The sequence below is a fragment of the Heloderma suspectum genome, chromosome 3 (genome assembly GCF_057233095.1).
Source record: "Heloderma suspectum isolate Gila_16-S chromosome 3, 16-S_ref, whole genome shotgun sequence".
NCBI lineage: Eukaryota > Metazoa > Chordata > Lepidosauria > Squamata > Helodermatidae > Heloderma > Heloderma suspectum.
In genome coordinates this window covers 182,829,490-182,973,668 of record NC_139460.1, presented here as the reverse complement: position 1 = coordinate 182,973,668, position 144,179 = coordinate 182,829,490, and the positions used below count along the sequence as shown (strand labels likewise).

At 44.8% G+C, this 144,179-nt stretch overlaps 3 protein-coding genes and 2 long non-coding RNA genes across 9 annotated transcripts in view; 2 read left to right on the top strand and 3 right to left on the bottom strand.

Annotated features, from left to right (window-relative positions):
- The window catches only part of HIF1AN (hypoxia inducible factor 1 subunit alpha inhibitor), a 25,052-nt gene extending 2,889 nt beyond the window's left edge, over positions 1-22,163 (bottom strand). The window contains exons 1-7 of one of the 2 annotated variants that reach the window (XM_084845155.1): positions 21,899-22,163; positions 17,019-17,269; positions 14,244-14,392; positions 10,098-10,258; positions 2,340-2,446; positions 1,217-1,280; positions 413-523 (exon numbers count right to left, since the gene is read on the bottom strand). In XM_084845155.1, coding sequence (XP_084701281.1) covers positions 413-523; positions 1,217-1,280; positions 2,340-2,446; positions 10,098-10,258; positions 14,244-14,392; positions 17,019-17,269; positions 21,899-22,105 — 1,050 coding nt within the window. In that variant the 5' untranslated portion in view covers positions 22,106-22,163. The remainder of the gene's footprint in view (positions 1-412; positions 524-1,216; positions 1,281-2,339; positions 2,447-10,097; positions 10,259-14,243; positions 14,393-17,018; positions 17,270-21,898) is intronic. The other variant, XM_084845156.1, reaches the window with a different exon arrangement.
- Positions 22,164-38,782: 16,619 nt separating this feature from the next.
- On the top strand, positions 38,783-46,335 carry NDUFB8 (NADH:ubiquinone oxidoreductase subunit B8). Of its 3 annotated transcripts, none has more exons than XM_084845151.1 (5): positions 38,783-38,914; positions 40,672-40,798; positions 42,692-42,791; positions 44,985-45,140; positions 45,902-46,335. In XM_084845151.1, the coding sequence occupies exons 1-5, from the start codon at positions 38,839-38,841 to the stop codon at positions 45,992-45,994; spliced, it is 552 nt and encodes a 183-aa protein (XP_084701277.1). In that variant the 5' UTR covers positions 38,783-38,838; the 3' UTR covers positions 45,995-46,335. The 3 variants fall into 3 exon arrangements, with proteins under 3 accessions (XP_084701277.1, XP_084701280.1, XP_084701279.1); XM_084845154.1 differs by having other exon boundaries at positions 38,783-38,918; XM_084845153.1 differs by having other exon boundaries at positions 38,783-39,167.
- A 13,800-nt stretch (positions 46,336-60,135) lies between these two features.
- LOC146350512 (uncharacterized) lies at positions 60,136-74,543 on the bottom strand. Of its 2 annotated transcripts, XR_014789306.1 has the most exons (4): positions 74,433-74,543; positions 73,268-73,340; positions 65,656-65,739; positions 60,145-63,538 (listed from the first exon to the last, which is right to left on the bottom strand). It is a non-coding gene; the product is annotated as an uncharacterized LOC146350512 (long non-coding RNA). The 2 variants fall into 2 exon arrangements; XR_014789305.1 differs by lacking the exon at positions 73,268-73,340 and having other exon boundaries at positions 60,136-63,538.
- Positions 74,544-78,103: 3,560 nt separating this feature from the next.
- On the bottom strand, positions 78,104-141,014 carry WNT8B (Wnt family member 8B). Its single transcript, XM_084841856.1, has 5 exons — positions 140,988-141,014; positions 116,693-116,831; positions 114,504-114,629; positions 107,922-108,064; positions 78,104-81,748 (listed from the first exon to the last, which is right to left on the bottom strand). The coding sequence occupies exons 1-5, from the start codon at positions 141,000-141,002 to the stop codon at positions 81,188-81,190; spliced, it is 984 nt and encodes a 327-aa protein (XP_084697982.1). The 5' UTR covers positions 141,003-141,014; the 3' UTR covers positions 78,104-81,187.
- LOC146350510 (uncharacterized) lies at positions 120,489-143,746 on the top strand. The gene is made up of 3 exons (XR_014788860.1): positions 120,489-120,627; positions 121,567-121,718; positions 143,597-143,746. It is a non-coding gene; the product is annotated as an uncharacterized LOC146350510 (long non-coding RNA).
- Positions 143,747-144,179: the final 433 nt, after the last annotated feature.

The following is a 144,179-nucleotide window of genomic DNA, read 5'->3' as shown; positions in this document are numbered from 1 at the left end:
ACTTAAGCCTACGACCTTCTAAACATTTTCATCCCCTGAAACATTGGTGGGTCAGGCTATTATCCAAACCTGAATGTTTGAGAGATCAAATTACAAAGACAATGCTAAATATAAAAGTTAAACCAGGTTTGGGCAAATCACCCAAAATACACCCAATACTTATTCCATACTAAAAGCTACACTTTGTACTTTGTGGCATAATTTGCAGTCTCTTTTCTCCTCTCCATAACCCCCCACCCCCACCCTTCCATGGTAAGCCTCCCTACACTGCTGAGGAACTGCAACGGACCTACAGAATCAGGTCCTCTGTGTTTTGGTAATCTCAGGGACCCATCTGAATGCTGAACTAAAGATTTGCTGTGCAAGCTCAGCCACTTGACTCCTAGGAACAGCTTCCAGGTTTGTACTGTACCTCTTGTGGGTTTCCAAGGGCCTCACCCAGCATTTTCTCTATGTTCCTCATTATAGCCACTTTCTGATGAGCCTTTAGTGGATACTCAATCCTTTTGGGGGTCGGAGCACCCTGGAAAAACAACAACACATTAACATTCTTCTAAAAATGCACGATAATACTCTCAAGCAGGGATTTCTCAAACTGGAAAGCTTCCAAACATGGAGAATAAAGCAGTTCCTGACATTGGCTGGCAGTGTTCACTCAGTTCCCTGGTCCCAGGGCAGCAGGAAGACCACATGGAAAATCAGGGCCACACAAGCTTGCAGCACTTTATGTTGTTCGAAAGACTAACGTATCGCCATCACTGGAAGCAAAAGCTAATCCAAAACTTGGATAAGGGGAAGGCAGGTATACTACTGGCTGGTGAACAGCACATATGGTATGAGAAAGAGTTGCTTTGGCAAGTTGGCAAGACACAATACTGATCTGGGAAACCATCGCCCTGAAGCAACCAAGGTTGACAGTTCACTATTTTAACATAAAGAACCCAATACCACACAGAAATCATTTATGTGATCATGGAATGTATTTAAGAAACTGAGTTAAGAATCCAGGTCAGGTTTGACAGAGCTGATGTGGCTCTAGGGTCTCTTAAACAGCCTTCAGAAGTGAGTGTATGCAGAATAAAGACTTCATAATGCAGCACCAGATACCACATTGCACCATACAATATACAACATTTGAAGCAGCAGGTCTTAGATTCCACTCAGTTCATGCTTAAAGCTTTCTTCTGTTAGCAACATAAGCTAGAGACATGCTTACCTTGTACCAGAAGTTCACAGTGATAGTAGTTCCCCCATTCAGCAAAGACTCAATGTGATGCCACCTATACGGAGCCACAGAAAGGACAGAACTGTTTACATTCCTGATTCTATCTGCACAGTAAATGTCAACATTGTCAACATCAGTGCTACAGCATAAACACATATAGCTCAGCTGAGACTTCTCTACTCCTATTATTCCCCTGGCTTCAGACCTATGTACACCATGCTAGGGAAATACACTAGGACATGGGGGGGGGGGGAGTAATCAGTTTTAAGTTACACAATAGCTCATACTCCAAGAATGAACATACATTTGCATGCATATTATCTGTCAAAGAAAGCCAGCTCCTCTCCCTAAGCACCAGCTTGGTTAAAGTCTGTTCAGTTACGGTTTAAGTCGAAAACTGTTATGGGGAACTGAAAGGAGGCAGCATTTTTCCCAGTTTCATATACTACTTTTAACTTCTGTGGAATTCCTGCCCAGTCCATTTCCCATTTACATTCCATGAAGTCAGGTGTATGGAAGACCAACAGCAGCCTGGGGTCAAATTGAAGGATGCCATGGGATTCTACCCACACTAAAGGGAAACCCTCCCCATAAGATCACTCTCAATTTGTAGTTCTTGGCAAAGTAGAACCAATGGGGACAGACTAGCCTTTGTTCCCACCCAAGCAGACAAAAGTATCTCCTTGGAAGCATCTCTTTTACACTGGCCGATATTCCCAGGATGGCCACAGATTACTGTCCAAAGGGAAATGTGCAAACGTGCATGCCCCAAATTCAAAACCCCCAAATAGGAAAATGTATGCAATTTGTATTCAGATTTCCATGTCTATAAGCAAGTGTCAGGAATATTTTTATTTTTTTAAATCTCTCCTTACATATAGGAAAAATATTTATCCACCTTACCCTGTGCAAAGGGAACCATTCTCTCTTTTTAATGGTGACAGAATACACAGAAAGGTGGAAATTCCATTAGACTCACAGTTAAACTGAGGCAAAAGAGGCACAGGTAGAGCCCCAGTGTTCCCTAAACTCCATTTCTGAATCTGGCCCTGGATTCTGCTGTAGCTGCCAGCCATTCCCATAACCCAAACCATTCTCCAGCTATGCTCATTACCAGTACATGGGAATATAAAGCACATCGCCTGGGCCCACCACTGTCTCATAGCCAACTACATTCTGGAAATTGGGAAACCTCTCATAGTCAGGATTGTCGAAGTCAACCTAGCAAAACAAAAGAGAAGAACATATCACTGAAGAGGCTAAAGTCACAGGAGACTCTGCCTAGTATGCTCATTCCCACCCGTCAAACTCCCTGAAGGAAAAGGAAGAGCTGCATGAGATCTTACAAGTAGGGACTATAATTTGCTGCATATAAGAGACAGAATTAAACTAGGAAAGCCTAACTCTATAGCGGGGGTGGGCAACTTCCAGGGGCCAATCCTCCCACCCCAGGACCACACCCCACCGCTGAATTTGCTGCCAAAATTTGGCAGCACTGCATGAAAAAATGCTGATTTCCCTTTTAAAAAGGTGCGTGGGGAGTGCACGCCTTCTTTTAAAGGAAAACCCGCCGTATTTTGGTGGCAAATGCAGCAGCGGGGCAGTGGAGGCCACAATATCGGAGGGGGCCCTCAGGCAGCCCACATGTTGCCCATTTGTCTATAGACTAAAATTACAAAATTTGGTCTTTACTGACAGATCAAATAAACCAAATAAATCATACCTGATTTGTTAGATACCACTTCAGCTGAACATCAGCAGAAGTGGTTAAGTACAAGACAGTAAGAGCTAATGTTTGCCTTAATTGCACATCAGCATAATAATAGGAAGGACTACAAATTTGTACTATAGGCAGGTGGATAAACTCAGTTGTCATGGTCAGACCACTTCCTGTTGATTGACAGTGGCATTCCCCTTCACAGAGGTGTGGGTGGACTGATTAAGATGGTCCATCCCAGTGTCCAAGATGGGTGGGAGCTTTTAAAAAAAGGAAATTCAATCACAAGCAATTCCAACAAGAAGAAAAGGTGGAAGACAACAGAAGAAGCCAATGTGGCTTCACAAAAGGCTTAGAGATGACCTGAAAACAAAGAAGGACACATATAGGAAGTGGAAAGAAGGCCAAGTAACAAAGGAAGAGTACAGGCAGGTAGCACAAAATGGCAGGGATGGCGTCAGGAAGACTAAAGCTGAGAATGAGCTGAGGTTAGCGAGGGATGCTAAAAACAACAAAAAGGCTTTCTTCAGCTATGTGCAGAGTAGAAGACAGGAAAGAAATGGTGGTTCAGCTATTAAATCAGGATGGCAAAACAATAACAGATGACAAAGAAAAGGCAGAGGTGCTCAATTCCTACTTTGGCTCAGTCTTCTCCCAAAAGAGGGTCTATGAGCCCCCTGGCAAAGGCGAAGTACAAGCTGAAGGGGCAGGATTGCAGCTTGAGATCGACAGGCATATGGTCAAGGAACACCTCATTACTTTGAATGAGTTCAAATCTCCAGGGCCAGATGAACTGCTCCTAGAGTCATAAAGGAACTGGCAGAAGAACTCTCAGAACCACTGGCTATTCTCTTTGAGAAATCATGGAGGATGGGGGAAGTGCCAGATGACTGGAGGGGGGCTAACGTTGTCCCTATCTTCAAAAAGGGTAAAAAGGAGGAACCTGGGAACTACAGACCAGTCAGTCTGACATCAATCCCTGGGAAAATTCTGGAGCAGATCATAAAGCAATCAGTCTGTAAGCACCTTGAAAACAATGCAGTGATTACTTGAAGCCAACATGGATTTGTCAAAAACAAGTCCTGCCAGACAAATCTGATCTCATTTTTTGATCAAGTCACCTCCCTTGTGGATCGTGGGAATGCTGTAGACATCATATACCTCGACTTCAGCAAAGCTTTCGACAAAGTGCCCCATGATATCCTGATGAGCAAACTAGCTCCAAGTGGGCTAGATGAAACAATGATCCGGTGGATCCACAGTTGGCTACAGAATCGGACTCAAAGAGTGCTTATCAATGGGACCTTCTCAAACTGGGGAGAGGTAATGAGTGGGGTACTGCAGGGCTCAGTCATGGACCCAGTGCTCTTCAACATTTGTATTAATGACTTGGAGGAGGAGGTGCAGGGAATGCTGATCAAATTTGCAGATGACACAAAATTGGGCGGGATAGCTAATACTTTGGAAGACAGAAACAAATTTCAAAGTGATCTGGATAGACTGGAGCGCTGGGCAGAAAACAACAGAATGACATTTAACAGGGATAAATGCCAAGTTCTGCACCTAGGAAAAAGAAACCAAATGCACAGTTACAAGATGGGGGATACGTGGCTCAACAACACTACAAGCGAGAAGGATCGTGGAATTGTTGTTGATCACAAGCTGAATATGAACCAACAATGTCATGTGGCTGCAAAAAAGGCAAATGCTATTTTGGGCTGCATTAATAGAAGCACAGCTTCCAAATCCCGGGAAGTACTAGTTTCCCTCTACTCAGCAATGGTTAGGCCTCATCTGGAGTACTGTGTCCAGTTCTGGGCACCACACTTTAAGAAGGATGTAGACAAACTAGAGAGGGTTCAGAGGAGGGCAACAAAGATGATCAGGGGACTGGAAACAAAGCCCTATGAAGAGAGACTGAAAGAACTGGGCATGTTTAGCCTTGAGAAGAGAAGACTATGATAGCGCTCTTCAAGTAGTTGAAAGGTTGTCACAGAGAGGAAGGCCAGGATCTCTTCTCGCTCATCCCAGAGTGCAGGACACGGAATAATGGGCTCAAGTTACAGGAAGCCAGATTCCGGCTGAACATCTGGAAAAGCTTCCTGACTGTTAGAGCAATCCGACAATGGAACCAATTACCCAGGGAGGTGGTGGGCTCTCCCACACTGGAGGCCTTCAAGACGAGGCTGGACAGCCATCTGTCAGGGATGCCCTGACGGATTCCTGCATTGAGCAGGGGGTTGGACTCGATGGCCTTGTAGGCCCCTTCCAACCCTACTATTCTATGATTCTATAAGACTTAGGGAATACAAGGCATTCCTGAATGCTCTCGGGGAGTTTCCAGTTAACATGGCTGGTGTTCCTATCAAGGCCCTGGTCTCACTATGGTATGGTGAGATGGAAAGAGCTATTAACACAATCACTCCCAAGCACCTCCTCCTATGCTGCCAAGCCCAACCAACTCCCTGTTTTACTAGGGAACTATGGGCTATGAAACAGTGCCTACTTATTGTGCCTACTTTCTGGCTGTGCTGGCAGTGAAGTAGTCTTACTTCTCCACCTCCATTCTATCCTTGAGTAGCTATTTAGCAGAGCTTTTCTGAGAGGCTGTTAAAACCAGACCTAGGTGTGGATGTGTTGGACCCTCAGAGGCTTGCTGTGACAAATCTGCTATGCATTTTGAGAATAAAGTTGCTCATATTTGCTTTGAACCTGATACTCTCATTGATACAGTTCCAATGGAGTTAACCAGACTAGGCAGTGCTCTGGACATGTGGGATCAATTTCAGTTGATCAAGAATGTGAACAAAGTGTTTGGAGGGGGGTAGCAACCACCTCCATTTCTTCATCCTTATCCATCTCATTAACTAGCCAGCGCAGATTGACTGGGTGGGTCCAAGAGGTAGTTAATGCTTCTTTACAAGAGAGCATGGTATCAGCATCCTTGAAAGAGGTGACTGTGTGACCACCCCTTAAGAAAGCCTCTTTGGACCCAGGTGATTTTGATAACTATCACCCAGTCATTAATATCCCCTTTTTCGGTATAGTCTTGGAAGGGTAGAGATGGGAAGGACTGGAAAAAGAAACAGAAAAAATCGAGGGGGGGGGGGAACGAGGATGTTTTTTTCCATTTTTTTCCAAGGGCCATTTTTTGTTTTTTTTTCCGGAAAAATTGGAAAAACTGAACATTATGAAATATTTTCTTTTAGAATTTAAGACAAAGTATTTATATATTGTCACCCAGCCTTTACTCCCCACAAAATAATTCTAAAAACTATAGAAAGACTAGAGATGTAAAATGTCTGGAAATAATGAAGCAATGGGAGAAAAGGTTTTTTTAATTGCCCCTGTATGATTCCCAGCATAGTTATTTCTTTCATTCCTTATTAAAATTATTGATCTAAAGTATATTTTACTGATAGACCTTTATGCTCAGTTTCCCAACAGAGTCACCATTGTGCATTCTTGACAGTTTGGGTTTTGTTCTATAGAGTCCTGCGTTTCTGATGCTGTAGCAGTCATTTAATATAGTTGTAATCTATTCAAACAATAATTACAAATTTACTGAGTTTACTTTTTAAAGTTTTAAAATATAATGATTTTATGAGCAAACTAAGTTATACATAAAATAACTTTAGGAACAGAAAAGCTGCTTTATGTTCCTAAAGCAGCCCTCCCTAACCTGGTGCCCTCTGGACTACAATGCCTAGTATTCCTGATGACTGGCTATGCTGCCTGAGGCTGATGGGAGCTGAAGTCCAAAATATCTGGAGGGAATCAGGTTGGGGAAGGCTCTCTTAAACAACAAAATGACTTTAGATCTGTAAAGGGCACTTACTGCTTGTTTTTCGATTTTTCCCAAAATTCCCATTTTTTTCTGAAAAAACAGGAACCTTTTTTGTCCATGGTCTCAATATTTCCAGAAATTTTACTTCTCTAGGAGAGGGTGGTTCAACACTTTTGGATGAAGTGGATTATCTAGACCCATTGTACTCTAGATTCAGGCCTAGATTTGGCACTGAAATGGCCGTGTTTGCCCTTGGTTGTGACAAGAGAGACAGTGTGAGTAAGACCCTGTCGATTCTCCTTGACCTCCCTGTGGCTACTGGTACCATCAACCAAGGTATCTTTCTGGATAGATTCTGCAGCTTGGGTGTAGGAGGCACAATCATACATTGGTTCTACTACTACAATTTTAGGAAGTGGCACAGGGGGATTTCTGCTTGACTCAATGACAGTTGTGCTCTGAGGTCTTGCAAGGCCAATCTTATCCCCCATGCTTTTTTAACACCTATATCAGGGTGGGGAACCTGTAGCCTTCCAAACGGGACTACAACTCCCATCAACCCAACCATCAGTCATGCAGTCTGGGGTTGTTGGGAGTTGGGATCAAACATCTGGAGAGCCACAGGTTCCCCCCACCTAATCTATATGAAGCCACTGCATGAGGTCATCAGTGGATCTGGAGTGAGGTGTCAGCAGTATGCTGATAACACTCAGCTCTATTCTCCATGTCATCTGAGTCTGTGCAGGTTCTGAACCAGTGGTTTGGTAATGGGCTGTGTAAGGGCCAATAAACCAGGTTCAATAGCAACAAGCCGGAGGCCTTGTAGGTTGGTGATTCTCATGTCAAGGAAGTGGGTATTCCTGTCTGTTCTAAACAGGGCTGCACTCCCCCTGAAAGAGCAGGTGCATGGTTCGGGGATACGCCTTGATTCAGCTTTATCACTTGGAGGCCCCACAGCCTTGCTGCCTTGGAGTGCCTTTTTCCAGCTCTACCTGGTTCACTAAATACAGCTATTCCTGGACAGGAATAGTCTGGTCACAGTGATTCATGCTGTGGTAAATCCCGAATTATTATAATACCTTGGGCAGTATCCGACGGTGTCATTCCACAAACTCAAATATCGCTAGTGGAACGCCACTGAATCTTTCTGTTGCATACCCAGTTGCCCAAGAGGAAAACACAACTGGCTGTCCAGGCTGAATGCGCAAACATAATGCACAACTGCTTGCACAACTGCTTTCATGCAAATGTAACTTTAGTTGGATTCTTCTCGTGTAGTTCAGAACCTAGTTTCCGCTAACGCAACGTCATTTGTGCTAATTCTGCCCAATGAATGTGGGGCTGCCCTTGAAGACAACTTGGAAGCTAGTGGCCAGGACTGTAACAGGTACAACCAGGTGGAGTCATACAACACCAGTTCTAAGAGAGCTGCACTGGGTACTTATTCGTTTCCAAGGCCAATTCAAGTTGTTGGTGCTTACCTTTAAAGGCTTAAACAGCTTGAGACCCAAATATCTGACTCTGCCTACTGCAGCCTGCCCATGCTTCAAGTTCTTCAGGGGAGGTTCTTCTCCAAGCACCACTGGTACATTATGTGACAAAAAAAGGGAGAGAGCCTTCTCTGTGGTAACACCCCAACTGTGGAAAACTCTCCCTAGGGAAGCAACTGACGCTGACATTACACTATTTTCGGCACCACATCAAAACCTGTTTGTCCAGGCATTTTCAAGTGGTTTATCTGAGCAGTCTATTGTATGTATTTCTTGTCTTTTATTGCTGCAGTTGATATTTTATTAGTGTATATCATATTAGGATTTTTATTACATTTGGCATACCGCCTCAATATTGTAAGATGAGGGGCAGTATAAAAATATTTTTAACAAACAAACCAGCCAAACAAAAAGAGGCATTCAGGGAAACCTCCAGTCATAACAGTGGTCAGCCTTCAACAGATTTATTCACCAAAAGACCAATGGTGAGAAAGTATTTGATACTGGTAAGCAAGAATACTCAGGGAGGGAGGTTGCATTACAGTAGCTAAATTATGATGCCAGGGGAACCTGAAGTAGATTTTGGGGAGAGAGGAGGTTCTCTAGTTCTGAATAGCATCAGGCAAGCATTTCTTTCCTTTTCCTTCTTTTTCTGGGAATATTTCAGATCTGATAGGTGCGCTGGAGGGGGGGGGGGGCATACTTGGCCATACCATTTTCAGTCTCTCTCTGGTGTGCTCAAAATTGTTTTAGTTTTTCTAAAACTAAAACACGTGTCCCCCTCCCCGTGTCCCTCATGAAAAGCTGCTCCCCTCTCACAGTCCCTTTTGCTTCCATCCCCAAACACCCTCCTCCTGGAACTCAGCAGCTGCTAAAGAACCTGTGCAGCCCGAGCCGCCACCCCTCACCTTGACAAGATATTCTTTCCAAATACCTCCCAGTCAACAAGCTCCTGCCACTTCATGGCAGTTTCAGGTAGACTGCTATGCAGGATGGTTTGCTTTATAAATTGACTGACTGGATGTGAGAAAGCAGAGGGGAACTCCTACGGTGAAGGAAGGAAAGGAAATCTGGAGTGGATTTCTTTTGCAGAGAGGGAAAGACCATCTCTTAGCCTTTTTAACCCTGGCTTTAAAAACAGGTATTTGCTGTGCTGTGCTGGGGCTTGCCAGGGAAGTGGGGAAAAGTTGTAGTTTTCAGAAAGAGACCTGCAGGGCTCAGACCTATGGGGCAGTATCCAACAGGGTCATTCCGCAAACTCAAATAGTGCTAGCGGAGCTCTGCCAAACCTTTTTGCTGCACAACCAGTTGCACGAGCACGCCTGCATAACCGTAGCTTTAGTTGGATTCTCTTCTTGTGCAAAGTTCAGAAACTAGCAGAATGACACAGTTGGATACTGCCCCACAGGCAGAACACTGTCATTTGTGCTACTAGCCCTTCTTCTTACTCGTGTGGGAAGGTCAGGCTGCCACTTGCTGGGTGAAAAGGGAAAGGCACCCTGCATCCATTCAGAGGCCGTTTTTATATTGCATATTTTTAAGCAGCGTTAATTTGTGGCTAAGTTTGGATGTAATTTGTGGAGCCCTGCTGGTAGGTATTGTAGGTATTTTGGTGGAAGGCAAATTCTATCACACCCATATGCTATCCCTGGCCAGGACTATAAATGGTTTTAAAAATTACTACAGCATACAGGAGACACTGACAACAGAAAAGTAACAGCAAATCATGCTTTGTTTGTGACCTTCATTCAGGCAAATGGTTGGTCATTGTTAGAGAGAACATGAAGGCCTGTGGGAATCTTCCATCTGACCAGCACAGATTTTTTATCCTCCAAACCCTTCTGCAATGGAGGTCATTTGGCCCAGATGTCACCTCACCTGGCTCTGCCGGTCACACGGGTGGTGCACAGGATAGGGATAGAGGCACTCAAATCGGTCAGGGGAAAACAGGATACACCGCTTGTATCCCTTAATCTGAGCAAAGAAATTCTGCTGCTCATCATAATGCGCAGGAGTCACATTCCCTACATAAGAAAAGGCTGAAACAGTCATTGTAAAACAAACATCCTCGCCTTAACTTTTGAAAAGATTCTCCCAACACTAAAACATTAATATTGAGGGCATGCCTATACTATATGCAAGCCACAAGAAGCCAAAGTTCTGAGAGTATGCCAGGAAACAAACCAAATTCTCAGCACCCACACCAGGCAACAGTTCCCACCATTCCTTAAGGGAAGCCACTGCCATTAAAAATACAAAGCCAGCTTTAAGGCTGCAATGGAGATGCGTCCTGATTCATGACAATCCAGGGATGAAGAACCTTTTTCAGTCCAAGGGCCAAAGTCCAAACTAGGAAACGTCTTGGAGGCCAGATTCCTTCTGAAGGCTTAGCTAAAGGGAAAATGGATGGGGCCAAAATGTTATTCTTACCCATTTTTAGCCTATTCAGTAGGGCTGTGCACCACTTCAGTCCGAATCCTGAAGCCAAGTGGGCTGCTTCAGTGGTGCCTCGGTGTGGTCTGAAACAGATCAGAACAGCACCAAGGTGCCCCAAAGGGAAGCAGCTCCTTGCCAAGGCACCTTGGTCTGCCTTGGAGCTTCAGAGCTACTGAAGCCATTCCCAGACAGCCTGTCTCTCAAGGTATCAACTTATGAAAGATAAGGGAGGGGGCGAGGAGGAAAACAGAGGGGGAGGAGGGAAATGGTGAGCCTCACCAAATGGCAACTCTAGTTGCCAAATTACGCTGAACTTAACCCAGCAGTCTCTAATCAGTGACAGTTGTGGGGGAATACTGGATATATTGGAGAAATCAGCCTTCGTTTGTTTCACTGTGAGAGAGAGCGTGCTGGTTGGAGGTGGGGGTTTATGTGAGAGAGTGGTGTGTATGTGTTTGTGCTGCACTTTTATCGTTCTTCTTCCTTCCCAATTCAACTGTTTCTTTCTTTTGTAGATTCTTTATTTAAAAAGCCAAACATTGAAAAAGTACTTAGTTTGAGTTTCCTCCTTTCCTTGCCTGGTTCTTTGTCTCCCGCCCGCCTGCTTTCTCTAGTTTATCTTTCATTCTTTTCTTGTTTATTTAAAAAAACAAAAAAATGCTAAAAAGTACCTTAGTTTTCCTTCCCTTGCCTTGTTCTTTAGCTCCCCCCACCCACCCTTCTCAACCATTAGTTTTCCCTTACTTTCTGTGTGTGTGTGTGTGTGTGTGTGTGTGTGTGTGTATATTTCCTTTCCATGTTCTTGGCTCCCCTCTAACACCACCCTTCTCAATTCCTGTATTCCGACCCTTCCCATTTCTTATTTCTTTTCCCTAAAAATAAATAAAAAATTAAAAACCCTTTTCTCTTGTTAGGATTATAGATGTCATCCCCCCTTTGCTTTTAGGTAGTTCAGTGTTTCCTTCTCTTTTGCTCACGCACGTGCGTGTGTATGCACATATGCGCGCTTATGTTGTGGACAAGCAAAAAGTATGTGGCAATGCACTACACGGTCCACGTTTCGAAAAACAGCAGGCAAAGCACTACACATCATATTTAAATTTTATTCTACACTGTGGGGCAAAGCAAGCCCAATATGAGGCATCTTTGGGGCCTTGGCATGGGCAGAGGTGGGCGAGGTGCTGGTGGGACCAGCAGCACTGGTAGCCAAGCTGGGTCGCCCTGAGTCTGGATAGTGTGTCCTGGTGTAGGGCAGCAGAGTGTGGAGGCCAGTCGCAGTGCCCGGAGGTCTGAGGAGGCTGGTGCAGGCAGCAGCACTGTTCCCAAAGGAGCAGCATCTCCTTCTGTAGTGGAGCCTAGGGGAGTAGGGGAGCCTACTGATGGACATTACGTCCAGGTAACGTGTATTCCTAGGTAATGTGTATTCCATTCAGCCAAAGAGAGCCTGAGGTCATCCACTGTGAAGCTGAATAGGGAAGTAGGACTAAGGGAGAGGGAGTTGCACTTCAAAGAAACCTACAGCAGAGATTAGGGATAGTGACCTCCTCCTAATCACGACTTAAACACCTAACTTCTGAGTATCCCTTTATGCCCTTTGAGCTTCTGAGAACAGCACATTTTATCTGTGCCTACCACAAAAACTACTGGGCCAAACTGTCTGAGGTTTGGCAGGTTCAGTCACCTCCATGGCAGCTGTTAGGTGCCCAAATTTCATGCACTTCTGTGGAAACAGTGAAGTTATAGCTCTTTGTTTTGAGAGCTTTTGTTGAAAAAAATCAAATTTTAACTCCGCCTAGCACAAACACTACTGGGCCAAACTGGCAGGTAGAACCCGCTCCATGGGGGACAACAAATCCCCAAATTTCATGTATTTATCTTGTAAACTGAAGACATTATGGCCTTTTCTATTTTCCAGTTCAAGACAATGGGAAAACATCATATCAGAATGATTCGGATATCCGAATTTTGCTTCGGATCCAAAGTGAAGCGGATGGGGTCTGAATCAGTCAGAAGCAAAGTGGGGCTCCTTCAGAAGGTCCGAGGCAGCATCCAAAGAGAAACGAGGGGTCCGTGCACAGCCCTACTATTCAGAGGTAAGCAGAACTGAATCATTGCTCCCCAGACTCTGCCCTTTCTCCCCAGCAGACAAAGCTCTCTTCTTTGACAAGCTGCCAATGAGAGTTTTTCCTGCTGGGATAGGGGGCTGGGCTGAGGAAGAAGTTGCTGGGTTGGATGGGAAACCATGTGGGCTGTATTTAGCCCACAGGCTAGAGTACCCTGTACCTATGATAATCCATACAGAGAGCTATATAAAGCAAAGCAATGTTTTTTTAACATTATTGTGAGAGCTTGCCCTAAGAGGTGGGTATTATTATTATCTCCACTTTTCAAAAGGGTGCACACTTCATTGGCAAGGTTAGAGCAAAGTCCTCCATGGAAGTAAATCAAAGTCCATTAGGGGAAATCTCAGCAGTACGTTCAGTTACATAAAGGATTCATCTGCATACATTTTACCTATTAACAACTGCATCATTTGGATTCTTGCAGAACTGAGAATACTCTGGCAACAATGGTGATAAAACACAAAAGGGCAAGAAAGAATGCCCATGTACAGAAGGTGCTTCATAGCAGCTGACTGCTGTGTTACCTATTTGTGCAATCACATAGTATCAAACATATCAGACAGGAATACATATCAAATCAAGTCAAAAAGGAGTGCAGATTATCTTTTCAAATATCCCCCATTTCAAGAATCTCTTCATAAAGGAGACTTACAGCCCATGGGGCCTCCCAGATCAGTCCCTAGCTATTCTTCCTCACTCCTCCATGCAGCAATTCGGCTTGAAAAGAGGCTCTCACTGGAGCCAAACTTAACTGCAGCAGGGGGGAGGGGGGATGGATTTAGGAAGGCTGCAGTTGGGGAGCAAATGGTTAACCTCCCTCTAATGCTGCAATCCCACTAAAACATCTCCCCAGGTACACACACCCAATACGTGGGCATCTTCCTGTGTGTGCATGTGAGTACACACACACACGTGGAGCTTTGCCCCACCCACCACCTGCTTATGTCCTCCAGAAGGTTACCTAGGAGGGTATGCAGCCCTCAGGGTGAAAAAAACCATCCCTGCACTAAACTCTGCCTAGAATGTAGCCTTTCCGTATTTGTTTGGGCTTCCAAACACTCCACCCTTCAATCCCTTAGGTTTAGAGCAGGTATGGGCAACTTATGGGCCTCCAGATGTTTTGTCTACAACTCCCACCATTCCACAGCATTGGCTATGCTGGTTAGGGCTGACACGAGGTTTAGGGCAAAACATCTGGAGGGCCACAAGTTGCCCACCCCTAGTTTAGAGATTACAGTAAAAAAAATAGCCTGTGCTTCATTACAGAATGAAGCCTGGTAGCATTACAGAATTCCTAACTGCCTTGACTTCAGTGTCCTTTGTAAAATTGTCATTAGACGTTTGTGTTCAATAGAAATACTCCAGGTGTTCTCTATACTGGTAGCTTTAAAAGGGTATAAAAATAAAGCACTATTAATTGACCAAAGCCCTTTATCCACATTTAGCACGAGGACAGGTTTGTTACCTTCCATGCCAATCAGTAGCAAGTTGGATGTCAGCTGACCCCAGCCTCGTTTTGCCTGCTGCCTGTTAATCCAATTCCAATTAAAGCCCAGGAAATCCACCACAATTTTCTTCCCAACTGTGTCATTCAGGGTCTGCTGCAGATACAACCTGTATATCCCAGAAAACAAGGGAGAGAAATTTAAGCATATGTGCTCGGAAAGTAAGATCTCATTTATCGTTTCTCTCATTACCCTTCAAACTCTGCAGCAACTGCACATCCTCCTAAAGATGCCCGATAAACAGAGGCTAAGTTTGCACAGGCAAAATATTTCAAAAATGCAGAACAGCACTATTATACAGCAGAGAAAAATATGGTCTGAAGGACTGTCAATATGAACCGGCCAGTGGCCTTTGGAAAAAAAGCAGGGGAAAGCCACACTTTTACATTGTATTACTGGGTGGCTGTTCAAACCAGTCATTCTTAGATAACATAAATTACCTGGATTGCTTTTAATCTAGTTTCTGGGCTCATTTTGGCGCTGAACAGCTTGGTCACCCTATGCCAGAAGGAGGACAGGGGAGCACTAATTCTCCTGGACCTCTCAGTGGCTTTTAATAGACCATGGTATCCTTCTAGAAGAGCTATCTGAGGTTGAGATGGGGACTTTGCATCCAGGTAGGTTCCATTCCTACCTGGATGGCTGGTTCCAGAAGGTGGTCCATGGGGGGAGGGGGCTATTGCATTGCCCCAGGACAATTATGCTATGGCATGCTGCAGAGCTCTACTTCATCCCCCATAATATTTAATACAGTGTGTGTTAAATAGAGGCTGGATTACATTTCACATAAGCTCTCAGAGATCACATTTCAGTGGTGAGTGGGACCAAAGGTACAGAGGGTCAGGCCAAAAATACACTAAATATCAGCATATTGAAGCTTAAACCTCTTACTGCCAGTAACTAAGCCTTAGGAGAGGCATTTCAACACTTTAGGGGGAAAACTGCACAAAAGCCAGCAGACCCCCAAACAACTGGTTTGGAGCCAGGGAAAGGGGGCATGACCACCTGGAGACCCAGAAGGGCCGGATTTGGCCCCTGGGCCTGAGGTTCCCCACTCATTTTAACATCTACATGAACATGCCAAATTAGATCACCAAGGATTTGGGGTACAGCATCATCTCTATGACAAAGAGATGACTTCCAGTGAGCTTTGAAGAGGTTCTATTCTTGCAGCCTTTCAGATACAATGCAGAACTATCTCCTCCAAAAGGCCTATAGCTGTTGACTGGCTATGTAGTCCTAGGTTAATGCTGTTGTAGGATCTACTAGTTTGAGCCATTTATGATACTGTTAAAATACTGTAAACCATATTGTATTGTTTTTTATTGTAGAGGGGGTTGGGGGTGAGGGGTTGGTGGAAGCTGCCTTGAGACCTGGATTGGAAGAACACAAATGTTTTAAACACAGTACTGATTTGGATCTAGACTAGGTTAGTAATGTTTAACTCGCACTGAAATCAATGGGATAAGTTAGCCATGACTAAAGTATGTCCCACTGAATTCAATAGGACTGAAATGTGACTAACCCATTCTGGATCCAGACCACATATTTTTTCTATCCTTTCATAGGCAGCAGTCAAGTAGTGCTTCAGACTCCTCAATTCCCCTTCCTCCATCAAGAAAAATAGGAAGCAAAGACTCCTTTCTCTTCCCTCACTCTGTGCTGCACTTTCTCCTTTGAAGCCACTTTCTCAATTTTAATTGCACACTTTCCAAAACATTCCACTACAGCGCAGAATACTTCTTTTCCCCATCACCCTGAGTGCTCCACAAAGGAACACACCTAAGGTTGCCTGATGAGAGAACCTGTTAGAATTGCTGCCTAAACCCGAATTATTTTATTACTTTTTACTGTTTTTTGTTTATTATTTTTGTTTATTATATCAGTTTAATGCAGACAATTTTTAAAACTGATTCTATCATTTTTGTACACTGCCCTTTTGTATACTTCTAAACAGCTAAAAATAGTTATAGCTTAGACTTAAGTGCATTCTGAGCACTAGGGAGATAAAGCCCCTTTAATCTTCCCCTTCAAGCCTGAATCTATCACAATATGAAGATATCTGATTCTGCTGCTTCAGAAAGAAGCTTGTGCATAGTGGAAGCAAAAACTCCCTTCAAGGCAGCAGGCTCAGGATTTGACTCTGTAAAAAGGGAAATTAGAAGACCCATCTTGGATCATTTTGCACAGTAACAGAATTGCGGTGCAATCATAGAATAGTAGAATAGTAGGGTTGGAAGGGGTCTATAAGGCCATCGAGTCCAACCCCCAAATGCAGAATGCCTCACCCCTGTTCCCCTGTAAACTCAGCAACCCTGCAAGCAACTGGCCAGGGCCAACATCTCCTGCAGGCCTAGCCCCTTAGAAATGCTTCAGGGTGTCCTGTGGCCAGACCAGCCCCAGTAGTAAGAGTAGGTTCACAAAGGGACAAATGCAGAATAGTTCAGGTATTATAGTAAATAAATAACTAAGAATGATTGTAAGCAAATAAGATAAATCCCTCTTTGAGCTTTTCATATGTCTTGCAAAAACAAACCAATCATCAAAACTAAAATGCCAGGATCTTTCTGAAGATAGACTGTGTCCTTTCAAATGGGGGAGGAGGGGAGACTACAACAAACTGTTAGCAGCAGCACTGAACCTAAAGCAACATACAACACAGGCCCCTTTGCTCTCTGTCATCAAGTCTATTGCCCACAACAAGACCAAACAGCTAGCCCATCCTCAGATATTACCTTTCTCCACTACCCTGCTGCTGGATTTCCTGGAGCTGCTCAACAAAGTCACTGAATTTCATCTCTTCCCTGCTTGACTTGGGCTTGAAGTTCTTAACGTTTATCATTTTCTTCTCATCATAATACAAGAACTTGTGGGTGCTGGCTCTATATACCGAAAAATCCCCATTCCCAATGTTCTCCTGGAGATAGTCCAGGTCCCATTTTAGGGCAGGATATACCAGGTTCGTATCTGTCAGCACCACTGGCTCCTGGAAAGAAAATACAAAGCATGTCAATGCAAACTTCTGAGAAAAAGGTAGGAGATGCATTAGTCACAACCACAAATATTCAGATTGGTTTTAGAAGTTAAAACATGCAATGGGAAAAGATCAGGGAGATGATCAAGTGAAAAGACCTCAATAGGCATCCACAAAGGAAGTAGCCACAACTATTCAGCAAATTGACTCTACAAGCCAGTAGAGATTAGCAGAACATTAGAATGCCAAAAAAAAAAAGCATAATGATGCTTACTGCTTAAATCATTTTGTCCATCTCTGTGGAATGCAGAGATGACTCTGGCAGTTGACACAATCGCACCCAAGTGCCTTCTCCTTCTGAGCAGAGCCTGGCCAGCTCCTTAATTTACACCTGAGCTGAGGGTAATGAAGTAAAAGGAAAGATGGCTAGAACGCAGGTGGAGGAATACTTGCGTTGAGTCTGACCGAACACAGGTTGAGCTCATTAACGAGCCTACTCTGTGGCAGTGAGGGTGGCAGCAGAGCTTTTCCGAGTGGGTCTGTGGCCTGCTACAATCTAGGCCAGGGAGAGAAATGGTGGAACCCTACGTAGCATGCTGTGACAAGTTTGCATGCCAGTTTAAAGAAAAATTCGCTCAGACTCGTCACAAATTGGACACCACAGTTAATGCAGTTCGATTAGTAGAGGCGCCCAGAGCACTGCGTGCTCCGGTTTTATTGGATGAGTTGCAGTTATTGAGGCTCAAGGATGCAGACAAGGTGCTTGGCCAAGTCTGGTCGACCACCTGTGTGCTTGACCCTTGCCCCTCATGGCTTATTACATCTAATAAGGAGGGGATATCCAGCTGGGTCTAGGAGGTTGTAAATTCCTCCTTGAGGGAGTGGTGCCAGCCTCTTTAAAAGAGGCAGTAATCAGGCCACTCCTGAAAAAGCCTAACTTGGACCCTGATGTTAACAACTATAGGCTGGTAGCCGCTAGGATGTACGAAAAGTCACTTACCTTTTTGCGGATTGTGTTTGTGGGGGGGGGAGGCGCTCCGTCCCTCCCCCCGGAATCCTCAATGGGGGGGGGAGGCGATCCAGTCCCCCCCCCCTGGAATCCTCAATGGGGGGGGAGGCAATCCAGTCCCCCCCCCCGGAATCCTCGACAGCCAGCTCAGCTCCGCGGAGCAGGCAGCCAGGCCAGGGCCGTCCGCAGCCGGATTTCCAGCCACAGACTGGCTGGTACAGATGCAAATGGTGGCTGCTGTAGTGGCCGCCATTTGTGTCCAGCCAGGGAACCGTGATAGGCTATGTAAGTCTTTACGTAGCCTATCACGGCTGGGTAAAAAAAAAAAAAAAACGGTGTACGCAAATGGTGGTGGCTACGGGGGCCGCCATTTGCGTTCCTTATTTTTCTCCGTTTTAGTCTACGTAAATATTTACATAGGCTAAAACGGCGAATAAAAAAGGAACGCAAATAGCGTAGTGGGCGCTATTTGCGTTCCCCTTTTTTTCGCCGTAATAGTCTACGTAAATATTTACATAGACTAAAACGGCGAAAAATAAGGAACGCAAATGGTGGCCGCTGTAGCCGCCGCCATTTGCGTATGCTTTTTTTTTTATTGGCTTGCCATGATAGGCTACGTAAACACTTACGTAGCCTATCACGGCAAAGACCAGAATACAAATGGTGGCTGCAGCAGCCGGTTGAAAGACCAGCCGCCGCCGCCAAAGCCACCGTTGCCATCTGGAACATCCACCCCAGGTAAGTCTCGTCCCGGGGGGAATCCGTGGGGGGCGGGGGGGGGGGCAGGCTGTTCCACCACAGATTTGGGGGGGCCGAATGCCAGTGCATTCGGCCTAACTGAAATCCGTGGCAGAATTCTCCACCATCCCTAGTAGCCACTATCCCCTCCCTGGGCAAAGTGCTTGTCTGGTGATTACCAGACAACTCCAGGCACTCTTGAATGAAACTGATTATCTAGATCCATTTCAATCAGGCTTCAGGCCTGGTTTTGGAATGGAAACTGCCTTGGTCACCCTGTGGGATAACCTTAGCCGGGAGAGGAACTGGGGAGTACAGCCCTGTTGGTTCTCTTGGACCTCTCAGCAACTTTAGGTTGTCTGGGCTGGGATTTGGAGGCACTGCCCTGCAGTGGTTCTGACCCTACTTGGATGGCCAATTCCAGAAGGTGGTGCTGAGGGATTATTGCTCTGTGCCTTGGCAGCTATGCTATGGGGTTTTCTGTTTTATCCCCCATGCTGTTTAACATCTACATGAAACCACTGGGGGAGGTTATCCAGAGGTGTGGACTGAGGTGTCATCAATACATGGATGACACCCAGCTCTACCTCTCTTTTTCATCAAAGCCAGGTGAGGCAGTGGCTGTTCTCAATCAGTGCCTGAGCACGGTAATGGACTGGATGAGGGCCAATAAACTGAAACTCAGTCCAGACAAGACGGAGGTACTGTTAGTGGGTGCTTTGTCTGCCTGGCTAAGTGATATTTAACCTGTTCGTGGGAGGGCGTAATCCCCCTAAAAAATCAGGTTCGTAGTTTGGGGGTGCTCTTGGATCCAGAACTGTCACTCAAGGCACAGGTGGACTCTGTGGCACAGACAGCCTTTTATCAGCTTAGGCTGATATACCACCTATGTCTTTATCTGGCCAGAAATAGCCTAGCTACGGTTATCCATGCTCCAATAACCTCTCGTCTGGATTACTGCAATGATATGTGGGGCTGCCTTTGAAAACGGTCTAGAAACTTCAGCTGGCCCAAAATAGGGCAACAAGACCATTAACAGGGCCTGGCCAACTTGATATTATGCCAGTACTTCTCCATCTGCACTGGCTGCCAGTCCATGTCTGGGCCTGGTTCAAAGTGCTGGTATTAACATTCAAAGCCCTAAATGGCTTGAGGCCAGGTTACCTGAAGGATCATCTCCTCCCATATGTAGCTGCCCAGACCCTAAGATCATCTTCAGCAGTCCTTGTCTGGGAGCCCCTGCCAAAGGAAATAAGGTGGGTGGCTACCAAGAAGAGGGCCTTTTCTGCTGTAGCACCCTGGTTATAGAATGAGCTTCCCAGACAGGATGCTTTGGCGGCTACATTGTTCTCTTTCTAGGGCCAGGTGAAAACCTTTTTATTTTCCCATGCATTTTAGCCTTTTAGTTCTGTTGTTTTAAATCTGTTATTGTACGTTAAATCTCTGCATTGCTGCTAAGTTTTATTCTGGCTTTACTTTTATGCTGTAGTTTTAAACTTTTAAATTCTATATTGTATGCAGTATTTGTGGGTTTAATTGTTGTGAACCGCCCAGAGAGCTTCGGCTATTGGGTAGTATAGAAATGTAATAAATAAATTTCGCTGTAACACAAAATACCCAATTCTTCAGCAAAGACATTCAGATATTAGAATTGAACAATACCGACTTTCCTCTAAATTTATCATTTTTCCACAACAAGGTAATTAAAGAACTTGGGATTGCTTGAAAAGGAACTGGGCAATGAAAGCAGGAAAAGCATTCAGATGGAGAATACATCAGACTTACAAATAGTTATTTGAAGAAAGGAAGATACTGCCCGCCACCTGGTCTTCTTGCCTGCTCCCAACTCCCTTCCTGCAATGACACTGTGCTGAACAACACTTCTAGTCTTGTAAACACACAACCCAGCCTTATAACAGTCTTCCCCAACAGAGTGCCCTCCAGGTGCTGGACTACAGGATTTTATACCACCTGAAGGTGGGACTTTATTTTCTGAGAATTCATCCCCTCCAACTACTAGGTAAAGCTGCCCAGTTTGGTTTCTATTGACTTTTTTTAACCTAGTACATCATCTAAAAGCATATCTAGCTTTGTTCATATAAGAACTGTCTAGTTTCTCTCTATTCCTGTTTTCTACCTACCAAATGACGTTTGTGTTTCACCTAAGGATGGAGACATTTCCAGGTAACTGGATTTTTTTATTTTCAAAGGCAAGGGATCAAGCACTGCTTGTGTGTTTCTTCATCCCAGCAGTCATAATGACAGTTCTATGTGCAACCTGAAACCATCACAGCACTTGGTAAAGCCTAAATAAATGTCTGCATCCTCTTCTCACATTTCATCTTAATACTCTGGCCATGCAGGCTTCATGACTTTAATATCAAGTCAACATTTTTCTCTCCCCTCACCCTCACTTGCCTGGAGATCTCTAAAGCTTGCACTTTTTGTAATCTTAGAGAAGGAATAACATTTAGATCCCGCATGTAGTCTTGCAAATAGCTAGTCCCTTCCTGTGAATAGAAACAGTCTCCAGCTAACAAGACAAAAAATCTTTCACAAACTTGAAGAAAATTGGTTGTTCTTTCGGGCAGTCTAAGTACCAAATATTAATAGCATGGGTTCGTGTGGGCAAGCAAACAGGCGTGTATTTTGCAGACTCCGAACCGCGCGGACAACAAAACTCTTTCCCTGACCCCACCAGGCTCCACACGCCCTAACCCCCAAAATTTGCCTCCAGGGTTTGGGCCTCCTCAGAGGGCCTGGCAACCCTACGGAAGGCACAGCAGCCACGGCTGGTGGCACAGCGGAGGGCGAGCGAAGGAGACTCGGGCAGTGGCCGCCGCTCGGATCCCCTTCACTCTATCGGGGGAGGAAGATCAGTCTCCGCGCGTCACCTCGTTCTCGATGAGCTCCTCGGCGCGCGGGTCTCCGTGGCGGAGCCTGGGGATGGGCCGCGTCTCGAAGCTATAGCGCCGGAATTGGGCTTCGTTCCAGCCGCGCTCTTCCTCCTCCTCCTCCTCCGGCGCCCGTGGAGACAGAGAGGCAGAGGACCCGGAGCCCCCGCCGCCCGCCGCGGAGCAGGACGCGGAAGCTTCCGACATCGCCACCAGAGCTGCTGCGGGGCCCGGGCCTGCAAGCGCCTCCTCCGCGGCCGGAAACAACGGACCGAGAACATCCGGGAGCTTCCTCCATAGAAGGCGGCGTTGTTGCCGTCGTCGCCGTCGCCTATGGAGAGGAACAGCAGCGGGAAGGCTAGAGTGGCTTCCGGTCCGTCTGACAGAGCGGGACCCCTGGCGGCTGGTGCCTTGGAAAGCGGAGTCGGAGTCCTGGCCGCGGAGGGCGGGGCGGCAGCTTCTCCAAGGCCAGAGGCCCCGCGACAGCGGCGACGTTATTGGAGAAGCGCCGCCGTCTTTGCCCCGGAAGTTCGCAGGCCTTTTTGGCGTGCCAGATTACCGCCAAACCTCTCCGGCGTTATGGTGACAGCTCTGCCGTAGCACACAGTTCCACGGTGGATGAACTCGTGCGGAATTGAGCGCGGGTGTCTCTCTGCCCCAGAGGGGACACGGGGGCTGTGCCTGCAGCAGTGCGGGTTCGGCATCGCGCCATCTCCCGCGGGCCTTTTGTGCATTCGAGGCGCCGGTTCCAGTCATAGCCTTCGCCGTGTAGCGCGGTCATTTGGCGGGTTCCTCTCCCCTTCATGTTTTCTTTTCGTTTCCTTCGCTTTCTGTAGAGACAGGGACGTCTAGCAAATGCTTTGCCTCGAAACGGAACTTCCTCTGCTGCTGTTGCCAAGCTGCGGCGGGGCTGCTTTGCAGGAGCGGGGAGGGGACCTGCTAGCTTCTTGTGCAGGAGAAGGGTTTGCTTTGCTCCGCCAACCCGAGGGGGGTTTGCTGTCGCAGAAACGCGCCAGCTCTATAGAAACGGCTGGGCTACAAGGCAACATGTAAAAGCTGCAATCGGGATAACAATATTATCAAACGGACACGGAGACAGAAGCCTGTATCATTTGGAGAAATAAGTGGAAGGTGAATTTCCCGGACATTAATGTTTAAGGGAGCAATCCTATGCATGTTTAGACAGGAAAAAGTCCTACAACTCCCAGTGTTCCCAACCAGCCACGCTAGTTTGGGAACGCTGGGAGTTGTAGGACATCTCTGTAGGAAACAAACAGAACGACCTTGAACTCTTAATACAAGAGGGAAATTATGACTTGGTGGGTGTAACTGAGACTTGGTGGGATGACTCCCATGACTGGAATACAGCAACTGAAGGATATAACTTGTTCAAAAAGAACAGGAGGAACAGAAAGGGAGGTGGGGTTGCACTGTATGTGAAAAATACATATCTCTGCACAGAAATACAGGAGGAGGAGCTTGGTTGCCCCATCGAGAGCATCTGGGTATGGAGCAAAGAAGAAGAGAAACATGGTGGTCGGAGTCTACTACTGGCCAGCCAATCAAGGAGAAGACGAGGATGAAACTTTTGAAAAGGAAATAGCCAGTGTTTCAAGGAAGCATGATGTAGTAGTAATGGGGGACTTCAATTCCCTGATATTTGTTGGGAGACAAATTCTGCAAAACATGGCCCCTCCAGGAAATTCCTGACTGGTGTTACTGATAATTTCCTCCTACAGAAAGAGGAGGAAGGAACTAGAGGATCAGCGATCCTTGACTTCATCCTAGCCAACAGAGATGACTTAGTGGATAAAGTAGCAGTTACAGGCACTCTGGGGGGAAGTGACCATGTTATACTTGAGTTCTTGGTTCTAAAGGAAGCAAAAGCTGAGTGTAGCCAAACCCGTACCCTGGATTTTAGGAAAGCCAATTTTAATAAACTCAGAACAATGATCAGTAAGGTCCCATGGCAAGCAACTCTAATGAGAAAAGGAGTCCAAGATGGGTGGGAGTTTTTAACAAAGGAAATTCTCAAAGCACAATTACAAACAATTCCAACAAGAAGAAACGGTGGAAGACAACAGAAGAAGCCAGTGTGGCTTCACAAAAAGCTTAGAGATGATCTGAAAACAAAAAAATACAGATATAGGAAGTGGAAGGAAGGACAAGTACGAAAAGAAGAGTACAGGCAGGTAGCACAGAATTGCAGGGATGGCGTCAGGAAGGCTAAAGCTGAGAACGAGCTGAGGTTAGCGAGGGATGCTAAAAGCAACAAAAAGGCTTTCTTCAGATATGTGCATAGTAAAAGACAGAGAAAAGCAGTGGTGGTTCAACTATTCAATAAGGATGTCAAAATGATAACAGATGACAAGGAAAAGGCAGAAGTGCTCAGTTCCTACTTCGGATCAGTCTTCTCCCCAAAGAGGGACTATGAGCTCCCCTGGCAAAGGCGAAGTACAAGCTGAAGGGGCAAGATTGCAGCTTGAGATGGATAGGCATATGGTCAAGGAACACCTCATTACTTTGAATGAGTTCAAATCTCCAGGGCCAGAAGAACCCTAGAGTAATAAAGGAACTGGCAGAAGAGCTCTCAGAAACACTGTCTATTCTCTTTGAGAAATCATGGAGGACGGGTGAAGTGCCAGATGACTGGAGGAGGGCTAATGTTGTCTCTAACTACAAAAAGGGCAAAAAGGAGGAACCTGGGAACTACAGACCAGTCAGTCTGACATCAATCCCTGGGAAAATTCTGGAGCAGATCATAAAGCAATTCATCTGTAAACACCTTGAAAACAATGCAGTGATTACTCGAAGCCAACATGGATTTGTCAAGAACAAATCCTGCCAGACAAATCTCATTTTTAGATCAGGTCACCTCCCTTGTGGACTATGGGAATGCTGTGGACATAATATACCTCGACTTCAGCAAAGCTTTCAACAAAGTGCCCCATGATATCCTGATGAACAAACTAGCGAAAAGTGGGCTAGATGAAACAACGATCCGGTGGATCCACAGTTGGCTACAGAATCGGACTCAAAGAGTGCTTATCAATGGGACCTTCTCCAACTGGGGAGAGGTAATGAGCGGGGTACCGCAGGGCTCAGTCCTGGGCCCGGTGCTCTTCAACATTTTTATTAATAACTTGAAGGAGGAGGTGCAGAGAATGCTGATCAAATACGCAGATGACACAAAATTGGGCAGGATAGCTAATACCCTGGAAGACAGAAACAGAATTCAAAGAGATCTAGATAGGCTGGAGCGCTGGGCAGAAAACAACAGAATATAATTTAACAGGGATAAATGCCAAGTTCTGCACCTTGGAAAAAGAAACCAAATGCACAGTTACAAGATGGGGGATACGTGGCTCAACAACACTACAAGCGAGAAGGATCTTGGAATTGTTGTCGATCACAAGCTGAATAGGAGCCAACAATGTGATGTGGCTGCAAAAAAGGGAAATGCTAGTTTGTGCTGCACTAATAGAAGTATAGCTTCCAAATCCCGGGAAGTACTAGTTCCCTTCTACTCAGCACTGGTTAGGCCTTATGTTGAGTACTGTGTCCAGTTCTGGGCACCACACTTTAAGAAGGATGCAGACAAGCTGGAGAGGGTTTAGAGGAGGGCAATGAAGATGATCAGGGGACTGGCAACAAAACCCTATGAAGAGAGACTGAAAGAACTGGGCAGGTTTAGCCTTGAGAAGAGAAGACGGGGGAGATACGATAGCGCTTCAAGTACTTGAAAGGTGATCACAGAGGGGAAGGCCAGAATCTCTTCTCAGTCATCCAAGAATGCAGGATATGGAATAATGGGCTCAAGTTACAGGAAGCCAGATTCTGGCTGAACATCAGGAAAAACATCCTGACTGTTAGAGCAATACGACAATTGAACCAAGTACCTAGGGAGTTAGTGGGCTCTCCCACACTGGAGGCATTCAAGATGAAGCTGGTCAGCCATCTGTCAGGGATGCTTTGACTTACGTAGATTCCTGCATTGAGCAGGGGGTTGGACTCGATGGTCTTATAGGCCCCTTCCAACCCTACAATTCTATGATCTTTCTGTTTAAACATGCATAGGTTAGTGCCCTAAGTCCTCTTGATTTCAATAAAGCGGCTCCAGGACACTGCATTGCAGCCCTAAGGGCACAATCCTATGGCCGCTAGACAGCATCTAGATGCCCACAGGATTTTTCAGTTCCCAGAAAACTGACTCCCCTCCCCCACTGTGTCATAGGTGGAATGGTTTGTCCTTCCGCTCCACACTCATAACAGCAGTGCAGAGTGGCCAAAAGGGGGGCATTCCTGGGGCCAGGGACAGCAGAAGTGTTACAATAAAGTGATGGGAGTACCAGACCACCTTACCTGTCTCCTGAGAAACCTGTATGAGGGTCAAGAAGCAACAGTAAGAACCAGACATGGAACAACCGAGTGGTTCAAAATTGGGAAAGGAGTACGACAAGGCTGCATATTGTCACCCTGCTTATTTAACTTATATGCAGAGTACATCATGAGAAACGCCGGGTTGGATGAATCACAGGTGGGAATTAAGATTGCCGGGAGAATTATCAACAACCTCCGATATGCAGACGATACCACCCTAATGGCAGAAAGCGAAGAGGATCTCAAGAGCCTCTTGTTGAGGGTGAAAGAGGAGAGTGCAAAAGCTGGTTTGAAACTCAACATTAAAAAAACGAAGATCATGGCATCTGGCCCCATCACTTCCTGGCATATAGAAGGAGAAGAAATGGCAGCAGTGACAGATCTTACTTTCTTGGGCTCCAAGATCACCGCAGACGGTGACTGTAGCCATGAAATTAAAAGACGCTTGCTCCTTGGGAGGAAAGCTATGGCAAACCTAGACAGCATAGTAAGAAGCAGAGACATCACCTTGCCGACAAAGGTCCGTCTAATCAAAGCTATGGTTTTCCAGTAGTAATGTATGGCTGTGAGAGCTGGACTGTAAGGAAGGCTGAGCGCCGAAGAATTGATGCTTTCGAACTGTGGTGCTGGAGAAGACTCTTACGAGTCCCCTGGACTGCAAGGAGGTCCAATCAGTCCATCCTAAAGGAAATCAGCCCTGACTGCTCATTGGAAGGACAGATACTGAAGCTCAAATATTTTGGCCACCTAATGCGAAGAGAAAACCCTCTGGAAAAGACCCTGATGCTGGGAAAGACAGAAGGCAAAAGGAGAAGGGGACGACAGAGGATGAGATGGCTAGATAGCATCACTGATGCAATGAATATGAACTTGAGCACACTCCGGGAGAGAGCACAGGACAGGAAGGCCTGGCGTGCTATGGTCCATGGGGTCACGAAGAGTCGGACACGACTGAACAACAACAGCTTGCTACTTCAGGCTGCAAACTATGGTGAAAGCCCTCTTTACATAGCTCAAGCAAACTAGCTGGTCTAAATTTGACTTTTAGAAGGTGAAAAAACTGCTCCCACATTTTCTCTCTCTACTTTTGTTCTAATCCATTGGATGTATAGAATTTGTAAGATAAAAAATGACTTGCACAATCCCTTATTTTAAAATATTTCTTAAAATGTTCAGTTTAAAAGAGGAGTTGAAGTACCTACAAAAAGTATGGAAACTGTCAGATGAGGCACCTGATCTGAATGTCTGTGCCATGTAAGCAGTAAACATGTTCTACAGTCTCAGATATTGTGCTCATGTACAACTTAACCTCCAGTCATTTTCCTTTGGTCTTTTATCCCCAACACTCCTACTCTGCAGGTTGGGGACAACAGTGCAGCTGGTCAGTGGTGTATCAATCTTTTATAAGATATAGGTTTCAGATTCTGTTCTCTTAATTCTGCCAATCAACCTCTTATATACTTTATATTAAGCACAAAACACACTATTGTGCCTGTCTGATCAGGAGGAAAACAAGTGAAGTAATTATTAAAGCGTTATCAGAATATGTCCAGACTAGCTCTGCTCTGCTTGTAAATTTTAAAGATTTTAGGGTGCAATCCTGTGCATGTTTACACAGAAACAAGACTTACAATTCCCAGCATGCCCCAACCAGCCATGCTGGCTGGGGCATGCTGGGAGTTGAAAGAGTTTTTTTGTCTAAACATGCACAGGATTGCACCCTTATTCATTTAAACCAAAGCCAACCTGTTGCAAAGGCAAATCCTATATAAGTTTACTTGTAAGTGCAGGACTTGCCTCATGATGATACTGTCTCTAGCCCCAATAGCCATCTGCTGTCATTCTTGTGTCCCTCTTTACATCCTCATAAAGTTTGCCCTTTCCCCAATATGCAATCTATTGCTACTGCCAGATGCCACAGGCAATCTGGTAGTCCAAAACCTCTGGAGGGCACATTTCCCATAAGCCCCAGCCAGCGTGACCAATGGTCAGGGATTATGGGAGTTGTAGTCCAAAACTTCTGGAGGACACCAGGTTGCAGCTTTTATTTTATAATATAAATAGTAGAACGTTCAGGCTTTGTAATGGTTGAATGCAGTTTGATCTAGCTGTCTTAAGCACTATTACACTTATGTGAACTGAGAACTACCGAAAGTACAAGCTGGGTTTTGAAGAGGCAGAGGAACTAGAGATCAAATTGCCAACTTTCGCTGCATCATGGAGAAAGCAAGAGAATTCCAGAAAAACGTCTATTTCTGCTTCATGGACTACGCTCAAGCCTTTGATTGTGTGGATCACAACAAACTGTGGCAAATTCTTAAAGACATGGGAGTACCAGACCACCTTACCTGTCTCCTGAGAAACCTGAACCAACAGTAAGAACCGGACATGGAACAACCGAGTGGTTCAAAATTGGGAAAGGAGTACGACAAGGCTGCATATTGTCACCCTGCTTATTTAACTTATATGCAGAGTACATCATGAGAAATGCCGGGTTGGATGAATCACAGGTCAGAATTAAGATTGCTGGGAGAATTATCAACAACCTCCGATATGCAGACGATACCACCCTAATGGCAGAAAGCGAAGAGGATCTAAAGAGCCTCTTGCTGAGGGTGAAAGAGGAGAGTGCAAAAGCTGGTTTGAAACTCAACATTAAAAAAACGAAGATCATGGTATCTGGCCCCATCACTTCCTGGCATATAGAAGGGGAAGAAATGGAAGCAGCGACAGATTTTATTTTCTTGGGCTCCAAGATCACCGCAGACGGTGACTGTAGCCATGAAATTAAAAGACGCTTGCTCCTTGGGAGGAAAGCTATGGCAAACCTAGACAGCATAGTAAGAAGCAGAGACATCACCTTGCCGACAAAGGTCCGTATAATCAAAGCTATGGTTTTCCCAGTAGCAACGCATGGCTGTGAGAGCTGGACTATAAAGAAGGCTGAGCGCCAAAGAATTGATGTTTTCGAACTGTGGTGCTGGAGAAGACTCTTACGAGTCTTACGAGTCCTGGACTGCAAGGAGGTCAAATCAGTCCATCCTAAAGGAAATCAACCCTGAGAGCTCATTGGAAGGACAGATGCTGAAGCTCAAATATTTTGGCCACCTAATGTGAAGAGAAAACTCCCTGGAAAAGACCCTGATGCTGGGAAAGATTGAAGGCAAAAGGAGAAGGGGACGGCAGAGGATGAGATGGCTAGATAGCATCACCGATGCAATGAATATGAACTTGAGCACACTCCGGGAAAGAGTGGAGGACAGGAAGGCCTGGCATGCGGTCCATGGGGTCACAAAGAGTCGGACACAACAACTGAACAACAACACTTGTATAATGTATCTTATGAGTCCATGAAGCTCACTATTTCTACTAGTGTGCATTGAGTATTTTATACATTTTACATTTTTGTGGCAAGAGACAGATGTTCCTTTCTGGTGTGTGCCATCTCTCTCCACCCCATACTAAAATGTATTTGATTTAATCAGCCATGGTTATAATAATATTGACTTAAAAACTTGGGATAGCCATTGATGTAATCTTTCACACCATGTGGCAAATACTAGCAAAAGTTAATTTACAGGGCAGAGTTTTATAGGACAGGAAGATCAATTCTAAATAAGATCAATTCTGCATCTCACCTCATTATGCAAATTGCCTTTTTTGGAATGGTATCAATATTATTAAAGTTAATATCCACATCTAATTGTCTTGTCTTGGTAGAGCTGTGGAAATATAAGCAGCTAAAACAGCAAGCTTATTATCAGATTTTTTTATTAGCACCACTGATGCATTATCTTAGATAAGATCAATATTAACATTAATGAGTTCTACATTTTACTTCATTACATAAACTCTGGAGTAGCAATTCCCATTCGTCCTCCTGTTATTCACATCAGCCATAATGGGGATTGTCTCTGGAACAATCTCAGTTATAAACCTCTGCAAATAAAAAAAAATCCTGATTATTTATCATTAAACACATTTTCTCTAATAACATTAGTTATAAACATACTAATTCCATGAAGAAAATGATAAACCAGCTATACCTGCATCTAACTGCAGCATATTTTCAGCATGAATGTTTTACTTTAAAAAACATCTCTTTTAATCCTGGAGAAAGCAATCCTGTGGTCCCTGGGCGAGCATCCCAGGGACCATAGGATGGCTCAGAAAACCCCTTCCAAGGTCTGAGACAATGCTATGACCTCAGAAGGAGGAGTCAGAGATCTGACTCCAGACCCCTCAGCTGGCACGGAGAGAACCATGCCAGCTTCCTCTGCAAGGTTGGAAAACCCACCTCTGAGTGGGGGGAAAGGGGGCATTCCATTGGGCAGCGATGGGAAGAGAACAGAGATGCCAGGAAATGATTCATCCTGAGCCTCCTCCAGCCTCATTCCCTCCCCATATAAAGCACCCTCACAGGATGGTCTGAAAAGCCTGTCTAGTGAAAAAAACAAAGATCGGAGAATGGGGAGGCAAATATTGCCTCCATCATTCCTCCTGCCCTGTCAGCTTCAGCCTGGCAGAGCATAGGAATCTTGGAAGCTTCCTAGTTTGGGGGCTTCCGAGAAGTGAGAGTGCAGTCCATAGGATTGCAACGTAAGTATGCTTTCAGATGGAGGGCTCCTAACACTACCAGTCAAAAGGCTATTCCATATTTTTCTCCTGAATTCTGTTAAAAAAAAAAAATGGAAGCAGTGGGAAAACACGGGAGAGTTACCAGTGGAAGATGATATTGTCTGGACACGTCATAAAATTCTGCGAATGAGATGAGGCGATGGTGACCAAAAAAAAGCCCCATCTAGAAACACCGTTAGTCCTGCTATGCTACCTGAATAGTCTTAGCATTCCAGATGAAGTGCCCTACGTCAACAGAGCTGAAAGATACCAAGCACTGGGAACACTGCACTGGCACATCATCGGGGATAGTATGGTATAACACAGGGGTCCCCACCTTTTGGGGTTGGTGGGCACATTTGGAATTTTGAAAGAATATTCTGGATGCTCTCACAAAATAGCTACCATGGGGTTGGGGGGACTTATATTTATAAATGGCTGCCCTGACCAATCACAAAACATTCGTTGCCCAGAAGGCAGACTGGTGAAACTAAAAGAAAAATAACGCCCAAGAACCTCGATATAAGGCAGAGGAGGGGTCTGAGCTCCAAAACACAAAACCACTCTTTTGAACACAAATAAGGTTTAGGAAGGCAGCACTTCACAGCATGCCAGACACCCAGCTAAAAAAAAAAATGTAAAGAAAAACGGGGGCAGGGTGCCTGGTGGATGCCAAGAGAGGTGGATGCCTGCGAACACCACATTGGAGACCTATTACACTGATACAGCTCCTCAGCCAGAACAACCTGATCAGTGCCAAAAATGTGTGGCATCAGATGCTTGTTGGGGGAGGAGTATGGCCTAGTCAGTATGCTGAGATTCCTCAAAACCTGCACCCAGCTCCAAGAACAAGTGTAATGTTACACCAGCAAAAGAAGTGTAACAGCACTCATACTGAACTCACTGGAGAGACAAAAACACTGCCCCCACCTCCTCATGCTTTACCTACAGAACAACCATAGAGCTCAGGATTCTGTCTCTGTAGCACACCTACTGGTTGTGTATATGAACCCCTGTCCTGGAGCCCATGACTCTAATGATAGGGTACTTGGCATGGGACTTTCTCTCTCTGGCCCCATGGCGCACACAGTTTGCATACGGAAGTGGTGAATTTGTTGATGGGAACCATGGTAAAAGGGTACTTAGCACAAGAAGGCTCCACTTGGCACAAACATCCAGGCCTCAGAACAAATAGAGAAGAGCACATCACTAATAGAGAAGAGCACATCGTTTCCTGGGGAAAACTACACATGCTGTTCTGCTGTCAGGCAGCTTTCAAGCTCTGCTAAAACTGGAAGGACGACAACTTCATCCATGAACCTACCTCATCACTGATAGCAATGTTTTCAGTGAATGGTATTTGCGGCTGAGCATATGAGATCATCTAGGGTGGCAGATAGGGTGCCCCCTTCCCATCCTGGCCTATCCCACTCACTTCAGCCATCTTCAGAATGAATTTCATACTGAATTTTGTTGTCACTGTTTTAAAATTAGATTTTAAGTGGCCTGGTCCATTCAGATCAATGGGATCTTATCACGTGTCAAGCATGCCCAATGTAGTTCCATGCCAACATTCTGACAGTGGGGAAGAGTAGCAAAAAATAGTTAAATAAGATGAGAGTGAGGTGATTTTGAGATCTGAGGGAGTCACTCTGCCAGCAATATAATTGATAGAGAAGGAAACAAATAGGAAGACTGCAGTCCTTTGCAGATTTGCTCATAAGTAAGCTTTTCGGAACATACTGTAGAGGGACATGTCTGTTTATCTGCATGCTTGACTTGTTTGTATTTTGTACACGAGTAATTTGTATTTTGTTGGGGGGTACCAGACAATGGTGCATCTTGGCTGTGTGGGGAACATCCTGATTTTGAACACAGTGGTTTGCTTAGTTATATTTCAGTGCATTCGTAGGCCAGTGTCTCTTCCCCGCTAAAAAGCATTCATAGGGACTTACATAGACTATCATAGTAGGCACCCACCACCTATCATTCAGTGCACTGAAGATCTTACTGTTCTTGCTACATTTGAATGTATCTCCTACAGCCATCAGTGTCGTATGAGTTCTTATTTAGATATATCAACTGTTTATATTAACGTATTTGAAATGGAAGTGTTAAATCCTTTTTTTCTCTTTTTTTATATCAAGAGTGATGTAAATTATTACTGCGTGTGGATGTTTTATGATATGGTCTTTTTTTCTCCTCCCCCTCCCCCTGGCTTTGTGGTTCCTCCCCACTTTTTTATGTTGTTGTTGTTATCATTTATTTGGAAATTTAAAAAATTAAGACAAAAGATAGGCAATTAAGCTCAAACCTTAGCCCACAGCTTTTCCCTTGTGAAGTGGTATTGGGAGGAACAAACTGAAGCAAATACGTGGTATTTGATTAAATGTGATTAACTTTTCCACTTATCACTTCTTTTCAACTGCAACACCATACTGCCCATCTAGGTTTATCCACACCAAGTATCTCAGATTCCAGAGAAACTGCAGATGGCTTGCAACATACCTGCTGGTGGAACTCTCAGTCTAGTAGTGAATATTTTTCTTTATTATGTTGCAGTTCCAAATCCAGAATAAGAAACTCTCATGCTATTCAGTCTTACATTAGTGCTACACAAAAACCTCCTCTGTGTTGAGCCATCATAACGATAGCGAAGGGTGGTAGAAGACACCACTGCCACTGTACATGTCTCTGACTTAATGGCTGAGTTCGCACAACACAACATCCCAGCATAGTCAGACAGCTATGGTTGGTTGTCATGCCATTTGAACTCCAGAAAGGGGAGATCCTTATATTGGAAAAAAGTGGGATATAAATGGAATAAATATTCATCCGTTTTTGCAGCTCCTTTTCAGAGCACTTACTGCTGCAGGTACTGCAGTTCCGTCAGTTCTAAAAAAACCCAAAACCTTGAAAAGGCAGCTGCATGGGATGGAATGCATGGGACCTCATGGGGAGGGGGGTTGTAAGTACAGCTGGTGCCACGTTTGCTCTATCCTGTTCTGCCACTCCCTAAGGCTTTTTTTTTTTAATGTCAGAGAAATTTGTGCACTTTGGGGGATAGGGAAGTAAATGGATGGGAAATGTATGCAATTTTAATGGCTGGGAAGTAAATGGAGGAGAAATTTGCGCACCTGCAGTAACAGATCAGTTCATGCAGGTGCACAAATTTCCCCTCCATTTACTTACCAGCCCTTAAATTTCTGCAAATTTCTCCTCCATTTATTTCCCAGCTATTAAATTTGCATACATTTCTGAAATTTTTAAAAAATGTAATGGAACCACAATAACAGCAGCAGTAAGTGCTCCAAAAAGGAGCCATGAAAAGTGTGTGTGTGTGTATGTGTGTGTGAAGGTATCTCCCCTTTCTGGAGAAGCTGGACAGTCAAGAAAGTGTTGAAAAGGTGGAGGACATTGAGAAATGTCAGTCCAACACTTAAAATCGAGAGGATCACATTGACGGGGGGAGATATTGTCCCCTCCCCCTTTTGGTACACTTAATCCCTTGGCTCCCCCCCCCCCCGCTTTTCGGTGCATCTTAATTGCAGCACCAGGTCCCTCCTTCCCTTATTATTTCTCCCTTGGTCCTTCATAACTGTACCTGAATTAGCTGCTATGCAACCTTGTCTTGTCAATTACCTTCTATGTTACCTACTCCCCTTTGCTGCTCCCTTTGACAGCTGAAATAGGCAAGGACATTGACTAGGCAAGACTCCACATATCAGACAGCTATGAAAGACCGACAAAAAAATTGTGACCCCCAATTGCGCATTTTTAAGGCATCAACATTTTTTTAAGAAACCTGGTGAATGAAAAGGGGTAGTGATCGAGGCGACCCCAATTACACATTTCTGAGGCAGCGAAGAAAAAAAAAGTAAGCCAGGGAACTAAAGGTGGTAGCAATCAGAGTGGGGAGGGGAGACAGGTTTCCCACAAAGTCCCTTGGGATACGTGATGGAGCTGGCTGGAAGACTGAGGGGGAGAACAACCCATGGCAAGCCCAATCATCTGTCAAGCGTACTGTGGATTGTTCCACGAACAAACAATCCACCATGGCTTATTTGTAGGGTGGCTGAGCATGATGTGCAAACCTGCCCAATATGATGAGGCTCTTGGTGTTTTATATAGATTATTTAGTCTTCCCCAGCCAATGCAATGCATTTCAGTGGCCATATAAAATACTCAATGCACACTAGTAGAAATAGTGAGCTTCATGGACTCATAAGATACATTATACAAGTGTTGTTGTTCAGTTGTTGTGTCCGACTCTTTGTGACCCCATGGACCGCATGCCAGGCTTTCCTGTCCTCCACTCTTTCCCGGAGTGTGCTCAAGTTCATATTCGTTGCATCGGTGATGCTATCTAGCCATCTCATCCTCTGCCGTCCCCTTCTCCTTTTGCCTTCAGTCTTTCCCAGCATCAGGGTCTTTTCCAGGGAGTTTTCTCTTCACATTAGGTGGCCAAAATATTTGAGCTTCAGCTTCAGTATCTGTCCTTCCAATGAGCGCTCAGGGTTGATTTCCTTTAGGATGGACTGATTTGACCTCCTTGCAGTCCAGGGGACTCGTAAGAGTCTTCTCCAGCACCACAGTTCAAACGCATCAATTCTTCGGCGCTCAGCCTTCCTTATAGTCCAGCTCTCACAGCCATACATTACTACTGGGAAAACCATAGCTTTGATTCTACGAATCTTTGTCAGCAAGGTGATGTCTCTGCTTCTTACTATGCTGTCTAGGTGTGCCATAGCTTTCCTCCCAAGGAGCAAGCGTCTTTTAATTTCATGGCTACAGTCACCATCTGTGGTGATCTTGGAGCCCAAGAAAATAAAATCTGTCACTGCTTCCATTTCCTCCCCTTCTATATGCCAGGAAGTGATGGGGCCAGATGCCATGATCTTCGTTTTTTTAATGTTGAGTTTCAAACCAGCTTTTGCACTCTCCTCTTTCACCCTCAACAAGAGGCTCTTGAGATCCTCTTCGATTTCTGCCATTAGGGTAGTATCGTCTGCGTATCTGAGGTTGTTGATAATTCTCCCGGCAATCTTAATTCCCACCTGTGATTCATCCAACCCGGCGTTTCTCATGATGTACTCTGCATATAAGTTAAATAAGCAAGGCGACAATATGCAGCCTTGTCGTACTCCTTTCCCAATTTTGAACCAATCGGTTGTTCCATGTCTGGTTCTCACTGTTGCTTCTTGACCCTTGTACAGGTTTCTCAGGAGACAGGTAAGGTGGTCTGGTACTCCCATCTCTTTAAGAATTTGCCACAGTTTGTTGTGATCCACACAATCAAAGGCTTGAGCGTAGTCCATGAAGCAGAAATAGACGTTTTTCTGGAATTCTCTTGCTTTCTCCATGATGCAGCGAAAGTTGGCGATTTGATCTCTAGTTCCTCTGCCTCTTCGAAACCCAGCTTGTACTTCCGGTAGTTCTCGGTTCACATACTGCTGAAGCCTAGCTTCTAGGATTTTGAGCATCTCCTTGCTGGCATGTGAAATGAGCGCAATTGTACGGTAGTTTGAACACACTTTGGCGTTGCCCTTCTTTGGAATTGGAATGTAAACTGACCTTTTCCAGTCTTGTGGCCACTGTTGAGTGTTCCAAATTTGTTGGCATATTGAGTGCAGCACTTTAACAGCATCATCTTTTAGGATTTTAAATAGCTCAGCTGGAAGACTGTCATCTCCGCTAGCTTTGTTGTTACGAATGCTTCCTAAGGCCCACTTGACTTCACTCTCGAGGATGTCCGGCTCAAGTTCAGTGACCGCACTCTCATGGCTATCAGGGACATTCAGATCTTTCCTGTATAGTTCTTCTGTGTATTCTTTCCACCTCTTCTTCATCTCATCTGCTTCTGTTAGGTCCCTGCCTTCTTTGTCCTTTATCATGCCCGTCTTTGCACAAAATGTTCCCTTGAGATCTCCAATTTTCTTGAAGAGATCTCTAGTATTTCCCATTCTGTTGTTTTCCTCGATTTCTTTGCATTGTTCATTTAAGAAGGCCTTCTTGTCTCTCCTTGCTATTCTCTGGAACTCTGCATTCAGTTGGATATATCTTCCCCTTTCTCCCTTGCTTTTCGCTTCCCTTCTTTCCTCAGCTACTTGTAAAGCCTCATCAGACAGCCACTTGGCTTTCTTGCATTTCTTTTTCTTTGGGATGGATTTCGTTGCTGCCTCCTGAACAATGTTACGGACCTCCGCCGACAGATCCTCAGGCACTCTGTCTATCAGGTCTAATCCCTGAAATCTATTCCTCACCTCCACTGTATATTCATAAGGGATATGATTTAGGTCATACCTGAATGGTTTAGTGGTTTTCCCTACATTCTTCAATTTAAGCCGAAATTTTGCAACAAGAAGCTCTATACAGTCTGATCCACAGTCAGCTCCAGGTCTTGTTTTGACTGACTGTATAGAGCTTCTCCATCTTTGGCTGCAAAGGACATAATCAATCTGATTTCGATATTGACCGTCTGGTGATGTCCATGTGTAGAGTCGTCTCTTGTGCTGTTGGAAAAGAGTGTTTGCTATGATCAGCGTGTTCTCTTGGCAAAACTCTATTAGCTTTTGTCCTGCCTCATTTTGTACACCAAGGCCATGCCTGCCTGTTATCCCGGTGATTTCTTGACTTCCTACTTTAGCATTCCAATCCCTGATGATGAAGAGGACATCTTTTTTTGGTGTTAGTTCTAGAAGGTGTGGTAGGTCTTCATAGAACCGATCAACCTCAGCTTCTTTAGCCTCAGTGGTTGGGGCATAGACTTCAATTACTGTGATGTTGAATGGTTTGCCTTGGATTCGTACTGAGATCATTCTGTCGTTTTTGAGATTGTACCCCAGTACTGCTTTTCCCTCCCTTTTGTTGACTATGAGTGCTACTCCACTTCTTCTAAGGGATTCTTGCCCACAGTAGTAGATATGATGGTCACCTGAATTAAATTCATCCATACTTGTGCATTTTAGTTCGCTGATTCCCAAGATGTCGATGTTCAATCTTGCCATCTCATGTTTGACCACCTCCAGCTTACCTTGATTCATTGATCTGACATTCCAGGTTCCTAAACAATATTATTCTTTACAACATCAGATTTTCTTTTCACCACCAGACACATCCACACTTTGGATTGGTGCAATGATTGTATCCGTACAGCTCTATCCTCCCAGACTGGTCTGGAAAGAAATGAAGCTCAGGAGACGCTGCTTTGTGCTAATTATAATTTTCCTGTGTATGGTTTTAAAGGAGCCAAAGATACCCTCTTCTGTCCCGCGCCCTATCAGCACTGGACTCCTAGGTTTCATTTCCGCCCAACGGTCCGCCGCCTCCGTCCGTTCCGCCTCCAAGGGCAATATTAACCATGACCTACATCTCCTGTCATAAGTTGCTTTCTTTAAGCCACAGCCCTCCCTGTCTCATATGGGGTCAAGAACGGTAGGCCGCTTTTGCATGTTCATTGGCAGGGGTTTGTTTGTTTGTTTTTTAAATCAGATCATTTCTCACACGAAATGAGACCCGAGTTAGAAAAAGCATGAGCGCGCGCCCTGGCTTTCGCCCGTTGGCGGGGGCGGGACGGTGGGGACAAGCTGCTGCCCTATCGTGGATTCGCTAAAATCTCGGGTTTCCTCAAAAAAATTTCCTATAGGCAGCCCCCCTTCTGCTCCGGGGATGATTAGAAAAAGAATGGCGTCAAAACGAAGCACGAATTCTCTTCCCTGGCAAGCGAACCGGGGCACAATTGTGTGCCCACGTGCCTGCGAGTGCGCTCCACTGAACTGAGTGGGACTGGTTTCTGAGGAGGCGGGGTAGGATTGCGCCGTGCATAACTCCGCCTTTGCGTCTATGGTCACAGAGGCCTCGCCTCCTCTGCAAGCCCGGCCCACCCCCGAGCCCGGCAGCCCTCCTTTCCTGCTGCGTTGCCGTACTTTCGGCGGCAGGCCGTGATGGCGTTTCGGGGTGCTCGAGCTTGGCTGCGGCCGCTGCCGGGGAAGGCGACGGCTCCAAGCGGCGCCCGCGCTGGTCCGTGAGTTGTTGCCTGTCCCCTGCGTGGAGCGGGAGGGCCGGGCGCCCGTTAGGTCACCTCGGTCACCTTCTCTCTTCCTCCACCCCGGATTGCGAGGCGGCGTTGAAAGCAAGCGGGGAGGGGAGGGGAGGGAAGCCAGGCTGCGCACTGCGTGGGGGAATCATGCCCCTGGCCCTGGATGCGAAGACGCCTCCGTAAATACGGGCCGGGCCGGGCCGCGACTTGTTTTCAGCCTGATCTGCCTGGACGGTGAGGTCGCCCGGGCTTTATTCCCAGATCAACGTGCAGAGAATTGGCTGGTGACCCTGAGAGTTTTAGCGGCTTTACCGTCAGCCTGGTGGCAGCCTTAGATAAGGGTCATTCGCGCACCCCAATTTTCTCTACTGCCCTCGGATTGCCACTGCTCCAGGGCTTTTTTTCTTGGGGGTTTCTGCTGCTTTCTGGGCACTCTTGGCTTTTCTGTAGAAGGTTGCATGGTTTCTGCATAAAGTGCAAGGATGTATGCTTCTACTTTCTGCTAGCTCTAGGTTAGCTTCAACTCCTATTGAAATGCAGGGAATTGAACGGAAGATGGAACCATATATGCAGGTCTGCTGCTGGAAGCTACCATGTCGACGACCCCCCCCCCCTTTCAACAGACATTCCTATGTCATAACATGTATTTATTTTGTTTATTATCAGTATTTCTATGCCGCCTTTCAGAGGTGGCTCACATACAAAGTTAAAAACATAAATGTTAATTAAAAGGCAATTAATGTTAAGTAATGAAACTAAAACAGCAGTCTAAAACACTTTTCAAGAGTTACAGTCTAGAAAAGTAAATCCAATAAAACCATTTAAAACTAAGATAGCAACAATGTAAACAATAAACAATCCAGTGTAGCACCTTTAACATGGTGTGTTTCCCGGCACTTGCTGTACCTCAGGTGTAGGCAACCATTTTGGCTCATGGGCACACTTGGCAATTTGATAAAGTGTTATGGACACCACCAGAAAATGGCAGCCATGGGAGGCATAGTTAGTCACAAAGGACAAGTAACCTGCCACAAAACTGTGTATGAGGCAGAGCTGGGATCTCGGCCACAATGCACTAAAGAACTTTGAACTCACTGTTTTCATTACCAACCAAAACCTGTTTCACAGAACCAATTTCACATTTTTCTCTCTCTGATCTTCTGCCAGCCAACTCACCCCCCCCCCATCTTTCTCTCTCTCACTCTGGATCACCACCCATAGATACATTCTCACTCTCGCTCTGACACACAAGCACATCCGTCCTTTCTCTCTCTCTCTCTCTCTCTCTCTCCCCCCCCTAAGAATGTCTCTGAGCCCCATCATGTAGCCCAGAGGCATTCATGGGAAGTGAAGATGGCAGTAGCTTGGTGGACGCCAAGAAGAGTGTTTGGGGGCACACTGGTGCCCACAGGCTCCACATTGTCTACCCATGCTCTCCATCAGTTGTTACTGATGTAAGTAGAGAAACACACCTGATTAAATCTTAGAGGTTGAAGGTTGATGCATGGCTATCATGTTCCTTGGTAACTTCATTTTAATTATCACATCTAGTTTTGCCCTATGATGAGTACATTGCTGAACTATTACCCTTAAAATGTGAATTCCAGGATTCCATTAATGCAGACCAAAATGAATTTAGCCTTTGTTCCACAGCACTACATTGTTTCTGCAGTCCGTAATCTGGACTTATCTCTTTCCCCTGTATCCTCTTTGGACTTAATGGTATTTCTGCTTCCAGCTTCGGATTTACCCAGACACATGCTGCCTGGGCCTTACCCCAAGACTCCAGAGGAACGTGCAGCCGCTGCAAAAAAGTATAACATGACAGTGGAGGACTATAAGCCGTATCCAGAAGATGGCATGGGGTGAGCTATATTTGTAGGCCTGAGAAAGGAAACAATGATGTAATAGTTGGGATTGTGAAGAGCATATGTGTCTCTGAGTCTAGTTGCAGAAATGAAATCATTTAGCTAGCAAATTTCAATGAATATGCATACTTCTCTCTCTCTCTCTCTCTCTCACACACACACACACTCCCTCACACACACTCATGCTCACGCTCATACATAGATAAGTTTCATGATGGATGTTAAATGAGAACCAAATCCCATAATCTCAGTAAAACCTGGGTCTTTGTCTCATCTTTTGTGGCTGGCTTTGCAGTCATAAGAATATATTCAGATATATGGTGTCTCTCACAGTGTGGGGTACTTCGGACATTTGATCACCCTTGTACCGACCTGATTATTGTTCCTGTTTGTACAGGGAGTAATTGAATCCAGGGAGATCAAGTCAACATCTTAGCAATATGAGGTCAGGATCTTGGGGTGGAGAGGATAAGAGCTATGGCAGATTTCCACCCTATCCAAAGTTCATTAATTATCTTAGTAGTAGCCAAATAATGCTCAGTGATCACTACAATCTATTTTAAATATCGTGTACAAATCTCATGTAGAATTATAGGACAGTATCCAGTTGGACATGGGTGCTAATGTAAATCACATTGTGCTAGCGTAAGAACCCTAGCATAAGGGACCTCTACTGGCAACGCCAGTAGCATTATCTGGCACAGTGTGATTCTCTGGAAAACCTGTTGCACTGGCTAACACTATTGACATTGTGCTAGAGGTCCCTTACGCATCACAACATAATGTATGTTAGTGTTTGTGTCCAATTGGATACTATCCAGTGTATCCCTGACTGATAAGAGGGCTTAGATTTTAAGTGAAGGCAGGTGTCCAAGTACAACAACATTTAAGTCTAAAGTATTAAACATAAATGAATAATAGTCATTTATGTAATCTTTATTTGGCAGGAAACAGTTAAAGCCCCACTGGTGACGCAATCTTAGCCTAATTCATGGAAGAGTTGGGGTGCAAACCTGTCAAGATAGGCGGCCGCCTCCGAACTTGGAGGCAACCACCTATCCTAAGCAGGGCAGGAGAAGCACAGAGGGGATTGTTGCCTCCGCGCTTCCCCTGCCCTGCTTTTTTGGCTAGACAGCCGATTGCAGCTGTCTAGCTGCAGGAGCACGGAGCGGGGAAGGAGGCTGCTGTATGACACATTGAATGTGTTGTACACGCAGCTGCTTTCCCCACCCCGGAACGCCCCCAGCCACGCCCCTTTCCAGCCCCTCCGTGCTCCTGTTGTGAGCGGGGAGTGAGGGGAAGTCAGTTTTCCGGAAACCGACCTTGGAGCACGGGCTCCGAGGTCGATTCCTGGAAAACAGCATATCCTATGGCCATCTAACCGCTGTCTAGCAGCCATAGCATTGCTCCCTGCCTGACTTAGCCTACATTTGCAAAAACACTTGTATGTGGTGCAGTATGGCTTAGCTTCCACAGTTCCATAAACTCTGATATACCTACCTGCGTGTGCCTTACAATTAGGGTCTCTTCTAACCATGTAATTTTAAAAATGCACAACTCTGAATTGGTTTTGCTTCTATTAAGTGGTAGTATATCCTTTGCTTTCCTGATCAGGAATAGTATTCCTCCTTGTAACTTACAAATAAAACTTAAAAGCTATGTCTTGTCGAACTTGCAGTCTAAGAAAAAAGGTGGAAAAGGCTAAAATACTAGTTTGACAGGAGAAGGATCAAATGGTTATTTGTATTTATTTAAAGACATTTAATATAGAGAGAATGCTCAAATTTTGATAGGCTACTTTCTCTTCTGTTCTTCTACTGAAACAAATGTATTTGGTATTTACTTTTCTAGTAGAACAGTTTTATGGTGAATTCCTTATACTTTCCACAGTCATGGTGACTATCCCCAACTCCCTGACCGATCCCAACAGGAAAGAAATCCTTGGTATGATTGGGACTATCCTGATCTGAGGCGTAACCATGGAGAGACAGTAAGGATGATAAGAGTTTTGCTGTCCATTGCTGTCATTTCAGTTTGCAGTCTAGAAGCATATGTTATAAAAATGATAACTTGTGGCAAATTTGGTGTCACAAGTGTGTTTGGGTATAACTGGATTTGTGACGTTCTCCTGAATCAGTTTTGATGATGACAAGCTCAAACAATCTTCTCATTAATCTAGTACTCGTGCAGGCACTCTGCTCCTAGTTCCTCAATGTACTTGCTATACCACACATCAGCATTTAAATCCACAATTTTATTCTGAAATTGACAGATTGTGTATAAAATAGATGCTATCCTTGCAAACGCTTGGCTAACACATTGCAAGTTCTAGACTTGGCAGCATGGATGAAGTGTTTTTTTTAAACAGTGCCATCTTCGTTTATAGTGCTTCCCAGAGTAATACAAACTAGCATATCATTGTGATCTGGGCAGCAATAAAACTACTTGCTCTTGTATACTAATATTATAGTATCAAATATGTCATAAGCTTCAAAAAGATTTTTGTTCGTTGTTAATTTTCATGGGCCTGGTTAACGCTATCATAACGCTAACTCATGATATGGATTATTGAATTCTGGGTTGTTGTGATGTGTGAATGTGGCTATGCTAACACACCATGATTTGTTTACCAGAAACAACCCAGAAAGAGAAAATGTGCTCTTGTTGGGTTGTGAATTCTTGGTTGTTTAAACCATGGGTGTTTACTCAGAACCGTAGTTTGTTCATGGATTGTTTACTTACTTACTTACTTATTTATTTATTTTTATTTGATTTATACCCTGCCTTTCTACCCAAAAATGGCACTCAAAGTGGCTGTCTCACCAGGCTACAGGGCAAGACTGGTCAAAAACACCCAGCTCCTTTTCATGCCAGCATTAAAGTGCTGCAAAGGCATTTGGGATATCGGGAGGGAGCAGGAGAAGGAGGAGGGAAACAACCAAGGGACTGAGAAAACAAATCATGGTTTGTTTGATCCTCTGCCAGACAAACGCTGGGTAGGGCAATAAATCACGAGCTAGCGTTATATGTGAATCCGCCCATGGTGTATGATTTTTCACAATGTAATTTCAGTTTACCAGCATCATTAAGTGTTAAAATATCTGAGAACAGTATTGTGCTAGTGTTTCTAGCATCAAGAGCTGTGGTTTGATGCCCAGTACAACCATTTTAAATGTTAACACATGCCTCTGACAAGTACTGGGCCCATGGGATACACCTTTAGCTTGACTCCAGTGAAACGATGTCTTACAAGTCCCACTGACAGTCAAGGAGCAAATGTATGTAAGCTGGTGTGTTTTAAAACTGGAGATTATATCCAAGACTTTGCTCATTTGCCATTGGTGTGGAATTCAGCATTTAAAAAACTAACTTAAAAAAAAAAACAACTCAGAAAATCTTGTCCAACTGAATGGTACCTTCCCTGTTCTTTATGGCTGGAGAAGGAAGCTTGGAAATGTGTTTGAGCAGCGTAAGGTGAAACCTCCAAAGCCAGAGGGTTTGGCCAGAGGGACAGGGCTTTGAGGCATTGCACAGGTCCTTAATGTTGTCTCTATGGCTTCTATTCCCTAATTTCTGTAGTCTGCAGAGCCGCACTCCCACTTCTTCTTTCTTTGATCTATGACACATTTTTGATCTGTAGTGCTGTGCATGAGTAGGATGCCTAAAAATTCCAAGGATCTTATTTGGAAACAGAATATCACGGACCTTGGCCTGTTCTCTATGGGACAGTTTTTAACAGCGCAGAGTTTAAGTATTGGTGTCGAGCCTGGAGATAAAAAACATATCTTCAGTTGGCATAAGATACACAAGTCTTTAAGATGCAGTTCCATTAGCATTTGAAAATCTGAATGGTCTTAACACTCACAGATGTCTTCTCCAACTATGTAAATGTAACTTTACCTGTTCTATCTTATTGAGACCAATATTACAAGCACTATCTATCCATCTGAAAAGGTCATAATTCTCTGAGCTATATGACATTTCCAGGCCCACTTCAGATATTTTCTCCCAGCAGTTCATGGGGAGAATTTATTCCTGTTGATGTGTGGAGTGGGTCAGCTTTGAACTTTTCTATTGAGAACCACCAGTTAATAGTACTAGTAGTAAACATGTGTAAAGTCTTCTCCAGCACGTTCTCATCTTCATAACAACCTCATGCCTCTTTATTTCTTCTTTTGACCAGATGCACTGGAATTTTGATATGTTTATCCGGACACGTGTTGACACCTCCCCCACAATTCTGCCCTGGCACAGAATGCGCAATTATCTCTTGGGCTTTGTTGGCTTTATGCTTGCCATGTTTGGTCTTGGTGAGATATATCCATCCTACCAGCCTGTGGTGAGTTTCTGAGTTGGCAGTTAGTCAAGGGGTCTTGAATCGCTATGGCAGTGATGACTCTCCAAAGTTCATGTTTACACTCCAGTATCTCATATAGTTATGGAAATCAAAATATTCCCATTCTCTTCTTTTAAAAGCATCTTCATCTACAGAGGGAGTGGGCAACCTTCTCAGGGTTGGTGGCTGCATTCTCATGTGGGAAAATGGTTGTACTGCCAGTGACAGGCAGGGCCAAAGCCAAGAGTGGGTGTGAATACCCCTACATGTATGCATGCACACAGCCTCCTCAAGCATCCCTGTACAGCCAAGGAACAGCACAGAAATAGCGATCGTGGCTGCATTGGGATTGCTGGGATGGGGACCAAGGTTAAAGCCACTTTCCTCCTTTCCCATTCCACTCCCAATGAACATCCTATGCAGGCTGCAGGTTGCTCACCTGTGTTCTACAAGGATGAATTTCTCCCTCCTACATCAAGTCCCTGAGCAGGCAATACTTTCCTTCCGTAGGCGAGAGATAACATAATTGGCTGCCATGGCCTATGCACGTGGCATTGACCAGATAAAAATGTGGGGCAAGGTCAAATTCATAGAATTGTAGGGTTGGAAGGGGCCTATTAGACCATCGAGTCCAACCCCCTGCTCGATACAGGGGGTTGGGTTTCGAGATGTGTGGCTTGTTTGGGCTTTCTGGTCTGAGAATCCTTACTCTAAATAAATTATGTGACTAGTTCTTGCCATTTCATGTCTTCCTTTCTCTCCAGGGACCAAAGCAATATCCCTACAACAACCTGTATCTGGAGCGAGGAGGGGATCCCACAGAGTCCCCACCAGAAGTGAAGAATTATGAGATTTAAGAGTGTCTGGAACCACAGCTCCTCTTTATCCCCTTATCAGAGTTATCTGCAGAGTCAACTATATTGCACCAAACTCTTGCTGTTCTAAAGATCCTGATGGGGGTGGTGGGGAACCAACTATGAGAGGCTCTACTCTGACATCTCTAGTTAGTATGTTTGTGCTGTACAGTTGGCTGTGTGGCATTACTATATCTCTTTAAAATCTAAAGAAAGGAGAGTTTTCTTTGTATGTACCCTTGTTTCCTGCAGATCGTACAAGAACAATTGATGAAGTACACTAGGTATAGGACAACCCTGAATGTTGTAAGAAAAAGGCAAATAAACACAAATATTCAGACAAATGTGTAGCTTATTCAGTAGGTGTAATTGGGCCAGCTGGTTCTTGCTAGCTTTAGAGGTACATGTGAATGAGAAGCCCATGTTTAGCTTTGACATGCATGGGGTGGTGACATACCCTTGGGGTTCTTTTGGAAAGACTCAGTAGCCCTAGGGATTCACTAGGTAAGCCAAATTAGGTGTGTGTCTAGTTCTTTCACCTTTACCACTAAGGCTAGATCTACCTGAAAAATATCCAACAGAAACAATAGCTGTCACTGCCTACAAGGTTAAAGCGTCTTAGGGCGCAATCCTATGGCCACTAGTCGGCGTCTAGACGGACATAGGATAGGTCGGTTTCCAGAGACCCCCAAGCCTCTCCTGTGCTGCCTCATAGATAGCGCGGATCAGCCCCGTGCTCCATGCTCATAAGAGCAGTGAAAACGAGGCGTTCCCGGGGGCAGGCCCAGGCAGGAAAGTTGGAAATCTGGTATGACACATCCTATGAGTTGTCCAGCTGCTGCTTCCCACACTCCGAGGTCCTGCGGCTAGACAACCAAAATCAGCTATCTAGCTGTGAAAGCAGGGCTGGGGGAGTAAGGAGAAGATCTGCTCCTCCCACCTTGCACTGGATAGGCGGTCGCCCCTGGGGTCAGAGGCAACCGTCAATCTTGAAAGCGGCCATAGGATTGCTCCCTCCCTGAACGCACATGACATTTGTACATAAAATACCTCTGTGTGTGTCTCCTGTCCTGTCTGCGTGTGTGTGTCTGCATGCACAAATGTCATGTGCGTTCAGTGTTGAATACACAGTAGGGGGCCCACTACAGCCTCCAACCTCCAGGTATGTCATGGCCCCAACCCCCACATTTCCTTTTCCCACCAGACAGAAAGGAAGAGCAAAGATCAGGTCCCCTGTGTTGCATTTCTGCTTTCAGAAATGTCGTCCAAGGCCCTGATCTGTTTCCCCCCACCTGTGTATTCCATGCCTCCCCCAATTCTATGAGATTCAAACTACTCATTACTTTAAAGATGGAGCTAGTAGCTAGTCTTTTTTCTTTACTCAAAGGTAAGCACAGGGGACCTGATACAGACTGGGACACTAGCGTGCGTGTGTGTGGGGGGGGGGGGGTGTTTAGGGGAACTTTAACTCTTTGTGCACCCTGTGGTCTCTGTCCATATCAGGGCCTCTGGATTTTATGTATACTATTTATATTACAACTGGATCACTTTTTGGTAATGTAAAATGCAGGCACAGGTGTCCTCAATTTGGATCAGGACCATAGGTTTAAAGCTCTCCCCCCCGCCCCCAATATGAGGGTCCCAGTCCATGTAGTAATAAGTAGCTTGACCCTGAGAAGTGACATTCCATAACTAAAGGTATAGGCATTGCACACAGAGTCCACTAGATTCCCTCTGCAATGTAGGCTTTTCTACATGAGGCTTTTAATCACCACTTTACCAAAGCTTCAGTTTCCAGATAAGTTTTTTTCTGGGCGGGTTCTTTCTCTGCCTTTTTATGTGTTCCATTACATAAACACTAGGAGGTGCTGTGGTATAACAGAATTGTGCAAATACATCATGGTTTCATGCTGCCCTTCACAGAAATACCAAATTTCCCTCATTGGAAAAAAACACACGATTTAATGGTTGCAAAAATGGGAGAGGCCCTAGAAGATGATGACATTGTGTAAAGCATCTGCAAACTACCATGAGTGAGGAATCACAAGTGTACAATAAATGCCTTGTGTAGAAAGGTTCCTAGGCTCCCCTTTGAAAACATTGGAGTACTGTCATCATTCTAGCTTCAGAATAAAACTGAGCATCCGCTGTATAACTTTGTCAGCACTTGCTGCCATAGGCATTGATGGGACAGAGAAACCTTAACTTTTAAATTGCTGCTGAGAACTTCATGAAATCAGTTAAGGATTGCCTTCCTGAACAAGCCTGAATAAAGTACATCTGTAATTTTAGAGTGGACAAGTTTCAGGTCATGTGTGAGTACATGGTTCATGCATGAGATTCCACGTTGGCACAAGCATGTTGGCTAACAATTTCAAAGCAGCACAAGCCTCATCAACCAATTAGATGGAGCCAGCTCTCACTGATAGCATTTAAAGTTGTGCACAAATGGCCTCTCAAAATTCTACAGCCTATTTGTGGGCAGAGAAATTGGGACAATTTCACCAAATTTCTCCTAGGAAGGAGAAGTTTTCCAACAGTTTCTCACAGATAGGGCTCACTATTGGCAGAAGCTGTAGCACAGGTTCTTCTTCCCGAAGGGTTTTTGGTCTATTGCACTGCTTCTGTAGGTGGCAACAGTATCAACTGTGTTGAGGCTTCCACTTTGGGGGGCAGAATTTTGAATTTCTTTTGGTTTTTGAGCTTACTTAATCACTGCAGGGTGGCCGAAGGTGCTGTGTGTGTTTTCTCTATTACACATCTTTCCATTGATCTGCAGCCTCCCAGGCCACCTGCAGTTCCTGAACTGAAAAAGCCCTATGGGAGGAATTAACTCATGATGTCTTCCTCATGGTAGCTTTAACTGAAGTGCGGGAAGCTGAGGAGGCTACAGGCTGCCAGAGGGATCATTGTACAATCAATCTCTGTACACTCCATGGCTACTTCATAAGTAAATTAAGCTCCATGGCTTAAGTAAAGTAAGCACAAGAACCACAAACCCAACCCATGAGGATTTCTCCGAAATTTCTTCAAAAATGTTTCAGAAGCAATTCCTTTCTATCAAATTGAATGAGAATGGTAAAAAAAAATGTGGGAGAAATTTTCAGCACAGCACTAATAGCATTCCTGTTACTCTTGAGACACATGTGGTTCCAGAAGGAGATTGGCCATTAGCATTTGCCAACAAACCAGCTAGGTAGGGTAAGAGGTGTACATGAGAGACACTTCCTCCTAGTTCATGGTAGATGGGGGCTGTTGCCAGATGAAGCTTGAATGCTGCAGTCACCCTGCCATATTCGTGGAATTTCACAGGGGAACCAGACAATGTTGTTTTCAGTTTGTAACCCCCCTGTGTTTCCCCACCACTTTTGTCCTTTTTCTCATAAGAAAAAAAAATCTGTTCGGGAGGAAAAGACAATAGATGTACCATGTCTTTTAACTGGTACTGCAAGGAGCCTTCCATTTCAAAGCACTCTGTGTGAAGTCAGGGGTAAGGCATTCTATCTTGTGTATGGGAGGGATGCTTAATCCATGACAGGAAGGAAACATGAAACGGAGATCCTACGACATTAGGAATACAGAGAGATTTAAAGGAGACCAGCATTGTGTGCTCATCCCATCTTCAGATGAGGTTTATTTTTTTTTAAGGTTGCAGAAGGGGAAAATAAGTAACGGAGCAGAAGCAAGGAAGTATAACTATGCTGAAATCAACAGCTTTCCATCTTCAAACACGAATACAAATAGCATACAGTAAGTATAAAATGTCCAACTTTAGTTGGACTCCTGTAATGCGCTCTATGGGGGGCTGCCTTTGAAGATGATTTGGCAGCTTCAGCTGGTGTAGAATGCAGCCACTAGAGTCCTCGTTGGGGCTAGATGGTTGGATCATATTACACCACTTCTGTTCTAGCTGCACTGGTTGCCAGTGTGTTTCTGGGCCCAGTTCAAAGTGCTGATTTTGACATTTAGCGCCTAAATTGGTTTGGGTCCAGGTTATTTGAAGGATCACCTTCCCATGTTAAGATGGTATCAGAGGCCCTACATGCTGGCCTGCCATTAACATCTGTTAGGGTGGCATGCACTAGAGATACACTCTTTCCAGTTTGGGCCCCTGCCCTATGAAATGCCCTTCTGAGAGAGCTGTTGCTGGCACCATCTGTTGGCTTTAAGAGGATTTTTAAAACTTCTTTTTTTTCTTTGCCTTTTAACTGAAAGGGTTTTTTAAATATATATATGCTGCTTTTGCTGGTCACTTGTATTTGGGGTTTGGTTTATTTTAACTGGTTCATTCTTAAATTTGTTTTCAATTTATTTTTTATTTTATGATCTTATTATATTGAGATGGAACTGTATATTTTATATTGTAATTGCATATATTTTATATGTGTAGACAATTTACAAAATATATCATATTTTGTATTGTAAGCTGCCTGCAGTCTTGAAAGGCAGCTAAGAAATGCAATAAATAAATAAGCTTGTCATTCTCCTTATTTTTGAAAGTGATAATTTGTAGCTTAGCTGTAGTCCTTGTGATATTTTACCAGTGAATGCTTTGGAGTTTGGATCACAGGTGGAATCATTAAACACTTTAATCTCAGTTGTTTGGGGAGTATCAGCTGCCTCTGGAGTGAAAAGTTAATTGGGGCAGTCTTTGGAAGTATAGACTTCATTTTAGACGAATCTTGGATGCATCAGTCATGGGAATCTGGTAAATGGCTGTCCCAAGGGGGTTGGAGCTGCCCATTTAGACAGTCCTGAACCTTCCCACACAAGGTTACTCCCCTCAGCTGCCCTGCTCCTGGGTTTATTAGGATGCCAGTAACCTTCTCTAGAAGGGGGCAGGGTGGTTGGAAGGTGTGCTTGGCCACCTCATTTTACCTGGGACTCCTGATTCAGGCTGTTGTTTTTCTCCCCCACCCCTCCCCGTATGCCTTGGCAAGGGCCGGAGCCTTTGGAGTGAGCAAAAGGGCTCTTGTCTTGTGGCTCCCAGCCAGCACACATGGCTGGTGGGGGGCAAGAATAGTAGCTGGAACATGGGCTGCAGCAGCAAGCAGAAGCATCAAGAGCAGAGAGGGTGAACTGGGTATATTTATTCTACTGTCCCCAAGCAGCTGCCACTGACTCAGGTCAGATGACATGACAGCCCACCATGGGTTAGTTAATCCTTGGGGTGCCATGGCATGCACCATCCACCATTATGAATATGCAAAACCAGCAGGGGGTGTTAGGAATGTACAGATAGTATAAAATCAGTTCCGTTGGTCTTCCATGGATTGTCAGACACCTTTCATTCTGTCGTTCGCCCATTGCTGGAATTGGACTTCTTTTTTCAAATGTGCACAAATGCACAGTTGCGCAAATATGCAGTTTTGCATGTGCAAAAATGCACAAATCCCCACAAAATGTGCATTTTCATGCTTTAGCCTATGAGGGAAATGCACATTTTTGGCCGGCTTTATTACTTTGCATATTTTTCTACAACAACAGTTGTGCAAAATTCAGGAAAGTTAGAAAACTGGTCCGCAAGTCCACAGAATCTGCCCAAAAGGGGAAAAGCTGGTCTGCTGCAGAATCCGCAGGTCAGATTCATGAAAAAATGAAACTCATTTGGTTCTGTTGAGGATTTCTCTGACATTCCTAGCTGCCATGGCTTCTCATGTCATCCAAACCTGGGTGTCAGGGGTTATCTGAGGGTTAAACAACCCCTGTATAACCCACAATATGTTTTAATGTTATGCAAGGTTTGTTTAAACCTCAAATAACCCCTGCCTGCCTGGGTTCAGACACCGTGATAAGCCACGGGAAATCTGGCCAGGGCTTGCATATTCATAATGGCAGCCAGCATGTGCTGCAGCACCTTACAGGTAGATTAACTAGTGCTGTACTGAATCCTGCCCCTTACTTTCAGGAATTTTTTCTCTCCCTGCAAAAGAGGCATTGCTTTTTCTGTCTCTTTGGGGAGGGGGACAGGGTTTCCACATACTTTTTTAAAGTTAGGTCGGTGGCTGAAGAGTCGGACACGACTTAACGACTGAACAACAACAAGGTGGCTGAAGGGTCTTTTTGTACAACAAAAATTTTGTAATTTTTTTTAACTTGAAAAACATCCCCAGCACAAGACTCTTCACAGACAGGCTTCTCCCATGCTTCTTGAACTCCTAGGAGACCGTGTGACCTTGCCCTCTCCTATAAGCATTCAGGAAGAACTCCTGGGCTGCGGAAGATTCTTTGCAATGAGTCCCAGGCTGCTGCAAACAAAAACAAATGGGACTTTTGGAGCTTTAGAAAAACACTTACCTTGCTTGCTGTGTGTTGCTGCAAGGAAGAACTTAATTTTTCTAAAGCTCTAAAAGCCGTGCTTGCTCTTGCTTTGCAAAGAAGCTTCTGCAGCCTAGGAGCCCTTCCTGAATGCCTATAGGAGAGAGCAAGGTCAGGCAGTCTCATGGGAGTTCAGAAAAAGCTGCCAGCCTCTCTATAAAGTGTCCTGGGCAGCTGCGAGTGCGGGGTGGGGCGTTTTTAAAGTTAAAACAAATAGAAGATCCTCAGCCACCACCTACATTTAAAAAAGTAAGCAGAAATCCTGTCCTCCTCCCCAAGAATTAAGTTATTCAAAATTATCACCTCCCTAGCCTCTTTCAGCAGTTTTCATTTTCTCCCCACTCGCCCCATGAAATGCCAAAAATTGAAGAATCAAAATTTTTGGCACAGCACTAAGATTAACCCAAAATGGGCTGTTGTGCTGTGCAAACTGGCCCACTGTGTCAACATCACCAAGGCCAAGGGAACATCCCCTGTGAAGTGGGGTTTGGGGGGCTGTTGGTTGTTGGTTCTCCTGGGTGAAAGCAAGGAGTGCCCAAGGGTAGAGAGGTGCTGACTTTCTGGCTTTGACCTTGTGACAGCTGAGTTTGGGGGTCATAGCCAAGGGAAGGGCTTGGTTTCTGCTTGTCAATACACAACTTATATGCTTGGTGGGTTAGTTTTAGGAGTGCGTTCTTGTTGTGGCTTTGACTGCAAGATGTTATGGTTTCAGTGCTCCTTTATTTTCTGAGTAGCTTCGGGGCTGCATTGTGTTTTTAGGGTGTGTGTGTGTTCTGGGGGGTGAGTTTGTTTTTAGTGTGCATGTGTGTATGGATTGTTGAAGGCTAGTAAACTGTTCAGTGGGTTGGGATGTGCTTGGATAGGAGGGATTGGGGGAGAATAGGGCACCCCTATAGGGGTGCTCACCAGTCAGGGATGGCATGAGATGGCAAGGAGGAAGAATTGGCAGTTCTGAGGTTATAGATGCATGCAGGCCATCTCCTCTGCTGACTTTTCCCTTATTTCTCAGGTACCTGGTGGCACGGCTGCTGGCCCTGTAGCAGCCATATCGGGGGTCAGACTAAGTAGCCTCATGCAGTCTCATGCTTCATGTTCTTGTTGAGCTCTTGCTCTCTGAAATATATGTTTGTAAGCTGACGAGACACAGGAATTTCTTATCTTGTCAACAAAGGCTAAGGTCATAGAATTGTATATCATGTTCTCTGCTGTTCTCTACTGTTCTCTGCTTATCATGGCTACCCTATAACCCATTTCTTGTATTATAAACAATGGTGCTAGGAGAAGAAATGTTGAGGACTGTAACCCCACACGGGAGGGAGAGGAAGAGCCGTTTCCTATGTGTCACAATATCTATAAAAACAATGTGCTGATGTAAATTGGGGCTTTTGGCTCTTTGGAAGTGATTCCAGCCTTAAGCCCGCGCATTAAATAAAGAACTCTTTTTCCTTCACTCCATGGTCTCTCTGACTCTGAGTTCTGCAACATAAATGGTGCTGTGACTCGGATGTGGCAGGCTCTGAGACAGAGAGGTGGCAGTTGCCTGCTCTTAATCGCCGCACCGGGAGGGAGGGCTCAGCGCATGCCTCCCTTTCTTGGCGCCACCGACCTTTTTGTCGGGTGAACGGGAGAAAGCCTGCACCGGGACCGCCCAAACGGCAGCGAGCAGCAAGAGAACCTTGGGAAGTGGAGGAAAGAACTTGAGCCCTGCCCATACTGCAGCTGCAATTGAGTTGAAACCCACATTGGAAGCCTTCAGGAGAAAGGCAAGTATATGGAATAAAAAGAGGGCCCCGCCTTCAGGAGAAAGGCCACTGGGCAAAAAAAAAGAGAGCCCCATCTTATGAAGAAGGTCACTGTTACTATACGTATACAAAAGGTGACCCACCCGATTGGGGGTGGAGGGGGGACTTGATCACTCCCCCGAGCAGGCACTAATACTCAGCAAGGCGCTGAGGAAACTGCTTCGCTCTAGTGGAAAAGTGGGAAAGTGGGTGGCAGGGACATATAAATGAAGTGGTGAAAATTGATGATTGTGTGAGTGGCTACTGCGGTTTCTGTCGCATACCGTTGACCGTCCGGGTGCCCAGGCCAGTAGCAAAGTGCGTGGTGTGAAATTCCTCTCGTGTCGGTCAGTGAGACCCCTTACTCGCTGACCAATCCCCTTCCCTCTATGTGTCCATCTTTATCTTAGGAGGGAGGCTATGGGAGGTGGGGGAAGCAAGACTTGCACCCCCTTGAGATGTATGTTAAAAAAAAAGGAAAAAGATTTTTTTTTAAAGGATTCAGAATAGAGAGAGGAAACAGCAAAAAGCTCAAGGCCGAGCTGAGAGAAAAAAAAGAACAAGATCTGAGGCTGTTAATTAGAGAAATGTTGCAGGACAGCTTGGCTTTTAACGAAGCGTGGGAGTGTGAGGCCAAAGAAGTAGCTGTTAGCCTAGCGCGCCGAGGGGGCGGGGCAGGAAAATTGCCAACAACGTTCTGAGTTGTGCAACATCATCACCTCGCCTAATTGAAATGAAATCTCTAAGAAATAGAAACTGAAAATGAAGACCCAGAAGATAAAGGTGCAAAATGGAGAATAAAGGTGAAGAATCAGCCCCCAGGGTAGACCCCTCTTCGAGTAGAAAGTGTGCCATAAGACTGTCCCAAGGCAGAATAAAGCGGAAAGACCACGATGAAAATCTCTGTCAAGGTAGCCATGTTTAGCTTTGAACCGTCCTAGAATTTCATAGAGCCTGTAGACCAGCAGCTATATGATTTCTGAAGAGCGTAACCATTAAGCTTTTGCCGTGGGATTCCCTGCAATGAAGAAATCTCACTAATTCGAGTGTCCAGTGTTAGACTGCCTGAGTGTGTGTGCTGAAGAGACCGAGAAACCAGACAGCATGTTCCTGGCCAAGCCAAAATCACGCTACTACCATGCTCCTGGAAGCTGCAATAAACTGTGTAAGCTGGGAGACCCAACCTGATTGAGAAGAAAAGAAGATATTGGAGTAACTGTCTTAAAAAACAGTGAAATCTGTGTAGCTGGCTGGCTGATGCTGTCAGTGATGTTACAACTTTAAATTAAGACTGTTTTCCTGTTTGAGACCCCAGCGAAGAAAGCTGACCTGAGTTATTTGTTGCCCGTGCCAAAGCAAAAATTTAGCTGCCCTGTACCTCATCATGTCCTGTTTTGAGCTTGGGATTTACAAATACAAACAAACTGAGAAGCTTGCCTTTGAAGTCCTGCAAATCACCCCACCTCCTCCCCGAAAAAGATTAATGGCTGCCTGAAAAATGCAAGTATAAGGCGATGCCCATCACCCCCCAGCGTCCTGAGTTTCGGCACTTTGCTTTCGTGTACCAAGTTAAAGGGGAAGAGAAGAAAAGTGTGTGTGTGTGTGTGTGTGTGTGTGTGTGTGTGATATTGTAAATCCCTGGCTAGCTTGTCTAGTAATAGATAGCTCCGAGAGCTTTTCCCTCCCTAATTGCTGGATCTGCTCCATCATGCCTTACCATGCAAAAAGTGTTTTCCATTCATTGTGTTAAATTGCAAAAAAAAGTTTGTTGTGTATATTTTATGATTTCTTAGATATCATAAAATATATGTGATATTTGCAGATTAGTGTTAGTTGCAACTCCAAATGATACTGAGTGTGGTTCCCAATGGATGACAAGAGAAAAGATAAAGACAAGTAGAGAAAGACAGAGGCAAGTAGAAAAAGACAGAGAAACAGAGAAAGTGGCAGACAGATAGAGAAGGGGGGGGGAAGAAGAAAGAGAAGGCAAGAGGCAAAAAGAAAGAACATTTGTAGAGAAGAAGCGTGGCCATAGTTGCCCCCAGGGTGAATTAAAAGCAGCTGATTGTGCCTGGAGCTTATTACCTGGGGTAAAGTAGCCACAATAATGTAATAGTTCTTTAAGATGAGAAAATATAACTAGAAAGAGAAGAAGAGCCTATCCCAAATGTGCGTCATTGGGACTAGTGTAGGGCAGAAAGGTTTAAGTAAGCGAGTTTAACTTGAAAAAGACAAATGAAGAGACAAGGCTGGTGCATAGAGGAGAGTTTTATATAAAAAGTTTGAAACATGATCTACAATACAGGCAGATCAGCAAGAAAAAGAAAGCAAAAGAAAGAGAGATTTCTCTTCCCATACTAATGAGTGAAAGTGTTATCAAGCACTTTGCCTGGGAAGCGAAGTTTGTTTACAAGAAGCTGTGCCTGAGAACCAAACACTTCTAGCCTATGCTGAAAATGCTTGCTAGTGTTGTGCTGCCTCATGGGTAACATGTATGGTATAAAACCCATTTAGCCCAATAGCTCGTGGTTCAGAGAAGCTGTGTGATCCAACCATTAGGTACGCCTGTGTGCTGTAAGTCACCCAATAAAGTCTCCTTGTAAGTAACCCCCCCCCCCCGCTAGAATCCCAAAACACAAGCAGGGCTAGAGTGCCTCACCCAGTATCAAACCCTGCTGTTAGAAGCCATGAAGGCAGGTATGAAGAAGTCAGTTAATAAGACCAAAGTGTCTAAAGTGCTGCAAGGTGCCACCGAGGCCCCAGAGCGTACTTGGAGCGTCTTTTAGATGCCTATCGCCAGTATACCCCCCTCGACCCAGAGGCCCAAGAAGACGTGGACAAGGAAATAGAAGAAGACCCAGCAGAGGCAGAGGCACAGTGTGCCCAGTGTAGACAAGATAGACATTGGTGGCGTGAATGCCCAAATGAAATAAATCAAATACACAAAAGAGAAAACCAAAGGAGCCAGAACGGGCGAGAGAAAAGACAGCTTGAGAGGGGCCGTGACATTGACTGTGAGGGGCCGTGACATTGACTTCATGATTGACACTGGAGTGGCATCAAGAGCAAGCAAACGTTAGCCTTAAACAAGAAGTCCAAACACTGGGCAAAGTTCTTCAACCCCAGCGTCGCTTTGTCTTAGAAAATAAGCCCCCAATTCCCATCACAGAAGTTCATCCTTTCCAACCAAGAGATGAAGTATAAGTTAAAAAGTAGAAAAATGACCTTTTGACTCCCAGATGGAGAGGACTGAAAACTGTTATACTTTCCACCCCCACAGCTATAAAAGTAGCTAGAGTTAAACCCTGGATACATTGGACACGAGTCAAAAAAAGCAAAAAGGAAAGTGGACTGTAGCTGAAATTCCTTTAAAAATTATTCTGAAAAAGCAGTAAGAAGACTCAGGCTAGACCTTACTGTGGGCACACCGGGAGACTGTCCACCCTGCGTATGGTCAGACCTGCAACTGGGGAGAATTGAAGAAGGGGACTAGACCCTACCGCAGCTTGCCAGGTAAATAGCTGCCCAGCGTACGGTCAGATCCCAAAAAAGATCAAATATGCATGTTGTAGTGTTAGTGGTGCTGTATTATAGTTCCTTAATAAGGTATGAAAAAGGGGGGTCTGCCCCTGGAGGGGGAAGTTTGTCCCAGCGATTCGCTGATAATTACTGGCTTCACTTAGCTAACATCACTAGAATAAAGCATTTTTGTTTACCAAAAGATATACCTGCAAACAGGCTTATTAGCTCTTGCCTAATACATGTCTGTAAGCATCCTAAAAGAATTCAAAATTATATTAAGCAATTTTAATATAAACTTGACTTATTCCCAAAATTCTGACTGGGGCATAGTTATGAAAATCTTACCCCCTACAGAGTTCACTCTACGTACTCCCATCGTTCCTAGAACAAATGCCACCTCACGAGCATTGTCATTATTAAATAAAGAGTTGCGTGATTTAAGAGTGCTGTTTTAAAAAATAGAGCTGGCATAGATTACCTCTTCCTTCTTGCATCATCTGGGTTGTGAGACGCACCAAAAGCTTTGCTGTTTTAATTTAACTGATAATAGTAATGCTGTAGATGAACAGATCAACAATCTGCACCATATAGTGGCTGACATAAAAATAGGACAGCATGATTGGATCGATTGGTTAACCTCTTGGTTTCCAGATCTTAGCTGGCTCAAAGCATTATTTGTTCTGATCTTACCAGTGGTATTAGTAGGGGTGCTGTTATGTTTCTGCACTCCCTGGTTTATGCGTTGCTTAAACAATCTGTTTACTGCCTCAGCCACAAAAACAGCTGCCTGCTACGCTCTAATAGCCCAACAGGAGGTTAAGTGATATGTATGTTATAAAAAGTTTTGTATGGTGCTTTGCAGACTATTATGAGCATTCGCTTATCAGAAATGCTATAATTGTAATAAAATTATGCATTTAAGGGGGGAATGTAGCAGCCATATTGGGGGTCAGACTAAGTAGCCTCATGCAGTCTCATGCTTCATGTTCTTGTTGAGCTCTTGCTCTCTGAAATATATGTTTGTAAGCTGACAAGACACAGGAATTTCTTATCTTGTCAACAAAGGCTAAGGTCATAGAATTGTATATCATGTTCTCTACTGTTCTCTGCTTATCATGGCTACCCTATAACCCATTTCTTGTATTATAAACAATGGTGCTAGGAGAAGAAATGTTGAGGACTGCAACCCCACACGGGAGGGAGAGGAAGAGCCGTTTCCTATGTGTCACAATATCTATAAAAACAATGTGCTGATGTAAATTGGGGCTTTTGGCTCTTTGGAAGTGATTCCAGCCTTAAGCCCGCGCGTTAAATAAAGAACTCTTTTTCCTTCACTCCGTGGTCTCTCTGACTCTGAGTTCTGCAACAGCCCCTCTCACCTGGTGATATTGCTGTTGTTGACATGATCGAGCCCAAAGTGCTCCCTAGTTTTCTGGTGATGAACATGCTGAACGATTACTAGAGTGTAAGTCTTATTGTGAGGCCTACTGGACACACATAAGAGCACATGTCCTACTGCATGCATGGCAGTCTACTGCACAGCAGTCAGGGCAGCAAAGAAGGCTTACTTTGCTGTCTCTTATTTCATCATCAAGAAGCCATCCAGCAGTGATTTGGGGTTTGGTCTCATCTTCCCCAGTAAATCCTATCTTGGAGCCCTCACAGTCCTGCTGTGATAATTTTACAAAGTACTTCAAGGATAAAATTGTTTGGCTTCATCCTGAATTGAATGCTGATTTTAGTACAGTATCTGGTGAAGTGTCCAATGCACCATCTGGTTCAGCTGTATGGGATCAGTTTAATTTTTTGAGGCCTAAGGACATGGTCAAGACACTTGTAGCTGTTTGACCTACAACAATGTCTCTTGACCCTTGCCTATCCTGGCTTATTTTAACTAACTAGGAGGGGTCGGCTGGGTGGATCCAGAGAGTGGTGAATAGAACTGTGTGATGGATTGATGCCCACTACTTTCAAAGAGGTGGTGGTGTACCCAGCCCTGAAAAAGCCCTCCCGAGATCCAAAAGTTTATATCAACTACTGCCCAATCACTAATACCCCTTTCTGGGCAAAGTGCTTGAGAGGGTGCTGACTGAGCAGTTGCAGACATTCTTGGAAGACACAGATTGCCTTGACCCATTTCAGTCTGGGTTCAGGCCCAGTTTTGGTACAGAATTGGCTTTGGTCACCTGTGCATTTTGCGGGAGATAGGCAGAGGGACTCTGTTGATCCTGCTTGATCTCTCAGTGGCTTTTGATACCACTGACCATGGTATTCTTTTGGATCATCACTGCTCCTACTTGTCGGGACATTTCCAGAAAGTAGCACTGGGTGACTGTTTCAGCATCCTAGCTATTATGCTGTGGGGTGCTGCAGGGTACTATCATGTCCCTGATGCTATTTAATATCTATATGAAGCTATGGGGAGAGCATTAGGAGTTTGGGGGTGAGGTGTCATTAGTATGCTGTTGACACCCTGTTACCAAGTATGCTCTCTAGATATCTGTACAAACTTACGCACGATTCAAGACACACAACTGTTAAGGGATCTTTTAATTTTGGCAATAGCACGTCCTGGCAGGAGGGGACCCAGTGATATACACGAACAGGTTTCTTTGAAAAGGGGGGAATTATTAAGCATACAAGGATTTAGAATGTACAATCAGCTGGTACAGTGTTTGTTACAGAAATCCCCAAATATTGTTAAATTATAAATAAAACATGCAGAGCAAACCACTAAATATAATTAAAGAATGGATAATGTGGAGATCCAGGCATAGAGTTTGAATGGTAGGGAAATTAGCTTGAGAGTTCTCTTGGTGGCTAAATCAAGGGCATAGACCAGGCTGTGAACATGCCTGGATGGTCCAGGCTGAGCTAGGTTGGGCTTATGGTTCTGAGGGGAATTGCAGAATTCAGAACTAGGCAAATTGGGGCATTAACACTACTGGGAAGACAAAGAAAAAGGTTTGAGGAAGAGCTTTCTAGAGTGGGGAGAGGAGCTGCAGAGCCGAGAAACAGTTAGATAACACTTAACTCCAGGTGGCTAGAGGTGACAGCCTAGCCTATTCTCATAGCAGAAGCAGGCCTTCATTCTTAATAAGCATGCTGGCGACACCTTACTCCAAAACACCTAATGGCCAAACCCAACGTCTTCATATATATGTTAAATAGCATTGGAGACAAAATAGTACTGTGCGGCACCCCACAGCATAATTGTGAGGGGGCTGATATGCAGCCACCCAATGCTACTTTCTGTACTCTACCCTGCAAATAGAAGTAGAACCACTGTAAAACACTACCCCTGGTTCACAGTCCACAGAGCCAGTAGAGGGGAAGCATGGTCAATGGTATCAAAAACCACTGAGAAATCGAGTAAGAGTAACAGGGTCACATTCCTCCTGTCCGTCTCTGGATAAAGGTCATCCATCAGGGTGAACAAAGCTGCTTCTGTCCCATATCTAGGCCAGAATCCAGACTGGAATGGGTCTGAATAAACAGTATCCTCCAAGAATGTCTGCAGCTGGCTTGCCACCACCGTTGGAGAATGGGCTGCGTGTCAAGACTAATGCTGGTGTGCAGTCCTGTGACAAGAGGGGAGGTCTGAACAGGGATAACCTAGAGTGATTTCATACACTCCAATTTCTACTGCCATGTGCGCTATCCCTCTTGTTTCTTCTTCCAGCTGTTTAATATTAATGGAGCTGTTAAGTAGGGATGCTGGAGAAACTCAAGACAGACTAAAATGAGTTGGATTTCTAAGAATCCAACCTGCAGAATCTGCTGCAGACTGGCCTCCTCTTGCGATGTGGCATCTGTGGACTTTCAGATTTTATTTTTTTCTTACTTTCCTGAAATTTACACAAATGTATTCATAGGAAAATATGCAAGTTTCTGCTGAGACTGGTAAATATACACAGGAAAACACTGAATTGAATGGTTTAGCACTGAACATGCTAAATGTTACATACTAACATTAATTATGTAAATTGTTGCAAACCCTCTTATGGAATTATTTGCATATTTTTCCACATAACAGAAAAAAATCAAATCCATCTGAGAAGAGATGCCAAAACGAATGACACCATACAACCCACGAAACACATGCAGGACACATTTCACAAAACCCAGACATCCCTACTATTAAGACTCCAGCTTACACTGTATCAAGACAAATTCTCTGGAGAGACTGGCTTGATCACAAGTAGGGTGAAAAAGAGACATGAGGGATGCCCGGTTTAGGAGGCCTGGCTGCAATTCTACCCACTAGTTGACCAGGGGAACTTAAAGACAGTCTGAATGATAACACACTCATACAACATACAATAGGAAAAGTGGTGCAGAGTAGGAAGCTGCTATTTGTAGATGGAAGTTCTCCTGAAGATAGAATAGGGCTCTGAAAGATACCTTTCCTTGGGTTTCGATAAAACCATTCCTGAAGCTGAAGATGCATCGAAACTCATGAGGTCCCAGCAAGGAAAAATATGTCAGCTTTAAAAAGAGATTGCAGTGTAACTCTGCCTTGGCAAGGTGAGGACCTAAATGGCCAGGCTATGGAAGGATGGGCAAAATGTCAGCAGAGTGGGGTAGCAGAACAACAGCATCCCATTGCTCCTAGTGGTCTCTAGGTGGGCTGATGAGGGCCAATGGAGGCAAATAGGGCTCACTGGACTTATCCGCAACCAGCAGAGGAGGTACCTGACCATGGGTGGCCATGGAACTCCACAGCTTGCCATGCTCCAGGGAGCAAGTCTTTGGAATCTTGCCAAGAGTGGGGAAGCCAGGAGACCAAGCAATTTCAGTGAAAGGTGCCTGCCTCCAAGGACCAGGCTTTTAGTGATTTCAGTAGCAGAGTGGGGCAGGTTGGAGGGTGCCAGAACCAATGTTGATGCAACCAAGTGGAACTGAGTGGAACCTCAGTGATTCCAACAGCACAGAACCTTGCTTCTGGGTGACCAAGAACCATGTGGGTTTATGCAGCCAAGTGGGACCTGCCCTGTTGATAGCAAGGAACACGGAGGGCTTGAAGCCCTGGGTTTTTATACATTTTAATAAAGGCTTCAGAGGGACAATGGCTGTCAGGTCCAAGATGACAAAGATATGAAGGGCCAGAGGAAAACTCTCAAGTAGTGTCAACAGCCATTCTGGGCTGTAAATACAAGAGTGGGGACAACTCTTTGGAAGAGCCACTACTAACATCAAAAGAGGTGACCTAGGATGGGGGAAACTGATCAAGGGAGTGCTGGGCCCAAAGCTAATCAAAATCGTGATCTTTTAAAAAATGGGGAAATTCCTGGTTTTGTAACTGGACCAGTGATTTGGTCATGCCTGGGTAGATTACTTCCAGGCTAGAATAAGCTTGCACATTCAGTAACTTAATTATCGCTTCCCTGATCTGGCACTCTTAATTATGTGTAGTTTTTATTTGATTGGTGTTGCTAAATTTAGTCTTCCATATGTGACCTTTAGAAACGTTAGTCTTCGGGCAAGATCATTTGTGCTGTCAGTTTCCCTGTCTTTGCCTTGCTTTGCTCTGGCTGGGTTTCTTAAAGTGACCATACCAATGGTTGCTAAATATCATAGGAGCTTGCGGTCCCAGCCTTACTACCGAGCAACCTGCTAACAACCCAGCTCCCTTTCTCTGTGATATTTGAATCAGGAGAGGTCATGCATGTTCTGAACCAGTGCCTCGATGCAGTAATGGATTGGATGGGGGCCAACAAACTGAGACAGAATCCTAATAGGATGTAAGTTTACAGGTACTTCATTACTGAACAAGCTAGAAAGTGTATGCACATTGTTTTCTTCTTGTTGTCATCGTCTTCTTCTCCTTCTCCTCCTCGCTGTTGTTGTTGTTGCTGTTGTTGTTACTGTTGTTGTTTTTTCCTTCACTGAAGGCATCTGGAAGGTACCAGTTTGGAGAACGCTGCTGTAAGGGAATGTGTGTGAATAGTGTAGCCATGTCAGTATTTTCCTTCCAACTGGAATCCTGCTGAGCAATTAACTTGAAAGCATCAACATTAGTGCTGAGCTGAAATGCCTCCCCCAACTTCCCCACCCTGTTCTTACGCTGCAAAGTGGAGTGAGGTGCTTTGGTGATGTTAGCGCGGAGGTGGGGGTGAACTGGGTGAAATGTGGGGTGAACATACAAATGGCAGGTGATCACACCCACCAGAGTCCCTGTTTCTGGTTGGAACAATGTTTGTTTATCCACCAGGCTCCAGAGTGAGGGCAAGAAGTATTCCCCTCACTCAGATTTGGCTTTATGATAATGTGGCATCATCATGAAGCAATTGGACTAAGGGCAATGTTTGCTTTTACTTGTGTTACGTCACCTAAGACTGGTTCTGAGATTGCTTTTGGGTCACTCACAGCAGTCCTCTGGCATATGACACTTTTTAAAACTAAGCCCCTTTGAGTAAAGAGCCCTTTTATATGGAATAAAACAGAAAAAAAAGATACTCTAGGCTGAGATATCCATCTGCTAAGTGCAGGTCAGCAGAAAAGGATTGGTAACAAATAGTGAAATCTTTGAAGAGTAATGTACTATAAAAAATCAAGTTTAGGAGAGGGTGATGGCTGCCTGTGGACTGAAGAGTTCAGCCTATGAGAGGGTCGAGGGCTGGATTAGCCATGCCATGTACCTTGCCCCTGTAATTTCTAATGGAATGACCAGATCTAAATTGGCAAGGGGAGGGCAGGGTAAATGGAGGTGCATTTTTATTTTCTGGGAGAGAAGGCCAAAAAACATAGCTGAGGAAGCATTGCAGTAGAGCAAGGTGTGATCTATTTTCTACCTTTGTGACCTGTGTATCCTGTTCCAGCACTGACTCTTCACTCTTTTATCCATTTCACCTCAGAAAGCTAACTGGGCTTGTGTGTTTAGCTGAGAACAATGAAAGCAAGATCAGTACTTGGCACCTCCCTCCTCTTCTTGTGAAGCTCTCTTTGTTTCCCTTTCCCTTTCTTGATGCCAATTACTAGATGAGTAGGGGGAGACAAATACAGACCTCTGAGGCAGCTCTGCATTGCCCTTCCACCCCTTTGGAAAGCAGAAAGGCTGCGCCTCTGGCCAACGGGGTCCCCTGTTTCACTGCCAGTGCTATTGTTCCCTGCACAATCGTTGCCTCAAGGCTGTGGCCATTCAGCACAGTGACACCTGTTGGTGAGGGGCAACACGGTCCCCTCCATGCCTATGCCAAGAAGACGGTATGCTGGGAACTTTGCTGACAGTAAACTCAGTCCTTCCACCCACTCCTTTCTGTGCCACAAATGCCAGCGCAACAGCTGCAAAACACACTGACCCTCGCAGCAGGCCAGGGCCAGCCCAGGGTCGTCTGGAGCAACAGGCTTCCCAGCAGCAAATGCCGCGGGTCATTGTGCCCCCATATTGGTTGCTTCCACATATTCATTTCTTGTTAATGAAGGTGCATTCCTGCGAGGAGAAATATTTACATTTGGCTTCCCAGGTGGTCACTCTCATACAAGACAACACAGAACCAGCTGCCTCCCAATCAAAACCTCTTTAACAGGCTCTGAGAGGAGTGGGTGAAATGAGGGAACAAAAGTCTAATAACTGAGACAACCAACTGCCTTTCCCCTCCCCTTGATGGAGTCAATGAAAAGTCCATTTCACATGCTAATCCCCATGGCTCTCTTCACAACACCTTTTCCAAAAGTGTTTGGGAAAAGTCCTTGTGGCGGGTACACAGCGCCCTGCTGCTTGGATTCCTCCTTGTTTAGTCCTGTGGGTCTCTCACTCCAGCAGGGCCATTTACAAGCGGGAAGAAATTAAACAAAGACTTTGGAGTTCATCAACCTCCCACTGAAATTCACAGCTGCTGAACAAACTAATCCCCTCTTCAGGGCTTTCTTCCTTTCAATGGGTTCTTGGCTTCAAAGACACTTCGGGAAAGGACTTTGCAGGGACTCACACTGTTCCCTCAATAGCAGCTAGTGCAAGTATTATGCTCAGAGCAAGTGCCTTTACAAATCCATACTGCTGAACAGTCTACCCCCCTCTGCCTCCATCGAACATATACTCACCAATCTACTCTTAAGACACCATGTTATCCTTCAGACATGTTGGCCTCTGGAGGGGGAGTGATGTGCTCATATGCACAGCTGGCCCTGTGGAGATAGAGAGACGCGCGTCACTGTTTGGCAACATGGGGATGGCAAACAGAGCATGTGTTCAAATGTGCTTCCAGCCATCTGGGTAAGAACAACCACTCGAAGCACCACCACCTGGATTTCAGAGCAGGGCTAACAGTCCTTCTAGATGGAAGGCTTCACAAGCAAGGCATGCTGGGACTACCCATGCTAATGCAAAAGCAGTGCCAGTGACATAGTCCCAGTCAACAAAATACTGTAGTGCAACCCCCTGTACTAGCTGGCACCTCCTCCTATTCCCCCACTTGCACTGGAGTGCTACAGCATTGAATCAGGCTGTGTAAAAACCTGCCATCCAGAGGCAGCTTTGCCCTTACACCAGAGGCTGCTTTGTCCTTACACCAGAGGCAGCTTTTATCATTATGCCAGGCCCTTAGTTTCTTTTGAAAGTCAAGGTATTCCCTGATGGCAGGTCTCCGTCAGTGTCAGTATGAGGCATTTATCCAAGCATCCAGTCTACACCGTAACAGGGTTACTATCCTGCCCCCCAACTGCCATGCCAATCTTTCGAATGTTTTCAGTGATATTATGCCACATTTTTCAAGGCTGGTACCTGAGTTGGTGGAGCAATGGATGTTCCTGAAAGTAAACCTGCTGCCTTTGGAATACTCTGCACTTCCCTTTGAGGAGTTAACATCACTCACACTGCCAGTCCCTAAGGGCCATCCCGTCCAAGAAAAGGCCTGCTAAGGTCTTCCTCTTCTCATGAATTGTCTTGCTTCCCTGCCACTGTCTCCCACTCAAGTCACTCTCTCTCTCAAAAAGCTGGTCAGCAGAGCTGGCCCTACCATTAGGCAGAGCGAGGTAGCTGCTTTCAAGTATGGAGAGAGACATGTTTCCATTACAGATGTTGAAGTAAGCTTCAACTGCCAGTCTGATCAGTTTCTGTATGTGAACTGGAAGGGGATTTGTCATTTGCCTCATGCAGCAAAATATCTTGGGCCAACCCTGGAGGTCAGATGATGCCAGCTTTAGAATCACAGAGTTGGAAGGGACCTTGGAGATCCAATCTCCTGCGCAGTGCAGCCTCTGAACTGCAGGGTGGAGCTACAGCATCCCTGAAAGATGGCCATCCAGCCTCTGCTTAAACACCTCCAGTGAAGGAGACCCCACCACCTCCCGAGGCAATCTGTTCCACTGCTGAACAGCTCTCACTGTTAGGAATTTTCTCCTAATACTAAGCTGAAATTTGCTTCCCCGCAATTTCCACCTGTTGCTTCTAGTCCTGCCCTCTGGAGCAACGCAGAACAAGTCTGCTCCATCTTTTGCATGACAGCCTTTCAGATACTTGAAGACCCTTAATCTTCTCTCCTCCAAGCTCAGCAAACCCAGTGCTCCTCATAGGACTTCGTTTCCAGACCTCTCATCATCCTGGTCGCTTCTCTTTAGATGCGCTCCAACTTTTCAATGTCCTTCTTAAAATGGGGAGCCCAAAACTGGACACAGTACTCCGAATGTGGCCTAAGTAATGCAGAATAGAGTAGAACTCTTACTTCCCATGATCTGGACACTGTGCTTCTGTTAATGCAGTCCAAGATTGTGCTAGCTTTCTTAGCTGCTGCATCTCACTGTTGGCTCATATTCAGCTTGTGATCCGCTAACCACTCAGGTCCTTTTCACACGTACTGCTGCCATGTCAGCCCACCCTTTACTTCTGTCTGATTTTGTATACCTAAATGCAAGACTTTATCTCTGTTGAATCTCATCTTATTAGATTTGCCCTAGTGTTCCAGCAACCCCTCTATATCATCATCCAAGTCATTTATAAAAATGTTGAACAGCACAGGGCCTAGGAAACAGCCTTGCAGCATTTCACTCAAGACCTCCCTCCAGGAGGATGCCAAGCCATTAATTAACGCTCATTGAGTATGGTTGCTCAACCAGCTGTGGATCTACCTAATTATAGCATATTCCAACCCACATTTTACCATCTTGTCAACAAGGTTAACATAGGAAACCTTGTCAAATGCTTTGCAGAAATCAAGATACACTGTGTCCACAGCATTGCCATGATCTGTCATACTAGTAACTCTATGAAAAAAGATTGGTCTGGCATTATTTATTCCTGAAAAACCCATGTTGACTCCTAGTAATCAATGTGTTGTTTTCTAGATGCTCACAGACTGACTGCTTAATCATCTGTTCAAGCATTTTGCCCAGTATTAATGTTAGGCTGACAGGTCTATAGTTTCTTGGATCTAGCTTTTCCCCTTCTTGAAGATGGGGACAACATTTCCCCATCTCTAGACTTCCAACTCTTCACCTGTTCTCCAGGAGTTCTCAGAGATTACGAACAGCAACTCTGAAATAACGTCCGCAAGCTCCTTCAGCACCCAGGGATGTAATTCATCTGGCCAGTGAAACTTGGACTCATTTAAAGTAGCTAAGCGCTCTCTAACCATGGCCTTACTTATTCTGGGCTGCAAATCCCTCCGTATATCATTTGTTCTACTTGTCCCAGGTTGAATACAACTCCCCTTGTGGGAGACAGCCTTGCATCTTCCTCTCTCTCTCTCTCTCTCTCTCAGCATTTCTGTGGCCCTACCAAAATCTTCTGCTGAAGACTGGTGCCTAGCTCTGCCTGCCTGTGTCCTTCCCTCATCCTTACTTATAGTTTTTAGTTCTATTTACAAATAATTAAGCTTTGCATGTGTGCCCTTTTAAATTGTCTATAGAATAGGTCGCCTTTTGCCTGTCTGTCGAAAATTTCATAGGTCTAATCCTGGGCCGTGTTTCCACAACAGAAGGAGAAGATAATGCAGGAGGAGTACCAGATTTTTTAAAAGGAATCAGCTTTGCTGCTTCGAAGAGCAGATTCTCCGCAGCAGGAAAAATCACTTCACAGAACATACTTCCTGGTGGGGGTGGGGGTTGAAGTGAACGTCATCTGACTGGCAGGGGTTGCTCAACCAATAAGAGAGGCTTCCCCCGTTCCCCCCCCTTTCTCCTTTCCCCTGAAGGTCCAGATGCACCTGCATTTCAGGAGCAAGCCGCATTGAGCACAATGGGAGTTACTTCTGAGTAGACACACATATGCTTGTGCTGGGAAAGGTTGGGGGGGGAGAACACGGAAACCAGCCCCCATTTTAACCCAGAGGACATCATTGACCACAGTGGGAGTTACTCATGAGGAGACACTAATGGGTTTGTTGTGGGAAAGAGAGCAAAACCAACCCACACATTAACACACAGGATCTCCATAATGAAGCTGTGAAGTAGTTCCTTCCAAGGCAATGAATCGGAGCCTCAAGATCATGCTTAATTGCACTTAAGGAATTAGGCTTTAAAATGTGCCATGTCAGTTGAGGGGGATCTCTGTTATTTCTGTGGGCATTCAGAGGGCAAGCATCATTCAGCACAATGGGAGGACACACCCTTTCACTGGGGTCATGGTGAAAGGCACACCCCTGGGCAGGACTAACATACCTGAGCTAAATGCGGGGGTTGGGGCAAACAACTACTATACCAGAGAGAACCCAACTTAAGGAAAAGAATCAGACTTTAAGCAGTCTCAGGAAATCCATTTTTTCCCTGATGGGCTCCAGGGTGGCTGATGGATGGCCATGACGTCATGTTTCCCTAACCACCTCAACCCGCAGCTGACTCGGAGTAAATCTCTGGTGGAAACACCCCTCTGGAAACCTTTTTCCTAGCAAGGGCCACTGCCACCCCCCCCCCCACAGGGGCCACATTATGGCAGTAGGTGTGTCCAGAGTCAAAAGTGGGCAGGGCCAGCCCTTTCCCCCTCCTGTTGGTTCGTTATTTATTTATTTATTTATTGCTTAATGTAATAAAATTTCTAAGTAGTTCACATATAAATATTTAAAATCACATTTAAAAAGCACTGTTAAAAACTATTCCAACTACAATAACAATATAAGTATCTCTTTTTTCTTGTGAAGTTCCAATTTAAAACAAGCTGTAACAGACTGAGCCCAATCACTTTCTGTGATGCTTACACGGGGGGCGGAGGCATGTCTGGCAGGACAAAAGCGCCGGTTCACTCGCTACACTTAGCTCCGCACACAGCATCGCCTGCTTTTCTTGGGAGGTGCTCTGGAATTCTACTAAAAACCTGTCTCTGGAGAGAAAGGCAACTTGCATCTTCCCTTCTCCTCCCAGCTCCTGCCTTGAATACAAACCTGCACTGGCCTCCGCCACTCTGGTGACTTTGCTACTTTCATCCAGGGTAGCAACCTCACTTGTTGCTTGCTCTGGGAAAGGGCTGATTGCTTCCTTAGTTCCTACTGCTTCTGGGGCACCTTGGGTTTGGGGGCTGGCTTTTGGGAAGGGAAGAGTCAATCGTCACTCCTTTCCCATCTCCTTGCAACAAGTTCACCATACTGGGAGCACTCTCAGCGTTCTCTTTACTCTGTGGGTTCAGGGAGGGCGGAGGGGATCCCCACCCTCCATTTCAGGAATCCTCACTTCTAACTGTACATGACAAGAGGCAAGCATCCTCCAGAGATAACAAACACTGTTTTCAATGTCATCTCTCTTCTGGCTTCTCTCTGAAGGTAATTTTGCAACTTTTACTATGAGCTTTTCTACATGAAGCTGTTAATTGTCTGTATCTACCTCTGGTTTTGTCACAGAATTGAGATCCAACCACTATGCGAGGAGCGTTTTCTTTCCTCTAGATGGCACAGTGGTATAGTGGAATAGTGCAAATACACAAAAGGAAATTGCGCTTTCTTTCACTTTCACAATTAAATGCTGCATTTTCCCTGCTCCAAAAAAACTTGTCAAAAGTGCTGGTTAGACACGGAAATTAAACTGGAGGGTCACAACATCACCCATTAACAACCACAAGTAGGGAATGATGAGGACGTGATAAATGCTTCATGGAGAAAAGCCCTATATCACTTTGCAGTTGCAAAGTGCATGGTGGCTGGTGGGGTGGAAGGTGGGTCACCAGGGGTGGAGTCAAGGGGTCACCAGAGGTAGAGCAGTCTTTTGAATTCTCAACAGTCCATACCACAGAAAGGGGAAATCGAGACAGATGAACTTTAAAATCATGAGTGCAAAAGGTGGGAAGGATCCACACAAAAGGACTCCTTTGGATCCATGCTTTCCTGTTCCAGCAACAATTCCTATTGCACAATCAAGTGACTTTAAGATCATGACTGCGAAATAGGTGGGGCAGGGGGGAGATTCACACAGCCACACATCCTTATCCTCCTAACTGAAAGCCATTGCAAAAGGGGACACGCTGAGTGTGCAGAGGCTAGGATGCTGATGCTGATGATAATAATAATTTTAAACATAGATAATATACTCAGAGCTGCACAGAAAAGCAGCCAATGGAATGTAGAAACGTATTTTAAAAGTATTGAAAAATCCACTCCTATGTATATCCACTACAAACTTTTAGCATCCACTAAAGCAGGCCTAGTAGGTAACAACAGGGAGAAGCAACACTGTACAAAATCCAGCTTTTTGTGCCCATCACTTAAAAAGTAAGGAGGACTAGATTGCTCAAGAGAAAGCATTAGCAGCAAGTTCTGAGCACATCCACAATCCATCCCTTGCATGTAATAATGAGGATTATTATTATATCCCTTGGGAAGCCAGCAGGGACCCATTGCAAAACACACAGATACCATCACCCCCATTCACTCAGGCACCCTCCATTCATACAGACAGGTTGTTGTTGTTGTTCAGTCGTTCAGTCGTGTCCGACTCTTCATGACCCCATGGACCATAGCACGCCAGGCCTTCCTGTACACTCATGTAAACAAGTTTACTAGGATATAAGGCTGCAATTCATTTGTGCTGTGCGGCAGGAACTCTTAAAAAAATTAAACACAGACATAAAAAAGCCAGGGTGATAACACATGGTTGATAAGCATCCACTTCAAAATGTTGGGAGAAGGGGTGTATGGTGACAATGACAGGTCAGGAAAGGGGAGAGGTCAACATGCTTAGTCAGCTATGTCTTCCCACTGTATGGATGGAACATAGTGAGATGCTCACACCAAAAAAGCACTAAACCATTGAAGTCAAAGGGAATTTTGCTTTTATCTTTAGGTTAAACAGGAAGATCCTCCATCTGGAAGACCCTAGGTGTTCTGGGAGGTTGCAAAACTGACTCTTCCAGAGTGAGGCAGCTGTCTTGGTGGGCAGATGCTGGGGAACAATGAAATGGAATAGTGAGGTACTGGAGATCAAGGCTATGTGTGCCACGTGTTTTTTTCTGCACCCTCTAAACTAGTCCACTGCCCTGAAGTATGATGGAGGACACTGTCCTGTCACCAGTATTGAAGTAGAATTCAACTGCCAGTCCAATCAGCTTATGTATGTGGAATGGGGGGCAGGGGAGGGAATCATGTTGTCCTTAAACTCAAAAGGAAGGGCAGTGGGACAATGGCAAGAAGTGGAAAGGAAAAAAACTTCTGTCTGAGCAAATCATGCACAAAAATGAACCTCTTTCATGTCAAAGATTTTGCATGAAAAATATCAAGGACGTGGAATACAAACAGCGACAGAAATAATGTAGACTCAAGTTGTGGTTTTTACACGGGATTGAGCTTTAAACAAACCAAAACCTGCCAAAACCTTACACCTTAGGCATGTGTGATTATTTAGATCAGAATAATGTTCATCACAAATGTTTCCATAAATTTATTCCATTCACACTTATAACGAAGGAGAGACCTCACTTTGAAAGGTTAAAATGTGTGTCCTTCAAGGGTATGCTGAGTTACTAGCTTGAAATTTAGTATAGATCAGTCACAACAAATACCTTGAAATTATTTTAAATTGTTATTACATTTCAAGATTTCTTTCATGATGTTGAGTAACGTAACTGGCTTTAAAAAAAACTATAAACAACTGAAGATGCAGAATGTTTGATTACACATGTCTATCTTTCACACTACTTTACCATGACCAAAAAAGCCTGGGCACAGCACTCAAATGCCTAAATAATACTACACATGTAATGATTTTATACCAGTGTAATTGCCATGGCATCTCACAAAGAATACTGGGAATTGTAGTTTGGAAGGCACTTTGAATTCTGTGTTAGGGATTCCTAGTCACAGGCACGCATGTGCATACACACACGCGCATGCGCCCATTTACACGGAGAGAGACACTAATGGGCACACACATCCATTCAGACACTCAGGCATTCTCTCTCTCTCTCTCTCACACACACACACACACACACACACTTACCCTTGTGTAACTGCACATGGCCCTGATTCGGACTGGGACCATGGCAATCTGGGGGAGGACAAACTTTCCCCCCACTTTTGTCCTGAAATTCTACCCCTCTGCAGGGGGGTGGTTAAAAAAGGCCTTCATTGGAGTTAATGCAGACTTTCCCCCACTTTTTAACCTCCCAAGATGGGAGGGGGTTGGAATTACAGGAGAAAAACAGGTGGGGGAAGGTTTAAGCCCCTCTCCTGGAGCACCATGGTCTCAACCTGAATTGGGGCCAAGTGTGCTTAGACAAAAGTAAATAAAACTACTCCCCTACCAGAGCCATTTTCTTTTATCTCCATCTCTCGGAACTGGAACAGCTGAGCTGCTTCTTCTCTTGTTCTCATGCTCTGGGAAAGGCAAGGGAAGGTCTGGCAGAAGCTGTGGCTGTGGCTGCTTTCTACCTCTCTCTAATCCTCCACACTTCACAGGCTCAGTTGTTTTTGTTGGTAGTTGTTTTTAAAAACAAACAAACAAACAAAACACTGATTGAAGACTGGCTTGTGCGCTGCCCATCATAATAAGAAAGGAATGGGGTGGCTCTCACATGAATTCCTCTGATCCCAGCCTGAGAGCATTATTGAGAAATCCCTGGTTTTCGGGGAGCGATCAATGCATTGCTCTGCTTAAAAGCCATGCCCCTAATCTGCACATGAGGAAAGCACACAGACACAGTATTTGCTGGGGAAAACAATCTCGGCATGTGCAAGTATCATGCTTGCTCAGTATGTTCCCCCTAGGTGGTGACCAAGTCTCTGAGAGAGAGAGAGAGAGAGAGAAAGAGGAAGACAGAGTGCTGTGTTGTTGCACCATGTTTGAAAGGGATGCCAGCTCTGCGGGCACTGGGAGAGGTGGAGAATGGAGGTGGCAAGCAGTAGGCGGTTCTTTGCCCCCTAGTCCCTGGGGCTGGGCCATGACTGACAAAGTGTCAAGCTTCAGTTGCCTGTGTTGTTCTCTCGGCCGCCTCTCATTCCCCTAGTTCCTATCTTCCTCCAACCAGTGCTTTTCTTTCTCTTCCTCACTTTCTCTCCTTCTTGCAGCACTCTGAGCTTGGAGAATAATAACATCTTCAGATTCTTCCTATGGGAAGACAAACTCCGCTGCCACAGTCCCCATGCTACAGCTGCTGGGTCATTTCCGATAAACTCCCACCTCTCCAGAACAGCTCCCTACCTCTCCAGAATAAAACTCAAAACAAAATACTAGTGTCCTCTCTCCTTAGCAATCAATTCTATAGTAAAGCTTAAATAGATAGCACTTAAATGAAGCTTAAATTCCCAGCCAAACTCAATATGGATCCCACCAACTGCCAGCCATGTGACATTTTTTAGTCTCTAGTACTCCCCCCAGAAAAGGAGACAAAGAGTTCATCAAGTTCCCCTTTATCTCTGCCAGTTGCATACCACCCAGATAACCTAGGCCACATGGGGGACAAACAATACCTGTAATAAGTTTGGATCCATATCTTAAGAAGACAACATGGTGGATTTATTAAATAGAATGACAACAAAGAACAGTTCTTTGCGGGAGCTCCCTCAGCCAGTCCCAGCTCCACCCCCTCATCCCACTCTCCAGGGATCATCTCCAAATTCCCATCCCAATGTTTCTGGTAAGGAAATGTCTCTAAATTACTATAATCACCACTTCTCCTTTTTCTCAACCAACAGTAACAAACACCAACAGTCACTAAATTCTGTAGAGGAGAGGTTACTAGCACATCACTCTAGAGTGAGTCTTTACCACTCACTTCCTTGCCAGGCTGCTCAGCAAGTTTCTATAAGTCTCTGTGGAGCTTTTACTGTCCTTCCTGACTGCCGGGGCATCTCACCTTCCTTCACCTTGTCTTCCACAATGTCATGCTGAGGAACAACTCCTTTTTCATCCTGCTCCTGTAACCATGCAAATGGTGCCTGCTCTGTTCTCACCTGCTGGAGCAACTGTATAATTTTGGGGGAGTGCCCAGAGATCCCGACGATTACGCCAAAAAGTCTCTCCCTGATGTGTCTGAACTTAATATGATCGTGGGTGCACTAGCTGCTGGAGAGTGCCCCTCTGATCCCAGCTATTGGAGCTGTAATTTCTCATGCACACTTTGTCACCTGGTTGCAGACCAGGGAGCTCTTTTGTCAAAATGATGTTTTTGCAGTTGCTTCAGAGCTTCTTTCTTTCTTCATACATCTATATGGTCATGGCTTGTAAGTAATTTCTCAGTTATGAGTAGTGTAAAACATATTCTTCTTCCCATGAGCAACTGCAGGGGACCAGCCATTGTCCAGTGGTGTACTGTGGTAAGCCAATACTGCCTTATATACATTCCCTCTGCTGTCAGCTGCCTTTTTCATCAGATTTTTAACAGTTCGGATGGACCTTTCCACCACAGGACCATTGGACTGGGGGTAATGGGGACTTGATGTACTGTGATGAAAGTCCCAATCTTTTGCAAACTGCTTAAACTCTGAACTGGAAAACTGAGGCGCGTTGTCACTAAAAAGTTCACATGGAATTCTGTACCTTGCAAACATTGCCTTTGGGCTGGCTATCACTGATGCACTGCTTGTACCATTCAGACTGCACATCTCTGGATACAGAGAGTAATGATCAGTAATGATCAAGTATGTTTGTGAATTCCAAGTGAAGAAGTCAGTGCCTACCTTCTTGTATGCCCTCAGTGGGAAAGGGGGTGGTTACAGATGCTTTGCTTGTGGGATGGCTGGAACTTTAAACAAGTGAAACACCTTCCTACTGTGTTAATAATATCCTGGTTGATACGTGGCCAATACATGACCTCTCATGCCCTCTTCTTACATTTTTTAATTCCTAGATGACCTTCATGGATCTTTCTGAGCATTTCATGCCGGAGGATCCTTGGAATCACTACCTTGCTGCCTTTGAAGATCACCCCATCTATTACTGAGAGGTCATGCCTGCAGTTCCAGTACTCCCATAGGCTTGGATCACAGCTGCAGCGGTCCTGTGGCCACCGTTCAAGTATACGTTTTTTTAGGAGACCCATGGCCTCATCATTCTCCGTTTCCACTTTCATTTGCTGGAATTTCCTATCAGATATGGGGAGTGACTATACTATCAGATCTACATATGCCTGCACCTCCATGTCAGAAATATGCTTTGGGTGTAATGAAGGTTGTATGGCCCTGGACAGTGCATCTGCTGTGAACATCAATTTTCCTGGTGTGTAAAACACAGTCAAGTCATATTTTTGTAGTTTGAACATCATCTAGATTCTCAAAGTGCAGTCATTTAATGGCTTCTCAAACAATGCTCTCAGAGGTCTATGGTCGGTTTCTCCTTGCACTTTCTGTCCATAGAGAAACTCGTGAAATCTCTGCAAGCAAACAGGATGCCCAACAGCTCTTTTTCGATCTGGGCATACCTGGTTTCTGCCTCTGTCAATGCCTTGGATGCATATGCCACTGGTTGCCAGTAACCACCATGGTCCTGCATAATCACTGCACCCAGCCCTGACTGTGAAGCATCAGAAGAAATCTTGACTGGTTTGCCAGGGTCACAGAATTTTAACACAGGGGATTTGCTAAGTTCCTGTTTCAAGATGATCCATGCTTCCTCCTGTGGTGCATCCCAGAACCGATGGGCCCTCAAGAGAGACTGGAGGGAAAGAAGATGCTGCAATGGCTGCATGCCTACCTATCCCTCAGAGGGCACTGGTGGGAGCCTGTGGGGACAAGACCAGGAGTTGGCACTGTTCGGACTTTCAAGCTAGGGTATAGGTGGGCCCTCCTTTATGCTGAGGACATGGACCAGTCTGATATGGTGGCAGAAATAAAGGTGGCCATTAATCAGATGGTGGACAAGCGGCTGGCTGGATACCAGCTCATCTATGATTATTTGGTCACTGATGTGGAGGGAGAACATATTGAAGGCAGTGGATGAAGCTGGGTCTGTGAGCATTGGCTAGATTGATCACATATCCCACCTCATCATGAAGGGGCTCTGGGTTTGGGAAAGTGCCACTGCACTCTGATCAGCGTGTACCAGAAGATTTCAGGCTACTTCCACAACATCATCAAAGGCAGTCAGCTACAGCAGGAACAGGCAGAATTGGGCATCTTGCAGCACCAGATGGTCCAGGATGTAGGGACAAAGTGGAATTTCACATCACTGATGCTGGAGCACCTGGCAGAGCAAGTGAGAGTGGTGCATGAGGTGGCAAGGCTTGGGGATTTCTCTGTGCAAGATCCATTCATCCAGAAATCGGTGGGATGCCATATCACAGCTGGTGGAGGCCCTGAAGCCCTTCCTGGAGGCCAAAATCCTCAGCTCCAGCAATGCCCTTATCAGGTCTGGTGATCCCCACAGTCAAGTGTCTAGGTAGACAGATGGGCGAGTTCCTAGATTCTGGGGATCCTGTGGCAGGTAGCCACTTCAAACCAAAGGTGCATGGCATGATCCAGTGACTGAGGACAGGCATAATAGACCAGTTGGAGTTGAAAAGGGTGCACAGAAGAGCCAGGCAGAGGAGCAGGGTCCAGGTCCTGCAGGGCTCATAGCTAGATGGTCTCTCTAGGCATGGGTTTCCTTGCCTGAGCCTTCCTCCCCTTCTCCACCAACATGGTCTGCCAGCAGCTGATCAGAGATAAGAACTTTCCTTTGCTGAAAATCTTTTATCTCCCGTCAGCAGCTAATTGGAGATAAGAGCTTTTCCCTGCTTATCACTGAGAAATACCACCATTCCTCAGCTGATCTTCAGTCTTGCCCCAGGCAGAAAAGGGTTCCCCACCCCTGTCTTAAAGTATTGATGAAGCCAAGTCCCATGATAGATTTACATGATTTTGCTTTAGCAAGGAATTCTCACTACTAGGTGAGATATCCATGTAATATCTCCAGCATTACTTATCTTTAGAAATGTGGCCTTGTTTGGGGAAACAATGATAGTATACGTTTTCTAAAGGAAGATTTTGAATAGCATGTTTTAGTATGTGAGGGTCTTTTTATAAGGATAAATACCCATAAAAAATTTTCACAGATGGTCTGCCTTCTGTAAACCCAGACATTCCCAGAAGATTGTGGTTCTGTTTTAGGGTACTGCATGCTGAAATTTAAAATAAATAAATAAATAAAACTGCTCAGACAGCTAAATATTTAGAAAGCACTTAGCTTTCAGTTTATTTATTACTTTATATGCTAGATATCTATTGGCCCAGAAAAGGTTGCCAGATTCACTTAGGACCATTTTAATGTTGAAAATTAACAGCAAAAGCTGAAGTAGCATAGATAAATGAATGCCCTGGGGACTACCCATTTCAGTATATCAAATCCCATAGGGAATTCCCAATGTAACATGACACAAGTTGTGTTGCATATCCCATGCACAGCAAGGACCAAAAAAGAAAAAAAGGCTTTCTGTCCACAGTTACGAAGTTTTTATTAAGCCTAATGAAGCTATACAATCTAGACTGGCAAACAGTTATGTTTATATCACATTGTTCAATAAATAAACTTAAAAGTGCTTAACTCTCCTATTTACAACATAATTAAATATCTTACTGATGTTACCCATGCCATCTAAAGGGAATAATTTTGTAAGTAGCATTAAGGAGAATAAGAAGAGAGTTTTAATAATGTAAGTTTCATCCTTCATTGAAATGACTAGATTGGATATAGGATAGCAACTTCTTCTGTGCCCTCTCTCCATTTAATACCTGGTGATGAAAGGTTGGGGACTCACTCAGACAGTCTCTGTAGTGATTAAAAGCCTGTATTGAACACAGCTTTCTCTCCATGTGGACTCAAAATGTACTCATAATGAGACAAATATCTAAATGATTCAACTCAAGCATGGGCGGTGATTTTTCACACTCTGCTGCTCAACCAGCAGAGCAGAGGGCTTGTGCCAAACTGTCAACTGGCTCTCAGACCTACAGCTTTCAGGTGTGTATAAGGCCTAACCATATCTCAAGTTGTTTATCTTAATGCTTGGCAAATAATGCTTACAACATAATGCTGAGGATAATGTTCCTGTGATCAGTTCCTGGGAAGAAGCTGAGAGTTGCTGAGAACCATAAGGACAAAGAATACACACAACTGAACGCAAGAATGGATGTTCCAGATGTCCTGCAGAAGCATGAGAGAGTGAGTCATGGGATCTCTAAATCAGAATGTTTGTGACAGCAGCTGATTAAGAAGGTCAAATGGCACCCTGGCACTTTCCAGCCAGAGCCTCTAAAACCCTTATTCACACTGCACTGCACTGTTGAGAGCTGCAGAGATGATCAAAGAGGCAAAGGATTCCACTCAAAGACTAGTACAGAAGGTACCCCAGCCAAGAAGGGATGAACTGCTTAATGAAAAATCCTTGAACTTCTTATTGCTATAATACACTCCAAATATGAGCTAAGCATTGAAAATAACAATGTTTTTCAATGTGGTTAAAGTTTTTGGATCAAACCTTTCCTTCTCACAAGATTATATCTTTCAGAAATGCCATTTTTAGCAGAATGTTCCACTCAGCTGATTCCCCTTCCCCAATAAAATTTTCCATTGTGGAGAAGTGCAACTGGTTTTCTTCCTGAGTCAGTTTCTGCCAACTGAAGGCTTTCAAGATCATAAAAATATTTTTTTCTCAGAGGTAAATTTTTGCTCGTCCCAATCCAGCAGTAATAGTGAAATATCTCATTCCCACTTTATAATGAACAGGTGTGGGGAAACCTTGTTATGAGGGAGTAACTATGCCTTTTTTGTAAATATGGCTGGGTGAGTATAGCTGGGGAGCATGTGTCTAGGAAAGAAATAAATGCTCAGAGAAAGGGGTAGCCTTACTATTTAAAAAAAATAGTACTCAGTTAACATTGTAGCGTCACAGTATTACATGGGGTCTAACTGTCTAAGAACATTAATTATAAAGAAGGAGCAAAGAAAAGTTCATAAAATGGCACCAGCCATTTATTTGTGTCTGCCTCACTTCATTACTGATGTCGCTGTCACCAAGTGGCATGGCATCTCGCTCCCACAACAATTGCAAAGCAATAGAGAATATCCAGGGGTAAGTATTGCATTCATCAATTTGAATGCCAAGAAAATGTGATATCCCCCACTGCAGAAGAACTACACTGGGAGAAGATGTCTTGATCTTATGACGAAATGTGTAATAATTGTGCAATTATTGTGCAACAAACCAACCAACCCATAATCTGGAAAGGCTCTGAGAAATACAAGAATATTTTGTCTGATTTTATGGAATGATGTGTCCAGAAAATGATTTTTTTTCTTCTCAAAACATATAACAAATGTAAATGTAATGGAAGTATATATTCATTAGGGAGAACCCAAAATAAAGGTCATGTTCTCCAACCTTTCCCACCCTCAAATTTCCTTATGTTCCCTATCCCATCCACCACCACCCCTTTAAAGTTGTGTTCTGCTGCAGCTGCAAATGATTCTGGATTCCAATTCCCTCCTTTAATGTGCAGGGTGGCAGGCAGGTCCTGTTTCCAATTTGTCCTGAGCATTCAAGGGTTGTTCTAGGATGCCTTCTCAATGCACTCTTCTAAGGAGCCTCTTAACAATCAGATTTCCTGAAATAAAACTCTCTTAACTCCCTCCAGTCTCTGATCTGCTTATACAATAAAAAGGTAAATCAGATTCTGAAACAGAGGTCCCAGATGGGAAATGGGTGGGGTGCTCTTGGCACATTTGCTTCTGTAAACACAAACATGGTCCTGATCCTGGACATGCAATGGTATGTGGTGTTCAAGGCTAATGGCAAGCGCACAAAAAGAGGCTAAAGCATTCCTGGCAGTCCCTGCCTATGTAAACAAGGGCTGTGTATGACGAGCTGTTGCCTCTAAACTGTGGGTTCCCCAAAATGGGTAGACAAGCCTCTGAGGCTGGTGAGGATCCCTAAAATGGATGGAAGTTTCATAGCTTCTGATGGCCTCTGAGGTCTCAGCTAAAAGGACAGCATGCTGTCTTGCTTGGGAAAGAAAACTCTCAGGTTTAAAACCAAATTCATTCCACAATAGTCTATGGGCTTAGGGGTAGCTTCATCTTTGCTAGAGCTTCTGTGAGCTTCTTCCCTATGGGCATCCCAAAGTGGGTTAAGTACTAGATAGACAGAGGCTTCCATCCATAAGTCTATCTACACATGGAAGATAAAGCAGAAATGAGGGAAATTGTGGGAGGTGGTGATGGAGCAGGAAGTTGTTAGGGGTTGGCAAGGGCATTAGGGCTGCTTCCTTTTGAGTTTGCGGGTAGCAGGACTGCCCCCACTGTGCTCCCGCTTCTCTTTACGGACACAGTAATATTTGGTAACACGCTTGCGGCACTGCTCACAACGAACGGCACAACACCAGTGGAACTTGCAGTTGCAGCTGGACACCATTTCAGCTCGCTGTTCCTCCACAGCTAGCCCACAGTCCCCACACAAGCGCTGGCAGCTACGCTTCTCCCACTTGCTCAGGGCCTTGCCCCTCTTCAGGCACTCTCTGCCCTCAGTTCCCAACAGACCCAAAGTCTTGTTCTCCAGGCAGTAGTCAGGTGAGTCTTCTAGATGGACTAGCTCCTTCTTGGAGATGGAACTGAAGGTTTCTGCAATTGCCCCCCGGCTGGCAGCACTGTTGCCTGCCCCTTGGAGTAAGTCAACCTTCAGTCCTTTGTGATACTTCTCCTTCAAGTATGTCCCCACTTCTCGAAACTCAGGCAGTTGCAGCCAACAGGTCTGGGTAGTGCAGCTGCCAGATACTCCATGACATTTGCAGGTCCTCTTCATAGTCCCTTTCACTGCCTAGAGATGAAGAAAAAGACAGGATGAATATTACACAGCAAAACAAGGTGGACAGGATGCCGCTTTATTAAGTGAAGTTGTATATCTAGAACTGGAGACCTCCTCTGAAACCCATCTTATTTTCTAACTGAAATCCATCTTAATCCAGACAAGATGGAGGTACTGTGGGTTGGGAAACCAACTACTTTGGATGGAGGTTTACAACTGGTTTTAGATGGGGTTGCACTCCCCCTGAAAGACCAAGTGCATAGTCTAGGCATCCTCCTGGACTCTGTGCTAACTGGGGAAACCCAGGCGGCTATGGTATCCAGGAGTGCATTTTACCAGCTTAGGCTGGTACGCCAGCCGCAAACCTATCTGGAGAGGACAGACCTTGCCTCAGTTATCCACACACTAGTGATGTCCAGGCTGGACTACTGTAAGGCGCTATACATAGGGCTGCCTTTGAAGACGGTTCAGAAAGTTCAGCTGGTACAGAATGCGGCCACCCGAGTATTGGTGGCAATTCAATCATATAATTCCTATACTGTGCCAGCCGCACTGGCTACCGGTGTGTTTCCAAGTCCGATTTAAAGTGCGGGTTTTGACCTTTAAAGCCTTAAACAGTTTGGTACCAAGTTACCTGAAGGACCGCCTTCACCCATATCAGTCTGCCCACACTTTAAGATCAGAAAGACAGGCCCTTCTTATTTGCCCACCCGTGAGAGCAGTGGGTGACCACACGTGAGAGGGCCTTCTCTGTAGTGGTCCCACACTTTTGGAACAGGTTGCTATCGGAGGGCCCCCCGCTCCATCATTGCCTGCTTTTAAGAAGGCATTGAAAACATATTATTTTACCTTGGCCTTCTCTTGATATGATTGCTGGTGTTGCTGCTACTGCTGTTATTGCTGTTGCTGCTGGTGGTTTTATTGTTGGCTTTTATTATTGTTTTTATTGCTATTTTATTGTGTTTATGTTTTTAGCGTTTTTAATATTTTAACTGTTTTTATGTATTTCATTGCAAAATTTCGGCTTAAATTAAAGAATGTAGGGAAAACCACTAAACCATTCAGGTATGACCTAAATCACATCCCTTATGAATATACAGTGGAGGTGAGGAATAGATTTAAGGGATTAGACCTGTTAGACAGAGTGCCTGAGGAACTATGGACGGAGGTCTGTAACATTGTTCAGGAGGCAGCAACTCAATCCATCCCAAAGAAAAAGAAATACAAGAAAGCAAAGTGGCTGTCTGAGGAGGCTTTACAAGTAGCTGAAGAAAGAAGGGAAGCGAAAAGCAAGGGAGAAAGGGGAAGATATATCCAACTGAATGCAGAGTTCCAGAGAATAGCAAGGAGAGACAAGAAGGCCTTCTTAAATGAACAATGCAAAGAAATCGAGGAAAACAATAGAATGGGGAAGACTAGAGATATTTTCAAGAAAATTGGAGATCTCAAGGGAACGTTTTGTGCAAAGACGGGCATGATAAAGGACAAAGAAGGCAGGGGCCTAACAGAAGCAGATGAGATGAAGAAGAGGTGGAAAGAAGAACTATACAGGAAAGATCTGAATGTCCCTGATAGCCATGATAGTGCGGTCACTGAACTTGAGCCCGACATCCTAGAGAGTGAGGTCAAGTGGGCCTTAGGAAGCATTACTAACAACAAAGCTAGCGGAGATGACAGTATTCCGGCTGAGCTATTTAAAAGATGATAATCCTAAAAGATGATGCTGTTAAAGCACTGCACTCAATATGCCAACAAATTTGGAACGCTCAACACTGGCCACAAGACTGGAAAAGGTCAGGTTACATTCCAATTCCAAAGAAGGGTTCAAACTACCGTACAATTGCGCTCATTTCACATGCCAGCAAGGTGATGCTCAAAATCCTACAAGCTAGGCTTCAGCAGTATGTGAACCAAGAACTACCGGAAGTACAAGCTGGGTTTTGAAGAGGCAGAGGAACTAGAGATCAAATTGCCAACATTCGCTGGATCATGGAGAAAGCAAGAGAATTCCAGAAAAACGTCTATTTCTGCTTCATTGACTACGCTAAAGCCTTTGATTGTGTGGATCACAACAAACTCTGGCAAATTCTTAAAGACATGGGAGTACCAGACCACCTTACCTGTCTCCTGAGAAACTTGTACAAGGGTCAAGAAGCAACAGTAAGAACCGGACATGGAACAACCGAGTGGTTCAAAATTGGGAAAGGAGTATGACAAAGCTGTATATTGTCGCCCTGCTTATTTAACTTATATGCAGAGTACATCATGAGAAACGCCAGGTTGGATGAATCACAGGTTGGAATTAAGATTGCTGGGAGAATTATCAACAACCTCAGATACACAGACGATACCACCCTAATGGCAGAAAGCGAAGAGGATCTAAAGAGCTTCTTGTTGAGGGTGAAAGTGGAGAGTGCAGAAACTGGTTTAAAACTCAACATTAAAAAAACTAAGATCATGGCATCTGGCCCCATCACTTCCTGGCATATAGAAGGGGAAGAAATGGAAGTAGTGACAGATTTTATTTTCTTGGGCTCCAAGATCACCGAAGACAGTGACTGTAGCCATGAAATTAAAAGATGCTTGCTCCTTGGGAGGAAAGCTATGGCACACCTAGACAGAAGAAGCAGAGACATCACCTTGCCGACAAAGGTCTGTATAATCAAAGCTATGGTTTTCCCAGTAGTAATGTATGGCTGTGAGAGCTGGACTATAAGGAAGGCTGAGTGCCGAAGAATTGATGCTTTCGAACTGTGGTGCTGGAGAAGACTCTTATGTGTCCCCTGGACTGCAAGGAGGTCAAATCAGTCAATCCTAAAGGAAATCAACCCTGACTGCTCATTGGAAGGACAGATACTGAAGCTGAAGCTCAAATATTTTGGCCACCTAATGCAAAGAGAAAACTCCTTGGAAAAGACCCTGATTAGGGGTGAACGAAAGTCACTTACCTTTTCTCGCAGCTTTTTCGCGGTGGGGGGGAGCGCTTCGCTGCTCCCCCCGCGAAGTTCAGGCCAGGGGGGGAGGCTTCCCGCCTCGCCCGGCCGAAATTCAGGCCGGGTGGGGAGGCTTCCCGCCTCACCCGGCCGAAATTCAGGCCGGGGAGGAGGCTTCCCGCCTCACCCGGCCGCGAACACGAAAGTAAAAAAAAAAAAAAAAAACGTCCCCTGATAGGCTACGTGACGATTCACGTAGCCTATCACGGCTAGATCTGGAAAGTCAGCCGTGATAGGCTACGTGAATCGTCACGTAGCCTATCACGGGTGACTTTAAAAAAAAAAAAAAAGCGCGTACGGGAATGGCGGCTCCCTATGGGGGCCGCCATTATCCGTACACACTTTTTTTTTTTTTAAAGTCACCCGTGATAGGCTACGTGACGATTTACGTAGCCTATCACGGCTGACTTTGCAAATCTTGCCGTGATAGGCTACGTGAATCGTCACGTAGCCTATCAGGGGACGTTTTTGTTTTTTTTCTTTCATTGCAATGGCGGGGGCGGCAGCCGGTCGAAAGACCGGCTGCCGCTCCCGCCCCGCTCGAACACCGGACGAACCGCCAGCCGGACCCGCTGCCGGGAGGGACATTCAGGGAAGGTAAGTCCCGTCCCGGGGGGGGGGCGGGGGGGGCGGAGGATTTCTCCCCGAAACTTGTTCGGGGGGCCGAACACGTTGGCGCTCGGCCCCCCGAAGTTTCGGGGAGAAATTCTCCGCCATCCCTAACCCTGATGCTGGGAAAGATTGAAGGCAAAAGGAGAAGGGGACGGCAGAGGATGAGATGGCTAGATAGCATCACCGAGGCAATGAATATGAACTTGAGCACACTCTGGGAGAGAGCGGAGGACAGGAAGGCCTGGCGTGCTATGGTCCATGGGGTCACGAAGAGTCGGACATGATTTAATGACTGAACAACAACAACAACAAAGTTGCCTTGGGAGGGCTTCTGCCCTGAAAGGCAGCCAACAAATATTGTAAATATATAAATATTTTCTAGCTTTGCAACTATTTTAGGAAAGTATTTAATGAGTTGGCTATTGTCAGAAACATTCTTCTGTTTTCCAACTTAAATGTATGGATGGCCTGTAGTAATTAATTCTTGGAGTCATCAACCTAATCAACTCAAATATTTAACCCTTCCTGCTGTTTTGTGGTGTACTCTAACCCTGTGCTGTATGCATAGATTTGAATAATAACCCTCTAAGATCTACTTCATTTATTAGGTGAGTGGTGTGGTTGCCACTCAAAACTAGTTGTGTGGAGGTTGACATAACGCTTTAAGCAGTTTACCATGTGGATTAGGTAACTGGGTGGAAAGTCTACATGGCAGCTTCCTTGTTGCCAGTCTCCACATACCAAGTATGGAGACTTTCAATGTTGCAGGGCTAATCCATGTAGTCATGCACTTACACATCATGTAGCAGCTGTGTAGTAGAGCCTCTCCATGCAGAAGTGGGGGGAGGGGGTCAGCAGCAACTGACAACACTTGTTACACAATCATGTACGAAACAGGTGCCAGCCTCCTTTTTTGCTAAGCTCAACGGTCTAAGCTTTTAATCTCTTCTCATAAAGCGGGTTCTTCATTCCTGCAATCATTATTACTTCTTGCTCCTACTCCAGCTTGAATTCTTCCTTCCTGAACAGGAGTGACCAAACAGGCCACAGTATTTCACATGGGGAATTTTGTATGGGAGCTTTTAAAAAAATGCTTTAAAAATTCTTGTGAGAGATCCCTCACCTAATATGTCCAATAAGTGTGTTTACTGTGTTTTTTTTAACCCCGCCCCCCCCACACACACACTTAAAGGCTTACCCAAGATGCCCAGGTTTATTTCCTCCTCTGTAAGATCAAGCCGATGAGCCCAAAACTGATCACAATAATGCTCACCTGTCAATCTTACTGTATTTAATTCCATTCCCACTAGTCCAGTTTACAAAATAATCCCATCCACATTTCCTGCCCAGTTTAAAATGCCTCCATTGTGAGCATGTTTTGCCTGTTTTATTTGCCACTCCCAGGTCACTATTGAACAGTAAGAGATCAGAGCCCTCCACCTATCCAAAGCTCTGCTGGCAAGAGCCTGGCAGGACAGGAGGAACAACGCAGGCAATTTCGCCTCCCATTCCTCCTACCCTCCCCGCCAAATTTAGCTAGACAGGCGCTTGAGCTGATGTAGCTGACTTACTGGTGGTGGGCAGGGATGGCAACAGAGAGGCCATAAGTTCTCTGCCCACCACACTGCCCCCTATTCACCCTCCCTGAGCTGTTACCACCACGGAAGAGCAGCCACTGCCAGAGGGTGGGGTGGGGGAAGGGGGAAGCCCAATTTTGGAGGGTCTACGGCCTCAGGAAGGGGCAGCCAACATATCCTATGATCTCCCAGGGGCCACAGGACTGCTCTGTGAATCTCCCATGACAGTTTTCTAAGGATCTTGGTAAGTTACAGTTGAGGCCATGTCCTTTTATTGGCAAAATGCCCACTAAATGATGCTTGTTCTTGTTCATCTTTCTATGCACATATTTTCATTATTGTCCCTTTGGTTCCAAGTCTTTTAAACATGGCATTCTTTGCCTCTTTTCTTGCTAGCATGCAAAGTTTGAAGTGAGGGTAGGGATTGGTGTAATTAGTGCTGTGCCGAAAATTTCTCCCACTTTTTTTCTGACCATTCTTATTCAATTTGATAGAAAAGAAATTGCTTTAGAAAAGGAGAAGAAATTTCGGATAAATTCTCATGGATTAGGTTTGGGGTTCTTGTGATTATTTTACTTACAAGGTAATTGTGAGGCCTGTAGCCTCCTCAGCTACCCTCACTTCAATTAAAGCCATCATGAGGAAGAAATCATGAGGCAATTTCTTCCATGAGGCCTTTTCAGTTCAGGAAGTGCAGGTGACCTGGGAGGCTGTAGAGCAATGGAAAGATGTTTAATAGAGAGAGAAAAGACACAGCACTCTTGGCCACCTCGTAGTGATTAGGTAAGCTTAAAAAACAAAAGAAATTCAAAATTCTGCCTCAGAAAAGTGGAACCCTCAACATATTTGATGTTATTGTGACTTGCAGGAGCAGTGCAATAAACCATAAACCCTTAGGAAAAAAGAAAGAACCTGTGCTACAACCCCTGCCAATAGTGAGCCCTGTCTGTGAGACACTGTTGGAGAATTTCTCCTCCCCTAGGAGAAATTCAGTGAAATCCCCCCGCCCCGCCCCATTTCTCTGCCTACAAATGGCCTCTGGAGAATTTTGAGAGGCCATTTGCGCACATCTCTAGGTGTAATGGTTTCTAATGTCACGGATGAAAATTTGCAGGTTTCCCAAACAAAGCCTATTTACCTCACTCTTAATTTCAGCAATCCGAAAGAACCTTCCCAGTCTCGCCAGGAAAGTGGTTTGGGAAGAAAAAATGAACACGCAAACAGAGCTGAAGAACTGTGGGATTAATCTCCCTGAAGCCCCTTGGGCTTGAAAAGCAGGCCATAAATCTTAAAAATAAACAAAAGTAGATAATAGAAAACATTCTAAGGCCCCACAATGCCACCAGCAATTACAGAATTGGAAGGGACCTCAAAAGAGTCAGTGTTGTTTATTAGTTAGAGTACTGGAATACAACTTGGGAGATCCGGGTTCTAGCCCCCACTCAGCCGTGAAGTCACTGGGTGACTGGGTGACTTTCAGCCAGATGCTGACTCTCTGCCTAACCTCCCTCACAGGGTTATAGTGAGGATGAAATGGAGGAGTACTATATAAGCTGCCTTTGGTTCCTTGGAAGAGGAAAGGAGGCAGGATATAAATGTAGTAATAAAATTAATAAAAGAAAACATCTAGTCACCACCTGCCAAAGCAGGAATTCCAATACAACACCCCTCATATGTGATCATCCAGTCTAAGTAATGAAGGAGCATCTACTATTAATTACTCATGTTCTCTTATTCATTCATTCAGGATATTTTATACCCCACTCCTCCATCTAAGATCCCCAGGATGACTCACAAGAGAAAATAAAAAAACAATAAAATCAATAAACATAAACAATAACATATTATTAAAACACAGCAAACAGAAAACCAATAAAAGCAGTGTTAAAATCAACAGTTCTAAAAGGTCTGGAGAAGCTAACAGGTTTCCATCTGGTGCCAAAATAACAACAAATGACAAGATGAAGCTCCCTGGAAAAGAATTTTCCAAAACTGGGGCACTACATAGAATCATAGAATAGTAGGGTTGGAAGGGGCCTACAAGGCCATCGACTCCAACCCCCTGCTCAATGCAGGAATCCAAGTCAGAGCATCCCTGACAAATGGCTGTCCAGCCTCGTCTTGAAGGCCTCCAGTGTGGGAGAGCCCACCACCTCCCCAGGTAATCGGTTCCATTGTCGTATTGCTCTTACAGTCAGGAAGTTTTTCCTGATGTTCAGCCTGAATCTGGCTTCCTGTAACTTGAGCCCATTATTCCGTGTCCTGCACTCTGGGATGATCAAGAAGAGATCCTGGCCTTCTTCTCTGTGACAACCTTTCAAATACTTGAAGAGTGCTATCATATCTCCCCTCAGTCTTCTCTTCTCAAGGCTAAACATGCCCAGTTCTTTGAGTCTCTCTTCATAGGGCTTTGTTTCCAGTCCCCTGATCATCTTTGTTGCCCTCCTCTGAACCCTCTCCAGTTTGTCTGCATCCTTCTGAAAGTGTGGTGCCCAGAACTGGACACAGTACTCCAGATGAGGCCTAACCAGTGCTGAGTAGAGGGGAACTAGTACTTCCCGGGATTTGGAAGCGATGCTTCTATGAATCCAGCCCAAAATAGCATTGGCCTTTTTTGCAGCCACATCACATTGTTGGCTCATATTCAGCTTGTGATCGACAACAATTCCAAGATCCTTCTCACTTGTAGTGTGGTTGAGCCACGTATCCCCCATCTTGTAACTGTGCATTTGGTTTCTTTTTCCTAGGTGCAGAACTTGGCATTTGTCCCTATTTAATGTCATTCTGTTGTTTTCTGCCCAGCGCTCCAGTCTATCCAGATCACTTTGAATTTTATTTCTGTCTTCCAAAGTATTAGCTATCCCTCCCAATTTTGTGTCATCTGCAAATTTGATCAGCATTCCCTGCACCTCCTCCTCCAAGTCATTAATAAAAATGTTGAAGAGCACTGGGCCCTACGGTAGACTGAGCCCTACGGTACCCCACTCGTTACCTCTCCCCAGTTTGAGAAGGTCCCATTGATAAGCACTCTTTGAGTCCGATTCTGTAGCCAACTGTGGATCCACCGGATCGTTGTTTCATCTAGCCCACTTTGAGCTAGTTTGCTCATCAGGATATCATGGGGCACTTTGTCGAAAGCTTTGCTGAAGTCGAGGTATATGATATCTACAGCATTCCCACGGTCTACAAGGGAGGTTACTTGATCAAAAATTGAGATCAGAATTGTCTGGCAGGACTTGTTTTTGACAAATCCATGTTGGCTTCTAGTAATCACGGTATTGTTGTCAAGGTGCTTCCAGATGGATTGCTTTATGATCTGCTCCAGAATTTTCCCAGGGATTGATGTCAGACTGACTGGTCTGTAGTTCCCAGGTTCCTCCTTTTTACCCTTTTTGAAGATAGGGACAACGTTAGCCCTCTGGCACTTCCCCCGTCCTCCATGATTTCTCAAAGAGAATAGACAGCGGTTCTGAGAGTTCTTCTGCCAGTTCCTTTATGACTCTAGGATGCAGTTCATCTGGCCCTGGAGATTTGAACTCATTCAAAGTAATGAGGTGTTCCTTGACCATATGCCTGTCGATCTCAAGCTGCAATCCTGCCCCTTCAGCCTGTACTTCGCCTTTGCCAGGGGGGTCATAGACCCTCTTTGGGGAGAAGACTGAGCCAAAGTAGGAATTGAGCACCTCTGCCTTTTCTTTGTCATCTGTTATCGTTTTGCCATCCTTATTTAATAGCTGAACCACTATTTCTTTCCTCTGCCTTTTACTATGCATGTAGCTGAAGAAAGCCTTTTTGTTGTTTTTAACATCCCTTGCTAACCTCAGCTCATTCTCAGCTTTAGCCTTCCTGACGCCATCCCTGCAATTCTGTGCTATCTGCCTGTACTCTTCCTTTGTTACTTGGCCTTCTTTCCACTTCCTATATGTGTCCTTTTTTGTTTTCAGGTCATCCCTAAGCTTTTTGTGAAGCCACATTGGCTTCTTCTGTTGTCTTCCACCTTTTCTTCTTGTTGGAATTGCTTGTGATTGTGCCATTAGAATTTCCTTTTTTAAAAGCTCCCACCCATCTTGGACTCCTTTTCTCGCTACCACAGAGAAGACCCTCCATCGTCTCCAACTTCTTCACTTCTGATAAGAGGTAAACCTGGAGAAAGATCTCTGTGGTAGATCTTAATGTATGGGCAGGCTTGTGTGGGGGAAGGTGGTCCTTGAGATACCTGGTCCTAAGCAGTCAAGGCCAGCATTTTGAATTGTGTTTGGAAACGGACTGGGACAGAGCCAGTGTAGCTGTTTTATGATGCTCATGATATGTTCCATTCACCCATCCCAGTCAGTAGTTTAGCTGCTTTAGTTTGAACCAAGTGTCATTTTCAAATAGGTGAAACCAATTGTGAGTGGAAGGGAAACCAACAGGAAAAACCAATGACAGTTTCAAAGACATTATAGAAATCCAAAGAGAATGTCATAAAAGTATGGATAACTGTGCCCAGGCATATCTCTGTCCAGGAGGAGTCTTGGCTGGTGCACTAGCCTTAGCTGATGAAAGGTGCATCATGCCACAGAAGCCACTTGGGTCTCCCGCTACCTCCCAAAAAAAAGGCTGGATCTAACAGCATTCCCAGACTGTGAACCTGATCTTTCGGGGTGGGTGGGTGAAATCCCATCCAGAATGGGCTGCCCCTCCCAGGGCAGACAAATTACTACCAACAGTATCCATGTCTTGTCTGGATTTAGCCTCAGTTTGTTGGCTTTCATCCAGTCCATTACTGATTCCAGGTACTGGTTCAGCAATCCGTGGTATCGCATGAATTGGATAAATAGAATTCGATGTCATCCATATATTGATGACACCCAGCTCCAGATCCCCAGATAACTTTACTCAGTGGTTTCATGTTCATGATAAAAAGCATAGGGGACAATAGCATAACTGCAGGACACCACAGCAGAACAACAGGGGGCAGAACAACCCATCCCCAGTACCACCTTCCCTCCCTATTCATAGTAAGTAACTGTAAATAAATAACTTTAAAGAAATTCCCCACCTTCTCCTACTAACAACTAAGTTTTCCAGGTAAACAAACCCAATAATAACAACAACAACAACAACAGCCACTTACGAAGGTAGAAACCAGCAGGGTGTGGGGGCTATCAATTGTATTGCACTGAGTGCCACATGTATGACTAACTGCCTGCTGGACAGAAGTCGTGGGTGTGTGCCCAGTGTAATGAGCTCCTGGCTCTCAGGGAATACGTTCGTTCCCTTGAGGCCAAGGTTGCTGACCTGGAGAAGCTAAGAGAGGCAGAGAGGTTGGTGAACGAGACCTTCAGGGACCTAATAGCTATGTCCCACTCCCTGGGGGACAGCAACTCTGTGGTCACAGAGAGTGGGGGTCTCGGGGAAGGAGGGCATCATTTTGAGGAAGAGGGAAATGATCCCTTGGAAGGGATCCATTCCTCAGAAGATGAGCAAATATTGTCTTGCACCAAACATGTGCCTCTGGGGGGTGCCTCTGGGGGGGCGGAGGGGGGCTTGTGGTAGTGGAAGATTTGATCATTAGACACATAGACAGCTGGGCTTGTGATGGGCGTGTAGACCGCATGGTAAATTGCCCACCTGGTGCGAAGGTTGCAAATATCACATGCCATCTAGATAGCCTGTAAATACTGCCAGGGTAGAGTCAGTGGTCATGGTCCATGTTGGTACCAACAATGTGGGGAAATGTAGTCATGAGGTCCTGGAAGCCAAATTTAGGTTGCTAGGTAGGAGGTGGAAATCCAGGACCACCAAGGTGGCTTTCTCTGAGATGCTACCTGTTCCATGTGCTGGGCCAGCTAGACAGGCAAAGCTGAGGAGTCTCAATGCGTGGATGAGATGGTGGTGTAGGAAGGAGGGGTTCAGATTTGTTAGGCACTGGGGAACATTTTGGGACAAACTGGGCTTGTATAAGAGGGACAGGCTCCACTTGAAGCAAAATGGAACCAGACTACTGGCGCTAAACATAAAAAAGGTGACAAAGCAGCTTTTAAACTAAACTCTGGAGGAAAGCTGACAGGAGCTGGGAAGCATCCGGTTCGAGTTAAATCATCCCTAGGGTATGAAAATGAAAAGGTTCTCGATTGCCCAAATGTAGAAGGGGAGGAAATAGGCCATGAGTATATGGCTGGACATGATAGCCAACCAAAGAGGCCTAAGTGAGCCTATGTACACCAGTTGCTAGGGAACATGGGAGGGAGGGTGCTGTTGCACTCATGCACTGCTTGTGGGTTCCTCATTGACAGCTGGTTGGCCACAGAACAGAATGCTAGATGAGATAGACCCTTGATCTGATCCAGCATGGCTCATCTTATGTTCTTATGATCTTAAGTGCCATAGCAAAATATGTCAGGGTCATCTGGGGAGGGACACCTTGTCTAGGTGTTTCTATGTAAATGCTAAAAGCCTTGGAGCCAAAATGGGTAAGTTGGAGTGCCTGGTTTTAAAGGACAACCTAGAGCCAAACTACAAGAGTGAGTTAGTGTGGAGGGACAGCAGTTTGAGGTCCTTTGCAACACATAATGTCATTGCCAATCTGCAGCCAACCAGCAGCTTCCCTCTTGAAAAACCGCATTTTCGGAAAGTCCTTTTACGCCATATTTTTTTACTTACAGCGGCTTCCAGGTAGTTGAGCTGCAGTGTGCCCCATCCCTCTGCATTAAATCCTGGGCATGCCTCTGTGACATGACTGTGACTTGGCAATGACATGGTCAAGGGGTGGGGCTTCCCCTCCCCCCCTTCACTCTGGGCTCCAAATCTAATTTAGTACTAGGAATGTGCCACTGGGAGTAACTAGCCTTCCTTTTCAATTCATAAATGCGCTACAGTGCTGTTTCTGCCATTCACAATTGCGCAGTTGTTGCCCCCCCAATTCACTCTTTCAATACTGGGAGTACCAAGCCTGCCTTTTCAATTCATAAATTTTTAATTTAATTGGTCCTAGATTAATTTTTTTCAGAGGGAGCCAGGTTGGGGATCAAATTTGCTGGAACAGTGCCAATGGGCACCATGTTGGGGAAGTAAATGATTATCTGCTCTCGCATATCACTAAGCATGGAAAGGGGGGGGGCTGCAGAAGGAAGTGAGTCTGTTGTTCTCAATGGGCCTGCATTTCTCATTCATAAAAGTGCTACGGAGCTGTTTCAGGGCTCAGAGGATCTACCTTTTATCTCCCATTCATAAAAGTGTGGGCAGGAGAAGGAGGTTTAGTTCGTGGTTGGGAAGTGGCAGCAGCAGTGGCAGCAGCCCTGCTGCTGGCTCCAGAGCATTTAGGGAAAACTACTACATTCCTCCCCCATGAAACTTCTCAGAGCTGAGGAGCATGAAGAGGGATGGGGAGCAAGCCTCTCTCACTGGCTGAGCAGCATCTATGGGGTTGATGACGTTCACTTCTACTAGCGGGGCTCCAACCATTCAACCCCAAAGTAAGGCAATTTCAACTGCACTTTGACCTTTGAAAAGCAGGTTTTTAGGTACTGTTTACTCCACTTTTCTTGCTTCATGTGCTGCTGATAGACCAAAGCCAATTTCATGAAAATCTGATTAATATCTCAACATGCTTCTCATTCCATTTTCGTGTAGACCCCTCTCCCCCCTAATATAGCGGGCATTATGGAAACCTGGTGGAATGGAGCAAACCAATGGGATATAGTCATCTCTGGATATAAACTCTACAGGAAGGACAGGGAAGGGCATACTAGAGGTGGTGTCACTCTGTATGTTAAGGAGGGCATAGTGTCGAGCAGACTAGAACACCTAAAAGGGGCAGACTCTTCCACAGAAGTGCTGTGGGTGACAATACTGGGCTCCAAATCTAATTTAGTACTAGGAATGTGCTATCGTCCCCCAGATGAGGAAGTGTTGTAATAATGGGTGACTTCAATTATCCCCAGATTGACTAAATATGTTCCAGTCACAACAAAAAGTTAAATTTCTTGATGCCCTAAACAACTGTGCCCTAGAATAGTTGGTCATAGAACTGACCAGAGGAGAGGGGACCATGGATTTAATCCTAAGTGGTGTTGCCCAGGACCTAGTACATCATGTAAATGTTGTTGAACCAATTGGAAACAGTGGCCACAGTGCTATCAGAGAGAGAGAGAGAGAGAGATTTCAGAGGAAAATTGCAAAGGAAATATAGTCACATTTGTCTTCTAAAGAGGAAACTTCTCTAAAATGAGGGAACTGGTGAAAAGGAAGTTGAAAGGGGGAGTCAAGATGGTTAAATCCCTTCAAAATGCTTGGAGGTTACTCAAAACAACAATAATAGAAACTCAGCTGAAACGTATACCATAGGTTAGGAAAAGTAGCACCAAGTACAAGAAGTCACAGGCATGGTTAATGAGCAGTGCCAAGGAAGCTATTAGAGAGAAGAAGGCTTCCTTCAGAAAATAGAAGTCTTGCCCAAATGAGGAAAACAAAAGAGAGCACAAGCTTACACAAAGGCAGTGCAAGCAGACAATAAGAGATGCAAGAAAACATTTTGAGGAGCATATCACTAACAACATCAAGACCAATAATAAGGAATTCTTTAAATATATCAGAAGCAGGAAACCAGCTAGGGAGGCAGTTGGACCGCTGGATGACCATGGAGTTAAAGGAGTACTAAAGGAGGACAAGGAGATTGCAGAGAAGTTGAAGGAATTCTTCTTATCGGTCTTCACTGCAGAAGATATAGGACAGATACCTGTGCCTGAACGGATATTTTCAGGAAGGGAATCTGAGGAAATGAGGCAAATAGTGGTGACAAAAGATTAAGTTCTCAATCTTATTTATAAACTGGAAGCAAATAAGTCACCGGCCCAGATGGTATCCATCCTAGAGTTCTCAAAGAACTGAAATATGAAATTGCTGATCTTCTATCCAAAAATGCAACATGTTTCTTAGATCAGCCTCTGTCACAGAGGACTGGAAGATGGCCAATATAACATCAATTTTCAAAAAGGGATCCAGGGGGGATCCAGGAAATTATAGGCTGGTTAGCTTAACAACTGTTCCAGCTAACTTGGTTGAAAGCATCATTAAAGATAAAATTAGTAAGTATATAGAAGGACAAGCCCTGCTGAAAAAGAATCAACGTGGCTTCTGCAAAGGTAAGTCCTGTCTCACTAACTTTTAGAGTTCTTTGAGAGTGCCAGTAAACATGTAGACAGGGGTGATCTAGTAGACATTGTTTACTTGGACTTCCAAAAGGCTTTTGACAAAGTCCCTCACCAAAGACTCCTGAGCAAACGTAGCAGTCATGGAATAAGGGGAGAGGTCCTCTTATGGATCAGAGCAGAGAGTGGTAAATAAGTGGTAAATTCTCCCAATGGAGGGATGAAAATAGTGGGGTCCCACACGGATTTGTTTTGGGAGCAATGCTTTTCAACTTGTTCATAAATGATCTGGAATTAGGAGTGAGCAGTGAAGTGGCCAGGTGGCCAAGATGACACCAAATTATTTAGGGTGGTTAAAACAAAAAGGGATTGTGAGGAGCTACAAAAGGATCTGTCTAAGCTGGGAGAATGGGCATCTAAACGTCAAATGCGGTTCAATGTAAGCAAGTGTAAAGTGATGCACATTGGGGCAAAAATCCCAACTTCAAGTATAACCTGATGGGATCTGAGCTAGCAGTGACTAACTAAGAGATCTTGGGGTTGTGAGTAGGGATGGCGGAGAAATCCACCACGGACTCCAATGATTCCACGGAGTCCATGGCGGAATGGACTGCTCGCCCCTGCCACCCCGTGAAGGCCGGTCGGGACAGACCCTACCTGGCGGCGGCCAGTCCAGGTCCGTCGTCTTCGTTCTGCAGCCATCCGCTGCAGTGGACGCCATTTGCATCTCTGCCCTTGGTCGTGATAGGCTATGTAAATATTTACGTAGCCTATCATGGCCAAGGGCAGGGACGCAAATGGCATCCGCTACGCCAGACGTCATTTGCGTGGCAGTGGCCGGAAGTCCCGCTGCGGCCGGGCCCGGCCGGCAGCTCCGCAGACTTGCCGCAGAGCCGGCCAGAGGGGATTCTGGGGGGAGGGACAGATCGCCTCCCGCCCCGTGGACCCCCCCAGTGGACTGGTGAGTCTGTTTCATACACCCCTAGTTGTGAGGGACAGCTCAATGAAAATGTCAACCCAGTGTTGTGGCTGTTGTAAAAAAAGGCAAACTCCATGTTAGGCATAATTAGGAAAGGACTTGAGAATAAAACTGCCAGTATCATACTGCCCCTATACATATCTATGGTGCGACCACTCTTAGAATACTGAGTCCAGTTCTGGTCACCACACCTAAAAAAAGATATTGTAGAGCTGGAAAAAGTGCAGAAAAGGGCAACTAACGTGATCAAGGGGCTGGAGCATTTCCCCTATGAGGGAAGGATACAACAGCTGAGATTGTTTAGCTTGGAAAAAGGGTGAGTAAGGGGAGACTTAATAGAGGTCTCTATTATGAGGCTATGGAAGGACAAGACTCTCCAGTGGTGGTGACCTGCAAGGTGTGTGCAATGTTTATTTTCTTGCCTGAGAACAACATGGCCTACACCTGCAACAAGTGCAAGTTGATCACGCTGCTGGAGGAAAAAGTAAGCGGACTGGAGCGGCGACTGTCGACCCTCCGGGGAATAAGAGAACACGAAGAGTTCTTGGACAGAATGGGGGAACTACAGCAGCAAAGGGCAGACCAGAAGCTTGAAGAGCAACAGCAAGATGAGGCAGTGGGAAATGCTGAGGTGAAGAAAAATGGAATAGAGGATACACCTTGGAAAAGTGTGACAGTTAGGAGAAGAAGAACTAGACGCCACTCTGCACCAGTGGAAGCAGTGGAGCTGTGGAACTAATTCCAGGTACTTGCAGATGAGACTGGAGGACAGCCTGCAGAGGAAGAATCACAGGGGAACCTGCATGAGAGTGAGCAAGAGGCTAAAAGTCAGTCAAACAGAGGCGATGAAACCCAGGCCTACAAGAAGAAGAAGAGAAGAGTGGTAGTAGTGGGAGACTCCTTGCTGCGTGGGATCGAGACCCAAGTATGTCGCGAAGACCCATGGACTCGCCAGGTATGTTGTCTCCCGGGAGGACAGATTAGAGACGTGACTGAAAGGTTGCCTGCACTCATAAAGCCCACTGACAGGTATCCCTTTCTTCTCATCCATGTGGGAACAAATGATACCGCCAAGCGGAGCTACGAAGAGATCACATCAGACTTTGAAGCTTTGGGAAGGAAACTCAAGAACTTTGGGGCCCAGATAGTTTTCTCATCCATCCTTCCAGTAGTTAGAAGAGGGATAGAAAGGGAACGAAAAATACTCCGGGTGAATGACTGGCTACGAAGGTGGTGCCGACGAGAGAGATTTGGATTCTGGGACCACGGGCTATACTTCCTGGAAGATGGGCTGTTGGCAAGGGATGGGTTGCACCTCACAAAGGATGGGAAGAATGTGTTTGGCCACAGCATAAAGAACTTCATCAGGAGGGCTTTAAACTGAATCCTATGGGGAAGGGAGATGTAATGTTGGGGGTAACGATGGACATAGGCGCATGCACTGCAATGGAGAGAACAGCTCTGATAGCGCCCAATAATAGTCTTCAGACACATGTAGGAAGAAAGCCAGACTATGAAGCACATGGTCTTCGATGTCTATATACTAATGCCCAGAGTATGGGAAACAAACAGAACGAACTTGAACTCTTAATACAAGAGGGAAATTATGACCTGATAGGTATAACTGAGACTTGGTGGGATGACTCATGACTGGAATACAGCAATTGAAGGATATAACTTGTTCAAAAAGAACAGGAGGAACAGAAAGGGAGGTGGGGTTGCACTGTATGTGAAAAATACATATCTCTGCACAGAAATACAGGAGGAGGAGCTTGGTAGCCCCATCGAGAGCATCTGGGTTGAAATAAATGGAGCAAAGAATAAAAGGAACCTGGTGGTCGGAGTCTACTACCGGCCACCCAATCAAGGAGAAGACAAGGATGAAACTTTTGAAAAGCAAATAGCCAATGTTTTAAGGAAGCATGATGTAGTAGTAATGGGGGACTTCAATTTCCCTGATATTTGTTGGGAGACAAATTCTGCAAAACATGGCCCCTCCAGGAAATTCCTGACTTGTGTGGCGGATAACTTTCTCCTACAGAAAGTAGAGGAAGGAACTAGAGGATCGGCTATCCTTGACTTGATCCTAACCAACAGAGATGACTTAGTGGATAAAGTAGCAGTTGCAGGAACTCTGGGGGAAAGCGACCATGTTGTACTTGAGTTCTTGGTTCTAAGGGAAGCAAAAGCCGAGTGTAGTCAAACGCGTACCCTGGATTTTAGGAAAGCTGATTTTCATAAACTCAGAACAATGATCAGTAAGGTCCCATGGCAAGCGATGCTAGCGAGAAAAGGAGTCCAAGATGGGTGGGAGCTTTTAAAAAACGAAATTCTCAAGGCACAATCGCAAGCAATTCCAACAAGAAGAAAAGGTGGAAGACAACAGAAGAAGCCAATGTGGCTTCACAAAAAGCTTAGGGATGACCTGAAAACAAAAAAGGACACATATAGAAAGTGGAAAGAAGGCCAAGTAACAAAGGAAGAGTACAGGCAGATAGCACAGAATTGCAGGGATGGTGTCAGGAAGGCTAAAGCTGAGAATGAGCTGAGGTTAGCAAGGGATGTTAAAAACAACAAAAAGGCTTTCTTCAGCTACGTGCATAGTAAAAGGCAGAGGAAAGAAATGGTGGTTCAGCTATTCAATAAGGATGGCAAAACGATAACAGATGACAAAGAAAAGGCAGAGGTGCTCAATTCCTACTTTGGCTCAGTCTTCTCCCCAAAGAGGGTCTATGACCCCCCTGGCAAAGGCGAAGTACAGGCTGAAGGGGCAGGATTGCAGCTTGAGATCGACAGGCATATGGTCATGGAACACCTCATTACTTTGAATGAGTTCAAATCTCCAGGGCCAGATGAACTGCATCCTAGAGTCATAAAGGAACTGGCAGAAGAACTCTCAGAACCGCTGTCTATTCTCTTTGAGAAATCATGGAGGACGGGGGAAGTGCCAGATGACTGGAGGAGGGCTAACGTTGTCCCTATCTTCAAAAAGGGTAAAAAGGAGGAACCTGGGAACTACAGACCAGTCAGTCTGACATCAATCCCTGGGAAAATTCTGGAGCAGATCATAAAGCAATCCATCTGGAAGCACCTTGACAACATTGCCGTGATTACTCAAAGCCAACATGGATTGTCAAAAACAAGTCCTGCCAGACAAATCTGATCTCATTTTTTGATCAAGTCATCTCCCTTGTAGACCGTGGGAATGCTGTAGACATCATATACCTCGACTTCAGCAAAGCTTTCGACAAAGTGCCCCATGATATCCTGATGAGCAAACTAGCTCAAAGTGGGCTAGATGAAACAACGGTCCGGTGGATCCACAGTTGGCTACAGAATCGGACTCAAAGAGTGCTTATCAGTGGGACCTTCTCAAACTGGGGAGAGGTAACGAGTGGGGTACCGCAGGGCTCAGTCCTGGGCCCAGTGCTCTTCAACATTTTTATTAATGACTTGGAGGAGGAGGTGCAGGGAATGCTGATCAGATTTGCAGATGACACAAAATTGGGAGGGATAGCTAATACTTTGGAAGACAGAAATAAAATTCAAAGTGATCTGGATAGACTGGAGCGCTGGGCAGAAAACAACAGAATGACATTTAATAGGGACAAATGCCAAGTTCTGCACCTAGGAAAAAGAAACCAAATGCACAGTTACAAGATGGGGGATACGTGGCTCAACCACACTAGAAGCGAGAAGGATCTTGGAATTGTTGTCGATCACAAGCTGAATATGAGCCAACAATGTGATGTGGCTGCAAAAAAGGCCAATGCTATTTTGGGCTGCATTCATAGAAGCATCGCTTCCAAATCCCGGGAAGTACTAGTTCCCCTCTACTCAGCACTGGTTAGGCCTCATCTGGAGTACTGTGTCCAGTTCTGGGCACCACACTTTCAGAAGGATGCAGACAAACTGGAGAGGGTTCAGAGGAGGGCAACAAAGATGATCAGGGGACTGGAAACAAAGCCCTATGAAGAGAGACTCAAAGAACTGGGCATGTTTAGCCTTGAGAAGAGAAGACTGAGGGGAGATATGATAGCACTCTTCAAGTACTTGAAAGGTTGTCACAGAGAAGAAGGCCAGGATCTCTTCTTGATCATCCCAGAGTGCAGGACACGGAATAATGGGCTCAAGTTACAGGAAGCCAGATTCCGGCTGAACATCAGGAAAAACTTCCTGACTGTAAGAGCAATACGACAGTGGAACCAATTACCTGGGGAAGTGGTGGGCTCTCCCACACTGGAGGCCTTCAAGACGAGGCTGGACAGCCATTTGTCAGGGATGCTCTGACTTGGATTCCTGCATTGAGCAGGGGGTTGGAGTCGATGGCCTTGTAGGCCCCTTCCAACCCTACTATTCTATTCTATGATCTATGAGGTGTACAAAATTAGGCATGTGCGAAGAATGTAGACAGGGAGACATTTTTCTCCCTCCCTCATAATACTAGAATCTGGAGTCATCCTATGAAGCTGATGGATGGGGGATTCAGGACAGATAAAAGGAAGTACTTCTTCACACAGCGCATAGTTAAACTATGAAATTAACTACTACAAGATAGAGATCATTTGTGGCAAAAGCTATCTGCCACAAACATTGATAGAAGGCTGTTTCTTTTAATCCAAATGCTTCACTCTGACACTACTCTTATAGGCTGGGGGCGAATGGATTGTTATCAGAAAGCATCCCAACTGATAAAGGAGTGCGTCAGGGATGTTTATTGGCCCCTTTTCTTTTTAATTTTTATATTAATAGCATTGTACAAGAACTGAGTGATTTGGAATGCTTCCCAGCTTCTATTCAGGATGTTAAATTCTCAGTCCTCCTATATGCGGATGATATCGCAATGATTTCCACTACATTAATTGGTATGCGAAGCCTCTTGAGAAAGTTGAGTACATTTTACACAAGAGAGCATTTGTCTATTAACTATGCTAAGACTAAAATTGTAGTATTTGAGAAGAAAAGGAAAACACATATGTGGAAGTTGGACAATGAATCCATTGAACAAATGAACAACTTTAGATATTTGGGCCTTAATTTCAACACCCGACTTTCGTGGAGACAACATCTAGATGTAATTAAGCTGAAATCATCCCAGTCTACTCAATCTCTCCTTCAGTTCTCTCGATCACAAGGGGGAAGTTTGGTTGCCCCTGCAGTTGAGATATTTCAGAAGAAGGTAGTTTCACAACTGACGTATGGGGCTGAAGTATGGGGATACACGAATGCCACTATTTTTGAGGTGGTTCAGAACTCTTTTATGAGATCTCCCTTAACTGTCCCCCGGAGTACACCTGGGGCCCTTCTAAGGGCAGAATTAGGATTGATTTCAGTTAAAACATCTATTTATGCTGCTCTCGCTTTGTATTGGCTCAAGTTGACCCATATGAGTGATTCCCGCGTTCCAAAAAAATGCTCTCAAGAGCAACTTCAGACCCCATCCCAAAAGTCTTGGGTAAACCTGACCAAACCTATGTTGCAAGCTTATGGAATTGATACCGAGTCCTTTCCTTCTTTCCCTTCTGATAGAGTAAAGCAGAGGCTTAAAGAAAAGAATTATCTTTATTCTAAGTGGATGGATTTGGTTACAATCTCACAAATGCCTTATTCTTGCTGGTACCCATTATATACAACGTCATTTTGGTCTGGAGACTTTACAACTCTGACTGTGCCTCACTTACGGAAATCATTTACAGCATTGCGTCTACAATGCATGCCTTCTGCCTTCTTGGAAGGAAGATCTGACAATACCCCAGTCCATCAGAGACTCTGTATCTGTGGGTCTGGGGAGGTTGAGGATGTCTCTCATTACTTACTAAGATGCCCTCTCTATGGCCATCCTAGGTGTAAATTTCTTGCCATTATTTCCCAGAGCCTCCTAAATAGAACACATTTAGAACAGATATGTGTCCTCCTTTCCGGCACTGATGATTTCACCACTGCCCCGGTAGCAAAATTTGCCTTGGCAGCAAGGAAAATACGTGCCAAAGCCCAAACAGCGTACTAGGGATGATTCTGTTGGATGTATGAATTTATGTATATACAAATATGTGACTGTACTGTTTTTTTTCTTTCTCTCTCTCTCTTTTTAATGTACATTGTGGTGGCCTATGGCTTTAAGCAATAAAGTATCGTATGGTACTACAAGACGTAGTGATGGCCACCGATTTGGATGGCTTTAAAAGGGAGTTAGACAAATTCCTGGAGGAGAAGGCTATCAATGGCTGTTCTGTTTACACCCTATATGGGATGTATGTGACTTTAAGACCTTGTTTCTGGCTTCTTGATCTCAGAAACAACTCATCCAGTATTAGATAATTACAGACATTCTTTCCACACCTGTTCTGAGCTCTGATTTAGGGCCTGTATATAGTAACCCAGTTTACAATAGCAATTGGCTATACACAGCATCCAAGCTTTATGTGGGAGTTGGCTTCAGTGCCAGAACCTTTTTTTGAAAAACTGTAACAGTCCTGCCTAGTTTCTATGGTATAGTAAACTGTTACTGCAGACAGAAGGAACGTATCATCCTGGGTAAGGGTGCTTGACTGTGTGGGTTGCTGGTGGGTTGCTCTCTGGGCCATTAGGGCTGTTTTTATTGCAGCATGGGTAATTGGGAACTTATATTGGGCTGTTTTATCTTTCTACATGTTTAGGTTGTGGGAGGAAATGGTCTTGTTCCCCCTCTTTTTGCACCTAGATACCAACCGCATGATGATAATTATAGACTCTGCATAGTTAAATATTTAGTGGTAAAAATATTTTTTACTGACTTACAGTTATTTGACTATTTGAGCAAGCAATACCACCCCAGATATTTCTAAATCTGTGTATTTTTGTTTTACAGGTTCTATGCAGGATTTTAATACCTTGAAATGTTAGTTGCAATAAGGGCTGTAATTAGTGTTCACATATTTTTCCCGCTGATGCAGATCAGCAAGGTCAAAATGCATTTGGGATAGGGGCACTGTATACAGCCATTTTATACAGCCTTTTGTGGAAACCAGTTATGAAACTATGTATGTATGATAAACTATAGGATTGTTAATCTATTGTTTTAAATTTTGTATGAAATATTATATTAAAGTTTGTTCTGCATCTGGTATATTGTTGTGTACACAATTCTCCTAAAACCTTTTTTGCTTGTGGTTCACGAGTGGTTTAAGACAGAACTGTTCTACTGGTGGTTGAGTATGCCTGTGTACACCAGATGCAGGGGCACATGGGTGGAAGGGTTCTGTTGCATTTATGTCTTGCTTGTGGGTCTCCCATCGACAGGTGGTTGGCCACTGTGTGAACAGAATGCTGTACTAGATGGATCCTTGGTCTTATCCAGCATGGATCTTCTTATGTTCTTATGTTCTGGAAATTGTCATTAAAGCAGGAACAGAATAATTAAAGATTAGAAACTGGCTGATAATTATCTAAAATGGTGGGATTCAAACATAATCCCTTTAGAGGACACACAAAAGCAAAGATTAGAGGAACCATAGCTCAGTGGTAGAGCATCTGCTTTGCGTGCAGGTTCCAGTTTCAATTCCTGGCATCTCTAGGTAGGGCTGGAAAAACTGCCTGAAACCCTGGGGTGCCACTGCCAGTCAGTGTCAACAATACTGGGCTAGATGGACCAATGGTCTGATTCATTATAAGGCAGCTTCCTATGTTCCTATGTCCCTTTCCCAGACAAATACTCCAGAAGCATACCATGGCCAATGGTATGAAAGTCTCCTCAAAGGTCTAAGAGAATTAACAGGTTTGCATTCCTTCTTTCCTTCTCCTGCCAAAGGTCATCCATTATGGCAGAAGGGGGAAACCTATGACCCATAGGCTGCATGCAGCCACATTTCATGTGGCCTACAGCAAGTTCCATCTAGTTCAGCATTCTGTTCACACAGTGGCCAAGCAGCTCTCTGTGGGAAACCCACAAACAGGACAGGAGTACAATAGTACCCTCCTACTCATATTCCACAGCAACTGGTGTACATTGGCGCACTGCCTCTGATAATGAAGGTAGCATATAGCCAATATTACTAGTAGCCATTGATAGTCTTAGCCTCCATGAATTTGTCTAATCCCCTTTTAAAGCCATCCAAATTGGTGACTATCACTACATCCTGTGGTAGTAAATTCCATAGTTTAACTATGCACTATGTAAAGAAGTACTTCCTTTTATCTGTCCTGAAGCTCCCACCAATCAACTTCATGGGATGACCCTGGGTTCTTGTATTCTGAGAGAGGGAGAAAAATGTCTCCCTATCCACTTTCTTCATACCATGCATAATTTTGTACACCTCAATCATGTCTCCCCTTATTCATCTTTTTTCTAAGCTGAACAGTCCCAGATGTTGTAATCTTTCCTCATAAGGGAGTTGCTCCTTCATCGTTTTAGTTGCCCTTTTCTGCACTTTTTCCAACTCTACAATATTCCTTTGTAGGTATGCTGACCGGAATTGTGCACAGTATTCCAAGTGTAGTAGCACAATAGAGTTGTATAAGGGCCTGGTTGGAAGCCATGTTGATTATTTTTCAGCAGGGCTTGTCCTTCTATATGCTTACTAATTTTATCTTTAATGATGCTTTCCACCAATTTACCCAGAATAGACGTTAAGCTAACCAACCTGTAATTTCTCGGATGCCCCCTAAGATCCCTTTTTTAAAATTTGCATTACATTGGCCATTCTCCAGTCCTCTGGGACAGAGGCTGATCTTAGGGGAATATTACATATTTTGGTTAGAAGATCAGCAATTTCTTATTTGAGTTCTTTCAGAACTCTAGGATGGATACCATCTGGGCCTAGGGATTTGTTGGCTTTCAATTTGCCAGTAAGGTCAAGAACTTCATTTCTTATCATCACTATTTGTCTCAGTTCCTCAGATCCCTTCCTAAAAACATCAGTTCAGGCATAATCTGCCCTGAATCTTCTTTGTCATCCATTGTTACTGTTGTCCAACTGCATCCCTAGCTAGTTTCCTGCTTCTGGTATATTGAAATAATTATTTATTGTTGACCTTGATGTTAATAGTGATGTGCTCATCAAAATCTTCCTTTTCAGTTCTTATTATCTGCTTGCATTTCCTTTGTGCAAGTTTGTGTTCCTTTTTGTTCTCCTGGTTTGGGCAAGACCTCCATTTTCTGAAGGAAGCCTTCTTCTCTCTAATAGCTTCTGTGATACTTATCATTAACCATTCTGGTGACCTCTTGGACTTAGTGATAACCTTCCTGACATTTTACATTTTAGGTGAGCTATTATTATGGTTTTGAGTAACCTCCAAGCATTTTGGAAGGATGTAATGGTCTTGATTCCCCCTTTCAAGTTGCTTTTTACCAGTCCCCTCATTATAGAGAAGTTTCCTCTTTGGAACTGGAAGTCAAATGTGATTGTGTTGGACTTCCTTGGCAATTTTCCACTTTTCCACAATATAAATGATATTTGATAGCACCATGGTCACTGTTTCCAGTTGGTTCAACAATACTCACATCTCACACAAGTTCTGGGGTGACACCATTTAGGATTAAGACCTCCCTTCTGGTTGGTTCCATAACTAACTGTTTTAGGGCACAGTCATTTAACTGTGAAAGAAATTTAACTTCTTGGAACATACGTTTATCCAGTCAATATGGGGGTAATTGGCAATCATCCATTATTACAAGACTTCCTCATTTGGATGCCTCTCTGATTTCATTTTCCATCACAAGGTCACCCTCAATATTCTTGTCCAGGGGATGATAGCATATCCCCAGTACTAAATCACTTTTGGAACCTGGTATTGTCACTGCCAGTGCTTCTGAGGATGAGTCTGCCCCTTCTAGGTTTTCTAGTCTGCTCGACACCTCTAGTACGCCCTTCCCTGTCCTTCCTACGGAGTTTATATCCAGAAATGACAGTATCCCACTGGGACTCTCCATTCCATTAGGTTTCCATTATACCTATAACTAGGTTATCCTTTAAAAACAGGCACTCCAACTCTCATGTTGATATATGACTCTTTTGTGACTCTCAAGTTGATGTATGACTGGTCTGAAGTTTAACTAGAATACTCTTATGCATTAGTTCTGTCAAATTCCCAGGATTTTCTGCCCCTCTGTGTAGACTTCTAAATGTCATAGAAAATTACTCTAAGCAACAAAGCATGTGCAGACACAATAGGAAAATGCACAAGTATGTTGCAGCTGCACATGCTATGCATGTGAATTGGAATCACACACCACTGTGCAGCTTTGCGCTCTCCCTGGAAACATTTCTATGGATGCCTATGCCAGATACCTGGACTGTGATGTTGAAATTCACCCAACAACCCATGACTTGATGGTACAAAGAACACATTCCTTCATTTTATCCTCAAAATGCTTAGCAAACAAGTCACAGCAGGCATCTGAGGCCATCCCCCTTGTGGCCAAATTGGAAAAAATCATGAACCGCATGGAAGAGCTCTGCTGAATGGCACTACAAGTAAACAATGATGGAAGTATTGCTTCTTTGCCACCATCATTGCAAGAGAACAGGGTTTTAAATGAGCACTCATCGAGATTAATCTGTTGGTCAGATTCATCTCAAGTTTTCAACCCCTGCATTGCAGCCATTGTCATATCTATTTCATCACTCCCAGCTCCCTGGTAAACCAGGGAGCTGATCAGGCTCTCGCAATTGGGAAAGTGTACTTAGGAACAATTGTCAACCACCTGGGTCATCTCTGTATCCCACAGATCAACCAACTCATTCACTGAAGTGCCATCCATGCCATCCAGAATCTTTCAAAGGAGTTTCGCTGAACCAAGCCGTTCAGTTGAGTTCCCTGCTCCAGAAATGCCTGCTGCATTAGGCAGGAGGCCAAAGAGGTCCATCTCTTACTTCTACTTGTTTTTTCATTTGTTGTAGATGGAAAATGTGTTACCTTTCTGCCAGCCTCATTGTTATGCAGGTTCATTGCTGCTCTGGCATCCTGCCCTGTCTCCAATGCATCCACAAACTGCTTGGAAATGGCTTCCCCAAAGCCCACATTGTCACTGCAGCCTCCCCACAGCCATCCTTGTCCTCCTGTGGAAAGAGACATGCCAGCAGGCAGTTATATGGAGTCAGCAGGTGAGAGAGTTGATACCTCCTACCAGTCCCTTCATCATCATGGTGGGTTTATAGTTGGAAGTGTGAAAAGTATTATTTAAGCAGCAAGAAAATGGTTGGATGGTGTTTTGTTCTTGTCTCAGAAACAACTTTCCCAGGACCATGTTCAGGTCTCTTGTCATCATTTGAATACCAACATGAAATCTGGCAAATTTTCAGAATTCAAAATATAGATTCTAAAATGTCTATTTGCATATGCAGTTTTAAAATTTAGAAGTTTGATTGAGAGTACACCCATTACATCCACTCCAGAAATTAATTCCGGATCTAATGAGAACTTAAGCTCTATTCATGCATTTAAAAAACATGTGTGGGCATACAACATGGAGGGGCATACAGTCTGGATTTCATGGGCCTGGCTCAATTAATATCTGGCTCTATACATATGACAGGACACACTCTGGATTTGGTATTTGCCAGCCAGGATTAAAGTGACCTGTGGCCATGGGAATATGAAAGAACTCTCTTGTCATGGACAGATAACTGATAGAGTTTAGATTCACTGGGACTCTTCTGCATGGGTGGAGAACGTATGAAAATGGTCTGCCCTCAGAGATTACTGGGCCCAGAAGTATTCCTGAATGTTTGGGGGGATTTTCCTTCCACTAGAGCTGGTGATCTTGTCAAAGCCCTAGTTGATCTGTGGAATGGGGAGATGACCTGGGTGGTTGACACACCCACTCCTAAACTTCCCTAGACCGACTGAACACGGTTTAGAGTCCATGTTACAGCTTATTCTGTGGTGGTGGTGGTGATGGCAGCAAATAAATTCTACTTCTCTGCTACCAATGTGTCAACGCAGTGTCACCCAGCAGAATTATTTCATGTGGTGAAGTGGTGATTCTAGGCCCTAGAATGTTGAAGATCAACCCACTTTGATGATTTTGCTGATAAAATCACTCTTATGAGTATTTGGATCCTTTCTAATCCAGGTTTATGACCAGTTTCGATACAGAAATAGCCTTGATCACCTTGGTGGATGACATATGCCAGCAACTAGACAGGGAGAAGTTGCCCCTGTTAGTTTTTTCAGCTATTTTATGCAGATGATATCCAGCCCTTTTTCTCTTTTTTTATTAATGCCTAGGAGACTGTGGAAGTTATAAATCATTGCCTGGATGTAGTGATAGATTGGATGTGGAATAACAAGTTGAAACTCAATCCAGACAAGATAGAGGTACTTTTTGTCAGTAGACAAGCTAATCTGGGATTGGGAGTGTAGCCTTCTGGATGGAGTGTCATGTTCTCTGAAGTATCAGGTTCACAGATTGGCAGTGCTCCTGGATATGGCCAGAGGTGACTTTGTCCAACATCAGGTGGTGCACTAGATGTGCTCCTTCCTGGAAAAAGTAGTTCTGGCCAGAGTGCTACATGCCTTGATCACCTCCCAATTAGATTACTGTAATCTGCTCTGTGTGGGGCTGCCCTTGAAAAGTCTTCAGGAACTGGTACAAAATGCAGCAGCCAGACTGCTCTCTGGGGTACACTTTTTAGAACATATCACACTATGTTCTAAAAACATAGTTTTCAATTTAAACTATGGTTCAATTTCAACTGCACTGACTTTCAGTGCATTTCTGGGACCATTTCAAGGTGCTGGTACTTACCTATAAAGCCCTAAAAGTTTAGGGCCAGGATATCTTAAAGACCACCTCATCTGATATAAACCTACCCATGGGTTGAGATCAGCTTTGGAGGCCCTGTGAGTAGGAGTATGAGACAGGGCTTTTTCTGAGGCAGCAGGCCAGTAATGGAATTCCCTACCAGGGAGGCTTGCTTGCTGACTTACTTTGATATTGTTTCCATGCCAGGTGACGATCCTTTTATTTTCTTAGGCCTTTTCATTTGATTTGGTTTGTTTTATCTTGGGTGGTATATTTATGTTTTTATGCTACTCATATAGTTTATGCTGCTTTTCATGTATTTGTGTTTTTGTTCTTTTATTTTATAACGATCTGAAATGTTGTAAGCTGCTCTAGGAATTTGATTGAAGGTGGAGGATAAATCCCTATGAACAATAAACAAGCAAACAGAGGTGTCTGTCAGGGGTAGCAGAATTCCAGGGGCTCCAGGTCAGTCAAGAAAATTCCTTCCACTCCAGGCCCTTGGAATTCCATAGTCTGAGGTGCAGAGACAATTGTGACCCCCCTCTCAATGCTTTCCTGGCTGAAAGTTAGTTAGAAATATAATAAATAAAAAATATTTTTGCCCATTTCATACAAATGAATGGAGTGGAAGTCTCTTCCCTTTGCTCCATTTAGAACAGGGAAAAGATGTTGCAATCAGGAAAACCCTTGACTGTTTACAGCAAAATAAAAGCAGTAGGGCAGCAAAGCAGCATGAGCGGCCCGGTTACTAAAGAATATATAGATAGGTTCAGATGCAGTTACGCTAGGAATACAACTAAGAATGACTGCACTCTACAATAGGGCTGTGCACGGACCCTCCGCTTCACTTCGGTGCTGATTTGGACCTTCTAAAGCAGTCCCACTTCACTTCGGACCAATTTGGACCCCATCCACTTCAACTTGGATCTGAATCCTAAGTGAGTTTCGGATATCCGAATCACTCATTTTTGATGTTTTCCCATTAACTTGCATGGGAAAACACGGTCAGAACTTTTTCCGTTTCCAAGATAAATATATGAAATTTGGAGAATTCTCAGCCCCCATGGAGGGGTGCCCACCTGCCAAATTTCAGGCAGTTTGGCCCAGTAGTTTTTGTGCTAGGGGCAGGTGAAATTTGATTTTTTCCACAAAAACTCTCAAAGCAAAGAGCTGTAACTTTTCACTGCTTGCACAAAAGTACTTGTCATTTGGGGAACTCTCAGCCCCCCTGGAGGGGATCCCAACTGCCAAATTTCAAACAGTTTGGCCAAGTAGTTTTTGTGCTAGGCACAGGTGAAATGTGCTGTTCTCAGAAACTCAAACCAAACTCAGAAGGGATAATAAGCTGGGTGTGTTGAAGCGCAGGAGATCACTATCCCTAATCCCTGCTGTAGGTTTCTTTGAAGTGCAAACAACCCCTTTCCCCTAGTACTTCCTATTCAGAAGAATCACAGGCTCAGGCTCTCTTTGGCTGAATATACACATTACCTGGAAGGCAGGCTGGCAGAGTAGTTTGTTTTTGTAGTAATGTGCTTATTTTTCTAGCACACACAACATTAATATTTTATATTTTATCTTTGAACAAATTCCTTTTTTTTAGCCATACCACACGTGCCAGATTTCAGACAGTTTTTAATTTTAAAAAATGATGCAAATGAACCAAAGGAATTGAGAGTGTAGCAAAGTGCACATCATTATCCAATTTATCTTTAAATATGCATTTGGTGATCTGGTTGGGTGCTGGAAACCTCCACCTGGTGGACCCATATTTCCCCCACCCCATCTCCTCCATGGTGGCCTGCCTAAGCCTCTTTGGGGTGAGAGACAGAGAGCTTGCAGGAGGTCCAGCACTACCAGCCTTCTGCTTGCCCCTGCCGCCTGCCTGCTGGGATGTGCGGGCCTCTTCCCCGAGCAAGACCGATTGGTGCTGCCTCCTTGAGTGCAGGAGCAGGCTGCTGGTGCTGTAGTGCCCTGGCTGTTTCCCCTGCTCAGAGATGCCTTGCAGCGGAGGCAAAGGGCAGTGCTGGGATCTGCTCCCACCTCCAAGTAGTCCCACGCAATGCTGCCCTACCATTTCTGTGGAGACACAGACTGCTTGCCTTGAGTCTCAGTGGTCACCACACGAGCAGAGCGAACAATGGAAGAAGGGTTTGGCGCTGGAGCCTCTACCTGCCGCTCGTCCTCCCCCACACCCTGGAGGACCTCCTCCTCTTGCTGTAGACCATGCTGAAGACATCAGACTCCTCTGACATAAGGTCCATCAGCGGGCTCCCCTCTTCTACTACAGAAGATGCTGCTCCTTTGGCAAGAGTGCTACTACTGCTGCCTGCAGCAGCCTCCTCAAACAGTGACTTCCAGGCACTGTGACTGGCCTCCACACTCTGCTGTCCTGCTACACTAGGACGCACTATCCACACTGGGGGAGAGCCAGCTTGCCTACCAATGCTGCTACTCCCAGCAGCACCCTGCCCACCTCTGAGCCTGCTAACAACACCCCGAAGATGCCTCATATTGGGCTTGCTTGCTTTGCCACACAGCGTAGTATTATATAATTTAAATAATAGCTGTTAATGTGTGTGTGTAGTGCTTTGCCCACTGTTTTTTTTCGAAATGTGGACTGTGTGTAGTCCTTTGACACACACACTGTTCACTTTTCCAAACAGCACACGCACACACACAAGCAAAAGAAAAGTGAACGCTAAACTAGCAAGGGGGGGGGGGAGAAAGAGAGAAAGACTAACCCTAACAGAAGAGAAAAGGGTGTTTTTGTTTGTTGTTTTTTTTAGGGAAAAGAGATAAAAAGTGGGAAGGGAAGAAATACAGGAATTGAGAAGGTGGTGGTGGAGGGGAGCCAAAAACAAGCAGAAGACAGTTCTATCTATCTACCTACCTACCTACCTACCTACCTAAAAATATAGGCAGAATCAAAGTAAGGGCAAACTAATGGCTGGGAGAGAATTGAAAAGGTGTAGGGGCGGTAAGCAACTAAAGTGAAATTTTCTGCATTTTTAAATGAACAGACAAGAAGAATGAACAGTAAACCTATTACAGAATGGTGGGGTGGAGTGGGGAGAGACTAAGACCCAAGGAGGAAAAGCTAAGTACTAAATGTTTGGTTTTTAAAATAAAGAATCTACAACGGAAAGAAATAGAATGGGAAGGAAGCAGACAAACACATGCCTCTAGCCAAATAACATTCAGACCGAGTCCTCTCCTCTCCAGTAACACCACCTCTCTCACAATGAGCAAACAGAGGCTGATCTCTCCAGTAAGTTAACCAGTATTCCTGCCCGCCCCCCTCCACCACTGTCACTGATTGGAGACTCCTGGGTTAAGTTCAGCCCTAATTTGGCAATACAGTTGCCATTTGACAAAGTTCATTCCCTCCTGCTCCACCTCCTCTCCCCTTCCCCCCCCTTCCTCCTCCTATTCTGCCCTTCCTGGATCTTTCTCAAAGTGATATATTTGGTACCTCCACCTCCTCTCCCCCCCCCCCCGATCTTTCTGAAATTTATACATTTGGCGCCAGCCTGTCTGGAGTGCTCAGAAAGCATCAAAAGAGCTACAGAGCTCCAAGGCGGATGAGGCGCCTTGTCGATGAGCCGCTTTGCTTCAGGGTGCCTTGGTGCTGTTCTGATCCACGTCGTATCACGCTGAGGCACCTCCGAATCAGCCTGCTTTGCCTTGTTGTTCTGGCCTTGGACCAAGGTAGTGCACAGCCCTACTCTTCAAGCATCTAATGGCTCTGCATACTTTTGAAAATACTCCACCTCTTACCATTGTGGTAGCATGCAAGATGCTAGGGATGTTGAACCTCAGGCCCCTGAGCCAAACCTGGCCCACCCTTCCATGGTTCCCCAGATGCCACACACGCTTCCCTTTTCCCCAACCACTGATTGTTTGGTGATTTCCTAGCTTTTGCACAGTTTTCCCCCCATTCTAAAAGACCGAAATGCCTCTTCTAAAGCTTGGTTACTGGCAGTAAGAGCTTCAAGTGAACATACGTTGGTATTGGGGGAATTTTGGCCCCATCCCTTTCCCCTCCAGTCCCACTTACCACTGGAATGCAGGCTCAAAAGCTTCTCCAGATTTGAATTTGGCCCTCAGGCTGAAAGAGGTTTGATACCCCTGCTGCAAGAGGTATAGGACAAACTAGACATTAACTGCATGCATAGGAACCACATCTGGGGCTTTAAATGATTTATTACTAGATGTGGGGGAGTGATTTTCAGTCCAGCAACCCCTTCCCCCAGCAGCAATTAGCATTAGAAAAAATGCTCCTAATAGCACCCATGGGAGCTTTGTTATTTGTTTATTGTCAAGAGGGGTTTTTTCACTGGGATTGTGGCTGTGTAGGGAAGGGTTACACTCCCCTCTTTACATCTATAGCTCCAATGAAAATCACACACCCTACACACACACACACACACACACACACACACAGAGAGAGAGAGAGAGAGAGAGAGAGAAAGAAAGTATTCAATCTTTTAAAAACCTAGATGTGGTTACTGACCATACAATTAAAGTAATATCTAGTTTGGCCCTCAGTTCTTCAAGGAAAGGATGCAGTGCTGGGCAAATACCATGGCTGGAGTGATACTTTTGCTACCCTTGCTAAAAAGTGGATGCAAGAACCCCCCACCCCAAGTGCCCATTTCTCTAAGGAGGCTGGACAAACAGAAGAACACGTATACCCCCATCCTGATAAGTGGAGTGGGTTATGTTTTTTTGCTGAGGGTGCTCCTTACCAAGCTGTCCATTGCGGGAATCGTCGCATCCACAATTGTCAAAGTCCCCAAGGCTGCAATTGCGTGTCAGTGTGTACATGACACCAGCAGAGCTAATTGCATGGACAAAGGCTGTTTCTCGGTTTGCTGTCAAGCAAAGACACAAGGAAATAGCTGAAGAAGCAGCAAGACAGAATGCAACAGCACCTCCTGTATTTTGGAGCACCTTTGATTCATAAGGCTAAATGAAGAACTGTAGGATTAATCTCCTTGAAGCTCCTTGGGCTTAAAAAGCAGGCTATAAATCTAAAAAATAAATAAAAGTAGATAAATAAAAGATATTCCGAAGCCCTACAATGCCACCAGCAATCATAGAATTGGAAAGGATCTCAAAAGAGTCAGTGTCCTTTAGTGGTTAGAGTGTTGGGCTGCGACTCGGGAGACCGGGGTTATAGTCCCCACTCAGCCATGAAACTCACAGGGTGACTTTGGGCCAGTTACTGACTGGGTTCACACAAACGTGGTGGGGGAAAGAAGCCATCATGGGTTGTTTCCCCCATCCCCTTGTGTGCTTGTGACTGCAATTTGCATAATTACCAGCAATGCAGTGCGGGGTTGCCATGTCCTCTACACCTGGCACAGTGCACAGCAGGGGTGGCTTCTTACCCATGCCACAACCCATGGCTTGTAGTAGGGGTAATTATGCAAATCGCAGTCATATGAACAGGGGAAGAAGCTACGATGGCTTATTTCCTCCCCAAATGCAGCCATTGACTCTCAGCCTAATCTACCTAACAGGGTTGTTGTAAGGATAAAATATAAAGGAGGAGGAGAATCATGTATGCCACCTTGGGCTCCTTGGAGGAAAGGCAGGATATAAATGTAACAAAGAAAGAAAGAATAACCCATTATACAAACCATCATGGAACTACATCGAACAGAGAGTTTGGCTCTAGTCCTTGATGTTCTCTTGGGTGGGGATGAGAATGGAGGGTTACATTTGGAGGCCTGTTGTGACTAGTGCTGTGCCAAAAATGTATCCCATATTTTTTTCAACCATTCTCATTCAATTTGATAGAAAAGAAATTGCTTTCGCAAAGAAATTCAAAGGAGAAGAAAATTTCGGAAAAATTCTCATGGGTTTTGTTTGGGTTTCTTATGCTTACTTTACTTAGGAGGTGGCTGAGGAGTGTGTGCAAGTGTCTTTCATCATACAATCATCTGTCCAGGAACCCATAGCCTCCTTGGCTTCCCACATTTCAATTAAGGCCCAGGGGAAAACATCATGAGGTAGTTCCTGCCATAGGGCTTTTTCAGATAAGGAAGCACAGGCAGCCTGGGAGAGATGTGTAACAGAAAGAATGCACACAGCACTCTCAGCCATCTTGCAGTGATTAGGTAAGCTCAAAAGCACCACAAAAATACTTTATAAAACACCCTGTGAATGACACAGAACAATGGAAGCCTCTTTCATGGGGGAAGAAAACTTTCAGGAATTTGGAGGACAGATTTAGTCACAGCACTAGCTCCACCTCTTCCATAAAGCTCAACACAAAACCATCCCCCTCACACCTGCATTGTGGTGGATACAAAATGGAGACCAGCCTGCGTAAAGTTAATGCTGTTGCCACTTGTAGTGGCAGCACAACCCCCCAAAAAACCCTTATGAAAAAAGAAACTGTGCCGCAACCCCTGCCAATGGTGAGCCCTACCTGTGAGAAACTTTTGAGAATTTCTCCTTCCCCAGAGAAATTAGGTGAAATTCAGTTTCCCTGCGCACAAATAGGATGGAGAATTTCAGAAGGCCATTTCTGCACAGCTCTAGTTGTGACCGTCACATTGCCCAAAGGTAATCATACTCTGAGCTTGAGTTAAATTGCTCCTGGCAAGCTAGCTTGTCACCAGTAACTTTTTCTTCTCATCACCTCAGAGATATAATGGATAAGTTGCCAGGGAACATGATTATATTTGTGATGGTTGTGGAACCACAGAAACTTCATTCTGGGATGGCATCACCTAAAAAGGACAGACACACTCTGGTGGAGATGCCAAAGAACTGACAGGCAGCAATGTCCTATTGCAGCAACCCCTGATTTAGCTGGGCTTCAGCATGGTAATAGTATACTTCCCATATAATGGTGAAAGTAGTCTTGTATTGTATATGACCAAGAGCAACAATCCCTATGGCCTACCCTAACAGCTTTTCTTACCACTTCGCAGGCCTCCATGGCTGGAAAGTTGCAATGCCCTCTCTGGACAGTTCCAGCGATCCCAAGCAAATTGGAACTTGCATTCCTCTATACCGCTCTGTGCACCAGCTGCAACGCTGCTGGAGTAGATGAGGTATGCCTACAAAGAGAAGGTGGCAAAAGCAAAGGAGGAGCTTCCAGGAGTAGAGCAAAAGTGCAGAAATTACCAAGCCTATTTTTCAAAACTGACCTTTAGGAATCTACTCTTTGCCTGCCATCTAAACCCCTGTTTGTACCCAGAGACTAGAAAAATGTCTGCATAACTGAGACCTGAGTGAAAAGCTGGGAGGAAATTATCGTTCTCAGCTTTGTCCACCTGGTTCTCGGTGCAGCATCAACACAGATTGGAAGGCCAGGAATTTGGGTGGCAGTGGTCTAGACCAGGGCTCAGGAACCTCTTTCAGCCTGAGGACCAAATTCAGTTTCAGGGAAGCTCTTGGGGGCTACCAGTGGTGGACGGGACCAAAGGAAAAGGAGTATGCTCAAAAATACATGAAATACCAGCCGATCGTAGCAGGAGGGAGCAATCCTATGGCTGCTAGACAGCAGCTAGACAGCCACAGGATACCTGGTTTTCCGGGAACCGACCTCCCCGCACTTCCACGCTGCCTCAGAGGCAGCACGGAACAGCCCCGTCCTTCATGCTCGCAAGAGGAGCACAGAGCGGCTGAAAAGGGGAGTTCCGGGGGGCGTTCCAGGGCAGGGAGGGTGTAAATGCCTGTACGACACATCCAGCTTCCTGCCCCGTTCAGCCCTCCCACAGTGCAGGAGAAGCGTGGAGGGAATGATCCCCTCCGTGCTTCTCCTGCCCTGCATTGGATAGGCGGCCGCCTCCGAGTTCGGAGGCGGCCGCCTATCTGAATAGGATTGTGCCCTAAAGCTCTTACTGCCAGTGACTGTGCCTTAGGAGAGGCATTTCAACTTTTTAGAATGGGGAAAAAGCGGCACCAAAACAGGGAAACCACCAAATGAGTGGTGGCTGGGAGGAAGGGACAGAGCCATCTGGGGAACCCAGAGGGCTGGATTGAGACTCCAGGCAGGCTGGATTTGGCTCATTGGCCTGAGGTTGCCTGTACCTGTTCTGGACCATGTTAGTCTAGGAAAAATATGGCTTGATGTGGCCAAAATTGAACAGAAGCATTTGAAAATGTTTTTCAGTAAGAAATTATAGCTGATTAACGTATCCCAAATCTGAAAAAATCAAAGCATGGGAACACAGCAGTATGCTAAACTGCAGGTAAGCATAATTTTTCTTTAAAACTTTTAATTTCAATTTTGTAATGTTGCAGCAACTAGTAATTAATTGTAAAGGTCTAAGAAATAACCACTGCAGGCCCAAGAACATGGTATTGCATTTATTATACATAATAACTATATTATCTATAATAATACAAGAGATTATGTGACTGTCAGTGCCATAGCACCAAAACCAAGACCCCTGAAGTGTGGCATGCATATTAAGGGGGACAATAGGCATGTGCACCTCAGGGTTGTTTTGTTTTTCAATGTATTAATTAATTTAAATCAATGTAGATATTTCTGTGTTTGGCAGACTTCCCTAACCAGCACATAATTTTGCAGTTGATACAGTTTGAAGCCAGGGGAAATTAATAGGCCAAGAGATAGACTTATATCGCTATCTCTTATATTGGTCAATGTCTCTTACAGGTACTTTTAATGGTTTCAACAAAGTAACTTGTCCTTACTTTCATATGTTCTGCTTTTGGCTTGTGCTTTGATAAGAAATTATTATGAGTATCCCAAAATAAAGTGTCTGGTTGACTGTTAAATGACTCTTGACTTAAACAAACACTTCTGCTGAAGGTACTGCCCTTTTTCTTAGAAGTTAAGTCTTTTATGTTGGTAAACAACTTCCAGCATGCAACATGCACTTTTGAGCCAGCAGTTCAAATATCTCACTGCCAAGTTCTTTGGTAGCAGAATTGATTCCCTTTGCCCCCTTTTGTCTTAGTGTTGAGATCTCTTCTTTTAGTTTTAATATTTCTTTACAGATTTCAAACTTATGACAACCCAGCCATTATTTTTTATCTTAGACTAACAATGAGGTCCTCAGACTTATCCTTGGTTACATGTAGGAGAAATGCCTTCAGTTAGTCACTTGTTGGCTGCCTGTAGAGCTGCTGCCTCAGGTTGTAAGCTACATCAGAGGGTAACTGCTGTCTACTGTGCTGTCCCTTCTCCTCACTAGATCCTTTTTCCTCAGTGCACACCCGGTCTTAAGGGTGGGCAACTTGGGCGGTCACCTGGGGCACCAAGCTGAGAGGGACACCAAGTTGAGCTGAAGGGCACCAAGCTGAGCTCAGTGGCTGTATTTTTTAATGTACTGTCTGCAGTGAGCTAGGGTGGCAAAGAGCAAGTGTCTGTAATCTTTTTTCAAGATTCTACAGGCTGTTTGGGTACGAAGTACAAAAATGATCTTCCTTCAGTTAGCTCGAAAGTATGTTTCTTTTTCAGTTTCCACTTTGATGTAATTTGTGCTAGATAAAATGGAATGTGGCTTTACTTTAAGGCAATGTTATGAGCACTTAGCACTTCAAATACTGTAAACATGATAAGCACTATATAAATAATAATAATAATAATAATAATAATAATAATAATAATAAAGCCATAAGCTGTAAGAGGTCAACTAGATATCTTTTTTATGTATAACTTCTCTTTATTATTTTCAAAGATAAAAATAATGGATATTCTAAAATAAAGAATGCTTACCAAAAGATAGGAACTGCTACAATACAAAAATTTTTTAAAGTAAAACCTGTGATAGTTCTGCGGTGTTGCAGCAAGGGAAGAAGACTAAAGAAGAAGCTATAGCTCATGCTTTGCCAAAATTTTTGATCTCTTTTCTTTTTGACCATTCAAGTGGAGGGAGGGTTGAAAACAAATCACAATCGAAAATTGTGGAAAAGTGTGAGAATTTTCAGAGCAATTTTCCGGGGGGGGGGGCTTTGACACTTACACGACTACTAGGAGCTGACCGAGAGGTGTGTGCATGTGTTTTCCTTCTATTTGCATTCCACACGCCATATACCCAGTGCTTGTAAAGGCTCTTCTCTTCCTGAGGAGGGAGGTGGTTGCTGCTGCTTCCCTCTAAGCAGCAATAGTGCAAACTGCTTTGGAAGCATAGGGTGTCATCTCTCCCTTCTCACGCAGGGAGAGGATTGCTGCCACTTTCCTCCTGAGTCGGAAGAGCATTTTGGAAGCGCAGGGTATGCTGGCTATCAGCTGGTGCCCTGTGCTTGCAAAGACTCTTCTCTCCCTGCTTGGTTGGGGAGAGTGTTTTGGAAGCTCAAATCGCATTGGCTATATGGAGCTCGTGTCACTCGCCTTGCTCTCCCTACTCTGGCAGGGAGATAGCTGCTGGCCGCAGCTTCCATCCTGAGCAGGGAGTGTGCTTTGGGTAGTTTGTGACTTGAGTTGGGTGGAGGGGGAGTACAGTGTGTGTGCGTGAGTCTTTGCTTGAGGTTCTTGAAATGAGGGATAACGCTATTTCATTTTATTTTTTAAAATGCTCTCTGTCATACCCTCTATTAGCAGCCTTGCCTGATAGGCAAAAATAGTGGAAATGGGAACTGGTGGGTTTCTAATGACGCAAACAAGCGTTTCCGATGTTACAAGCAAGAAAGTGAGATTTCTAAAATTCCTACATTGTCCCATTCCTGCTTGGAAAGAACTTTAAAACGAGTCCCATTTCTGCTTGCAACATCTCGACAGCAGCAGTTCCTGAAATGGCCATGTGACATCTGCTGTTCCGGGGACTGCTGCTGAGCTGAAAGCCGACTGTGAACAGCCCTGTTATGCTGTGAGTGCAGGGGAGACATTTTGAAAGTCAAAGAGATACGAAGTCTCCAGAGCCACCTCATACGCTAAATAAGGTAGATGGAAACCCTGCCTCCCCACTCCCGCTCAAAAATTCTCCAAAAGTCTCCCCCTCCCTAAGAAAACAATGCCTCTTTCGCAGAGAGGGAAGAATTTCACAAAAGTAGGGGGCAGGGTTCGGCACAGCACTAGCTGTAGCCTGAGAGATGGTAGTATATGGTGATACTGCCCTGTACCTCTCCAACAGACAGCCTACTTCTTGTAGCTGAGGAGGGCGTGTTGGAGCTCAGGGGGCCATTTTGCAGCAGGGGCCATTTTGTGGGTGTGCTGAAGATTATTCTTTATTATATTTATTATTCTTTATAATAAAGTATATAGGCCTACAACTCCATGAGAGTCATCCTTTGAGAGCCACATAACAGAGACTTCATTGGGATCCTAGAACTGGAGCAGGAATTCACTGAAAGCAGAGCAGCAAATAAGAGGTGGCTCACTCTGGGGACTTTTCATAGACATTCCTGGGGAAAGGCCTAGGAGTAGCAGGGCCTTTTACACTGCTATGGTTTGCAATTCTGCACAAGCCATACAGTCTGATAACACTGCAAAGGTGCAGTGTGCCCAGAGGGAAGGAGAACTGGGGCAATTTGCACCAGGCCCCCACAAGCAAGGCCCCCCTGCCTCAGTTCCTATGCATACCATTGATCCCTGCCCTGACCCTGTCACATTGCTCACCAGAATTCTTAGTATTTTGTTTAAAGTTTTCATAAAAAGAGGACATGGTATGTTAGAGTGTAAGATGACACTGAGGGACTATTCACATGCGCATGAGGGGAGGGTGGTTAGGGCAACTATGGAGGGGGTAGCAGAACCACAACACATTGGTCCGTCATGACCAGGAACCATGCGGTGCCACATGGCTGCACTACCCCCTCCCCTCCAAAGTTATCTGGCAAGCTTACCGGAGTGAGTTGTGCACATCCTGATGTCTTCCGCAGCACAAACGGGCTCCTGGCAGCCACTCCAGCATCCCGAAAGGCTGCACAACCAGAAAGTTGTGATGGATGTTCTAGCTGGCGGACCCTATGGTCACGGCCTGGAAGTCCTCTGGAGCCCTTTTATACTACCAGGGAGCCTGCCAGACAATATGGTAAGCCACTCTGGGACCCCTTAACCCTTTTGCCGAGGAGTAGTTAGCGGGGGTGGCTTAGTAACCACAGAAAATGTGGTTTTTTCTCCCCCCACATGACACGCTAGGCCACTGTGGTTACTGGAAATTCCCCAACCACCATGGCTTAGCATGACGTCTGAAAAGGCCTTGAATCTCAACATGTAATTGTGACACAATGGGACCTCTCCCCAGCCATGATGAAGTAAATATTTTCCATAGTTGTGTATGAAACAGAATATATGCTAATTTGAGGCTTAAACTGGCTATAAAATGTATCCTTGGGAGGCTGGAAGGGAGGGGCCTGCTTAGTTGCTAGGCCTGCCCCCCAACTGGAAGGGAGTCTAAACCCATCACAGGAAGGTAAAATCTGTCTTTATGTCTGGGCAGCAACAGGGATAAGATTGGTCAGGCAGGCTTTTGACTGGCCCAGGCCAAGTAGCCCTGTTTAGAGAGTTTGTTGTAAGGAGAGAAGGAACAGGGAAGGCTTTAAGGAGAGATTCTTTGGCAGAGCAGGTGGCTTGTTGTTGTCACAGAAAGAACTCCAGGGCCACCAGGAAAGAGTTCAAGGAGTGAATGCCATGTAAGATTTCCAGGCAACGTGCCACAGGAGAGTAATTTGCAGTTACCACAGGGAAAGGTGTAGGAGTCGTGTGAGGCCAGACCTTAAGGGAGGAATCCTTCCTGAGTGAATAGTGGAGAAAGCAAGCAGCAGGCCACAACCAGAAGACCTGGCAGATTGAGCTCCATGTAGCAGAAAGAAGCTCTGCCAGAAGGTACTCAGGAGAAGCACAACCTGATCCCTATTCCCTTATCCCCATGTAAGAAAAATTGAAACACATCATTCTGTTGATCCCAGGACATCTGTCATTCTGCTTGATCCCAGTTAAGCACCTCTGTAGCTTCATCTGAATTTGATGAAAAAGAGAAACAGAGCTGGGTATCATCAGCTGACAACACCTCATCCCAGATCAGCTCACTCAGCAGCTTTAAGTAGATGTTAAAAAGCATGGAAGATTGCATGATGCACACTCCACTGGCACTGGCTGGCTGCTGTCATGCCAAGTGGAAAATGGCTTGGGATAGCAGCTACCACTGCTGCTTCCATAGTAGCACCACTGTTCCATTTAAGAAAGTTTAGCTGGAGCACTATAAGATAGCCAGAATCTCCACTTCCATGCAGTCCTTTGTCTTATTTAACTCTACTGGGCTTACTTCTGAGTAGACTACATAGGATTGTGCTGTTTATGTGCTTAACCATTCAGTGATGTCCTACTTCCCATGTAACATGAAATTAGTAAGTCCAAAATTCACAGAATTCTTTGACTGGTAGTAGAAGAAAAGACTAAACACACATGCTTTTAATATAAAGTAGTAAAATGAGGAAGTACATACTCCTAAACCACTCATTCCATGGACTCCAGCTGTGCTTTTCAGTAGGTTTAGTCCACTATGCCTCCCAGGTATCCCCAAGCACATCCTCTTCCTTGGAGCCATGTCTTGAGTGGCTCCTTGTTCTAAGTGCCAGGCTTGCCTTGCAGAAACTGAAAGGACTCAGAGAGGGTCACTGGTGGAATTCTAACTCAAGAAGAATATAAGAATGACGTTTTCCTCTATGAAATAATATCTGCAGAGGAATGTCCATTAAAAATATTCCAGAGGGACAGCTTATTTAGTCTGTTTTAGCAAAAAATGAACAGTGTAATTCAATGCATGCTTATTCAGAAGGAAGTCCCATTGTGTTCAGTGGGGCTTATTCCAAGGTAAATGTGCACAGGATTCATGAGCATCTACAGGGATTTTTCCGAGGAGGAGGGGCAACACTACACATCAGTTTGTGGTTGTAAATTGCGTGCACAGTGCGCACAACTACAACACACCTGTGCATTTTCCTTGTGTGTGCTCTTTGTTGCTTAGCATCACATTCCATGACATTTAGAAGCCTACACAGAGTAGTAGAAGATCCTGGGAATTGAACAGCACTAATGCAGAAGTGTGTTATATTCAAGAAGCATCATGAACTCCAACAAAACTTTATTTGGAGTGAAAGTTTTTTGAAAAAATCACATAGGAACAAGAGGAAAAAACCCAGATGCACAAACACTGTACAGCTGTATAATATCAAGAATATTATATCGTATATTTTATGGCATCACTGCCCTTTTTTAACATTGACAACTTCACATGACGCATCCTAGAATGATTTCCTTCATCTTGGAAACATTGGTGTACACGCTGTAGAACAGTCTTCCCCAACCTGGTGCCCTCCAAGTGTTTTGGACTGCAACCCCAACATTCTGGACCATTGGCCATGCTGGCTGGGGCTCATTAGAGTTGAAGTCTAAAACCTCTGAAGGGCACCGAGTTGGGGAAGGCAGCTCTCGAGAGTAATGGTAGAGTCTCTGGGGAGTGTCTTTAGCAGTGGAAGGAGAAATAAGTATGCTTGATCAGGTTTTAGGCTTCTGGAGGAGCCCGGACAACTCACTTTACTTGTAACGTAGTTATCAGCCACTTTTTATATCAGCTAACAATACAACTTTTGCATGACTTGAATTATGAACAGCAGGAATGTTCTTTTGGAACTGCATATTTTTCCCGCACATTTTGTGTATCATTGCACTTTAAAAAAAAAAAGCCCTGATAGTATCAGTGAACAGGTCCACCATTTCTGGTAGATTGGGGGGGGGGGTGTCTCTCCAAGAGCGATTTACTCCGGGCTGGCTGAGTTTGGAGGTCATTAGGGATACATGGCATTATGGCCATCCTGCAGCCACCCGGGAGCTTATTGCGGGGGAAAACAGTTCTTCTGAGACAATTTTTAGTCCAATTGTTTTCCTTAATTCAGCTTGTCTGCACTTCTGTTGTGGTGTGCTCCACCCTCTGCATTTACTCTGGCATAACAGCCCTGCCCAGGGGTGTATCTTTCACCTGGCCATGGCCTCACTGACCTGGTCAAGGGGTGTTTCCCCAATGTTTCTGCCATTTCCCTGCTGGCCGTCAGAGTTCAGAGCTAACTCATGGCATTTACTTCAGCTTGCCTACCACTAAACTCTGGTTGCTATCCCCACAAAGTATACAGGCAGCCTGTAACTTCTTTTAAAAAGTAAAGCATTAAAGCGAAATAGCGCTTTTGTCCACAATAGGAATACCTACTCCCCCAATCTCACTATCTTGCATTTGCCAGCTATTATCATAGAATCATAGAATAGTAGGGTTGGAAGGGGCCTACAAGGCCATCGAGTCCAACCCCCTGCTCAATGCAGGAATCCAAGTCAGAGCATCCCTGACAGATGACTGTCCAGCCTCGTCTTGAAGGCCTCCAGTGTGGGAGAGCCCACTACCTCCCTAGGTAATTGGTTCCATTGTCGTATTGCTCTAACAGTCAGGATGTTTTTTCTGATGTTCAGCCGGAATCTGGCTTCCTGTAACTTGAGCCCATTATTCCGTGTCCTGCACTCTGGGATGATTGAGAAGAGATCCTGGCCTTCTTCTCTGTGACAACCTCTCAAGTACTTGAAGAGCTCTATCATATCTCCCTTCAGTCTTCTCAAGGCTAAACGTGCCCAGTTCTTTGAGTCTCTCTTCATAGGGCTTTGTTTCCAGTCCCCTGATCATCTTTGTTGCCTTCCTCTGAACCCTCTCCAGTTTGTCTACATCCTTCTTAAAGTGTGGTGCCCAGAACTGGACACAGTACACCAGATGAGGCCTAACCAGTGCTGAGTAGAGGGGAACTAGTACTTCCCAGGATTTGGAAGCTATGCTTCTATTAATGCAGCCCAAAATAGCATTTGCCTTTTTTGCATCACATTGTTGGCTCCTATTCAGCTTGTGATCGACAACAATTCCAAGATCCTTCTCGCTTGTAGTGTTGTTGAGCCACATATCCCCCATCTTGTAACTGTGCATTTGGTTTCTTTTTTGTAGGTGCAGAACTTGGCATTTATCCCTGTTAAATTTCATTCTGTTGTTTTCTGCCCAGCGTTCCAGTCTATCAAGATCAGTTTGAATTTTGTTTCTGTCTTCCAAAGTATTAGCTGTCCCACCCAATTTTGTGTCATCTGCAAATTTGAACAGCATTCCCTGCACCTCCTCCTCCAAGTCATTAATACAGATGTTGAAGAGCACTGGGCCCAGGACTGAGCCCTGCAGTACCTCACTCGTTACCTCTCCCCAGTTTGAGAAGATCCCATTGATAAGCACTCTTTGAGTCCGATTCTGTAGCCAACTGTGGATCCACTGGATCGTTGTTTCATCTAGCCCACTTGGAGCTAGTTTGCTCATCAGGAGATCATGGGGCACTTTGTCGAAAGCTTTGCTGAAGTCGAGGTATATTATGTCCACATAATTTGCACAGTCCACAAGGGAGGTGACTTGTTCAAAAAATGAGATCAGATTTGTCTGGCAGGATTTGTTCTTGACAAATCCATGTTGGCTTCGAGTAATCACTGCATTGTTTTCAAGGTACTTACAGATGGATTGCTTCATAATCTGCTCCAGAATTTTCCCTGGGATTGATGTCAGACTGACTGGTTCCTCCTTTTTACCCTTTGTGAAGATAAGGGGCAACATTAGCCCTCCTCCAGTCATCTGGCACTTCACCCGTCCTCCATGATTTCTCAAATAATAGACAGTGGTTCTGAGAGTTCTTGTGCCAGTTTCCTTATTACTCTAGGGTACAGTTCATCTGTCCCTAGAGATTTGAACTCATTCAAAGTCATTAGGTGTTCCTTGACCATATGCCTATCGGTCTCAAGCTGCAATCCTGCCCCTTCAGCCTGTACTTCACCTTTGCCAAGGGGGTCATAGACCCTGTTTGGGGAGAAGACTGAGCCAAAGTACGAACTGAGCACTTCTGCCTTTTCTTTGTCAGCTGTTACCATTTTGCCATCCTTATTGAATAGCTGAACCACCATTTCTTTCCTCTGCCTTTTATTATGCACGTAGCTGAAGAAAGCCTTTGTGTTGCTTTTAGCATCCCTCGCTAACCTCAGCTCGTTCTCAGCTTTAGCCTTCCTGATGCCATCCCTGCAATTCTGTGCTACCTGCCTGTACTCTTCCTTTGTTGCTTGGCCTTCCTTCCACTTCCTATATGTGTCCTTTTTTGTTTTCAGGTCATCCCTAAGCTTTTTGTGAAGCCACATTGGCTTCTTCTGTTGTCTTCAACCTTTTTTTCTTTTTTGGAATTGTTTGTAATTGTGCCTTGAGAATGTCCTTTTTTAAAAACTCCCACCCATCTTGGACTCCTTTTCTCGTTAGAGTCACTTGCCATGGGACTTTACTTATCATTGTTCTGAGTTTCTTAAAATCAGCTTTCCTAAAAACCAGTGTACAGGTTTGGCTACACTCAGCTTTTGCTTCCTTTAGAACCAAGAACTCAAGTATAACATGGTTGCTTTCCCCCAGAGTTCCTGTAACTGCTACTTTATCCACTAAGTCATCTCTTTTGGGTAGGATCAAGTCAAGGATAGCCAATCCTCTAGAGTTAAAGTTCGTTCTGTTTGTTTCCCATACTCTGGGCATTAGTATATAGACATCGAAGACCATATGTGTTATAGTCTGGCTTTCTTCCTACACGTTTCTGAAGGCTATTACTGGGCACTATTAGAGCTGTTCTCTCCGTTGCGATGCATGAGCCTTCGGGAACAACTCTCTCATTTGCTGAGCAGCACCTACAGGGTTGATGACATTTTTCTTGATTAAATTGGCTTTGGCCCATGCGTGACACATGAAGGAAGAAAAGCTAGGGTTTAGGTAGTGCATACTCAGCTTGTCTTGCTTCATGTGCCACTGATGGACCAACGACCATTTCAGGAAAAAGTGGAGAAAAGCTGAAAATGCTTCTCTATGCGTTTCCATGAAGATTGGCTCCCTGACTCCATTTACTCCTGTAATAGCGCTTGGACCAATGGCCTTTACAATGTTGATAGGCATGGCTAATATCGGGGGGGGGGGGCAGGGGTGACCTACTCAGCTTGCATTCCACTCCTAGAGTCTGCTCTGCAGGCAAGCCACAATGGATTCAAGTTCCTTCACAAGGGGTTATTCATTACTACAGTACATGAGGAAACACTAACATCTGAGGAGTTGCATGGCACCCTGTGTCAGCTCCAAGATCAGTATTAAGAAAGAGATGGGGAGAGGCTCCACTTGGGCCTTCTGCAAGAGTTAAAAACTGCAGGTTCTCTTAAAGCTATATACATCACAGCAACCCATATATACAACAGCTGTATACAACAGCTCTAACAATACATTGCACTGGTGCTACAATCAACTTCACAGCCCCATCTGCATTTCCCTAAAATACCAACACACCGGGGCCTTTTTTACATGAGCATTTATCCTCCGCTCATCATTCCCTACTCATGGTTGTTTACAGGTTCTTTAGACAATAATGTGACCTCCAGTTTCACTTCTGTGTCTAACCAGTGCTTTCAGCGAGTTTTTTTAGAGCAGTGAAAATGCGGCATTTAATTGTGAAAGCTAACGAAAGTGTGATTTCCTCTTCTGTATTTGAAGTATTCCACTATAACACAGTACTTCCTGGGGGTTTTGTAGTGCAAAAGCAGGAAAGGAAACAGCCCAATTGGATCTCAATTCTGCTATGAAACTGAAAGTAGATACAGTGGATTAACAGCCAATTAACAGCCTCATGTGGAAAAGCACCAGGAAACTGGATAACATCACTGAAATACACTGTGGAGTTGTCATACGTTACTCAATCCACCCCCCACAACATTGGGATAACAACCTCGGGCAACTTTCCAGGACTGCTGTAACCCACACCTTCTCAGCCACAGCCCTGCCTCCTGCAATAATGGGTATGATAATGATGAACTTTATCTGCACTCGTTGTCAGGGTAATTTTTAAAAAAATGTTTTAAAGCTCATGATTTTTTTTACATGACCTGAGTTAGAAAGATCATGAACTCCTGTCTTTCCTTTTAACTTTTGTTTTTTGATAGACGCACAACTGCCCACTCTCAGCTACACTACACTCCTGGATTCCTAAATTGTTTTTTATGAGACGGCCATGACTTCCTAACACAGAAGACCCCAGAAAACATTTTAAAATGAACCAGGAAGTTCCTTCTCTACATGCTGGGTGTGTAAACCATTGCTATAACTTCATTCATTGGCTAAAATCACTGAAAGGCTGGACAGACTAGTTTCCCACAAAACAAATGGGGAGAATAGTGGCTGCACATTTTGCCTCATATCTCAGGTTCTACAAGGGCTGGAGACTTGTTTCTTTTTAAAAATGAAAGCTGGGAATCTGGAGATTATGGCCCATCGGGGGGGGGGGACACATGGCCCCCCTTGCCTCTTCCTGTGGATGCCCATGATAGGATTGCAACCTGAGTATCTTCTTGACCCTTAAAGACTAAGGGTCTTTCCAGACAGAGGGCTTAGAATATAAGAACATAAGAAGAACTGTGCTGGATCAGACCAGGATCCAGCATTCTGTTCACACACTGGCCAACCAGCTGCCCGTGGGAAACCCACAAGCAGGACATGAGTGCAACAGCACCCTCCTGCGCATGTTCCCCAGCAACTGGTATACATAGGCCTACTGCCTTGATACTGGGGGAATCATATAGCAATCAGAACTAATAGCCATTCATAGCCTTCTCCTCCAGGAATTTGTCCAATCCCCTTTTAAAGCCATCCAAATTGGTGGCCACCACTACTTCTCGTGGTAGCGAACTCCATAGTTTAACTATGTGCTTTGTGAAGAAGGATTTCCTCTTATTTGTCCTGAAGCTCCCACCAGTCAGCTTTATGGGATGACCCTGGGTTCTACTATTATGAGAGAGGGAGAAAAATGTTTTGCTATCCAGATTCTCCACATCATGCATAAGTCTGTACACATCTATCATGTACACTCACCTCTTTTCTAAGCGAAACAGTCCCAGATGTTGTAATGTCTCCTCGTAGGGAAGTTGTTCCAGCCCCTTGATCATTTTAGTTGCCTGTTTCTGCACTTTTTCCAACTCTACAATATCCTTTTTTAGGTGTGGTGACCAGAACTGTACATAGTATTCCAAGTGTGGTTGCAATATAGATTTGTGTAAGGGCCGTATGATATTGGCAGATTTATTTTCAATTCCTTTTCTAATTATACCTAACATGGAATTAACCTTTCTCACAGAAGCCACACATTTTCATTAAACTGTCCACCACAACCCCAAGATCTCTTTCTTGGTCAGTCATCTCTAGCTCGGATCTCATCAGCTTATACTTGAAGATGGGATTTTTGGCCTGAACATGCATCATTTGCTTACTCTGAATCGCATTTGCCATTTTGATGCCCATTTGCCCAGTTTGAAGAGATCCTTTTGGAGCTCTTTGCAGTCCCATTTTGTTTTAACCACCCTAAATAATTTAGTGTCATCAGCAAACGTGGCCGCCTCACTGCCCACTTCTAATTACAGATCATTTATAAACAAGTTGAAAAGAATTGGTCTCAAAAATTGGCCTGTGGGATCCCTCCACTGGGAGAATTTACCATTTATTCCTACTCTCTGCTTTCTGTTCTTTAACCAGTTACTCATCCGTAAGAGGAGCTCTCCTCTTTTTCCATGACTGCTAAGTTTGCTCAGGAGTCTTTGGTGAGGGACTTTGTCAAAAGCCTTTTGGAAGTCCAAGTACACAATGTAAGCTGGATCACCCCTGTCCACTTGTTTATTGATACCCTCAAAAAACTCTGAAAGATCACTGAGACATGACTTACCTTTACAAAAGCCAAGTTGATTCTTTTTCAGCAGGGCTTGTCCTTCTTATATGCCTGCTAATTTTATCTTTAATAATACTTTCCTCCAATTTACCCAGAGCAGTCGTTAAGCTAACCAGACTGTAATTTCCCTGATCCCCCAGATCCCTTTTTAAAAATTTGCATTACATTGGCCATTCTCCAGTCCTCTGGTACAGTGGCTTAACTTAGGGACATGTTACATTTTTTTTTTTGTTAGAAGATCTGCAATTTCACATTTGAGTTCTTTAAGAACTCTACGATAGATACCATCTGGGGCTGGTGATTTATTAACTTTCAGTTTGTCAGTAAGGTTGAGAACTTCATCTTTTGTCACAACTATTTGCCTCCATTCCTCAGACTCCCCAAAAAGTTCCTGGAAGATGTAGGACAGGTATCTTACTTTGAATGAGTTCAAATCTCCAGGGCCAGATGAACTGCATCCTAGAGTCATAAAGGAACTGGCAGAAGAACTCTCAGAACCGCTGTCTATTCTCTTTGAGAAATCATGGAGGACAGGGGAAGTGCCAGATGACTGGAGGAGGGCTAATGTTGTCCCTCTCTTCAAAAAGGGTAAAAAGGAGGAACCTGGGAACTACAGATCAGTCAGTCCAACATCAATCCCTGGGAAAATTCTGGAGCAGATGATAAAGCAATCCATCTGGAAGCACCTTGAAAACAATGCAGTGATTACTCGAAGCCAACATGGATTTGTCAAGAACAAGTCCTGCCAGACGAATCTGATCTCATTTTTTGATCAAGTAACCTCCCTTGTAGACCGTGGGAATGCTGTAGACATCATATACCTCGACTTCAGCAAAGCTTTCGACAAAGTGCCCCATGATATCCTGATGAGCAAACTAGCTCCAAGTGGGCTAGATGAAACAACAGTCCAGTGGATCCACAGTTGGCTACAGAATTGGACTCAAAGAGTGCTTATCAACGGGACCTTCACAAACTGGGGAGAGGTAATGAGTGAGGTACTGCAGGGCTCAGTCCTGGGCCCAGTGCTCTTCAACATTTGTATTAATGACTTGGAGGAGGAGGTGCAGGGAATGCTGATCAAATTTGCAGATGACACAAAATTGGGAGGGATAGCTAATACTTTGGAAGACAGAAACAAAATTCAAAGTGATCTGGATAGACTGGAGCGCTGGGCGGAAAACAAAAGAATGACATTTAATAGGGATAAATGCCAAGTTCTGCACCTAGGAAAAAGAAACCAAATGCACAGTTACAAGATGGGGGATATGTGGCTCAACAACACTACAAGTGAGAAGGATCTTGGAATTGTTGTCGATCACAAGCTGAATAGGAGCCAACAATGTGATGTGGCTGCAAAAAAGGCAAATGCTATTCTGTGCTGCATTAATAGAAGCATAGCTTCCAAATCCTGGGAAGTACTAGTTCCCTTCTACTCAGCACTAGTTAGGCCTTATCTGGAGTACTGTGTCCAGTTCTGGGCACCACACTTTCAGAAGGATGCAGACAAACTGGAGAGGGTTCAGAGGAGGGCAACAAAGATGATCAGGGGACTGGAAACAAAGCCCTATGAAGAGAGACTGAAAGAAGTGGGCATGTTTAGCCTTGAGAAGAGAAGACTGAGGGGAGATATGATAGCGCTCTTCAAGTACTTGAAAGGTTGTCACAGACAGGAAGGCCAGGATCTCTTCTCAATCATCCCAGAATGCAGGACACGGAATAATGGGCTCAAGTTACAGGAAGCCAGATTCCGGCTGAACATCAGAAAAAACATCCTGACTGTTAGAGCAATACGACAATGGAACCAATTACCTAGGGAGTTGGTGGGCTCTCTCACTGGAGGCGTTCAAGATGAGGCTGGACAGCCATCTGTCAGGGATGCTCTGACTTGGATTCCTGCATTGAGCACAGGGTTGGACTCGATGGCCTTGTAGGCCCCTTCCAACCCTACTATTCTATGATTCTATGAACTTATGCAGTGAAGACAGATGACAAGGATTCATTCAGCTTCTCTGCAATCTCTTTATCCTCCTTCAGTACTCCTTTAACTGTATTGTCATCCAGCGGTCGAACTACCTCCCTTGTTGGTTTCCTGCTTCTGATATATTTAAAGAACTTTTTATTGTTGACCTTGATATTGTTAGCAATATGCTCCTCAAAAGGCTTTTTTGCATCTCTTATTGTCTGCTTGCATCTCCTTTGTGCAAGTTTGTGTTCCTTTTTGTTCTTATTTCGGCAAGACTTCTATTTTCCGAAGGAAGCCTTCTTCTCTGTAACAGCTTCCTTGACACTGCTCGTTAAGCATGCTGGCAACCTCTTGGACTTGGTGCTACCTTTCCTAACGTGTAGTGTACATTCTAGCTGACCTATTATTGTGGTTTTGAGTAACCACGAAGCATTCTGAAGGGATTTAACTTTCTTGATTTAGTAGCAATGGAGTCTCGTTAGTTGTAGGCACAGCTGCTACTTTTGCTACCCTTGATATCTATACTTTTAAAGAAATGATTTGTATTTTACTCTGCCTCTCTTATTTGGATACAAATTTTGGTGATGAAGAATAGCTCTTCTATCACTGAACTCACGTGCACTTTTTCTTCAAAGACCAGATGAGCCTCCAATTGCATTCCGTGTTTGTGTCCGGATGTTTGAAAACTACTTGTTTGCAGTTAATGATAAAAGAGCTCTCTGAAGCAAGAAAATCTGCATTGCTTATGCACTGTTTGGGAGGTGAAGGACAACGCCCTTCCCCTTGTTGATGATAAATGTGAGACCGCATGCATTGCTTTAAAGAACTTTTTTGTGCCAAAAGTGAATGCAGTAGCTAAGTACTACACATTTTGCCAGTGTGATCAGAAACCAGGGGAATCTATATTTCAGTATACTGTTGCTTTGGGAGACTTAAGGAGCTTATGTAACTGGAGATACGGCATATGAGATGATTAGAGACCAGCTGATTGAGAAAACTGCCTCATATGTGAAAGTGCTTACTCCTGCCATGGTTAAGGGAAGTGATTAATGCCTCTTTACAGGAGGAATACTTATGCCAGAGGAATTGCAATCTACGTTTATATGTTTGGCATATGATACCCATCCAAGGATTGTTAGAACTAAACAGAGACTGAGAGATCTGCATTGGTGGCCAGGATGGACTCCCAAATAGAAGCAGATACAAAATTTGTCAGTTACATGATACAGCAGTTACATGATTTGTCCGTTACAGCAGTAACATGGGCATTACCATTACAGCCAGTTCTACTCTCAGATCTTTTGAAGCAGTTCCAACTGATTGCCATTATGCTATTACTTTAACTGATTATTATAGCAAATGAGATGAAGTAGTTTTCACATCCCAAGTTAGCTCAGCTACAGTTATTAGCTTTCTTTCCGTTGTTTTTAGTAAAGTAGGGAAACCTAAGGAACTAGTTTCAGATAATGGTGCTCAGTTTACCTCAGTGGAATTTGAAACCTTTCTAGCAGAGCATAATATTACTCATTGGAGGTCATCTGTGTATTATCCACAAGCTAATGGGGAGATTGAAAAGTTTAACACAAGCCTGAAAAAGAGTTTACAAAAAGCTAAATTAAAGCCTTTGTTACTGACTTTTTTTCTTCTTCTTTTTTGCAAGTATGTAGAGCTATCCACCATGCAACAACAGAGAGATCACCTGCAGAGTTATTGCATGGGAGATATCCACTGAACTGAATGCAGCTGGAGCATACAAACCTAGATGGGGGAACTGGGAGGGGTCACTCTCTCCCAGCTGTGCCCTCCTGGGTACTCGGTGCAGCACCAACACCGACTTGAGGGTTGGGGAGGGGGGGTTGCCATTGTCTATAGGAATTCAATCTCTCTCTCCAGGCTTCCTGCTCATTTGAGTGCAGATCTTGAGTGTTTGTACCTTGTGTTGGGTACCCGGGACAGATTAGGGATTCTGTTGGTGTACCGCCCACCCCGCTGCCCATCGGACTCCCTGCCTGAGCTGACAGAGGTGGTCTCGGACTTGGTGTTGAGGACCCCTAGGATGATGGTCCTGGGGGATCTCAACTTCCATGCCGAGGCTGCTATATCCGGGGAGGCTCAGGACTTCATGGCCGCCATGACAACCATGGGGCTGTCCCAACATGTCATCGGCCCAACGCATATAAAAGGACACACGCTTGATCTCGTTTTCTCGACTGGGCAGGAGGATGGTGATCTGAAAGTGGAGGAATTAACATCTGTCCCTTTGTCATGGTCAGATCACTTCCTGCTGAGGTTTAGAATTCTGGCGGCCTTTCCCCTCTGCAAGGGTGGGGGACCTATTAAAATGGTCTGCCCCCGGAGATTAATGGATTCCGATGGATTCCAGAGGGCTCTGGGGGATTTTCCTGCTGGTATGGCTGGTGCTCCTGTCGAAGCCCAGGTCGCTCTGTGGAATGCAGAGATGACTCGGGTGGTTGACATGATTGCGCCCAAGCGCCCTCCCTCTGAGCAGAGCCCGGCCAGCTCCTTGGTATACACCTGAGCTGAGGGCAATGAAGCAAGAGGGGAGATGGCTAGAACGCAGGTGGAGGAAAACTTGTGCTGAGTCTGACCGAACACAGGTAAGAGCCCACTGTCGAGCCTACTCTGTGGCGGTGAGGGTGGCAAAGAGACAGTTCTTTTCCACCAGCATTGCATCTTCTCAGTGTCGTCCAGCAGAGCTTTTCCGAGTGGTTCGCGGCCTGTTACATTCTGGGCCAGGGAGAGAGACGGTGGAACCCTCGGTAGCACGCTGTGACGAGTTTGCACGGCACTTTGAGGATAAAGTCGCTCAGATTCGTCATGAATTGGACACCACCATTAATGCAGTTCCATTGGTAGAGGCGTTCAGAGCACCGTCTGGTCCAGTTTTATTGGATGAGTTTCAGTTACTGAGGCCTGAGGATGCGGACAAGGTGCTTGGCCAAGTCCGATCGACCACTTGTGTGCTTGACCCTTGCCCTTCATGGCTTATTAAATCAAACAAGGAGGGGTTGTCCGGCTGGGTCCAGGAGGTTGTAAATTCCTCCTTGAGAGAGGGAGTGGTGCCTGCCGCTTTAAAAGAGGCGGTAATTAGGCCACTCCTGAAAAAGCCTAACCTGGACCCAGAGGATGTTAACAATTATAGGCCAGTGGCCAACATCCCCTTCCTGGGCAAGGTGCTTGAGCGGGTGGTTGTAGGACAGCTCCAGGCACTGTTGAATGAAACGGATTATCTAGATCCATTTCAGTCGGGCTTCAGGCCTGGTTTTGGAATGGAAACTGCCTTGGTCGCCCTGTGGGATGACCTCTGCCGGGAGAGGGACAGGGGGAGTGCGATCCTGTTGATTCTCCTGGACCTCTCAGCGGCTTTTGATACCATCGACCATGGTATCCTTCTGGATAGGTTGTCTGGGTTAGGAGTTGGAGGCACTGCATTACAGTGGTTCCGCTCCTACTTGGATGGCCGATTCCAGAAGGTGGTGCTGGGGGATTATTGCTCTGTGCCATGGCAATTGTGCCATGGGGTTCCACAGGGCTCTATTTTATCCCCCATGCTGTTTAACATCTACATGAAACTGCTGGGGGAGGTTATCCGGAGGTGTGGGCTGAGGTGCCATCAATATGCAGATGACACCCAGCTCTACCTCTCTTTTTCATCAAAACCAGGTGAGGCAGTGGCTGTTCTGAATCAGTGCCTGGGCACGGTAATGGACTGGATGAGGGCCAATAAGCTGAAACTCAATCCAGACAAGACGGAGATACTGTTAGTGGGTGGTTTGTCTGCCCAGCTAGGTGATATTCAACCTGTTCTGGAGGGGGTTGCACTCCCCCTAAAGGATCAGGTTCATAGTTTGGGGGTGCTCTTGGATCCAGAACTGTCACTTGAGGCACAGGTGAACTCAGTGGCACGGAGCACTTTTTATCAGCTTAGGCTGGTATACCAACTACGCCCTTATCTGGACAGAGATAGCCTAGCTACAGTTATCCATGCTCTGATAACTTCTCGTCTGGATTACTGCAATGCGTTATACGTGGGGCTGCCTTTGAAAACGGTCCGGAAACTTCAGCTGGTCCAAAATAGGGCAGCAAGATTGTTAACAGGGACTGGCCTGCGAGCTCATATTATGCCAGTACTTTTCCAGCTGCACTGGCTGCCAGTCCATTTCCGGGCCCGATTCAAAGTGCTGGTATTAACATTTAAAGCCCTTAATGGCTTGGGGCCAGGTTACCTGAAGGATCACCTCCTCCCATATGTGCCTGCCTGGACCTTAAGATCATCATCAGCGGCCCTTCTCCGTGAGCCCCTGCCAAAGGAAGTGAGGTGGGTGGCTACTAGGAGGAGGGCTTTTTCTGCTGTGGCACCCCGGCTCTGGAATGAGCTCCCTAGTGAGGTTCGCCTGGCGCCTACATTGTATTCCTTTCGGCGCCAGGTGAAGACCTTTTTATTTTCCCAGGCATTTTAACTTTCTAAATTTTTATCTTTGCTGTTTTAAATCTGTATTTTAAACTCCTGCACTGCTGCTAGATTTTATTGTGGTTGTATTTGTTATATTGTGGTTTTAATGTTCTATATATTTTAAATTGTTTTATTGTGTGTTTGGTCTTAATTTTTGTGAACCGCCCAGAGAGCTTCAGCTATTGGGCGGTATAGAAATGAAATATAAATAAATAGATAGATAGATAGATAGATAGATAGATGAGATACTTTTGGATTCTGTTATGAGGGAGATCGTTGAAGAGAAGCAAAGGAAATCTAAAGTGTATACAGATAGATGTGGTGCTAAGGAACAAAGATTTGAATGCAACTCTTTTGTTTAAGTTAGGAAACCTGGGATTTTACAAATGGGAGATTCACATCTCCTCATAAAGTTGTTGAAAGAAGAGGACTGTATACTTATAAACTTTCTGATGGGGCTGTTTGAAATGCTTCTTATCTTGCTCCACTAGACTGCAGAACTGAGTGGATACTCATTTTGTGTTAGAGGACTTTCCTTTCTCACCCACACTAGAGACTATGCCAGCAGCTGGGCCTGACCAACCAGAAAGTGAACCTGAAAGATGGTCTGCCCATGTCAGACAAACACCTTCTGGGATTAAGGATTATGTTATGTAGTTCTGGGTTGTGGAAGTATGGAGGTTCCTTAGGAGGGGAAGAAATGTGGTGATTTTGTAGGCATTGTACCTTTAAGAGAGCTGGGATTATACAACTTGAGGAAGGCAGCCTATAAAATGAAATGGAAATTAGCAATGAACTGTGATTAGTTCTAGGTATAGATGCTAGTTCTGCTACCCTTGTTATCTATACTTTTAAATAAAGAGTTTTGTATTTTACTCTGCCTGTTTTATTGGATACAACAAATGGGCAAGGTGCCAAAAGACTGGAGATGGCAAATGTCATCCCAGACTTCAAAAAGTGGGGAAAGATAGATCTGGGAAACTGCAGACAAGACAATTTGACATGAATATTGGGCAAAATCCTAGAACAGATTATTAAACAGTTAATCCGTGATCATCTAGAAAAAAATGCACTGATTACTAGGAGTAAGCATGGACTTTATCAAGAATAAGTCATGCCAGACCAATCTTATCTCTTTTCTTTAAACAGAGTTTCATCTTGAGTTCAGTAAAGCATTTGACCAAATCTCCCATGATATCCTTATTGACAAGATAAATTGTGGGATAGATGATACTACTGTTAGGTAGATCCACAGTTGGTTGAACAACCATACCCAGTGGGCCGGTTCACACAATCGCTGCAGCCCACGCCAGTGGCCATTTTGAATATTCAAACTCCAGTGGGCTTTGCCATGGTTTGTCATGTCATTCAAACCTGGGTGGCAGGGGATGTTTGAGGGTTAAACAACCCTCAAATAACCTTACAACAGACTATCGGTGGACCCTCAAACAACTTTCTGTAGAAGGAAGTTATCAGCAACACAAGTCAGGAATTTCTTGGAGGGGGCATGTTTTGCAGAATGTGTCTCCCAACAAATATTAGGGAAATTGAAGTCCCCCATTACTACTACATCATGCTTCCTTGAAACATTGGCTATTTGCTTTTCAAAAGTTTTATCCTCGTCTTCTCCTTGATTGGGTGGCCCGTAATAGACTCCGACCACCAGGTTCCTTTTATTCTTTGCTCCATTTCCCAGATGCTCTTGATGGGGCTACCATTTCCCCTTTAATGCTTTGTCCTGCTTTGTGTGGGCATGTACTAGGGGGTGCTGCTGGGCGGTGTTGAATAACATTGTCATGACAACAAATTGGTGGGAAGGGGGGGCAGGACTGGGCTTGAGGTGACCGTTTCTGCCTCTCCCATTCCACTACATACTCCGAGATCCCCTTGAACACAGCAGTGCTTACTTCTGAGTAAGCTCATTGGCTGTAAGATTTAAGTTAATTTCTTGGGATTAAGTGCCACTGAAATCTGTGTGGCTTCCTTCTGAGTAGGCATGCATAGGAGTGCATCCCCTTCAGTGCATTTACTTGGAACCTCCCCCTCCCATTGAGTCCACTGACTGCTTCTTCTCCCTTTTGCTCACCGGTTTGATGGGCTTTTTTCCTCCCAGATGATGGGGAAGTCTCTCTTCTCAGCCATGCAGGAGAAAGGCTTGACAGTTAGGATTTCAATGGGTATTAAAAGTGCCTTTTCTGCTCCCCTGAATAAATTCATCATGTATGAGCCTGGAATAGTCATTTTTAACAGTTTCCTTTTGGGGTGTGGAGTTGCTTTAGATAAGGCAGTAATGCTGAGGTGGTTTTCCATAGCACTCCCTCCCACCTAGCCAGCCACTACCTCTTCTCCTAGCCCACCTTGCAGGGTCGTTGGGAAGCCAGAATAAGGGGAAAGAGCAACAACAGCATGCGGGGGGGGGGGAAGCAAGCCAGGTCTAATGAAGGTGTCTCCTGTGAAGGTGTCGCCTGGGGGGGCGGGGGGCTGCTAGGGATGGCGTGGTGCACAGACTGTATACAAGTCTGTTTGTGGATTTCTTACTTCTGTAATTGGGAACCCGGATATCAGTATATTCTTCGAACTCAGTAGTGCAAGCAATATACTGCATTTAATTTCATCATGCACTGACATATTTAGCAGAGAAAGACCAGCAGCACCAGCACCCTCGGGGTAAGCCACCGAAAAGACTCTCTCTCCCTCGGAGGAAGGAGGAGATCAGCTCCCATAGCCCACTATCCAGATCACTTCCAACTTCCCTCCTGTTGTGGAGGAGTGGAGGGATGGGGCAGAGCCATCAATCATGTTACAGAAACCAATGATCAGGGGAGGGGAGGGGGTATGGAGCCAGCAGCCCCCTTCTGTCCTGATTGTTCCATGCAGCTCGGCCCAGCCGTGAAAAGATAAAATGTGGAGGGACACACTATGAGAGATGCCCTGTATACAAGGCCAGTCTAAATCCTGGAAAGAATCAGGAATCAAAAGGAACGGTTTGTAGTGGAATAAAATGCCAGGTCTGAAGAGAGCCTGGGTTGACATTTTCATCGAGCCGTCCACCACAACCACAAGATCTCTTTCTTAATCACCGCTAGGTCAGATCCCATCAGGTTATATGCGAAGCTGGGATTTTTGCCCCGATGTGCATCACTTTACACTTGCTTACACAGAATTTGCCATTTGGATGCTCATTCTCCCACTTTGGAGAGATCCTTTTGGAGCTCCTCACAATCTGTTTTTGTTTTAACCACCCTAAATAATTTGGTGTCATCCGCAAACTTGGCCACTTCACTGCTCACTCCTAATTCCAGATCATTTATGAGGAGAGGATTAAGGGGAAACCTGAGAGCTATCTCCAGTCATCTGAAGGACTGTCATGTAGAAGAAGGAGCAGACCTGTTTTCTGTTGCTTCAGAGGACAGGAATAGAACAAATGGGTAGGAATTGCAATGAAGCAGATTTTGGCAAAACGTTATGAGAACCTTTCCAATGGCACATTCTTTTTGGCAGTGTGAGCTCTCCTTTGTTAGGGGCATTTAAGCAGAGGCCACTCAGCTATCTGTCAAAGACACCGTAGTTGCAAGATCCCTGCACTGAGCAGGGGGTTGGACCAGAACAGGGATGGTCAGAAAGTAGATCTCCAGATGTTTTGGACATCATCTCCCAATATTCCTGGCCATTGCCCATGTTGGCAGTGGATTCTGGGAGTTGAAGTCCAAAATATCTAGAGATCTACCTTCTGACCACCTCTGGACTAGACGACCAACAAAGCCCCTTCCAACTCCAAAATTCTATGATTCTATGAAATATTCTAAATAAAATAAATACATTGTCGAAAGGAGAAATACACCAGCTGATTTTTCTGTGTCTGCAGCAGAAAGCAATCCCAGCAACTAGCAGTGACAACTTGGTGACAATGTAGCTTCTTTAGTTTGTTTTTTGTACTTCAGGTTTAGCCCATAAGAACCAAACGGAGCACAGGAAACTCCTGTCTGATTCTTAGCAAACCTGAGAGGCTGGAAACAACCTACTTCCAGCTGATCTGGGCTTATTGGAATTAAAAACACAGATCAAAGGGAATGCACTTACCTTGGGACCAGTCATCAGGAAATTATTCACTGACCTGGAAGGGAGAAAAGCGTTCATCAATGGAGAGAAGTAGGGGAAATGCCTGGAATTCCTCTGCATCATCCTTGTCCGCCCACCACTTACATTGGCCAGTCCTCAGAGATGTCTCTCTTGTGTTCCTATCAGACACTCCAGTTGTTGCTCAATAGCTACAGCTGAGGTCTCATTGGTAATACTGTCTTCATGCCCTGATTCATTGCGTAATCAAACATTGTTAAATTATGGTCAAATATTTGCATTGCATAAAAAACAAAATGTAAAGCCTGCTTGGATTTGCAGAAGAAACATACAAAAAGAAAGCTGACCTTCTCCACATTTGATGGAGCTGAAAAGTAATAAAACCATTTTAGATGAGAATTACGCGGTTAATATATGAGACAAATTGCTTTTTTGTCCAAGAACTATTCTTCAAAACTGCATTCAGGGGGCGGGGGCTAACTTTCCCAATATTGAATATTGGCTCCAAATAGAACTTGGCATATGATGCTAATGAGTAAAATTATACCAGTTATGCATACATGAGCAGGCAATGAAAATGCTTGATAATATTTTGTAGACCGAGGTATTTCATGGATTTTTGGATACAGACTCATGGAACTGAATGGCATGAGACAACAGATATCAGCTATTCTTTGATATGACTTGCTCTGTGTGGTTTTATGTACAGATCACATGTCTTTTTATATCTCTTTTTTTAGCCTTAGAATTGTTAGGTATATTTTTTATTTAGAACACATCACAAATCAGGCTGTGTGCAAATAATTTACAATTTAATACAGATAACAAAAATTAAATACTTTTTTTTTCAAAGTGCATTAAAAAAACCCTTACCTTTCCCATTTGAAATGTGGTGTCAAAAACTGAGTTTTTCAACTGAAGTTTGAGTACTTCCACGTGCTTAGGAAGATACACCAAGACCTGTGAAATGATGGTACTATTGTACCCCAGTAAAACTTCATTTGCAGGCCTAGTTTGATCAGATAGGGGTGTGGGGGGGTGTTTCCCCTTATTCACTGAGGATAGGGCAAGAAGGAGCAGAACTGTCTACAAAAAGAAATATTTAATTTAATTATTAGGAAAGTTCCTATAACACATTGGTGCTCATCATGATTCCTTTTAACCTGATAGATGCGACTACTGAAGTGGATGGGCAAGGGATATGCATTGTCATCCAGGGCCACTCGTCAAGTGCAATGTGTGTGAACAGAGCTGGATAAGGGCCAGATATCGTTATTCCTGAATGTATGACTATTCCTAGTGGAGTAGGAAATTATCCTATAAATCTTTGTGTCTCCACTAGGGATGGGTGAATGTGTCAAACTCAGTGGCCACAATCAGCAGGGGAAACAATGCAGTATGGCTTGTTTCCCCCACAACTGCGCATGCCAGGCATGCGACTGGCACTTCCCTGACTACCTGTGCCCTGTCGAGCGTTGCCGTGTCATACAAACCCGGCACACGGCGAGGCAGGGGTGGCTTCTTACCCACCCCACAACCCCTACTGCAAGCCATGGGTTGTACAGTGGGTAAGAAGTTACCCTTGCCGCGCAGCGTGCTGGTTCAGCCAACATGGCAACCAGCGACACATCATGGGTAATTAGGGAAATGCCAGTCATGCAACCGGCATGCACAGGGGTAGGGGAAGCAACTCATACTGTGTTGTTTCCTTCACTGATTGTCTGAACTCAGTCAATGTCATCCAGGTTCTCAGTTTTCTACTGCCAGGCTTATTCCATCCTGGTTCCATGCATGCTTCCCCCCTGCCCCTAAATTTGTATGTATTTTCAAATGTATGCATTTTTGTACACATCCACCCATTGACTAAAGTGTGTTTGTGCACATTTCAGAAATGTACACATTTTTCCTTACACATTTTCCAAATTTACGCATGTTGTTGAACACTTGTTTGTTTTGCAAAACTCATCGTGAACTCAGAAATGCAAATAGTGTTCAGGTGTGTGTTTGGTTCTGGGAGGCACAAATTGGGTAGTCTTGCATTGAAATATGAATCCAGCAAATTTCTCACCCATCTCCAGTTTCCACCATAACACTGAAATAAAGCTCAAGTGAGAAGTCCAAAGCCAGAAAGCAAGAACCATCTGTAACACCCAGGGAGAACTCTCCCTAACCCACATTATTTTCCCCAAGCCAATCTCTCAGGCTTCCTTAATTCATTATTAGCATTCTCACACATTGGCCCACATTAGAGGCATCCTGGTTTGATTGTTCATATGTGTGTGGGCAAAAGGCTTATTCATATCTCATTTTATTAAGCCAAGCTATTATCATCTAGGCATTGCAAATGTCTCATATTTCTTTAGTTAGGATTCCATGTTCAGCAAGAGCTTGAAATTCAGGACTCTTATCAGTAAGTTGTATTCAGACTTCATCCTTGTTTAGGTAGTACTGGGATGGTTGGTTGGTTGGTTAGTTAGTTAGTTATTTAATATCCTGCCCTTCCTCACAAAGAGCTCAGGGCTGCTCTTGTATTGAAATGCCTTCATAGTTGCTTTGTAAAATACCTTTGAAGCCGTCACTTTTTAACAAACTAGTTTTATCTCAATTCACAGGCAAATACAACTGCTGACAAAAGAGAAAGAAAGGGACACACAAATTCAAGTTTACCAGGCAAAGGAGTGAGATAAACGAGTAGTATAAATCAATGTCTCTGTGTAGAAATTTTCCCTTTAAAAATAAACCTTGAATTTTTGTAAGAGTCTATTTCAATTTCTGTCAATTCACCATTTGCAGCTGAGCAAACATGACAGCCACAGTCTCCCAACTGGAGAGACTAAGCAGACACAAAGCTACAGACCACCCTGATATATTCCCAAGACTATGGGATCAAAGATCTGAATGGACTTAAGAACATAAGAACAGCCATGCTGGATCAGACCAAGGGTCCATCTAGTCCAGCGTTTTGTTCACACAGTGGCCAACCAGCTGTTGACCAGGAACCCACAAGCAGGGCACAAGCGTAACAGCACCCTCCCACCCATGTTCCCCAGCAACTGCCTCTCGTACTGGAGGTAGCACATAGCCATCAAGACTAGTAGCTATTGATAGTCTTATCCTCCAGGAATTTGTCTAACTCCCTTTTAAAGCCATCCAAACTGGTGGCCATCACTAATTCCTGTGGTAGTGAATTCCATA

Bases quoted from the DNA above. Each gene is read 5' to 3' on its own strand.
- NDUFB8 (XM_084845151.1), top strand. From the start codon at position 38,839: ATGGCGTTTCGGGGTGCTCGAGCTTGGCTGCGGCCGCTGCCGGGGAAG. The intron at 38,915-40,671 runs GTCCGTGAGTTG...TTCTGCTTCCAG, and splicing joins TCCAAGCGGCGCCCGCGCTG to CTTCGGATTTACCCAGACAC. The intron at 40,799-42,691 runs GTGAGCTATATT...TACTTTCCACAG, and splicing joins TATCCAGAAGATGGCATGGG to TCATGGTGACTATCCCCAAC.
- WNT8B (XM_084841856.1), bottom strand. The intron at 114,630-116,692 runs GTAAGAAAAGCT...TTTGCTTGACAG, and splicing joins CCATGGAGGCCTGCGAAGTG to CAAACCGAGAAACAGCCTTT. The intron at 108,065-114,503 runs GTAAGGAGCACC...CTCTTTCCACAG, and splicing joins TTCCCGCAATGGACAGCTTG to GAGGACAAGGATGGCTGTGG.